The sequence below is a fragment of the Rattus norvegicus genome, chromosome 5, assembly GCF_021556685.1.
Source record: "Rattus norvegicus strain SHRSP/BbbUtx chromosome 5, alternate assembly SHRSP_T2T, whole genome shotgun sequence".
Taxonomy (NCBI): domain Eukaryota; kingdom Metazoa; phylum Chordata; class Mammalia; order Rodentia; family Muridae; genus Rattus; species Rattus norvegicus.
The window spans coordinates 123,876,269-123,989,212 of record NC_141538.1 but is presented as its reverse complement, the minus strand read 5'-3'; the positions used below and the strand labels follow the sequence as shown (position 1 = coordinate 123,989,212).

At 42.5% G+C, this 112,944-nt stretch overlaps 2 protein-coding genes and 1 long non-coding RNA gene across 20 annotated transcripts in view; 2 read left to right on the top strand and 1 right to left on the bottom strand.

Annotated features, from left to right (window-relative positions):
- Positions 1 to 15,726: 15,726 nt before the first annotated feature.
- LOC134486958 (uncharacterized) lies at positions 15,727 to 16,749 on the bottom strand. The gene is made up of 3 exons (XR_015621008.1): positions 16,630 to 16,749; positions 16,302 to 16,361; positions 15,727 to 16,042 (listed from the first exon to the last, which is right to left on the bottom strand). It is a non-coding gene; the product is annotated as an uncharacterized LOC134486958 (long non-coding RNA).
- A 79-nt stretch (positions 16,750 to 16,828) lies between these two features.
- C5h1orf141 (similar to human chromosome 1 open reading frame 141) lies at positions 16,829 to 80,507 on the top strand. Of its 17 annotated transcripts, none has more exon segments than NM_001431220.1 (9): positions 16,832 to 16,852; positions 24,553 to 24,644; positions 32,393 to 32,544; positions 37,436 to 37,545; positions 52,297 to 52,358; positions 59,608 to 59,719; positions 66,779 to 66,848; positions 74,960 to 75,149; positions 79,404 to 80,487. In NM_001431220.1, coding segments are annotated over 8 exon segments (1,326 nt in total). In that variant the 5' UTR covers positions 16,832 to 16,852; positions 24,553 to 24,569; the 3' UTR covers positions 79,959 to 80,487.
- A 19,484-nt stretch (positions 80,508 to 99,991) lies between these two features.
- Slc35d1 (solute carrier family 35 member D1) overlaps positions 99,992 to 112,944 on the top strand; it is a 58,034-nt gene continuing 45,081 nt past the window's right edge. The window contains exons 1-8 of one of the 2 annotated variants that reach the window (XM_087548128.1): positions 99,992 to 100,676; positions 101,243 to 101,276; positions 101,377 to 101,463; positions 102,126 to 102,193; positions 103,953 to 104,024; positions 104,787 to 104,855; positions 107,084 to 107,186; positions 110,063 to 110,155. In XM_087548128.1, coding sequence (XP_087404254.1) covers positions 100,474 to 100,676; positions 101,243 to 101,276; positions 101,377 to 101,463; positions 102,126 to 102,193; positions 103,953 to 104,024; positions 104,787 to 104,855; positions 107,084 to 107,186; positions 110,063 to 110,155 — 729 coding nt within the window. In that variant the 5' untranslated portion in view covers positions 99,992 to 100,473. 2 annotated transcript variants of the gene reach the window in all.

Genomic DNA, 112,944 nt, shown 5'->3' with positions numbered 1-112,944 from the left:
CCCTGACATTGGTCAGTTTCATATGCTTATCTTTCTTAAAGAACTTCAGCTCTATTCATTTGTTGCTGGTTTTCTTTTTTATAATGTAAGATTTTTGGTATTTGAGAATTCCTTACATGCCTATAATGTGTTTTTATTATATTCACCTCTGCTTCCCCCAACACATCCTAGATCCCCCCCCCATATTTCCTTCATAATTTCATGTCCTCTTTTCCTTTTTCAATAACCCACTGAGTTTAATTAATGTGGCCCATATACACATGGGGGGGGCGGGGTAACCCAATGAGTGATTGACCTACCACAGAACACCCTCCAGCCCCCTGCAAAAAAGAACTGTCTCTCCCTCTCTAGCAGCCATCAGTAGCTCCCATTGAGTTAGTGGTCCTCATCTGAGCCCCTCCCACTCCATGGGGAACCATTGACTGGCTTGATCTTCTGCAATTCTTATACACAAGCTCCCACAGCTACCATGAATGTCCGGGGCCACCGGCCTGCTTATGCCTATCTTTGCCTGAACTAGATGTTTTCCACTTCATGGGCCCTTGTTTCCAAGTAGCATACATGGGGTTACCACCAGTCAAGAATACTGGAGACTTCCCGGTAGCTTGCTTCTGCAAAAGACTAAGTTTCACTCTACTGTTAGTTAGAAACTTCAGGAAATTGAAACTTATGCCATTAGTTTCTGATGTGACATATGTTTATCGTTACCCTGACTACCAGCTTGTGTTGTGTGATTTTTCTGCTTATAAGCAAGTGCTTTTTGCTTGATTAAACAAGACTTGATCAGAATACTGTCTTATCTCCATTTCTCAAGCCTCTTGTTCCATCCATTCCACTCCCCTCTCCAGGGTCTCCGTTGATGTCCCTGCGGGCTGGGGCACATGAATACAATGGTCCTGTTTTATTTAGATGATACTGTTTCTCCCCAGTCTTCCCTGGCCTCTGACTTGTACAATCTCCCCACCTCCTCTTTGGTGACAGTCTCTGAACCTTGGGAGGAAAGGGTATGGTGTAGAAGTCCCCATTCATGTCTGAGCAAATCATAGCCACTTGCTCTCTGCACTCTGAACAGAACACAGGTGATATGGAGGGGCAAATAGACATGGGGAAAGAGGTGGGAAGAGGAGACTGCGGAAGATGTGGAGAAATGGATAATTAACGTTGGGATGTGTGATGGTTTGCATATGCTTGGCCCAAGGAATGGCAGTATTAGAAGGTGTGACCTTGTTGCAGGAAGTGTGTCACTGTGGGGGTGGGCTTGGGGATCTCCTCCTAGCTGTCTGGGGAAGTTCAGTCTGTTCCTGGCTTCCTTCAGGTGAAGATGTAAGACTCAGATCCTCCTGCACCATGCCTGACTGGATGCCATGATGTTGCCACGCTCCTGCCCTGATGATAATGGACTGAACCTCTGAGCCTGTAAGCCAGCCCCAATTAAATGTTGTCCTTTATAAAACTCATGTTGGTCATGGTGTCTGTTCACAGCAATAAGACCCTAAATAAGACAGGATGCTAAAAAAAAATATGGAAACCTGGATAAACTTCTTAAATATGTACTTAAAGGGAGTTGTTCAATACCATGGAAAATGTTCTTTCCAGAAGTCACACGTTTCCAAATAAACCACCCAGTGCCATGCATGAGATATTCCCCTTGAGTGGTTGGACTTGGGATCCCAGAGATCCCTCAAACACAGACTATTGACATTTCTCTTGGTTTCTCACCCGAACTTGATGATAAGGCATATTTTAATCACAAATCTTGGAGAAATGACACTGTGCTGATCTAGAAATCCTTCCCTGTTGGCTAGTTTTCACAGTTCTGGACTGCTTGGGGTGGGGGAGCCATCAACAATCTTGTGGGACAAGTGGGCCATGCCACCAGACAGAAGAACTGGTAAGGTTGAAAGAGCTTCAAAAACCCCTGGAAATCTCAAAATTGAGAAAGGCAGGCATAGAACCAGCTCCCAGCCACACTGTACTTTTCCTGGAACACATGACCATGATGCCCCACTGAGAAGACCATGACAAACGGTCATGTAACATAAAAACTCGGAGCTCTCCATGCTAGTGAGGTATCTAGATACATTCCGAGGTGTGAGTCTGTAAGGCAAAGTAATGACCAGCCATGGGTACAGTGGCATGAATGTCATGGGGGCAGCCAATTGCTTTCTGATTGAATTGAAGGCCTATTGTAAAGATCTTGTCTCATACAATAAAGTCTAGGTAAAAAACTGGCTGAAGAGCTCATAGGCCCTAAGGGCAAAGCTACTCCATTGCTAAATTGGCATGTTATCAAACTGCCTTCCAAACACATTTCTCTAAACCTATAAATTAGGGCATCTGCCACTTCTCGTCTGAGAAGTGCCTGTGAAGTGAGTGGTGGTTAAGACAGACTCAGTCTTGTTGCCTTTCTCTTCATCCTACTCTCCCTCCTGGATTCCCCACTGAGAGCTTCTGCTGAAGCTGAAGGACGGTGAGTAGTCGTCTATAACTCCTTCCGTCCTGGTAAGAGGACCACAGAGCATCTTATTCTATTCCCCAGGGGAAGACGAGGCTTTAGATGACACATCACTGGGAGACCTGCATCATAGGAGTTTGGCTTGAAACGTTCACATATTAAAAGACACACATATCACAGAAATTTTAAAGGGTCTAAGAAGCAGTCGCATCATTATAAAATGGCTCCGGGTGAGGCAAGAGCCAAGAAAGCAACGATTACAATTGCCCCAGAAGCCATCCTTGTCCAGCTTGCTCTTGAGATGAAATTCTTTGGATTCCTGGTGGGAAGAGGCACACTAATGATTATGTAATTAAGAATATGAAAAATGCGGAATAAAATAAGGAAAGTAGTAATCATGAAATACCAAAAGTGCTCAAAAAGGAATAAGAAAACCAAAACGAAAGGTGAACAATGCTGATCAATTTACAAAACAGGGGTGATCTTTGTATTTAAGAAGTTAAGACATCCTCTTGTTTCCTCAGAGTTTTTTTAAGGGTTTTTAAAGCTTTTCTTCAGATCTCTCATTTGTCAGGTTTTTAAAAATCTCTTACTTTTTATGTGTATGAGCTTTTTACCTGCACGTGTGTATGTGTGCCGTGTATATGCCTGGTTCCTGTAGACAGTATTAGATCCCTGGAACTAGGTATGCAAACAGTTGTAAGTTACCATGTGGGCATTAGGAATTGAACCAGGGTCCTCTGGAAGAGCAGCCAGCGCTCTTAACCTCTGAGCCATCTCTCCAGCCCCTCATTTGTCAATGTTAAATTCGACCATTATCTGATTGCTTTCTCAATAGCGTTACACAATCCTTAATCCAATATCTGGACTTCGAAAGTCAGGACCCTTCACATAAATGAAGAGTGAGACACTGCGCCTAACCTGATTATTTCTAGGGCTTCACGTGGTAGAAAGGCAACAGTTGGTTTTAAAATGACTATCTTTTTTTTTCTTTAGTCTTAAATCAGACAAGAGAAGATCCTTGAAAACCTTGGGCCTTTGTTAAAAGAGGAGAGCTCAGGCAGATTGGAAATAAACTCTATGCCTTAAGATCACAATTGTAAGTTAACAATTAGACTTGAAGACTTTAGCGCGCGCTCTCTCTCTCTCTCGCTCTCTCTCTCTCTCTCTCTGTCTCTCTCTCTCTCTGTGTCTCTCTCTCTCTCTCCTCACTAACACTGCCCTTGCTCTTCACATACACAAAAGCTTATCTAGCTTCTACCTTGCCCTTATTACCGGTATGCTATTGCCTGTAACTTTCGTTACACAAAGAAAAATTACATAAAGTTATTTGACAAGAATATATCCATCATTTCACATATACTACAGCATCAGTAAAAAAAATCTCACAATTATCATTTATGAATTAGGAATATTGTAGGACAAATCCATCACTCTTAATCTAATAAAAGTATTTTAATGTGCATTTCTTAGAGGTATTTTGATTAGCATAAAGTAGTTTTAGGTATTCTTGTTTTTCTGTCACCTTTGACTATTAAAGGAAAAAATGAAATAAAAACCTAGTTTCTTTCTAGAACCTATTTTTGGAGAAAATTTGTATCAAAATTATGCTGCCAATGCTAATTGTTATTGCTTAGCAAAACCTCCATATTATGGAGCTAGAGGGATGGCTCGGTGTTTACTGGCACAAACTGCTTTTACATAGGACCCAAGTTCAATTCCCAATATTCATGTCAGGCACCACACAACTGTTGTCCCCATGGTGGTCTGTCTGATGCCTCTGGTCTTTATGGGCATTCATGTGTACACACATAATTGACCACAAATTTTAATGATTGTTTTTCTTTTCTCTCTCTCTCTCTCTCTCTCTCTCTCTCTCTCTCTCTCTCTCTCTCTCTTTTTTTTTTTGGAGCTGGGGACCGAACCCAGGGCCTTGTGCTTGCTAGGCAAGTGCTCTACCACTGAGCTAAATCCCCAACTTTAATAATGTTTTTAAATGCTTATATTATACAGCAATAGATATTATTATAAATAAACAAGTAGCATTTAAGGATATTAAGACTTTAGGACGCTTATTTAATAGACCCCATTTTGATAGGTCTTAGAAAGTTAAGAGTACCTAAGTGTGTAAAACAGTTTCAGGCCTTTTACTCTATCCCCCAAGCACTTGCATTGCATTCACACACACACACACACACACACACACACACACACACACACACACACACAAATCCAGCATGACAAAAATATTAATTTTATTACACAATTTAAAACTGAAGTGGCCATAGGCTTTGCTAATCAATTATTTTGAAAAAAAAAAAAGAAACATTAGAAACAGATAAAGACTTATCCATGTTGTCTTAGGTACAGAATGACGCACAATTACTTAAGGACAGTACCATGAGTAGACAGGACACAATTTCATTAAATCAGAGTATATTTTGAAAAAAGAAGAAATATTTTATCTCTGCAGTCTGTGGGGAACAAGGTTAAATCTTGGGAGATCTGTAAGGCTGCCTTTCTGTCTTCCTGTCACCCTATTTCTTCGCATGCCCTCAGTTGGTCATTGGCCCCTTCCTGCTTTGGGAATAGGACAAGGAGCTCTCTAGTGCAAGGGCTCTACAATATCACTTATAGGACATAAACCGGAGGCTCTTAGTTCAGGGCACCTGTGCAGGGCCCTGGCCTTTGCATATCAGCAGGTCTGGCCTCTGTCCTTCTACCGCTCAGGTTTATCAGAGATGAATCTGACCCAGGAACAAGTACAATGATTTGGAACCCTCTCTGTGCTCCTTTTTGTCCTTCTTCAGATGTCAGTTGTTGAACACAGTCTGTGGCTTCTGAGGTCCCATGTGTAGTAGCTACTGAAGTCTTCTATGGATGTCAGGCAGGGGCTGACTAATGGATGAAATGTTAGCTCAGAAGAGCCTGATCCTTAGATGGGCTTCAGGCTGATGAAGTTTCTGAAAATTTGAGAAATAAGGCAGGATTTTCTGCCCTCGCTTTTGTAACTTCCTGGCCTTATCATTGTTAGCATGTTTCTCAGTATAACTTTTCACCCCTGTGATGAGACTCCCCTTCATCATCCCACATCTGTGCATCCCGCTGGGATGTGAGAATCCCACTCAGGGAGTTTCTGGCCTGGGAGAGCCTGTAGTGCAAACAGATGGTCATAGGGACTTGAACCAAATAGTTCATCCACATGCCTTCAGCTTCCTCGTAGATCTTCTGCTTTTCCCCGAGCTCACACAAAAGAGGGGTGAGGAGTGCAGAGCAAAGTTAATCAGAATGGTGAGAGGGGTGAGAATTCATTGCCCTCCTAACCTGTGCCCCTCACTCCCCAGAGCTGGACAACCCAAGGCATCCAGACCCTGAACAGTGGTAGGCCTAGCCTACCAGGCAATGCTGCTATTTCACCTTTTACTTTTGTCTCTGATGCCATTAGGGCTAGCCTTCGAACCCTCAAGGGATAGCCCTGAAGGACAGATCAAGACTCATGAACCTTGGTGGAAGCAACAGATGAAAACACCAGGTGTCCAGGTCAAGACGCTGCAGGCAATGGAGTCAGTCAGCCTTCGCAACACACTGCATCCTCCACACTCAGGGATGGCTTTCTGTAGGATCATCTGGATGTCAAGAGGCTATAGGCATGTGGTGGTTATTCTTGGTTATCAGCTTGACTATATCTGGAATCAACTAAAGCCCAATGGTCTGGGTGTATCTGTTAGGATTTTATTTCTTTAATTAAATCCTTTGAAGTGGGAAGTCCCACTTCTAATCTGGATCTTTGAGGTGGTAAGATCCACCTTGAGTCTGGGCCACACTTTCTGCTGAAAACCCATATAAAGAACATGGAAGGAGCAGCTTTGCTCTCTGCTTGCTTGCTCTTGATCTCACGGGCAAGTTCATTGCTTCACTGTCAGTAGAGCCCATGCCTCCAGGATTCTGGTGTATACTGAAGACCAGCTGAGACATCCAGCCTTAGGGACTGAATACCTACTATCTCATTGGATCTTCCATTGGTAGATAAACGTTATTGGACTAGCTGGACCACAGCCCGTAAGTCACACTAATACATACCTTTTCTGTAGAGAGAGATTCAGTCAGTCCTCTAAAGAACCTTCATGATACAGGCATAGCTACCATAGCTATCACATACTCGAGCTGGGTCATCAAGGCTGTCCTGGAAGAAAGTGAGAAGAGGGAGTAGAGATGGGTAAGCACTAGCAGTGTGAGAGTGTTTCGTGGAGCGGTAGTGTTCGGGAACCCAGGAGCCAGGCATGCTGTGGATGTGGGCATTTCTGGAGACTCCTCTTCTTTCCTGACTTGTGGCATCATAAACTGTGAAGAAAGCTGGATTCAGTGTCCCCAGCTGTTGTCAAGCCTCCTTTCACACCTGTTCTGTCACCAGGCCCACAATCTCCCCAGCTGGGTCCCTGGTATCCCTGTGCTTTGAGGGGAAAAAGAACGATGAAGATGAAGGAGGGAGGGAGGGAGGGAGGGAGGGAGGGAGGGAGGGAGGGAAGGATGGAAGGATGCAGAGAGGGAGGGAGGCAGGCAAACACAAGCATCCTAGCCTCCTTTGAGGACATTAAGAGATTACAGACATAAATGTTATCTGTCTGGTGACTTACCAACTTCTATAGGCTGATACTGGGGTCTCGAGGGCACTGCTGAGACTTCCAGGAACACAGGAATGTGGTAGAAACAGATGATGTATTAAGAAAAAGTACTTCTGAGCAACAAAGCAGGCCAGAGAGCTGGAAAAGTCAGGAGCTCAATGGCACTGGTCCCCCTCAACCCCTTATGTGTACACCTTGGTGTGGGTAAGAAAGGGGCAGGGTTCCCACCTTTTTCTCTGTCATCTGTTTCTTTCACAAGCTAATCTTGATGCCTCTTTCTCCACCCTACCTTCCTGCTACACCCCTTCAGTGAGGTCCCCTGTACCTGACCCCTACATACTCCAGCACCTCCGAGGCCATGTGTTCCCGGGATATGATTACATGCCCTGGGATGAGGAGTGTGCAGGCAGAAGGCAGTGACTTTGATCTCAGGAAAGTGTCTGATGGCCTCCCCCACACTCCTCTACCATCAAATGTTAATAGTGCCAACCTCATTGAGGGTCTGCTGGGGATATCACCACTGCTCTGATTTCAAGAAGCTAGGGACCATGCCATGCCTGAAATATGGCAATCCACAGAAGGATATGTAAATAAATTATGTTAGTAATATAGGAATGACTGCGACGGTAACACATATTTGTTGTAGCCATTCAAAGAAGAAGTACGTTTGTGGACATGTTCATATGGGTACACTTTCGCACACATGTATATGAGTTCATGTGGAGTCCAGAGAACAGCCTTGGGTGTTGGTACCTGGGCATGCCCACTTAGTTCCTGTTTTATTGTGTTGTGTTGTGTTTGTGTTTGTTTGTTTTGTTCTGTTGTGCTGTGCTGTGCTATGTTTCATTTCATTTGAAATAGCATCTCTGATTAGCCTAGACTTAGGCTAAGTAAGCTAGACTGAATGGTGTGCATGCACCACGGACTTCCCCAGTGCTGTGACTACAAGTGGACACCCCTGCTCTTGGCCTTTTCCACATAGGCTTGGGGAAGGTACAGTGCAGGTCCTTGGTTTTGCAAAGTAAGCACGTTACTGGCTATCTCCCTATCCCCAATTGAGAAAAGCTCTCTCTGAGGGAATGGCCAACCAATAACCAGCCCAACTTGAAGTCCAACCATGGACAAGCACCAATCCCTGACACTATTAGTGATGCTCTGTGATGCTTGCAGACAGGAGCAAGCTGTCCTCTGAGAGGCTCCACCCAGCAGCTGACTCAGACAGATACAGACACCCACAGCCAAACAGTGGATGGAGCATGGGGACTCATAAAAGAATAGGGGGAATGATTGGGAACCCAAAGTGGATAGGAACTCCACAGGAAAACCAACACAGTCAATTAACCTGGCCCCTTGGGGCTCTCAGAGACTGAACCATCAACCAGAGCATACGTGGGCTGGACCTAGGTCTCCCAGAACTTATGTAGCAGATGTGCAGCTTGACCTTCATGTGGGTCCTGAACAACTGGAACAGAGGCTACCTCAAAAGTCGTGGCCTGTGTGTGGGATGTGTTCTTCTAGCTGGGCTCCTTTGTCTGGTCTCAGTGGGAGAAGAAGCACCTAGCCTTGTCCCCTCCCCCACCTGTTCAGAGGAGAGGGGGAGGAGGGGATGGGTGAAGGATTGTGGAACGGAGTGACCAGGAGAAGGCAGTGAGCAGGATATAAAATTAATAAGAAAAAAAGTTAAAATTAAAAAAAGGGAAAGATCTTGCTAAGCTTGGAGCATGCTTATAATTCCAGCACCTGGCAGTCTGTGGCAAGAAGATTGAAAATGTGAGACTTGACGAGGGCTAGAGTCCTGCTAAGAGACTGAGGGAGAGAAGGAGACATTCCGATTTCTATAGGGAGCAGCAACGTAAGAGGTATAAATCAGGTCTCAGCAGCAACAAAAAGACAGGTATTTGAGGTAAGAAAATAGCTTAAGCATTGATTTAGTCATTCCCACTGCTGTGTAGGGCAGGGCAGTGGCCTGTACCACCAGACAGAAGAACTGGTAAGGTAGTAGCAAAATGCAGAACCCCAATAAAAGTCATAATTGAGAATGGCAGAAGTTTGGACTAGCTCCCAACCAGATTCCTGTCCTGACCATGACACCCCACCAAGAGGATGGTGACAACCGGTCACATAGCACAGAGCCTAGAGTTCTCCATGCTAATGAGATATCTAGGGGTCCCAAGTATTTAGCCAATGAGCATCCCTTCCTAGGCATTCCTTCCTGCAAAAGGTGTTTAATCTCTGGTTCACCCTGAGTAAGTCATCCACCACGAATACAGCAGTTTGGACAAGCAAGGACTGACTGACTCCTGCATCAAGGACCTGAGGGGTGGGAGAAGGCCCTTTGTACAGAGCCGTGCCTTTGTCTCCTATAGAGGGCCCCTTCACACTCCTAGCACTCACCCCACACACCCCAACCCCTCAACCCCTACCCCCATCCCCCACCCCTCCAACCCCCAAACTCCCACCTCCCAACCGCATTGCCCCACCCCACCCCACCCCACCCCCGGGATCATCATAGGCCCAGAGTCCTGTTCCTAACTCTTTGATGATCCCAGAGGCTTCTGGGTGCCCAGGAATTTGTTTGAGAACCACAGCTTCTGTCCCAGCTCCAGCCATTTCTCACAGATTGAGACTGTATCTTAGACTGCGTTTTTGCCTCCCCTGAGCAGTGTTTTGGTGTCCCACAAGCCAACAAAACTCAGCACAGCGCCTCTGCAAGTCACTTCCCCAAGTAGCCTCTCTGACACACCAGGGGCACAGAAAAAATGCAGGACTACAGTGTATAAGTAATTCCACAGATCTATAACGGAAGTAAAGATAGGTGAGAATTAAAGGTAAAACAAAATGTTTGTACTGCAAGATGCCTTTCCTTGTTGCTCAGGAAGTTCTTACGCTTGCTAGACGAGCACTGCACAGAGCCAGGCTCCCTGGCCCACGGAAGGGTCCTTCTGATGCTGCAGCTTACCTCGCTTCCAGCCGGAAAGGCAGCAGGTTGGGGGTGACTTTGCATCCGTGTTCAGAAGTTCGGTGCTGTTTCAAGTTCTATTGCTTTTTAATTTTCAGCCATGTAAACTTGAGAATGCTGCCACCAAGTTGGGGGGGGTCGTCTCTAAGAGAACGTATCCCTCTGATTTTATACTTTCAAAAACTTTATTTGCTTGTACTCTAGACACCCAAAGAAGGAAAGAGGGACATGAGGGGGTAGAACAAAGAGACAGAGAAGAAAGAGGCAAAGAGAAATACATCTGTTTATTTGGGGACCCTGTTGCCAAATCTGCCAAAATACCCCCTCAATCTACTCCTGAGGACACCTTCAGCTTTGCCGAAAATTCCTTTACATGCAACAGCATCTTGCAAATCATTGCTACGGACTTACACGCTGGTTAATGATACCAATCAAGCCATAGCTCTTCAGCGTACATCGTTTAACAAATGGTAGAGTCAACCCAACCTGTATGTTTTATTATTGTGTTTCTCATATGATAATCATGTAGAATAAATTGAGTCTGTGGTGTTCTTTCATTGGCTATGAGTAACTAGCAATCTCTAGCCATTTTCCCTTTTTTTTTCCCCCTTCATTTTTAGGACAGTTTTAAAAAGTTAATATCTGGCCAAAGGGTGATCGAACCCAGGGATTCACCACCGGGAAGCAGAGGGGCCTCTGGCATTGGACAGGAGGACAACTTGATAACTATTGTACAATACTAAAGAAATGATTTGTTTCAGAGTTCTTGCCCTTGACATGGTTTTGTTATCTGCCCCTACTAGTTTAAGAGACTAGTTTAATAGGTCTCCTATTTTGAGACATCAATATAAGGTGCATTCTCAAAATGTTTACCTAGAGAACTCTTGACTGAAAATTCAACCCATTTTTATGTAAGAAGAGCATCCTTCTTGATCAAATACAATCTGTTTGCAAGGTAGTTATCTTTAGACTATAATTATGTGGTACCCGTGAATGATTGTGTGTGTGTGTCTGTCTGTCTGTCTATCTGTCTGTCTGCGTGAGCATGTTTTTTCATGTGTCCTAGGCAGCTACTCAGCTTAAATAATGCTGATCTTACAATATGCATCTGATGCTTCTTGGCCTTGTAGATAACAATGGACTTTTTAAAACTACATGAGTAATGAATAAAACTTTCCATTAAATAATCAAATATAGGCTGCCAATTTCCATTCAGACATGCAAGCTGCATATGAATGGTAAGCGTCTTATTAAAACTTTTCTCCATTTCTATAAAAAAAACACAAAAGAAAGAAGAAATTGCAATAGCAGGCACAAAATAACTGCCCTTAGTTCTTTACTCTAGGTCACCATCCCTCCTTAGGCTCCCTCCCTGTACTCCTTCAGCAGGAGTTGTATGAGTATTTGGTAAGTTGCTTTGGCTTTGGGTGGCAAGAGCATGTGGGTTAAATACCTTGGAAAGTAAGAACACTGGTCTCAAGATGGAGGAGCTCTGGAAACGGTTTCTATGGCTACAAAGTACATTGTTATCTTAGCGAGGTGGGGAAAAGAAAGCAGGCAAGCTGAAAGACAAGGGCACACAGACCCAGGTGATCTGAGGAGGAACCAGTATTAGAGCCCAGAGTTGTAACTCGCCCTGCTCTTCTGTGCCCCTACAGGTGGATCGGCGTGAAGACCACGTTTACATGTGAAATAATGGAAAAACATGTTTCTGGGTGAACGAGGACTGAAGCGCAGGTACAGCCAACAGGCTTGTCCAGGTTCTTTGAAAACCCGTTCGCTCTTTCTGTACTAAAGTTTAGCAAGCTCTCTCAACTTTATTTCTGTTTTTTTTTTTTCCTTCTCATTAACACACTGCTTGGGGTAAGTCCCCTGCTTGCCTTTCCAGGGAACGTGCCTTGGTGTAGTACAATAGTTAGGAGACATGATGAAGGCAACATTAATAGTTGGATTTCCAACTTGCTGAGGCAGAAGCAACCTGGAATGGCTAGAAGGAATTCTATCGACTCTTGTGGAGATTATAGTACAATTTCAGGTTGGCCCATTAATTCTTTGAACCATTATTTTATTAGCTGTGTAAAGATATTACTTTCCTGTGTTACTCAGTAGTCAGAGGATGTCTCTGGGTCTTATCCTTTTACTCAGAGAATTCAAATAAAAGTTCACACAGACTTGTGAAAAGGCCTTTATTTAAAGGGACCTTTATTCAAAGCAAACCGATAGAACAGATCAGATCAGAGCCACTGTCAAGTGTGGCAGCAGGACACACGAGTGCAGGTGTTTGGGGGCCCCAAGTTTTTACTGTTTGAGGCTTCCTATAATGGGGTCCAAGAGAAGGCCTTTGTTGTTTAGGGGCATAGAGAAGGCAGTTCTCTATTTTGATCAACACATTAAGTTATATACCATTTCTCTGCTGACCACATCTTACTTCTCACAATGCGTCTTGTTTTGATCGTGTGTGTGCCCAACTGTACACAGACATAAAATGGCAAATAAGTGCTTTTCCCTAAAACTCACTTTGAACACACTGTTTGCCTTATTGTACATGTAACCCAAACCGGTTCAGGCCAGATTGGCCTTATACCTGAGCATAAGTAGAGCATGAGAGAATAGAGCTAAGTTTGATGGTGGTGAAAGAGAAATGTATCCCACTGTTCAGAGCTGGGTAGGCATGCAGCTTTCTTCAGGTGCAGAGCCTGCCTTACTAGGTGGCTAGATGCACTGTCCAGTTAGGGGTGTGCACATGCAGTATGTGCATGCAAGGGTCCTAGGCTTCTACGGGCATTTTTAGAAGAGGTATGTTTGCACAACACATGAAGGTAAAGGTCCTAGGCTGTCAAGCAACATTGTGATGTGTGTATAACTCACACCAAGTGGAGTCCCAGGTTGCTAAATTATTCCCTATGCTAGCATGCCCACCTAGGCATAGTGATCATATTTTTAAAATCTTTCGATTATTTTCTTTTGAAACATGACATCTAATCTCAAATTGGTGACAGGCAAATTTTGGTAAAGATTAAAATAAAGAGCGGGCCAGAACTGTGAAGTCAAAAGACAGCACAGCCACTGGCTTGCTGCATTCCTCACAGCTCAGCTAATAGCCAACCCAAGAAAAATATGGAGCCATGTGATTCTAGAGAAGTGTAGAAGGGTCACCAATGAAACTCTCTGAGAAGCTACAGGAAGCTAGAGCTGCCATGTAGAGGGAGAGACAACTGGTAGGTCGGCCACACTCTGGTAAATAACCCATCGCTTCAAAAGGTGGAAAGAGGAAAGGGATCAGCAAAACGCGGAGTAGGGCAAGAAAGGGTAAGGAAGATGGGTGAATGTCATCAAAATACAATATGTGCATTTCAGAAAATGGCCACAGTAGAATCTATTGGGATGTTTAACAAATATATACTAATCTCTTTTCAACAAAGACTATATTTTCTCTCATAAAATAAAAAAAAGGATAAAGTGTGAATGGAAGCACTTGGACCAAGTTTATATTTAGATCTCTCTGAGATGCTGGGCCCAGTGCAGACTTTGCCCATGCTAGGCATCCTCTCTACCAGGGAGCTGCATCCCAGGCCCCCTTTATCATTATTCTGAGGCAAGATGTGGTAATTAGAATAAACATTTCCTGCCATAGGTCCACAGGGAGTTGCACTATTAGGAGTTATGGCCTTGTTGGAGTAGATGTGGTGTTATTGGAAAAAGTGTATCACTAGGGTTGAGCTTTGTGGTCTCAGAAGCTCAAGCAGAGGCCTGGTGTCTCACTGTCTTTTCCTGCTGCCTACAGATGCCAATGTACAAGTCCTAGCTCCTTCTCCAGCACCATGTCTGTCTGTATGCTGCCATGCTTCCTGCCATGAGGATAATGAGCTAAGCTTTTGAACTGTAAGCCAGCCCCAATTAAATGTTTTCCTTTATAAGAATTGCCATTGCCGGGGCTGGGGATTTAGCTCAGTAGTAGAGCGCTTGCCTAGCAAGCTCAAGGCCCTGGGTTTGGTCCCCAGCTCCGGAAAAAAAAAAGAAAGAAAAAAAAAAAGAATTGCCATTGCCATGGAGTCTCTTCACAGCAAATAAAACCCTAAGACACAGATCTCATCCGGTTTCCTGGGCAGTCCTTAAAAGTTCCTACTTCATACTCTGGGATACCTGGGATTAAAGCCTGATCCACTAGGTCCTGCTCGAGGATGAGTTTAAAAGCTACTTCTTTTGTAGGCTGTCATAATAAAGCACAAGAGAGTAAAAATAGATAAATAAAGTCAGGAGGGTAAACAGCAGATGCTCGTGTGTTTTCATGGTTTCCAATGCTAAGGCTTGGAGGGAGGAAGGGATGGGTGGGTTGGCTTCTTAGGCACCTTCATTTTTACTTGACCTCTTGAGCGGGGAGGCTGCATATATCCAGTTACAATCACATCCTAAGAGACAAGAGGTTAGCACTTCAGCCTGTGAGTCTGTTGTGTGGGATGGGGCATCCACTCTACACCATGGACATTTTATCATCTCTGATTTAAAAGGGAAAAAGATTGTTTATCTGCAGCCTCACTGGAAATGTAGACTGAGGAGGCCAGTCAGTCAGTATCTCGTTAGCAAGTGGAGTTTGTCAAAAGAAGGGGCAGATTACTGTAATCTAGGCTCAGTGCTGAGTAGAACGAGAGAGAGAGAGAGAGAGAGAGAGAGAGAGAGAGAGAGAGAGAGAGAGAGAGAGAAGCTAGCACTGCCTCACCGGTCTTCTCTTCAAAGGATAAATAGTTGAGCCGATAAAGGCACATATTGGGAGTCTCTCTTGATTTAAGCCTTTGTTTCCTAGGTAACTGTTCAGTTCTGCTGTTTAAGAGTTGAGAGACTTCTGGTTTTCCTGAGCCACTTCAACAGACATTAGAACTTCCAGAAGAAGCCTTTTCAGGGACCCTATCATGGTGATAACACTGGGTTTAACATTCAATCCCGGGGTCAAAAGCACACTGTTAAAAATGAAAGTGTGTCCTTAAAAATAGTGAGCTTTTTGGTCTGTTTTGTTGTTTTCAAAATGGCTTCTCTGTGTAGCCCTGGCTGTCCTAGAACTGGTTCTGTAAATCAAGCTGGCTCCGAATTCATAGTCACAGAGATGTGCCTGCCTCTGCCTTCCAAGTGATGTGATTTAAGGCATTCGCTGCCACCTCCCAGGGGTTTTTGTTGGTTGGTTTGTTTTTATAATTACTCTGTCTGCAGTGAGCTGATGAGGTCACTGCTCAGTCTTTCTCTGTGAGAGCCTTGGAAGTGAGGGCTATGGGTTGAAGAGGAAACAGTGATCAGAAATTTCTTCTGCTCTAACTTAATTTTTCTATTTTGTTTGTTTACCCATACACACCAAAAATTGTCATTACACAGCTAGCAATTAAGACCATGTGATGGCTTAAGTCCAAGCACATGGGAGGCTGAGGCAAAAGGGTTGCCATGAGTTCAAATCCAGCCTGGGCTAGAAAATTCCAGACTAGCCTAGGCTATAATGTGAGACCTTAGCTTCTCTCTCTCTCTCTCTGTCTCTCTCTCTCTCTCTCTCTCTCTCTCTCTCTCTCTGTCTCTCTCTCTCTCTGTCTCTCTCTCTGTCTCTCTCTCTGTCTCTCTCTCTCTGTCTCTCTCTCTCTCTCTCTCACACACACACACACACACACACACACACACACACACCAAACAAAGGCAAAAAAACCCCCAACAAATTTAAAACCATAAATCCAAGTTTTCTTTAATTACTATTTTACTGAGTTTGATTTGGCAAAAGCTACATTTTACAACAGTTCACCCTGGAATATCACTTGATATTTCATGCTCCAGAAAGAGACAAAATAACATCATGAACATTATCATGAAATAACACTGGTCATGGAAGATGCATTCGGATGTCGCCCACGAGACAGTGCACTTGGAGACGTCTCCAGATTCAAGTGCACTGTTCAGGTTGCTCTTGAATGTAAAATGCCGAAGCTGAGATTTGGAGGAGAGCAGCTCAAGTCTTCCTACAAACGAGCTGCAGCACTGAGGAAGAGATGAGTCAGAGCACAGATCTCTTTGGCAGGAGTTAGTATGAAGCACACAAAAGAAAGAGACAGTGAGGCGGCCAAGGGAAGGTTCATAAATAAGGGAGGCTTTGCCCTGGGGACAGGCAGGCTCCTGACTGGAGACACTTGAAAAGAGAGCATTCAGACCAGAGGGAACAGCTAAGCAAAGGTCGTGGCCAGGAATGGATGGGACATGTTTGACAGAAGATGAGGGGGCATTGTGTCACAATACCAACCTTCTCTTAGTGTTTGTTCTTAGCGAGCAACTCCAAGTCTTCTGTACAATGGCTTTTCCACTAAGTGGAGAGGAATAAATTAGAAAGGTAGATGGAGCCAGATCTTGCATTGCCTTTTCTTGGGTGTCGTCTGAAAACCTGGGGGCCCATTCTGCAGATAAGGTGGAGCAAGCCATGGTTTGTGGGTTGAGTTGAACCTGACCATTGTTCTATAAGCAAGGCTGCTCAGATGGCTTTCTGAGTGATCAAGTCCAAAGGATGAGGACCACAGTTAGAGGTAGGCAAATTGGAGGGTTAGGAATGTGGCCTGAGGAGGGAAAGCAGAGACCTGAAGGGCTGGAACACAATGGAGTCTAAGAAAAGGTGAAAGGGGAGTTTCCCTTGTGTCAAAGCCCAGCCCCAGGCAGGGGGACAGCTCTGAGATGCGTTCTACTCCCAAGGGTCTGGAAGGTTGGCTTTGTGACACGTAAGGATCCTACATTCCAATAGCCACCACCCCCAAAATGTAAGAGCAAGAAGGAACTTTGGACAGACCTCTGCAGATTTCAGAAGTGAGTACATCTTTCCCTCTCCCAGTTGAAGGGAACATAGTAAAAACTCCTGACCACAATACTACCATTGGCTGCTGAAACTCCAGTACGGAGACAGGAGGATGCTGAACATGGTGTTCTCCCTCAGCACTGACAGGGTACCCGAGGCCTTCCTGTGGGCCTTATAATCCAGCGCTTTCCTTTCAGTTCCCAAAACTAAAATGATAAACAAGAATTTGATCTAAAAGTCAGCATAAGTCAGTGAAGAAAGTGGGGATGGAAAAGAAGCATGACCATGAGGAGCCACCGTGCATTAGACTCAGAGTTGCTCGGTAAGGGTAAATACTAAGTGGCTGTGAAATCTGATCCATTCCTAACGAAAGAGAAAGTTAGTGTAAGTAGAGCTGAGGGCGACAGACAGACCGACAGACAAATGCAGGCTTTTGATCGCATCTTGGCAAGAACAGCAGAAGATGAAATGGTCTGTGGCCGGAGAAGACACTTTGTGCTGCAATTATAAAAAAATAAAAATAAGGGAGATACACACACCTGGCCTCTAACTGGTAAGTCTGTCCTTACTGAATTTTATTTATCAACTATCTGCACAGTTAAACTTTAGAGCAACCCCATGAATTCCATATTTTTTCCAGCTTTTAAAAAGGGCCACCCAGAAAGAGTAAGCTACAAGCCCACCGTCGCACAGCTGTCATGTGATGGAGCTAAGAGATTAAGCAAAGTCAGTTTGTCCCCGGAGTTCATGTTACTAAACAGGACATTGATGTCATTTTATGTTTGAAGACGGGGAGGGAAAAGGGCTTGTTTGGTTGTTGGGTTGGTTTGTTAGTTGGGTTTTGTTTCCATTTCTTTTTTCTTTTTGAGAAATTGAATGCATGAGTATTGCATTTCTATAATTTCTACCACCTCTTCATTACAATTCCTCCCATGCCCCTTAACTCCCCCTCAAATTCCCAACTTCTTACTGCTGTTAAGTGTGTGCATGTACACATGGTGTGTGTGTGTGTGTGTGTGTGTGTGTGTGTGTGTGTGTGTGTGTGTGTGTGTGTATGAACTACAACCTGTTGAATCCGTTTAACACTGCTGTTATACGCGTTCAGCATTTGCCAAAGGACGCTGAATCTCAGCTCTGGTCCTCTCACTGTCCCTTCAGTTTTCCTTGTCATTGTCTTTTTCAGTCGTTCTCTATCTGTGGGTCGTGACTCCCTTAGGGGGTCTCATCAGATATCCTGCATATCAGATACTTACATTACAATCATAACAGTAGCAAAACTACAGTTTTGAGGTAGCAATAAAATAATTTTATGGTTGTGGGGAAGGGGTCACCACAACAACGAGGAACTTTTTTAAAGGGCTGCAACATTAGGAAGCAGAAGCACCCTTGATTCTCAAGAACCTCATGAGGGCACTGTCAAAGTCAATGGCTTTGCTGGAGGCCAAAGGTAGTCATAGCATCCACAGCTATCCATTTCCTCTCTAGAGTTAACCACTAGCCAAGTCATGAGGCTATTAGAAACTCAGAGATGAAGCGGCTGTGGCTCTTGCCTTCAAGGTACACATAATGCAGATGGGGAAGCCACCAGGCTTTCTTCTGCATACAGACATTTGCTGTCCAATAATGGTGTACAGAGACCTCTGGTAGAAGTGATGCTTGAATCTGGAGCACATGGGCACTGGAAAAAATTTCCTGAACAAAACACCAATGGCTTATGCTCTAAGATCAAGAATCGACAAATGGGATCTCATAAAACTGCAAAGCTTCTGTAAGGCAAAGGACACTGTGGTTAGGACAAAACGGCAACCAACAGAGTGGGAAAAGATCTTTACCAATCCTACAACAGATAGAGGCCTTATATCCAAAATATACAAAGAACTCAAGAAGTTAGACCGCAGGGAAACAAATAACCCTATTAAAAATGGGGTTCAGAGCTAAACAAAGAATTCACAACTGAGGAATGCCGAATGGCTGAGAAACACCTAAAGAAATGTTCAACATCTTTAGTCATAAGGGAAATGCAAATCAAAACAACCCTGAGATTTCACCTCACACCAGTGAGAATGGCTAAGATCAAAAACTCAGGTGACAGCAGATGCTGGCGAGGATGTGGAGAAAGAGGAACACTCCTCCATTGTTGGTGGGATTGCAGACTGGTACAACCATTCTGGAAATCAGTCTGGAGGTTCCTCAGAAAATTGGACATTGAACTGCCTGAGGATCCAGCTATACCTCTCTTGGGCATATACCCAAAAGATGCCTCAACATATAAAAGAGACACGTGCTCCACTATGTTCATCGCAGCCTTATTTATAATAGCCAGAAACTGGAAAGAACCCAGATGCCCTTCAACAGAGGAATGGATACAGAAAATGTGGTACATCTACACAATGGAATATTACTCAGCTATCAAAAACAACGACTTTATGAAATTCGTAGGCAAATGGTTGGAACTGGAAAATATCATCCTGAGTGAGCTAACCCAATCACAGAAAGACATACATGGTATGCACTCATTGATAAGTGGCTATTAGCCCAAATGCTTGAATTACCCTAGATCCCTAGAACAAACGAAACTCAAGACGGATGATCAAAATGTGAATGCTTCACTCCTTCTTTAAATGAGGAAAAAGAATACCCTTGGCAGGGAAGAGAGAGGCAAAGATTAAAACAGAGACTGAAGGAACACCCATTCAGAGCCTGCCCCACATGTGGCCCATACATATACAGCCACCCAATTAGACAAGATGGATGAAGCAAAGAAGTGCAGACCGACAGGAGCCGGATGTAGATCTCTCCTGAGAGACACAGCCAGAATACAGCAAATACAGAGGCGAATGCCAGCAGCAAACCACTGAACTGAGAACGGGACCCCCGTTGAAGGAATCAGAGAAATAACTTGAAGAGCTTGAAGGAGCTCGAGACCCCTTATGAACAACAATGCCAAGCAACCAGAGCTTCCAGGGACTAAGCCACTACCTAAAGACTATACATGGACTGACCCTGGACTCTGACCCCATAGGTAGCAATGAATATCCTAGTAAGAGCACCAGTGGAAGGGGAAGCCCTGGGTCCTGCTAAGACTGAACCCCCAGTGAACTAGTCTATGGGGGGAGGGCGGCAATGGGGGGAGGGTTGGGAGGGGAACACCCATAAGGAAGGGGATGGGGGAGGGGGATGTTTGCCCGGAAACCGGGAAAGGGAATAACACTCGAAATGTAAATAAGAAATACTCAAGTTAATAAAAATAAAAAAAAAAAAGAAGTGATGCTTGATGAAGAAAGCTCGGGAATACAGGGAGTGGAAGACTGGTGTATCAACAGTGAATATTAAGACCTAACAAGTAAAGGAACATGACCACACTCGAGAAGCCACAGTTGTCCCTCCTGGCTCGGGAGTCGAGTGCGTGTGATCACATGTGCTGAATTCACAGACCACACTATTGCATAATGTACCAAGGAGTTTGCTGTTTAATGTCTTTGAAGGAACTGAAGCTTGAAGCAGGAAGACAAATCATATTTTTCTTGAAAAAAAATTCAAGTCTATGAAGAGTAGATTGAATTCATGAAATATATAGAGGAAATTTTAAACTATTGCAGTAATCCAAGCAGTAAGTTATAGACTCCTAAATCGAGGCTACATGGATAACAGGGAGAGCTAAGAAGATACTTAGGATAAAGACTATGCCTGACAACGAGGCTGTGCATATTTACTTGTGAGGTGAAGGGCTTCTCCAGTGAAGTGGAACCAAATCCAGGTTTGGGAAGGACCTGCCTTTGAAGAACATTTAAAAAGAGATAACCAGAGTCCACGAGTCAATTATCTACACAGATGAATCTATGTGATGAGAATGCTTGACGCCAGCACATCCCCCACACCCCAATGGATGGACTGGAAACTCGGCAGCCAACACCTTACCTGGCATATTTCAGTTCATGAGGAGAGTGAGAACACCCTGAGTTTTGACTTCGGAGGTCAGACAGGATCCAAGTTTTTGACTCATTCTGTAGCATGGCTGAGAAGGAGAACCACTGTGATACCCCAGTGTGTGAGGCTGAGAGATGCTAATCTGATTGCATGGGTTACAAGACAGCCTTGCTTGTAGGACAAGAATAACGAAAAAGTTAAAAGTTTCCTCTTAACTCACACTTGCGCTACTGGGGGAGAGGGGGAGATAGTGAACTGAGCTGTAGACATAGGTGCGGAACGCAGAAGGGAGAAGTTGTTTGGAAATAGATGACAGTAGACGAAGCTGTTGATTCAGGGGCTGTCTTGGGAGAACGTGCAGCAACAAGAAACATGGCACTAGTGTGAAGAGAAGCCTGAAGATATTGGCAAGGAATCTTCCAGGGAGGTAGGAAGATTGATGCTATGGAAACTGAGAGGGACAAGAAAAGACATAATCAATATTCATAAATTTATAAAAATTCAAATAATGTAAGAGGAAAAAAAAGGAATTCACTAGTTCATAAAACAGTGACCCTAATGACCTGATTTAAATACGGCTGATTTAAATAGAAGCCAGATGATGGTAGATTGGGAACAAAGGGGATGTAGTAAACTAGAGCGCTGAATTACAGATTGTAGTTTAAAGAAACTCTGCAATTAAGAAAAGATGAGACAGAAAATAATAGGCGTGGTCATCATGAGCGTCTTCCCCTTCTACAGCAGCACTTTAATAAAATGAGGTGACATTTTGTACCCTACCATGTTGATTGGGACGCTGAAGATGGGAGGATGCTAAAGGTTGGCAACATGGGACACCTCACTCTAAATCAGTGGCCCTCAACCGTCCCAATGCTGCTGCCCTTTAACACAGTTCCTCGTGTTGTGCTGACCCCCCCCACAAGAAATTCTGTCGCTACTTCATAACTGTAGTTTTTTCCTGTTGTGAATTGTAATGTGAATATCTGATGTGCCAGATATCTGGTTTGTGACCCCCAAAGGGGTTGCAACCCACTTTTCTAGAGCAACCCGCTTTTCTCCTTAGCATAAGTAAGCAGCAGGTCTCGATGTTCTTGCCCCATTTGAACCTTTCCCCAGCTGAGGAACCTATTCTCTTCAATGTGCTAATCATATTTCTCACTGGGAGTAGTCTGTCTCCACTAGAAGGCATTTTCTCATCTCCACTTCTATGATGGAAACAGAAAATGAAGTCCCCTCTGTGTTTTTCAGACACAAAATGTTCCTGGCTCCAAGAGGAAATTCTTGTCCAGATAAACTGTCTCCTCCAAAATCTTTCCCTATCTTCCTGCAGGAGACCCTCAAAGCCTGCAGCACCCGCAACACCATGACACCTGGATCCAGACCTCCCTCTCACCAAAGCACCCAAAGCTTTTAGGGATTGGTTCATGGTCCGTGAAAGACCTCCCTATCCCACTGTCAGCTATGAGCTTAGATGGCTGTCTGTGTCCTCATGGTCCAGAATTTTCTCAACTTAAGTTCTTCGTCACATTGGTACTTTGGTTGGGACATAGTCTCCTCTCTAAGAGCATCCTCCTTAAAGGTTCATGTACCTAGAATTTGGTTCCTAGTGTGACGCTATGAGAGGAACTGAAGTAATTGAGGAGTGTGTGGCGGGAGTGGGGGTGGGGGGGAGTGCTGCCTCAGAGGGAGGTTTGGTTTTGTTCTCTTTTAAGATGTATTTATTATGTATACAGAGTCCTGCCTGCATGCATGACTGCAGGCCAGAAGAAGTCACCAGATCTCATTACAGATGTTTGTGATCCACCATGTGATTGCTGGAAATTGAACTCAGGACCTCTGGAAGATCAACCAGTGCTCATAATCTCTGAGGCAATCTCTCTCTCCAGCCTGGGGAGTTTTTCTAGTTCTCTTGGAAGTAGTCAGATCTCACAATGGGGTGGATCTAAAAGAACAAAATGATACCTATAGATCCAGACCTCTGCCTCTCACCTATAGCACCAAGCTTTTATGGAATTGGCTCATGGTCCACAGGACCTCCCTATCCCACCGTCAGCTATGAGCTTAGATGAGGAAGGCCTGCAGTCTGCCTGTGCCCTCATAATCCAGAATGTGTCCTCTGGATCCCGCCGCCCTCTGGCTTTTGATCTGACATCACGGTTCTTATACCTACTGTCGCCATTCGAATATCATTGGCCACGAGGTCTTACCTGGAGATGAACAAATGGAACATTCAAATCTTAGACTTCAGCTCCAAAACTATGACCTAAATAGGTAACTGTCTCTTCTTCATAAAGTATTCAGTCTGGAATAGTTTGTTACCGCAACAGAAAGGCATCTAAGATCCATTGGGTGGCACAGATCCAGTGTGGAAGCATCAATAATTCATATATGGAAAGTATCTTAAGTATCAATTTCCACACACTGAGAGGATGTGAAGAGAAGTGATGGGGTGTGTGAATGTAGGACAGGATGTGGAGAAGATTTAACTGCCTACTTAAAACACCCACTCTTGGCTAAAACAGATCCACATGAGGCCCAGATGCTCAACATTTAAAAATCAACATTGGAAAGATGCCTCAAGTCAATGACAAGCACACTTGCGTTCTTGCATAAGAACCCGAGTTCAAATCTCCACGCATTAAAAAGTCAGGCATGGCTGTTCTCACGCTGTAACACCAGCACTGGGGCATGGGGAGAGACAGGGGCATAACTGGGGCTTATTCCCCAGTTTTGCTGCAGTGAGAGCCTCTGCCTCAAGGGAATAGTGCGAGGCACGGCAGAGCAGGACACTTAACATTCTCCTTTGGTATTCATGCACGTATCATGCGTACATCACACATATATAATACACACACACACACACACACACACACACACACACACACACACACCACTGTGTGTAAACCCTTAGGCCACCAGTCACATGTTCAACATTTTTAGATCTTATCCCAACACGATGAAAAACGTTCTTTCCAGCCTCCTGGCTGCACTCAAAAAGCCTCAGCTCTAGTGTTCACTACGTAACCTGGTAATTCTGAGTCCACCCACATGGCTACTCTCACTGGCCACCTTGCTCTGAGTATTACCTATTTTTCCCCTTCCTGGTTTAGAATTTCAGATGGTTAGCCATAGCCATCCAGCATTCACCTGGGATCTTGGGGTCTGAACTCAGGTCTTCACACTTGCATGACCACATGCTTTAACTACTGAGCCATCTCTCCAGCCTCCAGTACTCTTGCGTTCTTTCCTCTGTCCTGCTGGTGAGCATTTGCACCGAACTGATAAAGTCCTGTATGATCTTCAGTTTACTCATCTGAAAATGGAGATAAATTAGACCAGATCTTGATGTTCATCTGGTTCACATGCATCGTTTGAACTCCAATGAGGACTTTCAGATTAACTGTTTCTAGGTACCTGTGGAGTGATGGACAATGAACCGGTTTAAATTCAGTTGACTGTATGAAGGTGAGGTCTTTGAATTAAAATTATACCATGACAGGAGAGAACAAGTGTTCATTCACATGGCCTTACTTCCAGCAGGAGCCACATCTGGTTCTCGTGTAACAAGCTTGAAGTTCTGGGTTTTGTTTTGTTTTCGTTTTTGTTTTCCTATTAAAACCCAATTGAGTACATTTATAACACTCTGACTGATTTTATGGCCAGCACAGCTCTGAAATGAACCTGGAGCAGTAATAGAAAGGGACTCTCCCCTTCTGCCTAAATAGCCATCCTGTGTTTTGATCTGAATTGAATTGGACATTTCTTCTCCCTCCCTTTCAAACAGGAATTTACTGACAAAGGATGACAGAAAAAATTCTGGAAAAGTTCGATGCCCTGGAGGAGAAAGCAAGGATACTTGCAGCCATCAGGGAAAAGGTGTGTGAGGGAGAAGCTAAAAATAAAGTACTCACAAAAACTTAGCACTTCAGATAAGATTTTTACTTTGTAACTAATGGTACATTGACATTGAAAATATAAATGGACTTGTAAGAAGCAAATACTTTAATCAATTGAGTGTCACATATCCAGGTAGATAACAAAATGATTCATTAATCAGTGGCAGAGAGTTGGCCTCATAGACTGAAGGCCACAGTACCACAAAACAAACAACAGAAAGAAAACAGCAACAATAAGAATTAACAGTACAGGGCTGGAGAGATAGCATAGCGGTTAAGAGCACTGACTGCTCTTCCAGGGGTCCTGAGTTCAAATCCCAGCAACCACATGGTGGCTCACAACCATCTGTAATGAGATCTGATGCCCTCTTCTGATGTGTCTGAAGACAGCTACAGTGTACCTATATATAATAAATAAATTAAAAAAAAAAGAATTAACAGTACAAGATCACTTCTAGGTAGCTGCCATATTCTAGTAGAGTGACACTGAGTACAACAGTCATACTCCAAGGCAGGCCACGTGCTCAGGAGTAAGTTGCTCAACACAAATTGAATTCAGTGGGGGTTTTCTTGTGCTTTTTGTTTGTTTTGTCCTTTTGTTTGTTTATTTTGGGTTTGGTTCTTTAAGGAGAGAAAGGACATGAAGTTGGTGGGCAGATCTAGGAGGAGTTGGAGAAGGGGAAAGAATATAATCAAAATATAATGTATAAGATTCTCAAAAAAAATAAGCCTTAAAAAGGAAAAGTGACATTTGGTATTGTTGCTAAATTACAAATATTACAAATAATATACAGAAACAAAGTAAACTAAATATATAAAAACAAGTATATAGAAACAAAGTAAACTAAAATAGGCAAGATTCAGAGTTCAAGAGGAAAAAATAACAAAGATAATAGTTCCCAAACACAAGAATTTTAGCACATTTGAGCAAGTTAATTTTTGTTCCCTGGAAATTCTTTTCGAAGTATATACTACAGGCTCACAACCACCTGTGGTTCCAACAGCCATCCAGCAGGAAGGACATCTCCAGCTTAGTCTCATTGTGGTTTCTCCATGTTCTGCAACCCAAGTATGTATCTCCAAGAGCAAGGTCTTTCCTTAATTCAACTCAGACAGTCAGCAGTACTGGCAACATAGTTTTACAGTGTTAGGGTTTTCAGAGATCCCCATGGGCAAAACTCACAAGGAGGTAGCCCACCACTTACACAGGGGTCATCCCCTAACAGCCTTATTGTTCCTGAAAGTGCCTTTGCAAGTCACAACATCTTTTTTTAAATCTTTTAATTGATGTATCTACTGTTCTTCTACAATGTTTTTACAAGCCTGTAAAATGCTTGATAATTAGCATTATGTAATTTTAGAAAGCATTTTAACATTCATCCAAGCAAGTGCTAACTAGTCTTGAGATTTAAAAAACTAAGGGGATTTTTTTTTTAAGTTAGCAAACCTAATATGGTAAGAAAATATTCTATCACTTGAAGCAATTATTTTATCAAAAAGACAATGTTGAATACATCGGTGTGGTAGAAATGCTACCTTGCCTGTCTTTTCCTAACCCGCTATCATCTTCCATAAGGAATCTGGCCTCTTCATTCTGGGGTGCTGCACCACTCTAGGTCCACTTTAGTTCTCCACCCACACAGTGATGCCAGATCACACTGATTTCCAGGGCAGAGGCTAAAGGCACGAATGCATTGACCTGGGATTCTCATCACTTGAGCTGGCTCCCTGGATGAGGATAACAAGCTCCAAGTAGGAACTGAGGCCTCACCTCTCCATCAGTGATACCTAACTGGTTAAAGAGCTCCAGCCTGGTGTACTTTCTTGCAGTGAAGAAATACAAACATTATACTCTCGATGGAAAATAACTGCCCGCCCCCAGGAAAGCTTAATCATTTATATACATACTGTTCGATCCCCATATTTATCCACTGCTGGCCATTGCCCTGGTACTTTGAGAATCTCATAAATTAAAGTACACTCAAATCCAGTATCCACTGAAACACAAGTGTTTTGCATAGTGATCAGGAACTAACAAATCTACAGTTCAATGTGGAGTCTGCAATCACTATTTGCCAGTAACATTGAGTACCCTACCAAAGGATATTTCCTTCCTCCACATTAAGGAGTTGAAGGGCAAATACCAGATCTCTCCCTGTATTTTACTCCTTTTACACTGGTGAACTGCCATCCAACCTTTAAACCTTCCAAAGACGCATATTTGGATTTCTGGCAATCACCCCATCTCCCACCAGGAACTCTAGTTTGACAGGAATCTTAACCACCTTTGCTTTCAAGTAACGTGGACGGTTACAACTGCCCTTTTCATCTCTCGGATGTTGTAGAACCTTCTGATTCAAACTCATCTGCCAGTGTAAGGCCTTCATATCTGCCAAACCTCTTCTTCCTCATAAAAATTGCACCACTCCATAGCATTCAGCAAGGCCATTGAAGACCCATTTCAATATTTCAATCCTATCCAGCTTTGTGGATTCAAACACTGGCTCTCAGATCCACATTTCCCTCAATTGCCTATCTGTCCTGTATTGTCTTCCTGTCCCTAATATTACCTGGTATTACCCATGCTGGTAATAACTGGCTTATAGGTGGCAGTCTATCAGGAACCTGTATCCCTCTGATTTCCCCAGATTTTTCGACCTTTGTCTGAAGGATGATTGAGTAGTTCTATTACTCAGTTTCTGTTTCTACTATACTCGGTTATTGCCTGACTATCTCTGACCCACCAGCTCCTGAATGACAAAGAGACATATTATTATTTATTAAAGCTGCTGGGGGCAAGTCCCAGTCGTACTTTTTCTTCTTGGTTATCTCTTGAGGTAGTTAAGGGGAAAGACCATCAGCTGAGGCAAGACTTGGTCTTGCAAGATATTTAGGGTTTGCTGTTTAGTAATAAAATGTTTACCTCTGTTAAGTCCAAGTCGCTTTGCGGTTGTAGCTGACCTACCTGAGTTCCTCTAAGGCCAAGAAACTGAAGTCTCTGGCTCTTAGCACCTCAGCAGGGGCTTAAATAAAGTAGCCTTGAGCACTTTAGCAGGGGATCAAGTAAAGTAGGAACTGCCTGGCTCTAATTTCCAACCTGCTAGTTAAAGTTACATGAAGAAAAAAGGAACTTTGAAAAGTGATTTTAATCTTTATTTCTAAGTTCTCTCTAAAAAGTTTTGTATGAAAGTTCTCTAAGAAAGTTCTAAAAAGTTCTTCAGGTCTGTTTTAAAAAGTTCTCTCTGCTCTCTTCTCTTTTTTTTTTTTTTTTTTTTTTTTTTTCCTTTTTTTTTCTTTTTTTTTTTTTTTTATTAACTTGAGTATTTCTTATATACATTTCGAGTGTTATTCCCTTTCCCGGTTTCCGGGCAAACATCCCCCTCCCCCCTCCCCTTCCTTATGGGTGTTCCCCTCCCAACCCTCCCCCCATTGCCGCCCTCCCCCCAACAGTCTAGTTCACTGGGGGTTCAGTCTTAGCAGGACCCAGGGCTTCCCCTTCCACTGGTGCTCTTACTAGGATATTCATTGCTACCTATGAGGTCAGAGTCCAGGGTCAGTCCATGTATAGTCTTTAGGTAGTGGCTTAGTCCCTGGAAGCTCTGGTTGCTTGGCATTGTTGTACATATGGGGTCTCGAGCCCCTTCAAGCTCTTCCAGTTCTTTCTCTGATTCCTTCAACAGGGGACCTATTCTCAGTTCAGTGGTTTGCTGCTGGCATTCGCCTCTGTATTTGCTGTATTCTGGCTGTGTCTCTCAGGAGCGATCTACATCCGGCTCCTGTCGGTCTGTACTTCTTTGCTTCATCCATCTTGTCTAACTGGGTGGCTGTATATGTATGGGCCACATGTGGGGCAGGCTCTGAATGGGTGTTCCTTCAGTCTCTGTTTTAATCTTTGCCTCTCCCTTCCCTGCCAAGGGTATTCTTTTTCCTCATTTAAAGAAGGAGTGAAGCATTCACATTTTGATCATCCGTCTTGAGTTTTGTTTGTTCTAGGGATCTAGGGTAATTCAAGCATTTGGGCTAATAGCCACTTATCAATGAGTGCATACCATGTATGTCTTTCTGTGATTGGGTTAGCTCACTCAGGATGATATTTTCCAGTTCCAACCATTTCTGCTCTCTTCTCTTAATCTTGCTCTTTACTCCATCTCTGATGTAACAATGCCCTCGTTTTGAATTCCTTACTCCCAATGCTTTTACTTCCAATTGCTATATATGTCAATGTAATCTTTCTTAGTCTTTTGTATCTTTTCTGGGAGAATAGATCACATGGTTTAGCCAAGCATCCTTTTATTTCTATTTTACAAAAGTTCACTAGAAGTTCAAACATAAGTTCAAATCATGAACAGAATAAGAAGTTTACAACAGAGAATGTGACTTCCACATCCATTAAGAGTAATTATCTAGCTAAACATTCAGTATTTGTCACTAGCTCAACAGGTTCATTGAAAGTTAAAAACCATAATTTTTGTATCTAAGGTATTAGTGAAGTTTTGTATAGATAAACCCAGTCAGTATTTTATCTTCTGTCCTTGAACCTTTAGTAAATCCTTAGTTCCCTTTTTATGACCTTTGGTTAATTGTTTTACAACCTCTTAGAATGCGCTCTAAGTTGTAGATGCATGCTTGCTATCTCAGAAGCAGTTGATTCATGACACTTGAAGACTGGCAGATTTCTCATTGCAGTTTTGATTATCAGAGAGAACTTAATAGTAGTCCTATTATAAAAGAGTTTAATAATTACTAATATAATTTTAGGAATTCTTATAGTATCATCATCAAGAATTAAAATAATCATCTATTTGTCTATACAGCATCATTACAAAACACTACATCACTGTTCTGCAGACATCTGCTCAAAAGAGTGAGCTAATACCTAGTGAGAGATATATATATCTTGGCCTTGCCTAGAGAAGCAAATTTGTCAACAACTTTAACAGTCCATAGCAGAGCCATCTCAGGAAGATCACCTACTAGGTCTGTTTGTTTGTTTGTTTACTTGCTTGCTTGCTTCTCCTTGATGGTTTCTGGCATAAACCTTACCCAATTAGCTTATATTACTTAACTAACCCATTTATACTAATCCACCTTTGTCACATGGTCCATCATCTCTCTCACAGATGCAATCAGTCCCGGCACATGATCCTTCCAACATGTCTCCAGCTGGTGAATGCTACTTCTTATTCTTTCCCAGAGTCCCTATCTCTGCATGAATATCTTGCCTTCCCTTTCCTGTTCTGCAATAGGCCATCAGCTCTTTATTAAACCAATTAGAAGTCGAAGGAGAAAAATGTTTACAAGACACTGAGACTGGTGATGCTGTACCAAAATAGCAATACCAAAACCCTGACAATACTCAGCTCTCTGCTGTTACTGAGACCAACATTTAAATGATACAAAGACAACCTCTACACGGTGCACAAGAATATTATTCCAAAACTCAGTCTCATCAGTGAGAGGCTCTTCTCCATACCTAAATATCTCTCCCAGTTGATGCTGTTCAGATATTGAGTATCTCCTGCTTGTGGCATCTCCAACACTGTGCCTATTAGGGTCATATCTGCATGCTGAACTGTGGACTTTCCTTCATCTGTGTTAACACTCAGACCTGAGGGCTTCTCTTCTGCCACTTTTACATCACTTTCTTCTCATTCTCTAAACTTTCCTCCTAAGTTCTAAATGTTTGGTTCCCAAGAAGGGCTTTTTAATAGATCCAGTTCTTACAGTGCTCCCGCAGAATCCTCCCCACTGTGAGAAATACCATGTCAGCATCTATGTCTCATGATTTTGCTTCACTCTTTCTTACAAATTAGAGGCTAGTAGTGTTGAGGGTTGTATCTGCGTGTCTTTTTTCTCATGAGAATTTCTTCCCTATATGGGTAAGTTCTTTCTGGGCGGACAGATGAACCTCAGTTACATGTCTTATCACCTATAGTAGAGACCATGCAATTGATGCCATAGCCTGCTTACCATCATATTCATGCCATTTCCAGGGAATGTGATAGATTATCTGGTCCATTAGTCAGTTGGAAAGCATCTCCTTTCTCAAGTCATAAACTTCAGCCATCCAGGAGGAATGCCACCACATTCCACACAGAGGAAGGTGATCACTCTAGGATATCTTACAAGGATGCTTAACTCTCAGGAAGCTCAGTCTTGGTTGCCTCACCCATAGCAGGAGAGAAAGGAAGCACAATATTTCATACATAATGAGGAAGGAAAGCCATGTCAGGATTGTATGCAAGGTATGCTGCACCCTCAGACGGATAAATCATAGTTGCCTTTCTTGTTACCCATCACAAAGGAGCACGTAGCTGCATCTCCCAGTCGGGTCTGTGTACTGGAGGCTATCAGAGGAGATCTCTGGCCTGGTCTGGTGAGAGTGTTCAAGCGAAGTGGAAAAGGCACAGGCAGGGAGGGGGAAGTGCCTCCACTGTCTCTGTTGTTGCCTCTGCTGCTGCTGCTGCTGCTGCTGCAGCTGCCCGGGCAGTTGCTGTTGCTCTGAGACACTGCACTGGCTGTGCTGTGCTGTGCTGAGCATGAGCTGAGATGAGTTAGTGGAGGGCTAACTAGGCAGCGAGCAGAGTGCAGGGGTTTCTGGTGATGAAAGCTTTGGGAAAGTGTTATAGCTCTTGTGACAGATGCTCTCAGATGACAGAGTAATTCCTACACATCTTTATTCCTTTTGGATAGGATCTTGTATACAGTTTGGGGGTGAGTTGGGTCTGACAGCAAGTACTTCTTATTTACCTGAGATGCCTCATCTACATGAGGAAGGACTTGTGGGCACTGCCCCTACATGACTGATGGCCACAACTCTTTCTATGGGAGGCTGAGGCTACATGACAGGGTCCTGGAGTCTGTATCCTACCATCCCTTCTGGGTCTCCAGGGCTTCAAGCCCTAACTCAACCTTACCAGGCTTCCTCTCACTGTCCACTGCTCTACACTTCCCCAGATCATATTTAATTCTGTTGGACTCTGTACAGATGCAAATTATATGACTCTTTCCAAAGAGACGCAAGCAAACATCTGCTCATTTCTGGTGAACCAATGAGTTTATTGAGGTTAGTTATTAGAGCACGCACAACTCAGAGACAGCTACATCACCAAACCATCTACCCCAACACAGGTGACAATTCATAAAAGCTGCATCCCTGGCATCTCTTTCCCAACTGGCATGTGACTCCATGACAGTATCTCTTCTTCCCCATCAGTTGGTTAGGTTACAACTTCTATAACTTGAGAAGTGACCTTGAAAATCTTTAATTCTCTCAACTTTGTAAGTCTTATAAGTTTCATGAACTTCCTGTCTTATGATCTTCCCCCCTCCCCACATATAGGAAGGTTGCAATCCAGAGGAAATGACTCTCCAGCAACTATATAGGTCTGTCCTTAAATTCAAAAATCTAGTTAGAAGGGCTCCTGAATGTTTATCAGCATGTTGTCTTTATTTAATAGATGGGGAAAGTTCACACAGCCATAGGACAAGATGCTTTTCAAATTTTAGTTCATAATGTTTTGGGTCTTTAATTTTAAATCCAAACTACTTTTCATTATTGTCTTAAATACAAATTCTCTCTCTCTCTCTCTCTCTCTCTCTCTCTCTCTCTCTCTCTCTCTCTGTGTGTGTGTGTGTGTGTGTGTGTGTGTGTGTGTGTGGTGGTGGTGTGTGACAGAATTTACCTGTAGAAAGAACACTTACCTTTTCATTTTGACTTCATTGCAGAATAGCAACTGGCGTCTTAAAAAAAAGCCTTTGATTACACCCATGCTGTTTGACCATCATGTGAAGTTTGGAGACACAATTACCCCAGCTGCATTTAAGACAGTAGCAAATATCACAGAAGATGAATCAAATGATCTTAAGAAGTCAAAAAAGTAACTATTATAATTTACCTCAAAATTGTAAAGCACTGTATTTACTTTAAGTTATTTGATAATATAAGAAATTAAAACTAGCCTAGCATAGTGGTACATGCCTTTAATCCTAGTACTCAGAAGGCGGAGGCAGGAGATCTTTCTGAGTTCAAGATCAACTTGGTCCACATAGCAAGTCTCAATCCAGCCAGAACTACAAAATGAAAACCTGTCTCAAAAACAAAAAAACAGACAAACAAACAAAAAACACAGAAAAAGGAAAGAAGGAAAGGAAGAAAGAAAGAAAGAAAGAAAGAAAGAAAGAAAGAAAGAAAGAAAGAAAGAAAGGTAACATCTTAGGACATATTTGTGGGCTAAAATATACTAGATTAATATTTTGAATATTTCCATTTAGAAATTAGATATGATAATATTTTACAAGTGTGGATGATAATTACAATTTTGAATTTTGTAAGGAAGACTTTTTGAGTTAGGAGGTAGTGGTATACACTTTAATCCCAGCACTGAGGAGGAGGAAGAGAGCAGACCAATCTCTGTGAGTTCAAGACCAGCCTGGTCTACAGAGTGAGTCCTAGAACAGTAAGGGCTACATAGAGAAATCCTGTAAAAAACAGAGAGAGAGAGAGAGAGAGAGAGAGAGAGAGAGAGAGAGAGAGAGAGAGAGGATGAAAAGAGGAAAAGACTTTTCCTAAAGTCATTTCTACTACTCTCATTTAATGTTAAATTTTATATAGAATTTTACTTTTTTAAAAAAAAAATGTCTGCCTAGACTCTTTCTCAGCTAATTTCTTTCTTTTTTTTTTTTTTTTTTTTTTTTTTTTTTTTTTTTTTTTGGAGCTGGGGACCGAACCCAGGGCCTTGCGCTTGCTAGGCAAGCGCTCTACCACTGAGCTAAATCCCCAACCCCTCTCAGCTAATTTCTTAGGAAGAGGTTCTGAACTGGGGGTGTAGCTCAGACACAGTGCCTGCCTATAAGGGAGATGGGGTATCTGATGTGCCATGGACCTTTCACTGGCATGAGAGATGCAGAGGAGAATCCAAATGTGCAGCAGAGTAGCATCAGCATCAGTTAGATGAGGTGTGGAGATTGTAACCTTTCCATTTACTCAGTGAAAAAAAAAAACAAAAAACCAAAAAACAACGTGTGAAGTCATGGAAACACTGCATCCTGAGGATGTTCAGTAATGTGTCCAAGGTCACACAGACAAGAGGCAGAAGGTGGATTAGGTCCAGCAATCTGTTTCAGTGCTTGTATTCTTGAATTTAAAACTTGTCATTATATATCTGTGGAGGGGTTTGTGTCCATGTGAGTACAGATACCCACAGAAGCCAGAAGAAGATGCGAGATTTCCCAGAGCTGGAATTACAAATAGTTGTGAGCCACCTTTAGGGGGGTGTCAGGAACTAAACCAGGGTCCTTTGGGAAAGCACCATATACTCTTAACTACTGACCCATCTCTCAGATCCAGGAGCTTGGGTTCCTCATTGATATCATGTCCAGCAGGATGATTGAACTCTTGAACTTGGTGCCTATATACAGTGTGACTATAGCAATTTATACTTATGTGAGAACAAGGTTAGGGATAATAGGGGTGTGATGACTTGTATATGCTTGGGCCAGGGACTGGCACTATTTGGAGGTATAGTCTTGTTGGAGTAGGTATGTTTCTGGGTATGGGCTTTAAGACCCTCACTCTAGCTGCCTTGAAGTCAGTGTTCTGCTAGTAGCCTTCAGATGAAGATCTAGAACTCTCAGTTCTGTGTGCACCATGCCTTCCTGGATGCTGCCATGCTCCTGCCATGATGATGGACTGAATCTCTGAACCTGTAAGCCAGCCCCATTAAATATTGTCCTAATAAGAGTTGCCTTGGTCATGGTGCCTGTTCACAGCAGTAAAACCCTAAGACGGGTGGTTAAGTGAGAAAAGCTGGGGTGTGTTGGGGTTGTTTTGGAGTTCTGTGAGGTCTTGCAAAGGTAGGTAGAAGTCAGGTCCAAATCTAAAGTTATGCGTTGTTTGTACTGTTGTTCTACTTGTCCACATTCTGATTGCGATACAAGTATCACTCTCTCAGACTTTTGTTACCTGAGATTTAACAAAACAATATCAAAATGTTTTCACTATGGAATTGTAAGTTAAGAAAAGGGAGATGGCTTAGTGGTTAAGAGCACTGACTGCTCTTCCGGAGGTCTTGAGTTCAAATCCCAGCAACCACATGGTGGCTCCCAACCATCTGTAATGAGATCTGATGCCTTCTTCTGATGTGTCTGAAGACAGCTACAGTGTGCTTATATATAACAAATAAATAAATCTTAAAAAAAGAAAGAAAGAAAAGGGAGTTTGTGACCTGGTATAGAGGCAGGTACCTATAATCTGATCATTTGGAAGGCAGAGGCAGGTGCATCAATAGTGTGAGGTAAAACCATTGATTTGGTTTGAGTCTTCAAAATAAGTGCCTTTCAGCCTTTCTGACTTAAATTAAAATTCGCCTCTACTTTATATTTCCAATTCAGCTAGACTGAAAAATTGCAGCCAGAGGCAAAGTTAATCTTGGTTTCCATAGAAGTATTAGAAGGTGGTAGAACTCTTCAAAAGAAGGGCCTTTGGAGAGGGCCTCAGGTCACCGAGAGATCTGCCTGAGAACATATTCCCACCCCTGCCTTTCAGGATGAGTTCTCCCATAGCCCAGGCTGTCTTGGAATTTGATATAGCCCAGGCTGTAATCAAACTCACTGTACCCTCCTGAGTTAACCTCAGGAGTGCTGGGCTATAAGATCATGATGTGAGCAGTTTTTTTATGCCACATAATCCTACCATGATAAACTACTCTGCTATGGGTCCAAAAGTAATTCGGTCAGTAAGTCATGGGCTGAAACTTCCAATGCTATGAGCCAAAGTAAAACTTTTCTTTTTATCTCTTTTTTTTTCCAGCAATAGAAAACTAACACAAAATCAGTACTATATAAATAGATCTTAACTCCACTATGATTAAGTGGGGCACATCTCAGAAATTGTGAGATACTCAATGGGTAAAGGAGAGAGTTAAGAGGGATCTAATTAGGAGAATTGGTCCATGGAATTATTGAGACCGGGGAGCCACAGCTAGGCCCTCTGCAGGCTAGAAACCTTGGGAAACTGCTATGACATCATGGCACCACATAAAAGAATGGAACCCTTGGTGTTATTTACCTATTGAGTCAACAGGGCACAAAAAGACACAAATGTTGTTTTCAACATTTGGAGGAGGTAGAGACATTGCTTCTAATAGTCTGTTGCTTCAATAAATGGTCTTGTGTCCAGTCATCACATCTTACACACATACCTTGTTCTGAGTGAAGACCTTAACTGATGATGAAAGAACAACAGGGTTCATGATGCTCTGGGGGAGTCCAAAGCATACGATCAATCGGTTACAATGCTTTTGGTTTTGCTTTTATGGTTGATCAATTTTGCACAAGTTGAGTATGTAACAGAATGAGTTACATTGTTATAAGTGATCTCAAATCACACATTAACTTGGTTGCAGGTTGGGTGAGAGTGAGTTATAAAGGCAAGCTTCAAATAGCATTTCTCAGAAAAACCATCCCCACAGTAGCACATAAGGGAGGTTAGTGATCCAATTTTCAGTCTTGAGGTTGAAGGCCTGAGAACCTGGGGCAAGGTGGGAGAACTTTTGTCTTGGAGCCCAAAGGTCAAGGAGTCTAGAATCCTGTTATCCAAGAACAGGCAGTGCGAATGTGTACTTCGGGGAAGAGCGGAAGCTAAGTTTCGTTTTATTTAGACTCCCAGAGGGCTGGACAGAACTCACCCATCTGCAGACAGATCCACTTCAATCCAGTAACTCTTGCACCCACCTGGTCTAGAAACACTCACTTACAGACCTACCCAGAAAGGATTATTTGCCAGTTCCTTAGGTAATCCTGAATCCAGTCAAGCTGGCACCTAAATGAACGACCATATTGTTACCAGGGTTGTCAAGGCCAAAACTTGGTCCCAGGAATCCTAACAAGCTAGGCTTAGCCACTCACCCATAATACATCATATAAAGAAATTACAGTAAAATGTGGAGAAAGCAAAGTTATTCACTGTGGCTACACTAAGTGGAAAAACAAATAAATAGATCCAAGGGCAGTTCTTCCCAACACACACACACACACACACACACACACACACACACACACACACACACACTTTCAGCATCCTGACATCAGGTTTAAGTTTAAACAGAAGGCAAGAGGTATACATTGCTAAGCAACCATGGTCAAGGTGTGGTCATGCCCATTCTTACTGCCTCAGCTCCAGAGTGCCCTGAAAGGTGGACTGACACTCTATCCACACTGGGCGAAGTCTCTCAGAAACCAGTTCCTCTTCTGGCTGGTGCTAGGAGTCAAGCCCTCTCCTTTGCTCAGCATGGTACTTTTTGAGAAATTTCTATTTCTTGGAGTCCATCACTTCAAAGAGTCTGATACAAGTTTCCCTCCTTAGACTATCTTTACTCCTGCTGGGATGCTTGTAATACCTAGAATAAAGAGTATAGTGAGATTCTCCATGTACTACATAGATGTTGTCATCCTATCCAATGGATGAATTGTCCCTGAGTCTACATATCACCATTTTCCATTCAAATCTGTCCCAAATATCTCACAGAACCAAGCTCTGATGTATGTTCTGGTCGGTTTATGAATACTGGCATCCCATGTGTACAGGTTACTATTCTGGCAGTACCACCCTGCTGACTATCAACAATACTTCAGGTTCCTTCTCTAGTCAGTCTCAGTCTTCTGCCTTCAATCTGTGAAATGGGCATGTTTTATTTCTCCAAATTTGTATTTGAAATCTGTTTTGTAAATTTTCTGCTTATTTTGATTTAGAATAACTTTCATTTCTTCCAGGTCTGTGTCTTTCAAATATAAGCCTAAACCCAGAAGTGATTTTGAAGAGTCAGATTTAAGACCACCTACTCTTGCAACAGTTATAAACTATGAAGAAAGTAAATTAATGGGTAATATAATTACTCTGTGTAATATAATTACTTTTATTTATTAATGAGTGCTACTAAATAGTGATTTATTAATTAATTACTCCTTCCTTCTTTGGTATCTTTTTTTTTCTTTTTTTTTTTTTTTGGAGCTGGGGACCGAACCCAGGGCCTCGTGCTTGCTAGGCAAGCGCTCTACCACTGAGCTAAATCCCCAACCCCCCTTCTTTGGTATCTTAACAATGTACTTTAACATTTTTATTTTTGTTGAAATAATTTGCATAACAAATAATTTTTTTATAATTCACTATACACACACACACACACACACACACACACACACACACACACACACCCCTTACTGCCCAGACTGAATTTGAACTCCTGGCTTCAAGAGATCCCTCTGGCTCATCTTTTCAGGAAACTTAAGACTCCAAGCATACACCATCACACCTGGTTCACAAATACATTTTTATGAATATATTTTTATGTTGGCATGGTTTTTTCATTTCTTTTTCTGGGGAGACATGAAGGAATAGCAATTCACCCCAGACAGATAGGGCACCAGCAGACAAGAAAAAAAGAAAGTTTCTGTCCAACTCTAGCCTGATGAATCAAAAATTCACTCAGACAATTTTCCACAGATGTACATGGCAGAGGGGTTGCTTGTAGGAGCACAGTAACTATTGCCAGGATACTCCCAGGAAGTCCCTCCCCCCAGCAGCTACACTACCAAAGAGCCCTAACCCTCAGTCAACCTTCCTACCTTCTGTATTTGCTGTTATGCCTTCTTCCCAGACCACCTGCGTCTTGGGACAGGGATGGGGAAAGGGGAGGGGAAGGATGGGGACTGGAATCTCACCAGAGAGCCCAGCGGCCCTGCCCTCCCCTGGGAAGGAATGTTAATAACTTCCTGCCATAGACCCACCTCTTGTACTGCTTTTATTTCCTTATACACAGAGGTCAAGATTTCCCATGTGTCACCACAGCACCTGCTGAGTCATGATAGCCAATGGTTGAGTCACACCTAGAGGAAATACTTCCAACACAGAGTTCGTTTTTTCATCTAGAAGGAAATGCTAGCTTTCCTTTTAACTCAACCCTAAGACTTTCACTGAATTTTTAAAATAAAAGTCAATTGCAAATCATTTCTTTAATTCAACATAGTTAGAGGATTAGAAATCTTAGGACTCCGTGGTTGGAGACCCCATAATTTATAAATGTTCCAAGGAGGTGAGCATTGTCTGTTACTTCTGTTTTTCTGTCATCTTCAGTCAGGTGATCAAGGTGTCATCAGCCTTCTTGACTACACTCAGACCCATGTTGCCTTAAGTCTGTGTTGTGCTCTGTAAGTTTTCTAAAGATGCACATACACACGTGACCTTTGCTCTCTCCATTCCTGCTTAGATACCTGCACACCCAATCAGTATCCTCCCTCACGATTCTTCTTAAAGTCCACTGATCTGGGTTGTCAGAAGCCCGGTGCTGCTGCTAAGTCCAAACAACATTTTTTATTCCATTTTCTTCTGCTTCTCCAGGCTCAGTTCATTGGTCATCCCCTCCTTTTTAAAACTCTCCACTTTAAGCTTTTGGGACTGTTGACACCAAACCTACCTCTCATTCAAAAGAAATTTAAAAATGGTTTACTTTTGACCCAAATATGAGTTGTCGTGGCTTAAGAACATGGATTCAGATCACCCCAAATAACATGCTCCGGTGTTGAAAATGTTGACATTATCATACTTAAGGAACAAAAGCTGTAAGTTAAGGTGTTTTCTGACTGTATTGGTGGGAACCTTAGATGGGCAGGTCACAGACAATGAGAGAGTCTCAGCTAGGGTTTCACAAGTTATCTGGTAACTTCCTTTCCTTTGGGGATGGCTGAATCTTGTGGTTGGCTACTTAACACATTTGAAAATGTTTGGTCAAGCACAGATGTGGGCAGTGCATCTATTGAACGACTATTGAACATCTAACCAGAGTAGCAGAGACAGTGTGTATCTGTCACTATAGAAATCAAAGAGCAAGGACTTTAATCTTGAAAGTTCATTTTATGTAGACAGTCAGTGATATCAGAAGCCACAAGGAATTTGCCTCAAGCCAGCTCCTGCTAGTGTATTGTCTAGGGAATGGGGACAGAGGCTATTAATCATTTCAAAGTTTTGTCTTGAGCTCCAGAAGGTTGAGAAGCCAGCCTGTCCACGAGATTCATGATGTTAGTACTTTTCTTATCGCTCCCCACACCTTTCCCTCATTATCAACTTTGTGTAGTAAGAAGCCTATATGCACCTAAGGCTTCCAAGTCCTGCATTTTTCCTGAGCCACAATCCAGGCTACATCTACATTAAAGGTTAACTCAGAACAAACAAAGCGTTAGCAGTGTGCATGTCTGGGCTGTTTTGATATGCATGATATGAAGTACAAATGCGTTCTCATGCTAGAATATAAATTACCCATATCTTGACTCTTATACTTTCCAATTGTTAATAATAACTCACATTGGCTTCACATGAAATATGGCATCTGCAGCCGAGCATATAGTAGTTAGTTCAGCCTCTGATCAGCAAGGGAAGCTGTGTAAGTCAGAGTACATTTACACCAGCAGACGGATACGCAGAGTGGGAACAATGGGAAAGTAGGAAAGCCACTCTGAGGCCAGGAAGGCTCAGGGGCCAGGAGGCACAAGAGAGCAGGTCAGCATGAAGGTTCCCCTCTATTCTTTATGTCAGAGACAGACAGTCTCATCAACTGCTTTAGCTTTTTGTCCAACTAACTAAGCCTTGCCTGTCAAGTTAAAACAGCATTCTTCTACATTCTTTACGGTCCTATGTCAGTAACAAACGATCTACAGTTGCCCATTTCCTAGGATGGCTTTCCTAACTAGACCTGACTTCTGTCCAATAGCCCCAATGGGCTTTTACCATTGATCAAGTCAGATGTTTAACTTCTGTGTAAGAGTCCTGAGTGGCATAAGGAGCAGTGACAGAGGTAGCCATCAGGGAAGGAAAGATCTATCTATGTTATGCTTTGCACTCAGATGCCAGTGTGTGGGAAACGTCCCTCTTGTTTTTAACCTGGTAAGGTAGTTACTTTCTTCACTGCTATGATAAACTATTCTGACAGAAGCAACTAAGAAAGGAACGCTTTACTTTGGTGCACAGTTCCAGGCGTACAATCCATTGCAGCAGAGAAGCTATGGTGGTGAGAGTGTAAGGCAGTAGTCATGTTGCGTCTGTAGGCAGGAGATGAACACGAGCTTAGGATGCCCCCTTTCCTCCATGCATATGTATAGTTCAGAATCCCAGCCCAGGATTCTGATAGCCGTTCCCACGTTGGGTATTGCCACCTCAATCAACTTCATCTAGACAATTCCACACAAATATACCTGGAAGCCCATATCCATGTGATTCTAGAGCCTGAAAGTTAACAATGATGTCAGCAATCATACCTGTAAGTCAGATTGGCTTTCCGGGACACCTATCCCATGAGTCTTCCCGCCCCTGGGGCTGTTCGTGGGCACAGAAGAGGAAGTCATTTCTATAATAGCAGGAGCCATTCCTCTGGTATCTTGTTGACTTGTGGCATAGGACCTGGTGAAGGTGTCATTACATATCAAGTCTACCCTTCGCCAGACCAATACAGTCTATAAAAGCAACACTCATTTTAACAAGAGAGATATGCTAATCTCAAGGCCAACAGTCCCTCCTTTAGGTCACAATAGGTCCCCATAAGTATCAGAATCTGTTTTAATATTTCTAAGAATAATTTGGAAGGTGTGTGAACACCAACAAAGGATGAAGAAACTTTCCAAAATGTATTTTTGCCAAGTATACTGATAAGCATTTATCTCAGCTGTCTCCTGACTGGGGAGGCGTCGCCATTAGAAAGAAAACAAGCAGAATAGTTATGTTAGATGAGTCCATTTCAGATCTCCTGTTCTTTGGATGTGAGGTTTAGTCTTTGATATCTTCTTCACATGGCATTGTACATCTGAGGCTTAACTCCAGCAAGGTACACTGCTGTCATCGTCACCAGAATCGCCTCCCTTGGGCCAGTCCACATCACAGTCAGTCTTTCAGAGAGCCTGTGTTTTCAGTTTTTAACAGAACCTGGTTACCAGGACACAGTGTCTAGCACATGCGTCTAGCTAGATAAGTTTAAAACCTATCCTGGACAGCATACATGGTTCCGAATTACCCATTTCTGGTCTCGTATCGACTTGCCCAGTTTAAGCCTGGTCTGGAGTGGCTGTGCATAAACAATGCCATGAGGGCTCAAGTGAAGCTCAGGGAAGCTACTTGTACTCTCTCCAAGCAGGAGGTAGAAACCGGTCCCAGTGCAGGCCTGTCGTGCCTCAGTTTCAAGATTGTCCCTTCTGAGGCATGACTCATCCTATCTAATTTATCTAAGGTTTGAGACCACCAGGAAAAAGGTAGTCTCCATTTGATTCATGTTTGTTTGTCCTTTGTGTGTTCTCTAACAAACAATGGTAGGACAGCTTTTATTATGTTCACTATTAAACAGTCCAAACCGAGGGATAATCTCCCTCAGCAGGGCTTTAATAACCTCGGTAGCTTTGTCAGCCTATGTGGGAAAGACTTAAACCAATCTTTAAAAAGTGTCAACACAAATCAACATGTATTTGAATTCTCTTCACTTTGGCTTTGGAGTAAAAGTTGAGTTGCCAATCCTGGCATAGGTCTTGACCTTGATTGTGTAAAATCTATTTTCATTGAGGTCAGTCAGTCTTTGGGTTATTTTGAAGAAAGCTATACATCTGGCAGATGTTCTTTATATGCCTTCAAAGAACCCCAGTTCTGCAATCCACAGTTTATTGTAATTAACCAGAGCATCTTTCCAAAAATAGACTCATGCAATTACTTAACAATTGGTCCCAGCAAGTAGGCCAGAAGGAATAGTTCCTCTCGTTTCTTCCTATTGTCTTATCCATGTTCAGTAATTCTCCAGCATCCTGGTTAGCCTCTATTGTCAACTTGACATGGTCATCTGAGAGAAGCCTCAGTTCAGAAATTACTTAGATCGGGTTGGTTTTGTGTGGCTATGTCTATACTGGCTTGATTGCCCACAGATGCAGAAGGGTCCACCCACTGTAGGCAGAATTATTGGCAGCGCTATTCCTTAAGAAGGTTAGCTGGTCCTAAGATGGATAAGAAAGCATAAGCCTGTGAGCAAGTCAGAGAGCAAGTCAGAGAGCAGCATTCTCCCACACTTCCTGCTTGAGTTCCTGCCCTGACCTTTTCAATGACGGAAGTGTAAGCCAATAAACCAGGAAGTGTAAGTCAAATAAACCCCTTCCTCCTCAAGTAGCATTTGGTCAGCCTTTTATCACAGCAACAAACCAGGACAAACATTAGCCTATTCTATGACAGAAGCAGAGCACCGAGGCTCAAATTCAGACCAGCCAGGGACGGGAATGAGTGTCCTCATGTGATGAGCTTTAGCAATGTCACAATTCGCATTGCCCACCAGTCAGTTTCTTTTAGTGCAGTGCTTCTGGACCCGTGGGTCACCTACCACCCCTTTCACAGGGGTCACCTAAGACTAGCAGAAAACACAGATATTTACACTACAGTTTACAAGAGTAGCAAAATTACAGTTATGACATAGCAACAAAAATAATTTTGTGGTTGCAGGGTCATCATAACATGAAGAAATGTATTAAGGGTCACAGCATTAGGAAGGCTGAGAACCACTGCTCCAGAAGAAGCTATAAGTGGAACTGTTGGCCTTTTAGAAAAGAAAATGTTACCTATGGCTGCAGCTTAGAGATCCCCACCTCAAAGAGGAATTTGTAAGTCACGTCTCCTAAACCAGGCACAATGCTGCATGCCTATAACTCCAGCGAGAGTAGAGGTAGCAGGATTCTGAATTCAAGGCCAGCCTTAGCTGTGAGCAAGTTTGAGGCCAGATTGGACTACCTAAGACCCTGCTTAAGAGAAAATGCACACAAACACACACACCACCACTCACATACAAACACTACACATAAGCACACACACACACACCACAACCACCACCACCACACACATGTACAAGCACACATATACATACATTACATACACAAAAACACACCCCGCCGCCACTACCACCACCACCCACATACAAACACACCAAAACACACACACACACACACACACACACACACACACACACACACACACACTACATACCACACACACACTTGGGTACCTACCAGGAAGTTACAGCCTGTTTTTATGACTTGACTGGAAGCAGGGCGGTGTGCTTTCCACACCTGAACATATTGTTTCTGCAGGTGGAGCTGACTGGTCAGGCTGGGGCTAAGCTATTCTTTACGTCTAGGGGCTACCTGTCTCATACAGCCTGACTCAATTTCTCATGGCCTGAGGCAACAACCCAACATTCTAGATCTACTACTCTGTCCTCATTAATATTACAATTAGGCCCTGCATCTGGAACCATCTCAGGAAAGGTAAGAGTTTCAGCTGGAATGCCCTGATGTGTTTCCCCCACTGCCTCCCTAGTCTTATGCACTATGAGCCCTCTATAAACCAAAAGGATAGTGAGCAGGGCCTATTGAATGCCAACCTAAAGACAAATTCAACCAGTCTGACAAGGTCATGCCAACAGGATTACTCAGTAGAATTCCAATTTATAATGTCTAGTATGAAAAAGGGAGTATGTGGCTAGTAGTTGCCAAGTAGCCCCCCACTATCCCACATGTCAAGGAGGGGGTGGGAGGGATAGTCTTAGTAGGGATGAGTAGCATCTAATGAGAGTACCTTGCAGGGACCAAGAAAAGGATGCTATTCCAGACTCCCCTCATTTTCTTCCCTGTCTTCCTTAGTTTCCCCTAGTTGTGAGAAAGCAGGTTCTGTGGCTAACTTGGCTTGGGCTGAGGGTCTTATCACTGATAGTGTCATATCCCTGACAGCCCACTAGTGTCTGCTATGGCTTCATCCTCCCCCTGACTGTAGCTTTTCCAAAACAGCTTTCACACTTCTATTTGTTTCGCTGATTTCCTTTCGGTCAAAGCCTGATTGTGCTCTGCCACAAAAGCCTGAACATCAGGAATTTCTCTCCACTTTCCTACTTTCCTGCTCCCTTGCAAAACCCATATATATATATATATATATATATATATATATATATATATATATATCCTTCATGCACACTAGAATAAGGCATCAGATCCTATTCCAGATGGCTGTGAGACACCATGTGGTTGCTGGGAATTGAACTCAGGACCTCTTAATCTCTGAGCCATCTCTCCAGCCCCCACAAAACAATTCTAAAATAAGTATAAGATAGTTACATAATTTAGAGATCCATTCAATAAACACATTTCCCTAAAACCAAATGCACAGAGTGACTCAACTTATAATAATTTATAATAACATGCCTCCTTTTCTTTTTTATGTAGTCATAAATAAGCATAGTTGGAGTAATTTGCTAGACAGACCCCAAAAAGCTGGCACCAGAAATGGAGGCTGCCCTGCCCATTCTAATAGTCCAAGTTGGGAATACCCAGACAGAACACAGTAGAAAGAGCTTTAAGTGGAGACACAAGCCATAAGCTGGGAAGAAGTAGAAACACAACAGAAAGCAGAAACAGGAAACAACTTTTTTTTCCTCCATCTTTATTAACTTGGGTATTTCTTATTTACATTTCAATTGTTATTCCCTTTCCCGGTTTCTGGGCCAACATCCCCCTAACCCTTCCCCCTCCCCTTCTATAAGGGTGTTCCCCTCCCCATCCTCCCCCCCATTACCGCCCTACCCCCAACAATCACGTTCACTGGGGGTTCAATCTTGGCAGGACCCAGGGCTTCCCCTTCCACTGGTGCTCTTACTAGGATATTCATTGCTACCTATGATGTTGGAACCCAGGGTCAGTCCATGTATAGTCTTTAGGTAGTGGCTTAGTCCCTGGAAGCTCTGGTTGCTTGGCATTGTTGTTCATATGGGGTCTCAAGCCCCTTCAAGCTCTTCCAGTTCTTTCTCTGATTCCTTCAATGGGGGTCCTGTTCTCAGTTCAGTGGTTTGCTGCTGGCATTCGCCTATGTATTTGCCGTATTCTGACTGTGCTATTACCCTAGATGCACAGAACACATGAAAGTCAAGAAGGATGACCAAAATGTCGATGCTTCACTCCTTCTTTAAAAGGGGAACAAGAATACCCTTGGAGGGAATAGGGAGGCAAAGGTTAGAACAGAGGCAGAAGAAACACCCATTCAGAGCCTGCCCCACATGTGGCCCATACATATACAGCCACCAAACTAGATAAGATGGATGAAGCAAAGAAGTGCAGGGCGACAGGAACCAGATGTAGATCTCTCCTGAGAGGAGACACCTTTTAAGCACAGGCTAGACATGCCTTAAGCTGAAAATCGAAGCAGAGAGTACCACAGTGTGATTTGCTACATGGAGATTACAGAAAGAGCCAGAGCCAGGAAAAGAGAAATCCCCAAACAGAACCGCTTGGTCGATGCTTGAAGTTTTTCCACTGCAGACTGCAGGGCCTTCTAGTCTTAGGCAGGCTGTGGGCTCTCTGTGGCAACTGAATGACTTACCAAGTCCTGAAGCTTTCCTTGCCTCTGTGAGCCAAGCATCACTGGAATACCTGGGGTTAGGGTGTCTGTCAGTACAGATGCCAATGAACAGGGGCAGGAATTTAATTTTTAAAGCGCTCTGCTTAGAGAGCTGTCAGTATGGTAGTGAGTCGGAAAAGCTGCCTTCCCCAGGCCACCTCCTGCTAGCACATTTTACAGAGGCCCAGAGCAAAGGCAACTAATCATTCCTAAGTCTGGGTCTGGGACTGGAGAGCTGGATCCGGGTTAAAGTGCTTGCTGCCCTTGCAGAGAACCCAGGTGTGTCTCGCAGAACCCTTATGGCAGTTCACAACCATCCGTAACTCCAGTTACAGGAGAACCAGTGCCGTCTTCTGGCCTCTGCTGGCACCAGATACACAGATTGTGCACACATGGTAAAAACACTCAATCATAAAATAAAAGTAAATAAATGTTCAAACTTTACGCCTGTCCTTCTGGTGGAGTGGTCAGCCTTGTCTCATGGTATTGATACTTCTCTCCCCATCTCCTCCTGCACCTTCCCCTCATCATTCTCTCTCTCCTCTCCCTCCCTCCCCTCCCTCTCTCTCTCTCTCTCTCTCTCTCTCTCTCTCTCTCTCTCTTTCTCTCTCTCTCCCTCCTCCCCTCTCCCTCTCTCCCTTTCCCCCTCATCCCTCCCCTTCCCTCTCTGTATAATAGGAGATTCACGCACACTCACATGTCTCCCAAGTGTTGCTATCTAGGTAACATTTAGGCTAAAGGATTACCTAGAACAGACCATTAGTGTGCAATGCTGTGCTACTGTGGTAGTCCGGATGGAAACAGCTCCATAGGCTAATATATGTGAATGTTTAGTCCTTGGCTGCTAAAATTATTTGGGAAGGATTAGGACATATAGCCTTGCTAGAGGAGGTGTGTCACTGGGAGTAGACCGTGAGGTTTCAAAAGACCATACATTCCCAGTTAGCAAGCTCTTTCCTCTCCCTCCCTCCTCCCTTCCCCCCCTTCCCCTCCCCTCCTCTCCCCTCCTCTCCTCTCCTCTCTCCCCTCCTGCCGTCCTGTCCCCCTTTCTTCTTTCTTCCTCTTCCTCTTCTTCCTCTTTCTTTTACCTTTCTCTCTCTCTCTCCCTCCCTCTCTCCCCCTTTCTCTCTCTCTCCCCCTTTCTCTCTCTCTCCCTTTCTCTCTCTCTCCCTTTCTCTCTCTCTCCCTTTCTCTCTCTCCCTTTCTCTCTCTCCCTTTCTCTCTCTCCTCCCTTCCTCTCTCTCTCCCTTTCTCTCTCTCTCCCTTTCTCTCTCTCTCCCTTTCTCTCTCTCTCCCTTTCTCTCTCTCTCTCTCTCTCTCTCTCCCTTTCTCTCTCTCTCTCCCTTTCTCTCTCTCTCCCTTTCTCTCTCTCTCTCTCTCTCTCTCTCTCTCTCTCTCTCTCTCTCTCTCTCTCTCTCTCTCTCTGTCTCTCCCCCCCCCTTTGGACAAGAATGTGAGCTTTAAGCTACTACCCCAGTCCATGCCCGCCTACCTGCATGCTATCATGCTCCCTGTCACTATGGTTATGGACTCTAACTCTCTGAAATTATAAGACCAAAATAAATACTTCCTTTTATAAATTGCCTTGGTTAAGCTTATCCCATCTTATGGTTTCAAATTTCATCAAAACAAACAAACCAAAAGCAGGGCAGATAAGAAGGACTTGATGGGTAAGGGCACTTTCCACACAAACTTGGCAACCTGTGAGTTCCATCTCTGAAATCAATATAAAGAGAAAAGAGAAAAACAACTCCATTAATGCTGTCCCCTGACCTCCGTATGCATGTGGTGACACGTGTAGCCACCAACCACTGGACACTTCAGTTGTACCATAGAAATGCTGCTTTACACTTTTTATCCTCATGAACGTCAGACATCTCTCTTGAGCTACATCCTGGTGTCTCAGAGCTCACACAGGCATCTTAAATTCAATGCCTAGAACAAGACTCATGATTCCTTATCTTCACCAGAAGTACTAACCACTCTTTCCCACCCTCCAGCATCCTCAACACAGCACACTGGACTGATAACCCAAATGTGAAGCTTACGAGTCACCTCTGATTTCCTGTTTCCCCCATTCTCAAAGCCCAGCCTGTCAGCAAGTCCTGTCCCTGCTAGTTCATCCTGAGTTCAGTCTTGTTTCTGCTGCCATTCTGACCCAATCATCCTCACCTTTTACTTAAAAGTACTAGCCTGCTTCCTAGCATGACTTCTCCCCATCTTCCCAACTATACCCAACAAAGATGCACATAGCACTAAAAGTTCATAGGAGAGCTACCCTTTCTAGATGTCCTCTTTGCCACGATTAAAAGCAACTTGGGGGAGTGTGGTGGTCTGAATGAGAACGTCCCCAGCAGCTCATGTATTTGACCACTTTGGCGGCTTTGTTTGGGGGAGTTTTAAGAGGTGCAGCCTTGTTGGAGGAAGCGTGTCACTAGAGGTGGGTTTTGAGAGTTTAAACATCTGTGCCATTTCAAGTTGGCTCTCACTACTTCGTGCCTTTGGCTCAAGCTTGGCTTCTAGGTCCCATCACCACACTTGAAGCTTATTGCCTTTGCAATCATAAAGTGTTCATTTATCTTGTCCTTCCAGGTCACAGGCCATCAAGGAAAATCGGGGCAGGACCTCAACAGGAACCTTACAGCAGGGACTAAGGCAAAGGTCACGGTGGAATTCTGCTTACTGGCTTGATCCCTGTGCTCATGAAATTGTCAAGGAACAAAATTTATTCATAAAAGACCTTGCAATTTTTGCCATAAAAATATTTCACCCTAACATTTTAGTTACTTCCCCTAAGTGAGCTATCGCTAACTGCCTGACCTTCCATGATGGCAACAGAGGTTTCATATATATATATATATATATATATATATATATATATATATATATATATATATATGTATATATATATATACATATATATATTACATCTTTTTATTAATTTACTTATTTATTCATTTTACATTGATGCCTAATCGATGCCTCCCCCTCCCAGTCCCCCTCCTCTTTTTTTAAAAAAATTTTTATTAGATATATTTCAAACGTTATTCCCCTTCCCGGTTTCCTGTCCATAAGCCCCATTCCATCCCCTCCCCCTCCCCCATACAGGTATTCCCTATCCATCCCCCTTACTGCCCTCCCCCATATTCCCCTGCACTGGGGGTCCAACCTTGACAAGACCAAGGGCTTCCCCTTCCACTGGTGCCCCAACAAGGCTATTCTCTGCTACATGTGCAGTTGGAGCCCTGGGTCAGTCCATGTATAGTCTTTCGGTGGTGGTTTAGTCCCTGGGAGCTCTGGTTGGTTGGCATTGTTGTTTTTATGGGATTGCAAGCCCCTTCACCTCTTTCAATCCTTCCTCTAATTCCCCCCAAGGGGGTCCTGTTCTCAGTTCAGTGGTTTGCTGCTAGCATTGACCTCTGTATTGGACATGCTCTGGATGTGTCTCTCAGGAGAGATCTATATCCAGTCCCTTTCTGCATGCATTTTTCAGCTTCATCAATCTTATCTAGTTTTGGTGACTGTATACATATGGGCCACATGTGGGGCAGGCTCTGAATGGCCGTTCCTTGAATCACTGCTCTAAACTTTGCTTCCATATCCCCTCCCATGAATATTTTCCCCCTTTTAAGAAGGAGTGGGAGCATCCGCATTTTGGTCATCCTTCTTCTTGAGCTTTCTGTGGTCTATAGATTGCATCTTGAGTAATTTGAGATTTTCGGCTAATATTCACTTATCAATGAGTTCATACCAACTGTGTTTTTCTGTGATCGAGTAATTCAGTCAGGATGATATTTTCTAGTTCATTCCATTTGCCTATGAATTTCATGAAGTCATTGTTTTTGATAGCTGAGTAGTACTCCATTGTGTAGATGTACCACATTTTTTGAATCCATTCCTCTGTTGAAGGGCATCTGGGTTCTTTCCAGCTTCTGGCTATTATAAATAAGGCTGCTATGAACATAGTGGAGCACATGTCTTTGTTATATGTTGGGACATCTTTTGGGTATATGCCCAAGAGAGGTATAGCTGGGTCCTCAGGTAGTGGAATGTCCAATTTTCTGAGAAGCCTCCAGACTGATTTCCAGAGTGGTTGTACCAGTTTGCAATACCACAAACAATGGAAAAGTGTTCCTCTTTCTCCATATCATCGCCAGATTCTGCTGTCACCTGAGTTTTTTATCTTAGCCCTTTTGACTGGTGTGAGGTGGACTCTCATGGTTGTTTTGATTTGCATTTCCCTGATGACTAAGAATGTTGAACACTGGGGGCTGGAGAGATGGCTCAGAGGTTAAGAGCACTGACTGCCCTTCCAAAGGTCCTGAGTTCAATTCCCAGCAACCACATGGTGGTTCACAACCACCTGTAGTAGAATCTGATGCCCTCTTCCGGTGTGTCTGTGGACAGCTACAGTGTACTTATATATAATAAATAAATAAATCTTTAAAAAAAAGAATGTTGAACATTTCTTTAGGTGCTTTTTGACCATTCGACCATATTCCTCAGCTGAGTATGTTTTGTTTAGCACTATACCCTATTTTTAATAGGGTGATTTGGCTCGCTGAAGTCTAACTTCTTGAGTTCTTTGTATATTTTGGATATAAGGCCTCTATCAGATGTAGGATTGGTAAAGATCTTTTCCCAATCTGTTGTTTGCCATTTTGTCCTAATGACAGTGTCTTTTGCTTTACAAAAGCTTTGCAGTTTTATGAGGTCCCATTTGTCGATTCTTGATCTTAGAGCATGAGCCATTGGTGTTTTGTTCAGGAAATTTTCATGTGTTCATGATGCTTCCCTAGTTTTTCTTCTATTAGTTTGAGTGTATCTGGTTTAATGTGGAGGTCCTTGATCCACTTGGACTTAAGCTTTGTACAGGGTGATAAGAATGGATTGATTTGCATTCTTCTACATGCTGACCTCCAGTTGAACCAGCACCATTTGTTGAAAATGCTATCTTTCTTCCATTGGATGGTTTTAGCTCCTTTGTCAAAGATCAAGTGCCCATAGGTGTGTGGGTTCATTTCTGGGTCTTCAGCAGCAGAGGTTTCTAACCCATTTGCTACTGTGCCATCCTAATGTTCTTTGAGAAGGTGGTTAGCATCCTGTCCTGAAGCCTCTTCACTGGCCTCTCACCCCCAGGCCCCTACTATGGAATGTTCTGAACTTTGCCAATAGTTTGAGCATCACTCACTGATTCTTAAGCTACCTCTTCCCCAGCCTCCCTTCAGCACAACTTCTGGATTTCCTCTCTGCCTTGATATGTTCGCATTGCAGTCACTCTTTAGGGCTTTCTGTTGGTTTTCTGTTAACTAAAATCCCAGTTCAGAGCCTAGTGCCAGTGCCTACTATACATTAAATAAATACCAGGTTCCATGTTGTTTGATGTATCTATTGTATTATTCGGTCATCAAAGCACTCATGTTTGATAATTGCTAATATTTGAAACTAATGGATGAAGAAGAAAGGTCAGAGAGGTTAACTTTTCAAGACAACATAACTCACAAAAATGAGGTTAGTTCAAATATGGGGTTGCCTAAATCTAAGGTTGGGTTATCTGTCTCATAAACTATGCTTATATTAAGAAAATCTATAATAATCTAAATGAATAGCACCCACAGTTAGAAAAAGGGAAATGAGGAATGGGGAGAATGCTTCTCTTTCCCAAAGATCATTAAAGATTATTTTTTACAACTTAGAGTATTTTGAAAAGCATGTATGTTTCTATCTTATTTAGAAATTCCTTTCCCAGGAAAATAAAATTGTAAAATAATAAATAAGAAAATTATATTCTGTCCTTTAAGACATCAGTATTAAAGTAAGTAATTTCAGAGCTTGGTTAAGATGGCTTGGTTGATAAAGGTGCTTGCTGCCAAAGCCTGATAACCTGAGTTCAGTCCCTGGGATCCACATGTTGGAAGAAGACAACAGACTCCCACGGGTTGTTCTCTGATGTCTATGCATGGTCTGTTTCATACATGCACCCACACGCATATACAAAAACAAGTATGACAAAAAAATTCAAGGGAGTCATTTTGGAATAGATTCCTCTCTACAAATGTAAAAACATTGCATATGTAAGCAAATGAGATGGTTAAAGTATACAGCTAAAAAATGTACTAGTAGTAGAGAAGCTAAAAAGCAGTTTTTTAAAAAAATCATTTTGTACATGTTTGGATTTCCTTAGAACACAAAGAAGAAAATCTAAAACCAAGTTCTACATCTCTTCGTTTTCTTAAAGATAAAGAGGTAAGTGTAATTTACATACCTGTGACTATTTAACAGTTATTTACGCTGGTTCAGTAACTTCATGTCTCTAGGTCACAACTCAAGTGACATTTAGAATCGAAAAGTATAAGGATGCCAAGCAATTTCATCTGGTAGTTATAAAATCTTATATATGAAGACAACGTTGGCTTATGCACAAGATAAAGCTGTGGACATCTACTTTAAACATTTCTTAAATTTATAATGTAAGCACATGAACCTGTTAGTCTTTTCATGTACACCTCAGAAAAGTTTTCGAAGCTGTGGTTAGATTATACAATTATGGTAAGCACCAAGCATAGGTCAGAATCAACTGGGCTCCCGTGGCATTCTGAAACCTCTCTGTCTCAGACATTGAGCGTGTACCTGGCCACTGTTCAGCAGGTCAGACCTAAAGAGATAAGACAATATGTGAAGGTAAACTACTTTAAAGTCTTTTAAGTGCATATTGATTTGTTATTAATTATTCTGACATGGAGAAAGAAGCAATGATGATCATTAGTAACACCTTTCATCCTTTTGGGAGGCAATACTGGGGATTGAGCCCAGGGTCTCACGTGTTCTAGGCAAGTCTTCAACCACTGAGCTATTCCCCCAAGCCGTATACCTATGTTTTTCATACTCTTAAATTTTAAAATTAAAAAAGCTCCCCAGCTTTTCAAAATACTCTAAGTTGTAAAAATAATCTTTAGTGATCTTTGGGAAAGAGAAGCATTCTCCCCATTCCTCAATTAAAATTAAACACTCCCCAGGTTATAGGTTTATTCTTCTTAGCTGCATGTTTAAATCCTTGCTTAATAAAAATCTCCCGGGTTGGGATTTAACTCAGTGGTAGAGCGCTTGCCTAGCAAATGCAAGGCCCTGGGTTCGGTCCCCAGCTCCGAAAAATAGAAAAAAAAAATCTCCCAAGAAAAGTTTAAATATCACAGTTTACTCATCATAATAATTTACTAGCACATCACTTAAAATAGGCGAAATTTTAATTATTAAAATTAGCCAGGACCCTCTCTTCATCAGCATTGTTCTGCCTTGACCTGAGGATGCACCTTAGGCTTCCGTTTCTTCTCCTATTGCTATCATAAAAACGCCCTGACAAGACCAACTTACGAGAAACGGATTTATTCTGACTCACGGTTCCAGAGTGTCACTGCGGGGGAGACAAGGCAGAGAGGACATGGTGGCGGGACAGGAGGCTGACTGCGCTCAGTGAACCTGCTTTCAAGAAACAGAGCGTGAACACGAAGCCTGCATCTCCTCCAGTGAAGCTCAGACTCCTGAAGGTTCCACAGACATCCCAAACAGCTGCTGGCCTGGCTGAGCCTGAGCCCATGGGAATGTTTCTGATCCAAATCACAGCAACGAGGAATGACAATTTCACTCCAAACTGTTCTATTTCATGCTCAATGGACCATGTCTCAAACTCAGACATGAGTTTGGGTGGGTCCCCACAGAGTCCAGAAGAGGCTGTCAGATCCCCTAGATAACTGTGAATCACCAAATATGGGTGCTGGGAACTGAGGTCTCCTGAAAGGACAGTCTGCACCTTAAAGTACTAACCATCTCACCAGCCCCTTGACGGGCTTTGAAGTGGCTCAATATGGTACATAGAACAATAATTCCCCAGGATTTTTGGTCGATAAGCAATGTTGACGTTGAGTAAAATTATATTAATTTTGATTATTATGTTTTCATTGTCATTCGCTTTGAAGAGAATGTTTTATTTCCCCCTAGGACTTCTTCATTGAGATGTATTGTAGCATTTCCAAATGTTTAAAAACTTTTCTAGATATGTAGCAATGTTTGAGATCTAATTTAATTTTATGTTTAAGCACAGAACAAATTCTGTGGTATTTCAACTCTTCTAAACTTCTATTAAGACTTGTTGAGGTTGCCTATTTAAGAATACTTGTATGTTTATAAAAGACGACCTCATTTAAGAACTAAATATCTGGGGCTTTTCACGTGTACATGATGCTTTCAATGTCAGAGCATATGCTAAGCCCTTCAACAAACTCCTGTTCAATTTGTGTTTCTGCCCTGACTTCCGTAAGTGATGAATAGACAGTGCTGTGAAATTGTAAGCTGAAATAAACCCTTTCTTTCCCACGATGCTTTTGGTGATGGTGTTTCTGTAAGAGAAATTAAAAACTCCAGCTGAGATTGCTTTTTTTAAAAAAAATCTAAGTATTAGGTATTTACCTGAAAGTTACTTTTAATTAGAAGGACTAGTTTATTAAAATTTAATATAATTATTACGATGAGTAATGGTCCAGCCTATTATTTTATTTTTTTCTTACTGATTAGTGACATTTCTTGTTGCTGAAATAAGCAAATTAAGGAAGAAAGGTTTTATGTGGGTTCCTGGTTTGAGGAGATGCAGTTCATCACCATAAGAAGGCGTGACAGAAATCAGAAAGCAGAATAAGGACTGGAAACAGGACCAGCCTAGGGGTCTCACCCAACAGTGACTTAATTCTTTCAGCTAGTCCTCACCTCTTAAAGGTTCCGCAACCTCCCCAAAAGAGCACCACCAGTTAGGAACACATTTTGAAACAAATACGTCTGTAGAGAACACTATAAATCTAAACCTTAATCCAGCCTCAAATATCCCTAGTCTTATCGTTCCAACACAGTCCAAAAGGCGAGTTTCTTCAGAGACGCAAACCAATTCTTTAACTGTGACTTGCTCACAACATACAATGGCATAGGACAAAAATTCCTATCATAAATACAACAGGAAGATAGCAAGAAATTGCTATCCAAGTAAGACTGACACTCAGTAAACACGAAACCTTGTAGCTCCATGTCTGCCATCTGGAGTTCTCCTCGTCTCCAACAAGCTTGGGGTAGCCTCACCTTCAGCTCTACTACCTGTGGCACATATGGCCTCCCTGTGCCCACCCAGTGCCCACAGCTTTCCTCAGTAAACATCTTATGTGTCTGATATCTCGTCTATCCGAAGGATCTGACCAGCTCACTCAGGAGCTCCATGAAGGGATGCCCCATGTAAAGCCAGCTGCAGCCTGCAGTCCAGTTACACCTCACAGAAACACTAACTCCACTCTTCAAATCAGTTAGAGCGAATTCCAGTGGTTTTTCCTTTTCTCTCCTTTCTTTCATTCTTTTGGATGAGAGAGAAGGGGTGGGGGGAGAGAAAGAGAGAGAGAGAGAGAGAGAGAGAGAGAGAGAGACAGAGAGAGAGAGAGAGAGAGAGAGAGAGAGAGAGAGAGAGAGACAGAGAGAGAGAGAGATAGGAGAGAGGAAGGGGAGAAAGGGAAGGGGAGGGGCAGGGGGACAGAGAGAGAGAAAGAGAGGGGGGAGGGAGAGACACAAGGGTGGGGGGAGACACACATGGAGAGAGAGAGAAAAGACATGGGGAGAGAGAGTGTGTGCTGTTTTTATCTGAGGCAGGGCAGTTCTGATAAGAGGCTGCTTACTCAGGGTGAATCAGAATTGCCAAAAGCATTTTCCGTTTGTTGTGTTTGCTTAGTTTCTCTTCTCTTTCACAAGTGCCTGTGTGCTGTCTGTGTGTGCCTGTTTGCATGCACGCACGGGTTCCGTCATTATTTCTAGCCCTAGTTCATTCTCCTGTGCTTCCTAAAAACTCATAAACAATGATAAAAGTCACTTTTTTCCTTTTTCATTTCTTTTTTTTGGTGTGGGATTAGGGATTGTGTGACTAGGCTTGCACATGCTAGGCAGTACTCTACTAGTGGTCTAGCCCCCTCCCCCCACACCCTCTTTTACTAATAAAATAAATAAAATGCTGCCCCAGGGTAGCTTCAAAATTGTGACCCCCCAGCCTCAGTCCTCAGGAGCTGCATTATAGACCTGTGCCGTCACCCCGACTGGGTGTCACTCTTACTAGTTCATAGTGGGTTGATTATCCCAGCTATGATGTTGGTTGTTAGTTTTACAGTCATAAACTTTAAAATTGTGCTAAAGTAGTTATTTTGTATAGATTTACAGTGGGTCTCTTCATAATAGCAGTTTCATCTAAATACAAACCCATGTATAGTACCATTGCTATTAAATATACTATTTATAGTGTGCTCGGCCTGGCATGGTGGCACATGCTTTTCATCCCAGCACTGGAGAGGCAGAAGAAGAGAAATGCACCATCAAGGCCAGCCTGGGCCACATAAGAAGACCCTTTCTCAAATATGCAAGCAAGCAAACACTGAGACAATAACAAACAATTACATTGGTTTCCCTCCATTTTAGCTCATTGGGGAATGATTCATAACAACATTATTTCTTAGAGACCACTTTCAGACAACTTCATGTGAAGTATTAATTTGTGTAGTGTTAATTAGAAACTTATTTAGTATTCTATGTATCTTTAAAAAAAAATCCTGTGGCTGGAGGGATGGCTCAGCAGTTAAGAGCACTGACTGCTCTTCCAGAGGTCCTGAGTTCAAATCACACAACTACATGGTGGCTCACAGCCATCTGTAATGAGATCTGACACCCTCTTCTAAAAGACAGCTACAGTGTACTCATATTAAATAAATAAATAAAACATTTTTAAAAAGAATCTTAACATTGTAACATTGACATTAACATGTAGTTTTTACTTCATCTTTTCCGGCTTTATGTTAAGACTATGCCAGTTCATTTGAACAATGGAAAAGGGTTTTGTTGTTGTTGCTTCCTGCACGACCCAGGCTCTTTTGTGGTTGGTTGGTTTGTTTGTTTGTTTCCTACATGACAGTTTGAAAGAACTCTCCATCAATCTACTTGGGCCTGGTTCTTTGAAATAGTCTTACCTGGTGCATAATAGCTATGTTCAGTTATGCATGTATATTTTGATGCACACATACAGTGTGTAATTATCAAATCAGGGTAATTGGGATATCCATCACCTCAAACATTTACCTCTCTATGTTGAGAAACATTCCAAAGGCTCTCAACTACTTATTTGGAAGTGTGTAACTATAGTCATGTCACTGTGGTGTGGAGCAATAGAGCTTATTCTTCCCTTTTGTGCTGGGCAGGGAACCCAGGCCTGGCTCTTGCTAGGTAAGCCTTCTGTACAGACTTGCACCACAGCTCTATTTTTTTTTTAAAGACAGACTCTCTCTGTGTAGCCCAGCCTACGCTCAAGGTGCTAACACTCAGCAGTCAGTCACCTGCCATGCCACGACTGTGATTGGTTTCGAACTTAGGTATTTTGCTCTTTCCAGCTTTTTCTGTTCCTTGGGATTTCTTTGGCCATTTGGGGACTTTGGTGGTGGCACAAATTCTGGGCTTTTATACACAGACAAGAATGTGGCTGGGAGCTTAATAAGGTAAATCTGTAGATTGCTGTGGACAGTATGGACACGGTTGGTTTAGTATTAGTAATTCTTCCAAATCGTGCACATAGGATGTTTTCTCTTTCGGAATATGTAAAGCAACTCTTTGGCAGGGGGTTTCTAACACTCATTTTGCTCCTAAGTAACTACAGAGCATTTCCATGTGTGCTCTGGCCCTTTTAGCGTCTGAATAAAGACACAGAGCTTTTATTTTAAGCTGCAAGCCTAACCTGGGAGGGTTCTGAGCTACTCTAACCCAACTATGCTGCTAATAGCTTGACAAATTGTCCTTTACCTGCATCTGGTCTTGCCCTGGCTTGCTCTGCTCCATGTCTGTCCTCATAGCTCCTCCCTCATCACAACCTTACAATGAGTCCTCCTGCTCTCTTCACGTGGTTCTCCTCACCTTCCTCTCCTCATGGTCCTTCTTTTCTCCTCTGTCCTTGGACTCCCCAGTCTGGGATCAGAAATCCTCTCCTCTTCTGCGCAGCTAATTGGCTGATCAGCTCTTTTATTAACCAATCAGAGGTGTTAGAAAACAATTTTTACACAACACTGAGACAGGAGATGCTTGACCACACCATTGTTACATGGACGAGTGTATGGTGGGTTTGGTGTTTACCTTTCTACTCTGGGAGCATGCAGAATTCTTCCAGTAACATGAACACTATTCGCAGAGGTGAAGTCTCTGGTTAGGTACCAGCTCAACTTCTCCATGTTCAATGAAATATGTACGTAGGTGTCTTCATCAATAACTGGCCTTACCAGAGAGATGGAATCTTAAAGAAAATTTAATTTTATCTAAGTAATGGCTAAGGATATTGAACACTTTTTCAAATATTTACTGGCTATTTGTATTTCTTCTCTTGAAAATTATTCTGTTGTTCACCTACTTACCATTTGGTTGGTTTATTTTCTTGATGTTTATTACGGTTACTTATGAATTTTAAATATCAGTTTCCTGTCTGATGCTCAGTTTGCAAATATTTCTTCCCATTCTGAAGACTGCCTTACTTCACCCGGACAATATGCTAGGCAGGAACATTTTAATGTTACATGATCTCATGTGTCCATCATTGAAATTACCTTCTCTATACTAGATTCCTTTCCAGAAAATCATTGCCTATGCCTTTGACTTGAAGTGTGTTTTGCTGTTGTTTTATGGTACGTATATGCACACGTGTGCTGTGCATGTGTGTGTGGTATATGCACATGCTTGGAAAGGTTCTAAGCATCCATGTCTAAGTGGGCAGAAGCCAGAGGAGAATGAACAATGCCTTGCTCCCTACTCAGAACTGCTCTACTGTTGTTCTCACTCTATTAAAACACAGCTGGATAATTTCCTTGGTTTGAACTTCAGTTACATTTAGAAAAATATTTTTTTATGAATATGAAGTCCAACTTTTATTGAGAAAGGAAATCTTTTTATTTTTGTTATTAGAATACAAACCTAGGCAAATATTTTGAGATTTATTTCTATATTCTTCAAGTGCTAATGATAACACCAACCTCAGGGGTGGATTATATAAAACGTCATATTTGAAGGTATTTATCCCCAAAGTGTTTTCTCAGTGGTGAAGCACCTGCCTAGTGACCATGAGGCCCTAGGTTCAATTCCCAGCACTGAAAAACAGTATTCTGAGAACCACATAGGTGGCAGTCATCATAATTAGAAACGTGAATAATTATGGCTAGGATATATAGCTGGTGTACACAGTCCTCTAGATTCGATTCTTAGTGTAATATAAACTTGTGGGTGTGGTGGTGCATACCTGTAATCCTAGCACTCGAGAGCTGGAATCAGAAGGATCAAAAGTAGCTAAAGGTCAGCCTGAAATCCATGAGACCCTGTTTTGGTGGACAAGGGCAGGGGTGGGGGAGACTACAGATAGAAACACCTTCTAAGAGGTCTCTGTTCTTTTCCTGCTGTTTAGACAGGAAACACAAAGCCCTTGCCTCTGCCACTGCCTCGGTCTAGACACCCGAGTAAAAAATCAGCAGAGTCTTCAATCCTGTCTCCCACACTCAACAAAGTATCCAATGCTGGTAAGAAGGAAAAGGTCTCTCCCCCATTTACAGGTACTCAGATTGTATGTTTTTGTCGAAAGAGCCGGAAGTTGCAGGGTCTTATCCAGTTATAAACATCAAGAAAACGTATGCCCAAGGGATAGCCTTCTCTGGATGTACAGACATAATGTCGCCGCTTTGTAACACCTCTTACAACTGGAAGAACTACAAAGTCTGTACTCCTTAGTCCTCTCCTTATGTCAATTCCATTTATAAATTACTTTATTAGCTCCAGTCTGGCCCTACCCACCCCCAGCCAGAACAGAACCAGAGACATCTGATTCTGTCCAAGGAGAAGAATTAAAACCGTTTGTTTTCAGGGTCCTTGCTCCCAATAAGCCTAACCCTGTTTCCATTTCTTATCCTCATCACTGCTTAGAATCCAAAGTTTACAAAAGACTGGTCATATGGGAATTTCACTAGGGAGCATAGATAGTAAAAACTTAATTAAACACATTAATTACATTCTTATGTTGTGTGTGTGTATGCATATATACAGGTACATGCATTCTAGAAGTCAGCGGGCAATGAGGGTCTTGAAACTCTCCTCCTATCCGGGTATCAAACTTAGGTCATCAGACTTGGCAGCAAGTGCCTTTACCCCTGGAGCCATCTCACATAACCACACTTAATTGACATTACGAAAACCACCATAGAGACCTCCTCAGGACCCTTGTTTCTTTGTCTTGAACGTCCCAGCAGAAACCTCAGCAGCACAGCACAATGTCAAAAGCCTTTCAAGTTGGCTAAGCCTATCATACAAGGGGCAAGTAGCCAAATAGCCCAACAGAATCAAAACAGTTCAGAAGAACTCAGAAAAACAGAGTCAGTCACCCAAATAGCTCAGTGGAGCCCAGGGGAGCCAGTCTCTCAGAAGAGCCCAGGGGAGCCCCCAAACTAAAGTGAGGGCAACATGAAGGTTACACAGATCAAGGAGAAGCTTCTAAAACATTAAATTTTCAAGTGCAAATCAAAGTCCAATCGTTCGTTTCTCTACTTGGTCAAAGAGAAGTGGAAAACATCTGATTTTGGTTGAAATGGGAATAAATGAAAAAAAAAAAATCCCTGGAAAAAACTGTTCAGGCAGCCACATGGAACTCTGTGGTCTTTCTTCTCCCCTCTGTGGTTAACTTGCCACCCCAAAATGCAGAAAAGGAGTGGCTGTCACCGGAAATGCAGAAAAAGATCTATCCAGTGTGGCCACATTGGAAAGAAGAACAAATAAAGAGGTCTGGTGACCCCTCCCCCTCCTCAAAGTCCATCTTTGGAATCTTGATATGCGGTGTCATTATAAATGAATGTGTTGCCACGATTCACCATACTACACACTTCAGATATAAACAAGTTATTGTATACAAAGCAAAGTTACAAAGACAGCCGTAAGGAAACAGCATCTGCTACACACAGGAGGGCAGCTGCACATAAGAACTCACAGTGGTTATGACAGCACACAAGCCCAAGCCAGATCAACCTCCAGTACGGAGATGATGTGGGGGTGGGGAGGGTTGGACTTGAAATCTCACCTCTAGCCAAGTAACTCTTGGCAACTGAGAGCTTCTAGGAGAAGGAGAACCGGTTTTTTCTTTCTTTTTTTTTCTAAGAGTGTAGGCCTGGCAGGCCAACCACAGTCCAGTGAATACCACATATCCAAGAACAACTGCGAAGCACTACTTGGTCTTAATAGGTTCCCCCAAAAAGGGGTGGGGGGGAGTGGATCTGGGAAGTGCTAGAAGAGCGAGGACTCTCTAAGCATGATCAAAACATCTTGTATGAATCTTTCAAAGATCTAATACAAAAAGGGTGTTTTAAAAAAATCAAAGTTAAGGGACCAGAGAGATGGTACAGCGGAGAAGAGCACTGACTGCTTTTCCAGAGGACCCAGGTTCAATTCCCAGCATCTGCATGGTTAGCTCACCACTGTCTGTCAGTCCCAGGAGATCCTATGCCTTCTTCTGACCTCCATGGGCACCAGGCACAAACATAGTGCACATATATACATGCAGGCAAAATACCCATACACATAAAAATAAATCTTCTTTAAATTAAAAAGAAAGAAAAAAAACCCAACACTTGCAGAAGTCTAAGACAGCAAAAATGTAATTGTCAAAATAACTGAGAAAAGAGTTTGTACTAATATAATAACTAATAATACATTGTAATTTAAAATGTAAATTCGTTTTTGATGTTTGGGGTATGTCTGCATGTGTGTGTGTGTGTGTGTGTGTGTGTGTGTGTGTGTGTGTGTGTGTACAATTGGAAGCTTGAGACTGAAATCAGGAGTGTTAATTGATCACTCTCTATCTTACGCACTGGGATACGGCCTTTAAGTTGAATGCAAAGCTTACCAATATGGCTGGTTTAGGTAGCCACCTTGCTGTGGGGATCTGTCTCCACCTTCCCAGTGATGGAGTTACAGACAGGGTTTCTGAACTGCTGTCTTCAAGGTTGCATGGCTAGTGCTGTACATCCAGTAAACTATCTCTCCAGCACCTCCAGATGCTAGTTTTAAAAGTCAGTAACTGGACATATAACTTCTCAAAGTACTCACCAGTGGCTTCTGAACACAGCCATCTGCATTCACATTTACTTTACTCAGCTGACAACTTTTAGTGATTCTTGAAGTGATGTGTGCTGTAGTGTTAATTCTTTTGACTCTTCATTTTCCAAAATGTAATTGGAATTGTAATTATTTTACTGTTACTCTTGAGTGAATACTCTACCAATACTATTAATTGTGATATTTGCTAGGATATCGAAGAGTCTAAAGCAAGCAACACATTAAAATAAAACTGCTTGAGGATGAGGAAAAGCAGAATGAGTCACTGATATGTGTGCTGGTTTGAATAAGAACGCCACCCCTCGCCCCATGAGCTCATGTATCTGCATCCTTAGTCCAGTTGATGTACTATCTGAAAAGGATTAGGAGGTGTGGCCTTGTTGGAGGAGGAGGTCTGTCACTGGTGGTGGGCTTAGAGGCTTTAAAATCCCACACCAGGAGCACCACCTGCTTCTCTCCTCCACCCCCAACCCCCTTCTCTGCCTGCAAATCAGGATGTAAGGCCTCAGCTGCTGTTCCAGTGCCATGCCTGTATGTTCCCTGCTTTCATTATGAGCAAACCCCCTAGAACTGTCACATACTTTCACTCGTAAGAGTTGCCTCGGTCATGGTGTCTCTTCATTGCAAACAGTAGGACAGAAGTTGACACCAAAGAGTGCCTTATCGCTGTGACAAGCCTGAGCGTGCTGCTGTTTGGAGGGATATGGAAAACTTTAGGATTTTAGAAGCAAGGCTTCCTGGGCCATACTAGTAGGAGCAATTAAAACACCAATGGCTCAGGCTCTAAGATCAAGAATCGACAAATGGGACCTCATAAAACTGCAAAGCTTCTGTAAGGCAAAGGACACTGTGGTAAGGACAAAACGGCAACCAACAGATTGGGAAAGGATCTTTACCAATCCTACATCTGATAGAGGGCTAATAGCCAAAATATACAAAGAACTCAAGAAGTTAGACTCCAGAGAGCCAAATAACCCTATTAAAAATGGGGTACAGAGCTAAACAAAACATACTCAGCTGAGGAATATGGTTGAATGGTCAAAAAGCACCTAAAGAAATGTTCAACATCCTTAGTCATCAAGGAAATGCAAATCAAAACAACCCTGGGATTCCATCAGTCAGAATGCCTAAGAACAAAACACTCAGGTGACAGCAGAATCTGGCGAGGATGTGGAGAAAGAGGAACACTCCTCCATTGTTGGTGGGATTGCAGACTGGTACAACCATTCTGGAAATCAGTCTGGAGGTTCCTCAGAAAATTAGACATTGAACTACCTGAGGACCCAGCTATACCTCTCTTGGGCATGTTCCCAAAAGATGCTCCAACATACAACAAAGACACATGCTCCACTATGTTCATACCAACCTTATTTATAATACCAGAAGCTGGAAAGAACCCAGATGCCCTTCAACAGAGGAATGGATACAGAAAATGTGGTATATTTTCATAATGGAAATACTACTCAGCTATTAAAAACAATGACTTTATGAAATTCATAGGCAAATGGGATGAACTAGAAAATATCATCCTGAGTGAGGTAACCCAATCACAGAAAAACACACATGGTATGCACTCATTGATAAGTGGATATTAGGCTTTTGGGTAATTAGCTCAAATTACTCAAGATGCAATCCACAGACTACAGGAAGCTCAAGAAGGATAATCAAAATGCGGATGCTCCCACTCCTTCTTAAAAGAGGAAAAAAATATTCATGGGGGTGGGATATGGAAGCAAAGTTTAGAGCAGTGACTCAAGGAATGGCCATTCAGAGCCTGCCTCACATGTGGCCCATATATATACAGCCAGCAAAACTAGATAAGATTGATGAAGCTAAAAAGTGCATGCGGAAAGGGACTGGATATAGATCTCTCCTGAGAGACACATTCAGAGCATGTCCAATACAGAGGTCAATCTAGCAGCAAACCACAGAACTGAGAATAGGACCCCCTTAGGGGTATTAGAGGAAGTATTGAAAGAGTTGAAGGGGCTTGCAACCGATAAAAACAGCAATGCCAACCAACCAGAGCTTCCAGGGACTAAACCACTACTCAAAGACTATACATGGACTGACACAGGGCTCCAACTATATATGTAGCAGAGAAAAGCCTTGTTGGGGCACCAGTGGAAGGGGAAGCCCTTGGTCCTGCCAAGGTTGGACCCCCAGTGCAGGGGAATGTGGTAGGCGGGCAATAAGTGGGATGTATAGGGAGAATACCTGCATGGGGGAGGAGGAAGGGATGGAATGGGGCTATGGACAGGAAACTGGGAAGGGGAATAACGTTTGAAATGCAAGTAAAGAAATATATCTAATAAAAATTTTTTAAAAAAGAAAATAGTGCTGAGGAATATATGGACTACAGCAGCCCATCTCAAGAGGTTTCAGAGAGGAATAATAATGGAAAGTTTGAAATTTTGGTCAAGAATGTGGCTACTTTTGTCCTTGTCCAGAAAGTTGGCTGATGGCTACATTAAAGACTTTTGGACTAATGGCACTAATGGCACTTTCAGAGGAGATTTCAATAGTCAGAGTCAATATTGACTGTGTTGTTATTAGAGATCACTCTTATCTAAGGCTACCATGAAAAGGAGCAAGCTGGGCAAAAAGAAATACAAAATGTATAGTTTGAGGGGAAAAAAATCACACCAGGAAATGTAGTGTTGGCATCAAGTCAGGTGCTCCAGGAGACAAAATGTTTTAAGACAAGCCAGATTCAAAAGAGTGGTACCCTCAAAGCAATACACCACCCAGCTAATCCTGCAACTGTGAAAAAAGAGTGAGGGATTTCCTTGGCCTAGAAACCATCAGCAAGTCAAAGCTTATGCAAATGTAAATCCCAGGGCTGGGTGAGGTGTCTCAGCTTTCAGTCCCAGCAAAAGGAAAAAATTAGCAGCCTCAGCCAGTGCTTCTGGTTAAAAGTCAAGGGTACAGGGTTCTTAGTTTGGGTGTCATTGCTGTGAAGAGACACCATGACAACTCTTATAAAGGACAACATTTAATTAGGTTTATAGTTTCAGAGGTTCAGTCTGGTATCATCATGGCAGAAAGCACGGCAGCATCCAGGCGAACTTGTTGCTGGAAGAGCCAAGAGTTCCACATCTTTATCTAAAGGTAGTCAAGACAAGACTCTCCTGCAGTCAACTAGGATCTCTCTCTCACTGGGTGGACCTTGAGCAAAAGACCTCAAAGCCCACCCCCACAGTGACACACTTCCTCCAGCAAGGCCACACACCTGTTCCAACAAGATCACACCTCCTCATAGTGCCACTTTCTGTGGGCCAAGCCAAAACCGTCCAAACCATCATAATCGTTAAGGAATTTTCTTCCACAGTCAAAGAAAGCCACTGAGGCCAGCAGTTTGACAGAACAGTCCTTGCATGGAGGCCTCAAAAGGAAAAGTATTGCATTGGAGACCCTAAAATGTTGCAGATGCCAGAGCCATGGGATACCTGCCAAGAGAGCTGCAGACTGTGTGTGAAACTAGCCCAAGAGAAAGAAGCGTGTTGCAGTCAACAAAGTTTAAAATTGGAGATCTGAAAAGCACTTTGATATCAGATGTGGAGATGTAGAATTCAGAGTTTGCCCTGTTAGTTTGGATCTACTTTGGCCCAGTATTTTCCCCCTCTGCTCCTGTTGCTCTCTTTGGGAATGGTAATATCTGTTCTGTGCCATTGTATGTTAGAAGTTATGTGAGATGCTTTTTTTTTTTTTTTAATTTTACAGTGGATTATATTTAAGAAAATGCCTAAGAGATTTTAAGTAGTCTTGAAACTGAAAGACTATGGGAACTTTTGAACCTTGGATTAAATATATTTTGCATTATGATGTGCCTACAAGCCTATGGGGGGCCAGGGAGTGGAATGTGATAGTTTGAATGAGATTGGCCCCCATAGACTCCTATGTCTGTGTGTGCTAAGTCCCTAGTTGATGAAGTGTTTGGAAAAGAGGAGGCGGTCTTATTGTTAGAGTTGATCACTGGGGTTAGGCTTTGTGGTTTCATAAAACCACGCCATCCCCAGCATCTCTACCTGCCACCTGTGAATTAAGCTACAACTTTCGTCCGTGAAAACTCTTGACTACTTTTATGTTTGCACTGTCTTCGCTGAATACTGGAATCTTGGTCTATCTTTTCTTCTACCTAGTTCACACAGAAGTATGGATGGCAAAAATGGCTTGGTGGTTAAAAGCACTTACTGCTCTTGCAGATGATCTGATTTTGATTCCCAGCACTACCTCAGACAGCTCATAACTACCAGTAACTCCAACTCCATGAGATGTGACATCTCTGCCCTCCATGTGTACCTAAACACACATGACACAGACACACACAAACACACAAGAAAGGGGGGTCAACAAACAACCACAAACTTGGCGCTATGCAGGATGTTTTCTATGTTACTTTAAACTGTAAGATATATCATATGGAACTTTCCTAGGTAGCATAGTACTTATGTATCTTCTATGAAAATCTATAATTGCAGACCAGAATGAAAGCAGAGCTAAGAAGTCCACGCATTCCACAGACCACTCAGCAGATTCTAGTAGAAATGGGTAATTTAAGCTTTTTTTTTTTTTTATTAACTTGAGTATTTCTTACTTACATTTCGATTGTTATTCCCTTTCCCGGTTTCCGGGCAAACTTCCCCCTAATCCCTCCCCCTCCCCTTCTGTATGGGTGTTCCCCTCCCCATCCTCCCCCCATTGCCATTCTCCCCCCAACAATCACGTTCACTGGGGGTTCAGTCTTGGCAGGACCAAGGGCTTCCCCTTCCACTGGTGCTCTTACTAGGATATTCATTGCTACCTATGAGGTCAGAGTCCAGGGTCAGTCCATGTATAGTCTTTAGGTAGTGGCTTAGTCCCTGGAAGCTCTGGTTGCTTGGCATTGTTGTTCATAAGGGGTCTCGAGCTCCTTCAAGCTCTTCAAGTTATTTCTCTGATTCCTTCAACGGGGGTCCCGTTCTCAGTTCAGTGGTTTGCTGCTGGCATTCGCCTCTGTATTTGCTGTATTCTGGCTGTGTCTCTCAGGAGCGATCTACATCCGGCTCCTGTCGGTCTGCACTTCTTTGCTTCATCCATCTTGTCTAATTGGGTGGCTGTATATGTATGGGCCACATGTGGGGCAGGCTCTGAATGGGTGTTCCTTCTGTGTCTGTTTTAATCTTTGCCTCTCTATTCCCTGCCAAGGGTATTCTTGTTCCCCTTTTAAAGAAGGAGTGAAGCATTCACATTTTGATCATCTGTCTTGAGTTTCATGTGTTCTAGGCATCTAGGGTAATTCAAGCATTTGGGCTAATAGCCACTTATCAATGAGTGCATACCATGTGTGCTTTTCTGTGATTGGGTTACCTCACTCAGGATGATATTTTCCAGTTCCAACCATTTGCCTACGAATTTCATAAAGTCATTGTTTTTGATAGCTGAGTAATATTCCATTGTGTAGATGTACCACATTTTCTGTATCCATTCCTCTGTTGAAAGGCATCTGGGTTCTTTCCAGCTTCTGGCTATTATAAATAAGACTGCTATGAACGTAGTGGAGCACGTGTCTTTTTTATATGTTGGGGCATCTTTTGGGTATATGCCCAAGAGAGGTATAGCTGGATCCTCAGGCAGTTCAATGTCCAATTTTCTGAGGAACCTCCAGACTGATTTCCAGAATGGTTGTACCAGTCTGCAATCCCACCAACAATGGAGGAGTGTTCCTCTTTCTCCGCATCGTCGCCAGCATTTGCTGTCACCTGAGTTTTTGAACTTAGCCATTCTCACTGGTGTGAGGTGAAATCTCAGGGTTGTTTTGATTTGCATTTCCCTTATGACTAAAGATGTTGAACATTTCTTTAGGTGTTTCTCAGCCATTCGGCATTCCTCAGCTGTGAATTCTTTGTTTATCTCTGAACCCCATTTTTTAATAGGGTTATTTGTCTCCCTGCGGTCTAACTTCTTGAGTTCTTTGTATATTTTGGATATAAGGCCTCTATCTGTGGTAGGATTGGTAAAGATCTTTTCCCAATCTGTTGGTTGCCGTTTTGTCCTAACCACAGTGTCCTTTGCCTTACAGAAGCTTTGCAGTTTTATGAGATCCCATTTGTTGATTCTTGATCTTAGAGCATAAGCCATTGGTGTTCTGTTCAGGAAATTTTTTCCAGGGCCCATGTGTTCCAGATGCTTCCCTACTTTTTCTTCTATTAGTTTGAGTGTATCTGGTTTGCTGTGGAGGTCCTTTATCCACTTGGACTTAAGCTTTGTGCAGGGTGATAAGCATGGATCGATCTGCATTCTTCTACATGTTGCCCTCCAGTTGAACCAGCACCATTTGCTGAAAATGCTATCTTTTTTCCATTTGATAGTTTTGGCTCCTTTGTCAAAAATCAAGTGCCCATAGGTGTGTGGGTTCATTTCTGGGTCTTCAATTCTGTTCCATTGGTCTATCTGTCTGTCTCTGTACCAATACCATGCAGTTTTTATCACTATTGCTCTGTAATACTGCTTGAGTTCAGGGATAGTGATTCCCCCTGAAGTCCTTTTATTGTTGAGGATAGTTTTAGCTATCCTGGGTTTTTTGTTATTCCAGATGAATTTGCAAATTGTTCTGTCTAACTCTTTGAAGAATTGGATTGGTATTTTGATGGGGATTGCATTGAATCTGTAGATTGCTTTTGGTAGAATGGCCATTTTTACTATATTAATCCTGCCAATCCATGAGCATGGGAGATCTTTCCATCTTCTGAGGTCTTCTTCAATTTCTTTCTTCAGAGTCTTGAAGTTCTTATTGTATAAATCTTTTACTTGCTTGGTTAAAGTCACACCGAGGTACTTTATATTATTTGGGTCTATTATGAAGGGTGTCGTTTCCCTAATTTCTTTCTTGGCTTATTTCTCTTTTGTGTAGAGGAAGGCTACTGATTTATTTGAGTTAATTTTATACCCAGCCTCTTTGCTGAAGTTGTTTATCAGCTTTAGTAGTTCTCTGGTGGAACTTTTGGGATCACTTAAATATACTATCATATCATCTGCAAATAGTGATATTTTGACTTCTTCTTTTCCGATCTGTATCCCCTTGACTTCCTTTTGTTGTCTGATTGCTCTGGCTAGAACTTCAAGAACTATATTGAATAAGTAGGGAGAGAGTGGGCAGCCTTGTCTAGTCCCTGATTTTAGTGGGATTGCTTCAAGTGTCTCTCCATTTAGTTTAATGTTAGCAACTGGTTGGCTGTATATGGCTTTTACTATGTTTAGGTATGGGCCTTGAATTCCTATTCTTTCCAGGACTTTTATCATGAAGGGGTGTTGAGTTTTGTCAAATGCTTTCTCAGCATCTAATGAAATGATCATGTGGTTTTGTTCTTTCAGTTTGTTTATATAATGGATCACATTGATGGTTTTCCGTATATTAAACCATCCCTGCATGCCTGGGATGAAGCCTACTTGATCATGGTGGATGATCGTTTTGATGTGCTCTTGGATTCGGTTTGCCAGAATTTTATTGAGTATTTTTGCGTCGATATTCATAAGGGAAATTGGTCTGAAGTTCTCTTTCTTTGTTGGGTCTTTGTGTAGTTTAGGTGTAAGAGTAATTGTGGCTTCATAGAAGGAATTCGGTAGTGCTCCATCTGTTTCAATTTTGTGGAATAGTTTGGATAGTATTGGTATGAGGTCTTCTATGAAGGTCTGATAGAATTCTGCACTAAACCCGTCTGGACCTGGGCTCTTTTTGGTTGGGAGACCTTTTTTTTTTTTTTTTTTTTGGTTCTTTTTTTCGGAGCTGGGGATTGAACCCAGGGCCTTGCGCTTCCTAGGCAAGCGCTCTACCACTGAGCTAAATCCCCAACCCCCTGGTTGGGAGACCTTTAATGACTGCTTCTATTTCCTTAGGAGTTATGGGGTTGTTTAACTGGTTTATCTGTTCCTGATTTAACTTCGGTATCTGTCTAGGAAATTGTCCATTTCCTGCAGATTTTCAAGTTTTGTTGAATATAGGGTTTTATAGTAAGATCTGATGATTTTTTGAATTTCCTCTGAATCTGTAGTTATGTCTCCCTTTTCACTTCTGATTTTGTTAATTTGGACACACTCTCTGTGTCCTCTCGTTAGTCTGGCTAAGGGTTTATCTATCTTGTTGATTTTCTCAAAGAACCAACTTTTGGTTCTGTTGATTCTTTCTGTGGTCCTTTTTGTTTCTACTTCGTTGATTTCAGCTCTGAGTTTGATTATTTCCTGCCTTCTACTCCTCCTGGGTGTATTTGCTTCTTTTTGTTCTAGAGCTTTTAGGTGTGCTGTCAAGCTGCTGACATATGCTCTTTCCTGTTTCTTTCTGCAGGCACTCAGCGCTATGAGTTTTCCTCTTAGCACAGCTTTCATTGTGTCCCATAAGTTTGGGTATCTTGTACCTTCATTTTCATTAAATTCTAAAAAGTCTTTAATTTCTTTCTTTATTTCTTCCTTGACCAGGTTATCATTGAGTAGAGCATTGTTCAATTTCCACGTATATGTGGGCATTCTTCCCTTATTGTTATTGAAGACCAGGTTTAGGCCATGGTGGTCTGATAGCACGCATGGGATTATTTCTATCTTTCTGTACCTGTTGAGGCCCGTTTTTTGACCAATTATATGGTCAATTTTGGAGAAAGTACCATGAGGAGCTGAGAAGAAGGTATATCCTTTTGCTTTAGGATAGAATGTTCTATAAATAATCTGTTAAGTCCATTTGGCTCATGACTTCTCTTAGTCTGTCTACGTCTCTGTTTAATTTCTGTTTCCATGATCTGTCCATTGATGAGAGTGGGGAGTTGAAATCTCCTACTATTATTGTGTGAGGTGCAATGTGTGTTTTGAGCTTTAGTAAGGTTTCTTTTACGTATGTAGGTGCCCTTGTATTTGGGGCATAGATATTTAGGATTGAGAATTCATCTTGGTGGATTTTTCCTTTGATGAATATGAAGTGTCCTTCCTTATTTTTTTGATGACTTTTAGTTGAAAATTGAGTTTATTTGATATTAGAATGGCTACTCCAGCTTGCTTCTTCCGACCATTTGCTTGGAAATTTGTTTTCCAGCCTTTCACTCTGAGGTAGTGTCTGTCTTTGTCTCTGAGGTGTGTATCCTGTAGGCAGCAGAATGCAGGGTCCTCGTTGCGTATCTAGTTTGTTTTCTTTTTTTTTCTTTCTTTTTTTGTTCTTTTTTTCGGAGCTGGGGACCGAACCCAGGGCCTTTTTTTTTTTTTTTTTTTTTTTTTTTTTTTTGGTTCTTTTTTTCGGAGCTGGGGACCGAACCCAGGGCCTTGCGCTTCCTAGGCAAGCACTCTACCACTGAGCTAAATTTCCAACCCCCTTTTTAAAGATATATGTATTATATATAAGCACACTGTAGTTGTCTTCAGACACCAGAAGAGGGCATCAGATCCCATTACAGATGGCTGTGAGCCACCATGTGGTTGCCGGGAATTGAACTCAGGACCTCTGGAAGAGCAGTCAGTGCTCTTAACCTCTGAGCCATCTCTCCGCGTATCCAGTTTGTTAATCTATGTCTTTTTATTGGGGAGTTGAGGCCAATGTTGAGAGATATTAAGGAATAGTGATTATTGCTTCCTGTTATATTCATATTTGGATATGAGGTTATGTTTGTGTGCTTTTCTTCTCTTTGTTTTGTTGCCAAGACGATTAGTGTCTTGTTTCTTCTAGGGTATAGCTTGCCTCCTTATGTTGGGCTTTACCATTTATTATCCTTTGTAGTGCTGGATTTGTAGAAAGATATTGTGTAAATTTGGTTTTGTCATGGAATATCTTGGTTTCTCCATCTATGTTAATTGAGAGTTTTGCAGGATACAGTAACCTGGGCTGGCATTTGTGTTCTCTTAGGGTCTGTATGACATCTGTCCAGGAGCTTCTGGCTTTCATAGTTTCTGGCGAAAAGTCTGGTGTGATTCTGATAGGTCTGCCTTTATATGTTACTTGACCTTTTTCCCTTACTGCTTTTAATATTCTTTCTTTATTTTGTGTGTTTGGTGTTTTGACTATTATGTGACGGGAGGAGTTTCTTTTCTGGCCCAATCTATTTGGAGTTCTGTAGGCTTCTTTTATGCTTATGGGTATCTCTTTCTTTAGGTTAGGGAAGTTTTCTTCTATGATTTTGTTGAAGATATTTACTGGTCCTTTGAGCTGGGAGTCTTCACTCTCTTCTATACCTATTATCCTTAGGTTTGATCTTCTCATTGAGTCCTGGATTTCCTGTATGTTTTGGACCAGTAGCTTTTTCCGCTTTACATTATCTTTGACAGTTGAGTCGATGATTTCTATGGAATCTTCTGCTCCTGAGATTCTCTCTTCCATCTCTTGTATTCTGTTGGTGAAGCTTGTATCTACAGCTCCTTGTCTCTTCTTTTGGTTTTCTATATCCAGGGTTGTTTCCATGTGTTCTTTCTTGATTGCTTCTATTTCCATTTTTAATTCCTTCAACTGTTTGATTGTGTTTTCCTGGAATTCTTTCAGGGATTTTTGTGACTCCTCTCTATGGGCTTCTACTTGTTTATTTATGTTTTCCTGGAATTCTTTTAGGGATTTTTGTGATTCCTCTCTGTAGGGTTCTACTTGTTCTCTAAGGGAGTTCTTCACGTCTTTCTTGAAGTCCTCCAGCATCATGATCAAATATGATTTTGAAACTAGATTTTGCTTTTCTGGTGTGTTTGGATATTCCGTGTTTGCTTTGGTGGGAGAATTGGGTTCCGATGATGCCATGTAGTCTTGGTTTCTGTTGCTTGGCTTCCTGTGCTTGCCTCTCACCATCAGATTATCTCTATTGTTACTTTGTTCTGCTATTTCTGACAGTGGCTAGACTATCCTATAAACCTGTGTTTCAGGAGTGCTGTAGACCTGTTTTACTGTTTTCTTTTAGCCAGTTATGGGGACAGAGTGTTCTGCTTTCGGGCATGTAGTTTTTCCTATCTACAGGTCTTCAGCTGTTCCTGTGGGCCTGTGTCTTGAGTTCACCAGGCAGGTCGCTTGCAGCAGAAAAGTTGGTCTTACCTGTGGTCCTGAGGCTCAAGTTTGCTCGTGGGGTGTTGCTTATGAGCTCTCTGCGGCCACAGCAACCAGGAAGATCTGTGCCGCCCTTTCCGGGAGATTCCGTGCACCAGGGTTCCAGATGGCCTTTGGTGTTTTCCTCTGGGGTCCAAGATGTGTGTGCAGAGTGCAGTCTCTTCTGGTTTCCCAGGCGTGTCTGCCTCTCTGAAGGTTTAGCTCTCCCTCCCACGGGATTTGGGTGCAGAGAACTGTTTATCCGGTCAGTCCCTTCAGGTTCCTGCGGTGTCTCAGATGCAGGGGACCTGCTGCTCCTGGGCCCTCCTCTACGGGAACCTAGAGGCCGTATACAGTTTCCTCTTGGGCCAGGGATGTGGGCAGGGGTGGGCAGTGTTGGTGGTGTCTTCCGCTCTGCAGTCTCAGGAGTGCCCACCTGACCAGTCGGTGAGGTCTCTCTCCCACAGGGTTTGGGAGCAGAGAGCTGCTGCGGGCCGGGATCCGCTGTTTTGGGACTCCCGCTAAATCGTAATTTATGTTTAAAATGTTAATACTCTATACTGCTCGATGACAACTCTGGTAGAACAGGTTCTGACTCATGTAATAAAGAATGATTAATTTTTTTCTGCTTATTACTAACATGTACTCTCATAATGTCATCAATGGAGGAGCCCCATACTGGTCAGCTAGTGGGCATTCCATCCTGCAGCAGTGGAAGATAGAGAGTGTAACTATGTTTTGTAGTAGGTACAAATTGAGTTATACTTCCAAAGGAAGGTGGAAAAGTCGTTTATTTTTCCTTAACATCTAGATCCTTCTCATCAGCATGTCTGCATAATGGAGCAAAAAGTTGGCAGTGGGATGTTTTGCAACCTTGGAGCAATGATGAATAAGTTCTTTAGGCTTAAGTCACCCTTTTGCTTCTTTCCAAGACAGTATCTGTGGAGTATGCATGAGTAAGGGCCTTGATGAACTTTGGGAAATAGAAATCAAGGTATTGGATAAGGATCAGAACCAGATCCCAGTGCCACTGTCAGGCCTGGTGATCACAGGGTTCCTCCTGAGGTGCCCTGTGGCTCCTGATTGTCTGTGGCTGGAGAGCTTGTGGTCTATTCTCTATGAAGTAGTCAGGATCCACTCTCAGGACCCACTGAGAGGATGGGCTTTCTGAGGCTCTGTCACTTCCATCCTTAGCATCTGTGAGTGAGGCTATCTGTCTTACCTTTGCCCAGTCTGTGCTACAGGTTACCTCAAAAACCTGCAAGGATAAGGCCACTTGCGACTTAAATTGATGGAGACCTGAAATGAAAAGTGTATTCTCTTTGTGCATGTGCACAATGTTTTGTCCTCTTTATTAAATTATTATAAAGCTCCAGGAAAAGTTGTGTCCAACACCTCTCTCCCCATAGGCTTTTACTAAGCCTCTACGTCATGCTCTGTACTCAAAATCGACAGGTACCCAGGTAACTGTCTGGTTTCCACCTCTGCTCCTGCTGCTTCTCCCACAAAGCAGGGAGGAAAGGATAGCCTTATCAGACTGATTGATACCTACTGAATGGATCAGTGGCAATGATGGCAGTAACTTCTAGAAAGAGACGTAGGGAGAGAACTGATTAGCTGAAACCACTTCCTAAACTATGTTACTTTTCAGGAGAAAACACCGTCCAGAGGTGAATAATTTGATTACAAAAGAAAGCGAATTAACCAGAAATGACCAAGCAAGAATGACTCATCCAGTCAAACAGAACATCTTGTTTCCCCTGGACTGTGAGGATCTACTGAAAGATCCAAAAATGAAGACAATTGACCTTGGTCCAACAGAGACAGTGCATACTTCTATGGTAAGATCTACTGCTACTTGGGGAAAATGAATATTACAAGCCCTGGCAAGGCTAAGAAGAGAACATGACTTGAATCTTTCTTGTTAGGAATCATCCAAACATAGTCCTTTCTGCTTTGATGATTCTGTACCCCTATAACAGGTCATAATTGGCAACTTCGAAGGTGGAGAGGAAGGACTCTTTATAAGACCTCTATAACGTCTGCAACCCTAAATAGACTAGTTTTCCCCCCCACACCTTTTCATGGCCACTTCTTTTGACTCTTCCAGGTGATGTAATTGGCCTAATTTCTGGAAGGCTGGCAAAGATAGTTTCTATCTCTACCTAACGACGCACAGACTTAAAGTAGTGGTTCTCAACCTGTGGGTCATGACCCCTTCCCCGAGAGATTGCATATCAGATATCCTGGATGTCAGATAGTTAATGTTCATAAAAGTGATGTCAGTGATGTCAGATAGTTACAGTTCATAAAAGTAACAAAGTGACAGTTATGAAGTAGCGACAAAATAACTTTATGGTTGGGGTTGTCACAAAATGAGGAACTGTATTAAAGGATTACAGCATTTTGAAGATTGAGAACCACTAACTTACAGGGTAGAAATTCTCTACAGTGTTGGATAAACCAAAACTAAGGTGAAGGCCATCATTGTGGCTAAGTTTGTAATATTTTTATCAACAAGGATTGTAGAACTGGTTCCTTGGTCATCTTTTGGGGAGTCCTAGCCATTGGAATACTTTACATGCTAAGAACACTTGTGTACCATTAGTCTAATTTCTGATTTCATCCTAGGGAAGACAACTCCTGGCTTGCTGTCCAGGGCTCATTTAGCCCTTGGTTTCTGTTCTGCTTCTGTCTTATTCTGCCTAGAGACCTCCCAGGTGTCGCTAGCACAAGACACTGACTTGCTCCATGTCTAGGGGACCTCAGGCTGAAGGCTTCATTCAGATGAATAGATCTCTGTGCCCAAGGCAGAGCAAATGTCAGGGTTTAATGTGGAAGAGAAAATCTCTGCCTCAGCTGAGGGTTCTCCCTCTAGTCCATCTCCTAGTCCAGACACCCTATAATGGTACCTAATCAATACGTTGTGCCAGCACCCTCCCACTCTTCTGGCCTCTCCTTGACTTCTAGTCCTAAGTCTTCCTTATCTAAGGACTCAGTCCCTTTCCCCGAGGCCATGTAACAAACAGAATGTCCCATCCCAAGTATGGCTTCTGATGTGGTTTGAATGCCTCTGTTTCCCCAAATCCACAAGCTGGAGCTGGAGATTAAAAGCTAGTGTATTGGTCACATGAGAGACATTTATGAGGTGATTACGCCAACTCTCAGCAATGGGGTCAGTACAAAGGCCTCCAGGGAATTAACTAGTCTGTTTTTTAATTTATACCTTGTGCTGTACGAGAGACACCAAGACAGTGCCAACTATAAAGGACAGACCAGACACCAAGCTCTTTCCATTTTTGAGTTTAGACTTTCCAACTTTCAAAGCTGTAAGGAATAAATTGCTATTATTTATTTTTTAATGAAGCAATTATTGATTTAATATTTGCTAAGCAAATACTGGTAATATGTATATTTTACTAGTTTCCCTGGAATTAACTTTTTAACCTAGAAAAAGAATTAGAGATTGCGAAAATTAATTATGCAAGTGTGGGATGGTAATTTTAAAACTTATAGATTTAGGGTTGGGGATTTAGCTCAGTGGTAGAGCACTTGCCTAGGAAGCACAAGGCCCTGGGTTCGGTCCCCAGCTCCGAAAAAAAAGAAAAAAAAACTTACAGATTTTACTATTACTATAATAAATCATGTTCTATCTTTATATCTGTCTATTAATTTGGCTATTTTATTCAAATATATATTAGGTACCTTTTCCAAGTATTATATCAAGTCCTAAGGTATAATTGCAAACATAATAATGGACATAATTCAAAATTTTTAAATTAGAATAGCTATATGTGATCACTGGGTTTATATTCATTAATGTCTCTTATGACCTTTGACTCAGCCCATTTTGGAGAGTTTGTTGTCAGAAGCTATCTAGGGAAGGCTAAAAACATACAAGTGATGTTTCTGGAGATGGTCCACCATTTCTCATGGCATGGGTGAGCTCTGAGGCAAGGTCCCAAGAGACTTCATCCCAGGATTGCTTCCTGCTGCTGATATACATATTCTAATGATTTTTGGGCATTAGCCCACCCTATTGGGCAGATTTTCTGCAGATTAACATGAAGATATACTCTCATGTAGCAATGCTATAGGATGATGTCATTATGCAGGTGAAGACAGGTACAAGATAGAACAAGGCATTGTACGAGAAGGAAGGAGGGGTGGGAGAAAAGTTTTAGAGAGGAGGAGGAGACTAGAGGAGGAAGGAAAGCAGCCACGAGAATGAGTCGGATGTTAAGATTCCTCTCTGCACATTTACAGGTTGTTATGAATATTCTTAAGAGATGGATGTATACAGGGCTTTGTATGTCTAGGTGGGCAATTATATATTATCAATTGGATCAGAGGTTATTGTGTTGTGTGTTCTTTCATTGGCGATTTAATTGAATTGAAGAGAGTGGGTAGTGGCTGGAGACACTATGCCGCCACAGAATTTGGATGTGTATGTCTGGCATGGTGGCAAACTGCCTTGAGAACTAGACGGTTAGAGAGATTGTTGCCAGGCTCAGAGAGGAGCCATTGGCAGTGTGATATGGGATGGAGCAAAGCAGGTGAGACACTTTGCTGACTGACTGAAATGAAAATATCAGTCAGATGTCATGAGGCACTACAGTTCTGGCACTAGTGCGGGGTAAAATAAAGCATTTTATTTTTAATTTTACAGCAACACAATGCTGTGTAGACAAGTTGATGCTTTCATAATTCCTAATAATAATTTTATAAAATTCCTAAAATTATACAAATAATTCCCAGCCATCTAATAGCTGCAAATAGGGTTCTGTCACGGCTAGTTGCACTAGGATAAGAACGCAGGCTTTGAACAAACTTAAGATCAGGGAAAACATTCCTTCTAGGTTAGCTGTGAGGCCGCTGTCTGGTTACTGAAAGTCATAAGCTGGGAATGGACAACTTTTGTAGGTGCAAGGACAGAAAATAAAATGTCAACTAGTTTATTTATACACAACTTCAAAACTAATGAAACACAAGGCATATGATTTGTCTCTTGACAAAACTGTGCTAACTTCTGATATACAAATTATTGCTTTAAACTTATAATGAACCTATGAAGCTAGTAACAGATATTGAATGTTTAGTCAGCAACTAGTCTTAATGGAAAGAATGTAAACATTCCTACAGTAACTCTTTGTCATTTTATGACATAAACTATTTTATTTTGTATTGAACTTACTATGAACTTTAGAAAAGTATGTGAGCAATTATCCTGAGAGTGTATAAGAGCTAAAAACCAAAAATGAATGAGGGTGTGGCCTTTTTTCAGCTTCATCTAGTATGTATGTACCTCTGTATGAATGCCTTTCTTTCCTTCCTTCTTTCTATTATTATTTTTTCTTTTTCTTTTCTCTCTGACTCAGGAAGAGTTAAGGAACTTCAAACCTCTCATCAGGCCAGGGAGAGGCTGAGTTAAAGAGAAAAAAGAACCAAAATAAAGTCTTTTATCTCCTGCTGCTGCCAGCAGGAGTTTATCACCAGAAACCAGCTAGCATTTAGCTACAGAATAGTTAAGAAGCTGGCTATTATTAGCACAAAATAGTAAGAGAGAATTACAAGGCCAGAGATCATCAGTCTTTGAGCTTTGACCTTTGTCTGTGTCCTGCTTCAGAGCCTGGAGTACCTCCAAGTTTGGGGCTGGACTCCTGCAGTTTGTTCCTTTTCTTTCTAGAGCATGGCCTTCCAAGAAATGCCCATAGTGCTTCTTCTTACCCTCTCTTCTCCCCATTTGCAATGCAACAAACATTTAGATAATGTACTTCTGTATACCTCACATTATTTCAGAAAGAATTTAAGGAAGCCAAGCCTTCAAATTTGGTATCTAATAAAGCTATTGGCTATTGAGAAGGAAGTGTATTATAGAAAAGCACCTGTTTTCTTTAATGTATTTGAATGTTATTTTATTGTTATCACATACCTCTATATAGTCATTTAAAATATTTTAAAGCTTTATTTTCATGTTTAAAGTATATATATATATATTAGATATAGTATAGTATAGATTTATAGATATATATATATAGAGAGAGATATAGTTTTGCCTCAATGTGTTTATGACTCAGTATTTTTTTAATCTACAGGAACAAAACCACGCAAGTCCAATAATTTTCTATGACACTAAATATGTACAAATGCTGTTCCAGACAAAATGGTTTACCCCCTATGCTCTGAATTATACAAAAAAGAATATTGTTTTAGAAAAAAATTGTGAAATAGTCAAAACTTTATTTAATGATGAACCAAGTACTATTTCTAAACCTGAAAGTACTAAGTCTGTAGCCCAGCAGAAACGGTTGCGAGTCCTCTCTGGTGAACTGGCCCAAAAGAGTATAAGCGAGAAACGAAAGAAGAAACATGACAGTCTGGTTTCAAAGAAAATATCTCCGAACCCTCTTTATAATTTATCCCAAACTTTTTCCAGCTTAAGCAAAAGATTTGTTGGTTACTTTGATAAAGATGTTATTCAAGAAAAGAGTGATAAGGCAGATAAATATGAACTGTTTTCCAAAACAAAACCACCACCCACACGCAAATTTACTACCTTACCTATCAAGTATGACTCCAAGCCTCTGAGAAATATACTTGAAATACGTAAACTAAACAACATAACTCCACTGGATAACCTTCTAGGCTGAATACATAAGTAATCATTTGTGCAGCAATTTTTAAAAACAAGAAGTACCAGGTTCCAAAATCATAGAAGAAATTATTATCTGATTACTAATGTTCTGATGGATGAAGTACTCAATCGGAAGTGGCCTGTTCAAGATCAACTAACGATGTTAGCTAACATGGGGATATAGTTAGGAAACTATGAGCAAGAGCGATTCATTCGCGATTTATCTTTTTGGTTGTGGAGCCTACCTTTTCCAGGATGAGCCATCTCTCTAGCCCATTCATGGCTCATCTCAATTATACTTATCAGAAATCCCTGTTGGCTAGAGCACATTCTTATTCAGTACCAACAATGGTATAGATTGATGAGAAAGTTGCTGCCAGAAGCCATAAAACATAAACAACCTTGCCCTATAATTGACTATCAATATAGAATACCATGAATTTACTGAATGTGGAGTTAATGGTAGATTAGAATTTTAGATACTCATGAGAAAATAGTGTCACGTGACAAATGTAATGTGATTAAAAAGGCTTCATAAAACCTGCTACAGCTGTTTGGAACTTTATTATTGTGTTTTCTAAGCATTAGTTAGCTTTCTAAGTTGTGGAATAACTTAATGAGCAAGGTCTGTGAGATAACTGTCATAGGAAACCTTATCAAATGTTGAGAGTTCTCAGATACATTGTTTCAGGTTACTCTAATGTTCCACTGTTACTCCTCTACTCTTTCTTCATTACTCAGTATAAAAAACTGAACTCTTCATGAACTCAGTAAATTATTCTCAAGTTCATTTGGGATGCATAGGTTTAGTATCCCACATATTTTTTCACTTAAAAATAGTCTTTGAAGGCTGGGCCTTCAACCTATAACATTTTTTCTCAAATGCACAAAATCCTAGTTCAATTCTCAGCATGGAGAAAAAAAAGGTAGTGTTAACTGGAATTTGAGGACAAGCAGGTTTGAGTAGAAGCATCTAATTAAAGGAAGTTGGAGGCTAGATGCTCGGCTGCAAACCAGCAGAGCAGGAACTGGGTCTCACCTTTAGTGATGCTACAGCAGCCAAGACATTGGAGTCCCTCCACTCCATGCCCCCAATCTTTTCTCAGTGTCTACATTATGCCCATTTTCTTTGCTTTAATACAGAATTAATTACAGAATATAAAACTGTTTTAATACAGTTTGCTATAATACAGATTATTCTCTCCCAACTCCGGTGCTGGGTCAGAAGAGAAACCATAGAATCATTAGAACAACAAGAAAATCAAGACATAGCCAACAGCCTTCGTAAGATGGCAATGGTGACAGGCGTCCCATACTCAGCATTAGAGCGAGAGAAAAGTGGCCTTTAGAGAAGATTCAGATGAACCTGTGAATGTGCCTGTCTTGGTTTACTGTATTCCCACTCAAGGTGAAGGCAGCAGGGGTTTATAACAAGATTATTTTTCAGATTAAAACAATGCCTAGTATTTTAGCATTGTAGCATTCAATAAAATTCTTTCTCTATCCTATTTCCCCTTAAGCTTGCTCATGATATAACTTTAAAAAAGTCTTTGGAAGTCATTCACTTAATTTTTTCCCAAGTTAAATGCTAAACCTAACTACACTATTAACTACACTATTCAAGCTAAAGAACTGGATGGGGTGAGGATGGGGAGTGAGTAACTGGTTATTTTTGGTTCCGATGAGTGTGAGCTTTATCCTTTAGGAAGACACCAAAAGCTGGCTATGGATCTCAATCCTAGAGCTCTTGCCAGCATGAATGAGGCCTAAGTTTAATGTTGATACTTAAAAAAAATGAAGCTTAATGTAAGTTCAAAATCATATTAGTTTTCTGTTGCTGTGAGAAAATACCATGACCATCAGTGCTGTGATGAACACATGTCCAAAAGCAACTAAGGGAATCAAAGGGTTTCTTTCAGTTTACAGTTGTAATCCACCATGAAGGGAATTCATGGTAGGAACTCAAGACAGGAACCTAAGGCAGGAACCCGGAGACAGGAACTGAAGCAGAGACCATGGAGGAGCACTGCTTACTAGCTTTCTCAACGCTTGTTCAGCTTGCTTTCTTATGCCATCCAGGACCAGCTGCCTAGGGATGGTATCATTCATCATGGGCTGGGCCTTTCCAATCAACCATTAATCAAGAAAATGCCTCACAGACTGCCTATGGGCCAAGCTAAAGGAGACATTTTCTCAATTGAAGTCCCTCTTGCCCAGTGCCCCTGGCTTGTGTATGGCTGACAAACCTATCTAACCAGGACAATGATAAGATCAACTTACAGAAAAGTTCATTTGGACTATGGCTCCAGAGGGACAAGAGTAGTTGAGGCAGGAAGCCATGGCAGCAAGTGGCAGGCTTAGAGACAGAGATGGGAAACGGAGAGCTCAGGTCTTGAGCCACTTGCAGCACTAAACAAGGAGAGCAAACTAGAAGAGGCAAGGCTTTTACTCTCAAAGGCCACCTCCAGGGACATACTTCCTCCCACAAGAGCCACTGACTAGTGACCAAGTATTCAAGTGCCCAAGACTAAAGGTAGTATTTCTCATTTAAACCACTACACACAGTGAGTAAAAGGCTAGTCCAGAACACACCAGAAGATCCTAATAGTTCCACCTCCAAAAGAAAAAGACACCAAACACAAAAATGACATTTTTGCATTTATGTTGATATTCTCCTTTAATCCTAGCCCTTGGTAGGCTAAGGCAGGATGATCATAGGTTCAAGACCAGCCTGGGCTACAGAGTAATACAGAGTAAGATACTAGTTTAAAAACAAATTAAAAACCCAAACATACATTTGCTGGAGGACTCAGTTAAAGTAGCTTCCTAGCTTGGAGAGCTGGGAACTGAGGAGGCAGAACTTCAACTCTGCACTGTTCTCTGCTTCCAACTGAAACCTATCATCCTTTAAACCGACAGCTGCCTGGAACGTCAAGCAACATGCTCAGTCATGCCTGGCTTTTATTCTCATTCTAAGAAGTGCGCATGGCCCTCAAGGCCAGCCTGCATTAAATGGTATGGTACGGTAAGGTAGGGTATGTGTCTTAGTCAGGGTTCTCTAGAGTCACAGAACTTATGGGTAGTCTCTATATAGTAAGAGAATTGGTTGATGACTTACAGTCTGTAGTCCAACTCCCCAACAACGATCAGCAGCAGCTGTGAATGGAGGTCCAAGGATCTAGCAGTGGCTCCATCCCATGAGGGAGGCAGGCAGGCAAAAAGCAGAGACACTTCCTTCTTCCAATGTCCTTACCTAAGCCTCCAGCAGAAGGCGTGTCCCAGGATTAAAGGGATGTACCACCACTTGCTTTGTCCCAGATGACCTTGAAAATTCAGAGATCTCTTTGCCTTAAGCTCCTGGGATTCATAGCCACTTTGCCTCAAGATCTCCATACCAAGATCCAAGTCAGAAACTTGTATCTCCTAGCCTCAAGATCAGGATCAAAAGTGAGCCTTCCAATTCCAGATTATAGTTCAATCCAGATATAGTCAAGTTGACAACCAGGAATAGCTGGTATGGTATGGTATGGTATGGTATGGTATGGTATGGTATGGTACGATATGGTATGCATTGAATGGTAATGCTATGGCCCATAGTGGTGAACAGCTGGCTGCTGTGTTCTGTGAATCAATTCCATGGGAACGTGCATTCATTCCCATAGAAATAATCCTATTCTCATTGTGCCCCAGGAGAACTGGAAGGGACCACTAAGCCTATACACAAATTTTTTTTTATCCTCATCAATGGTCTTGTTGGCTTATTTCTTTTATTTTAAATTTATTGTTATTGTTTTTGTATTGCACACACACACACACACACACACACACACCTATGTGGTGTGTACATCCTGAGGAGCATGTGTAGCAGTCAGAGGATGACTTGGAGATGTCAGTTATCTCTTTCCACTTTTACATGTGTTTGGGCGTTAGACTCAGGTAAGCAGGCTCATGTGACCAGTGCTTTTGTTTGTTCAACCATCTCACCTGTCCCTGCCTATTTCTTTTGATTAAACAAGAGACTGTTAGCTTCAGGCTTCCTACAAATGACAAGTTAGCTCGGTATATAAATAACCCACAGACTGACTGGGAAATATAATGTGGCCAAGTTTACCAAGTCATAAGCATCCATTTTAAGCAACCATAAGTATACAACTCAGGGCAATAAACCCACATTAGACAATGGTCCCTAATACCGTAGCCCCCAAAGTCAGGAGCTTAGCTGTAGCCAATCACGTGAGTCTTCTACTTTCGGCCTTCACTCTGTGGAAATCCAGTGTTCACAGTGCCCCACAAAATTATCTGAGTACTTTCTGGTTTGGGTGCTGCCAAATCCATGAGTTACTGCATGATTAAAATAAAATGTCAAATTTAATTTGTCTCCACATTTTCTAGCATTTCCACAAAACTAGCTTTCAGTAGGCAAGACCTTCACCTTGTCCACCTACAGGCCTGCGGTCACTAAGGACCACAAGGAGACCTAGGATTCCCTAAATCATCTAAGAAAATAACATCCCATCTTGACACCTCATGATCTTGGGTTAGTTATATAACTATGTAAGTAATACATTGATAAGTTATGTTCTGAGTTTTCTGGATGCAAAATGTAGACAGTTGACCAACATAGCTTTAAAAAAAAATGAAAGACACAGAGCTGAAGCCATCTCTTTAAAATGGAAGGGAATTTTCCTGAAGACACTAATCTTTGGGGGTGGGGGACAGTGATAAGGACATCCCTAACTGGCCACATATTAGTTATTTTGGCACAGTTGTGACAAACATATCTGAGCAAACAATTTGAAGAGGGGAAGGTTTACCTCAGCTTGTGGAGGACTCTGCTCCGGGTCCCTTGGCCCATGCTGTTGATTCACAGTAGCAGGAGAGTGCAACAGGGGAACCCAACGTAGGACCTTGGGATAAGATAAAGCACAAGGACCCACCCCTGTGACCTAGTTTCTCCAAGTAGGTTTCATCTCAAAAGATTTCACAACCTCCGTTCCACCAAAGTGCCACCAGTTAGGGACCAAACATGAACCTGTTGGGGACATTTTACATTTAAACTGTAAAAGACCATAAATACAACTGTGCAAAAAACATAATGAAAATTTCCCCATTTCTTATGTTCCTGTGGGGACACACTGTAGCATCTATGGTCTCTTGCCTGACACGGGCCTTTCTACACTGGAGAGTCTAAAAGCTTGGACATTGTAGCAATTACTTCTGTCCATCCCTCCTTCTGACCATCCTCCCTTCCTTCCTTCCTCCCTTCCTTCCTTCCTTCCTTCCTTCCTTCCTTCCTTCCTTCCTTCTGCCATTTCCTTCCTTCCTTCCTCCCTCTCTCCTTCCCTTTTTTCTTTCTTTCTTTCTTCCTTCCTTCCTTATGTCTTCTTTCTGTCTTTCCTTCCTCCTTTCTCTTCCTTCCATTTCTACTTCCTTTACTCCTCCTTCCTTTCTGTCTCCTCAACTCCCACCATCCTCTTTGGCCACAGTCTCATGTAGTTCAAGCCTGAACTTGCTGTGCAGCCGAAGATGACCTTGAACTCTTGGTCTTCTTGCCTCACCTGCTCAAGGGCTAGGATTACAGGCATGTACCACCATGCCTTGCTTTAGCCTACATTTCTTGATTGCATGAAACTAATCTCATAGAAAGCTAAGGGCAGAATCAGTTTGTGGTGGCCCTGTAATCCCAGCACTTAGAGACGGAGGCGGAGGGGATAGGCTACTGAGGCAGCGTAGGCTATAAAACAAGTTCAAATCCAGCTTGGGATATATAAGACCCATCTCAAAAACCAATCAAGCAAATTGAATCAAACAAATACAGAAATTTAGAAGACTATAAGCATTAGAAAGCAGATTTTTTTCTCTCTCTGTCTCAATTCAAAGGATGCAGAAGTCCTTGGTGAGCCTGTGCATTCTTTTGATTCAATTGTTCTGTACAATTGGTATGATTGTATAACATGTACAGCAAACATGGATGCAGAACAAACCCCATTTCCCTCCCAAACCTGCCTATACCATGCTGCCCAAACAGCTCAGACTATTACAATTGTCACCAACTTCCTTTCATATTCTCAAGCCTCCTCAAGCTCCACCTAGTGTTCCTGAGGAACAGAACCAGTAGAGTGTCCATAGTTATAAGAGAGTTTGTTAGTCAATTCATAAGATTAGAGGCTGGAGTCCCACAGTGATCACCCCTACCCTGGAGAGTTAGGGAAATTTGGGCTTTTCATTCCAAGAAACTGGAAGCCAAAGGAAGACCAATGATGCAGTGCCAGCCAGAGGCTGAAGGCCCATTGGGACAATTCTGTGTTAAAAGGCTAAGGAGTCTGGCGTGTGATGTCTATGTATATCAGCAGCAACAGCAAAAAATACTCCTGTTCAAATAGGGTTCCAAATGTGTGCACAAAGGAACTTTCCTCTTCCACTTACTCACTCCAAGCTTCGACAAGTTTGGAGGGTGCTACCCGTGGTCAGGTTTGATGGCGCTACCCACATTCAAGCAGGTTTTCCCACGTAGCCTCCTGATCCACATGCCTACTATCTTTGTCAACAACCTAACAGACACATGGGAAATAAGTTTCACCAACTTTTCAGTCATCACTACATCCAGACAACAACTAATCCAGTCACAAACTGCAACATGTAGCTTCCTATAGTTTCTTCAAAGCCTTCTTGTCAATGGTTCTGATTCTACTACATGACATTTAAGATTTAAATGGTCATTCGGTTTCTAGGGGCTCTGGGTCTAAGTACCTAAGTCAATTGCCCTATGGTAATGGCCTATGGCAGAACACCAAGGTGCCTAGGTACAAGTGCTGAGTGTAAGTTGACTGTAAAGCTGCAGGAAATGCTCATTGTTTGACATGGAAGCCCCATGAGAACAGCTGCAGGTCATTTTTTCCCCACCTTTTGAGCCCCACTCCCCTGGAACTCAGATCCCCTTATTCCACACCGGTCTTACCCACTTCTACATCTGCCCCAGCTCCTAAATACCTGAGCTGACTCTGGGTCCTCCTTGCTCCAGCATGGGTACTGGAAATTTAGCATGGGCATCTAGACATGAAGAATGCCTTTCTTGAGAATAGTCACATAGTTACATTTAAGATGACATTTCGCCATCTTTATTATAGTGCAAACAATAGACCTGGGAGTATTTCTTCTGCTTGCATAGAGCTGTAGGCCTAGATTTTTCAGAACCTACTTTAATAAGGGTTCTTTAATGCTTCAACTTCCCTTCTAGCCCACTACCCACCAGAGGTAGGGAAAAGAAAGGTTAATAGGAAAGGGGATTTGTGGACCTGTTTAGAAATAGTTATTTGGCCAAAAGCATAAGCCATGCTTTCGGCCTTGATTGTAACCAAAAGTCAACCCATCACAATTTAAAAAAACATTAAGTCTCTCTCTCTCTCTCTCTCTCTCTCTCTCTCTCTCTCCGTCTCCTGGCTTGACACGATAAAAAAAAAATTTATGGTCTTTTGTGGAATTTGAACTAAATCCATGAGACTTATTCAATATCTATAATTCTATGAATTTTTTTAAATTATGGGAAATCAATGGAAGATGTTTATATGAGTAATGTTTGCCCTTACTGTGTTATGAATTTTTTTTTTGTAGTGTGTCTGGGTGCATGTGCAAGAAAGTAGGAAAAAATGTTTCTGAAACAAAACGACAAATATTTGTAATGAAAAGTAAACTTAAAGTTTGCTATAATTGTGCTATAGAAACAATGCAAATATTTAACAAAATATACAAAAAAAAAAAGAAATGATTCTTTGGGAAGATTCCAATATTCATTGTCAGCAGTCTAGTCCTCTAGCAAAACACCAACACAGATCAGCAGTGGCAGTCCAGGCTACTCCGGCAATCACCACTCACGAATCAGCAATGGCAGTTCGATCCAGAAGAAACCATAAGGCTCTGCCCATCAGCCAAGTCTGCAGAAGCAGCAAGGAGCAATGGCAGTTCAGCCAAGTCTACAGAAGCAGAATATCACAAGAAGTTCTGTGGAGACTCACTCTCTATGAAGTTATGATAAGCACAGATCAGCAATGTGACTTAAGACAAACCAATACAAGAGCATCAGGGAAGACTAGTGAGGCAGTGCAATGCCAGAACTCCCCCCACTGTCTGTAGGATCATATTTATATTCTTTCTAAATATCATATGCTCACGTGTCTGCCCCAGCAAAACATCATTTGACATATAAATGAGATTTAAAGAAATTAAAAAATTTCTACTTCATAGAACCTCTTAACATGTGCAAGTTCAAGTCTCCACTCAGGCTTAATTTGTTCTTTTGCTTGGAGCCCATAGTCATGCAGGCATATTAATTTTTTTAATTGTTATTTTATGTGCATGAGTGTTTTGCATGCATACATGTATGCATGTACATCACATACAGAGTTGGCAAGAGAGCATTGGGTCATCTAGAACTAGAGTTAGGGATAGTTGTGGGCCACCATAGGGTTGCTGTGAACTGGGTCCTCTGAAAGAGTAACAGTGCCCTTCAACACTGAACCATCTCGCCAGACCAAGCAGGCACATTTTTAAGGAGCAGCTTTGTTGATTTTGATGTATCATCCAAGCACTCTGTCTTTTTTTTTTTTTTTTTTTTTTTGGTTCTTTTTTTCGGAGCTGGGGACCAAACCCAGGGCCTTGCGCTTCCTAGGCAAGCGCTCTACCACTGAGCTAAGTCCCCAACCCCCCAAGCACTCTGTCTTAACACAGGAATTCTTTCCAGTTAGCATCAACAACCTCTCTTCACTGCAAATATGGTAACAAAGCAAGTGCTTGTCACCCGACTTTCTCTTTTTTTCTTACCTCTGTCACTCCTACATAAATGTGTTCACACACACTTGGGGACAGTATAGCTTTTTGTGGAACTATGTAGCTTCTGTATGTAGAAACAATGGTCAGTCTGGCCTTTTCATGGAGTGGACAGCTGCACAGCACGATTCATCCAGAAGAGACATGAACACATCTGGAATAGTGCAGCCACTGTGCCGGAAGCAGTCCATCTCACTTCCAGCCTTGCTTGTGTATCAGCTAGACACTTGACAGGAAATGGAACATACAGTCAAAGTGTCATTTGCAGCTACTGTACAGAGAAACTACATGGGATACTATGACTTAGAGCTAGCAGCCAGCCCACTGCAACAGACATACAGGGCTGGAAAATGGGGGGATGTGAAAACAAACACAGATGAGCTTGTAGTGCTAGCCCACGGAAACACATCCTGGAGGAAACTAGGCTAGCAAGTACCCGAGTCTCACTTTCCTCTTGCCAATTTGATCCTATAGTGTTCTCTTCTTGGCTAATGCCAACCAACTATCAAACGTCAAGGGTTGAGGCAATGAGGGGGCTGCATTTCCGGTGTAGCACCTCTGCGCATGCACTTTAAAGAGGGAGTTAGGTCTGAGCATCTTGTGGGATCCACCCTGAGAGAGGGAACCCCAAGAGAGGGAGAGAAAACAAAAGACAGAAAATACTCCTTTTCAAAATATTTACTTTCATTTGTGTATGCATAAAGGCCACATGTGAATGAGCGTTGCTCACAAATGCCAAGAAGGCATCAGGTCTCTGTGGAGCTGGACTTTCATGTAGTAGTGAACTGACAGATGTGGGTGCTGGGAGCTGGACTTGGGTCTTCAGCACAAGAAGTGTCCTAAGGCTCTGGGCTATGTCCCCAGGAAAGGGGTTGGAGAGAGGGGGAACAAGAGAGGGAGGGAAGGGAGGAAAACAGAGATCTTGAATTTGTTTTGTGTGTGTCTGGGTTAATCCCAATTCTGTGTTAAGAGAGCTCATTTGTGTGACACAAGTATATTAAGCTCCCGGGGCACAGAACAGGCTGCTGGGTCAAGTCTAGGATGGATAAGATGGGCTGCATAAACTTGGGAAGTTCTTCATTATCACGCAGTAAAAAGATGTGTCTTCCACTAATCCCTCTGTTCCTCTGCAGTTGCTCCAAAAGCAAAACTTGACCAAATCAAGGTCCTTCTAAGTATGATGTTCAATGTGTTAAAACAAACAAAACGACAACAAAACCCCCACGATTCTCAACAGAAGCAGGTAGATGGTCTTCTTCCTCAACCCCAAGTCTAATCCCCAATCTCATCCCCGATCCTGTAGCAGAACACTTGCTGCAGAATCCCCACTCTCTCAGGTGCATCTCCAGTCAAACGGATCAGCAAAGAATGAGACCCACAAGCGCTGCACAGCTAGGTATACCAGCAAGCCAAGCTCTGTCACCGTCACCCCATGGAATCCTATTCATACCCTCCAAACATCACGTGGCCTCCACGTGCCTTGCCTCAGCACTTGCATCCAATCAGCCCAAGTCTGAGGAAGCAGCAACAAACTGCAGGGCACCACCAGATGATTTTTGTTGCATTTCTCTTTATGGCATCCTAACAAATGCAATTCAACTATTCAGTGTAAGGTGGACCAATACATACATGTATTAACAAAGACGCCTTCATTACGTGTCCTTTCATCTGCTTGCTTTAGCAGAACATCCTCTCTTCTGCGTCTGCTTCAGCTAAACATTCCTTCATGAGTCTGTCTTAGCCTTTCACACCTGTGTCTACTTTAACAAATCCTTCCTTCATGTGTTTGCCCCAGTAAAACACCATCCAACTGACTTTCCAAAGACCCTTTAAGTTTCCACTTCAACCAAGGGGGTGGGGGGATGGGAGGGAGGAGGAGAAAGAAGATGGAGAGAGCAGGAGGTCTCCATTAGACAAAATAGATCATAAGGACATGGCTGAAGACATGCATCCTGAGGAACCCAGGTGAGACTCAAACGGCAAGTAACTTGATGGCAGCCTACAGAACGGGAAAGAATTTTTTAAACCAGGTACACGCCTGATAAAGGACTAATATTGAAAATATATAAAAAACTAAAAAAAAAAAAAAAACCAACCAACCAAACAAACAAACAAAAAAACCCAAAAATCCAACAACAACAACAAAAAACAAAAACCCCAAACTGGACTTTAAGAAAACAGATAACCAAGTCAAAAGTTCCTTAGTCATTAGGGAAATGCAAATCAAAACTACTTTGAGATTTCATTTTACACCTGCCTGAACTGTCAAGATCAATAAAACAAATGACAGCTTGTGCTGGTGAGGATATGGAGTAAGAGGAACACCAGCCATTGCTGGAGGAGGACAAACTTGTACAGTCACTGTGGAAAATCAGTATGGAAGCTCCTCAGGAAGATGGAAATTGATCTACCTCAAGATGTGGCTGTACCACTGTTTAGCACATACACAAAGCCCTCATCCACCAACAGAGACATCTTTACTGCTGCTCTATTTATAGTAGCCAAAACGTGGAAATAACCTAAATGTCTGTCGATGGATGAATGAAAAAAATGTAGTTCATTTACACAATGCGGTATTACTCAAACACTAAAAAAATGAAATCATGAAATTTACAGGTAAATGAATGGAACTAGAAAAAAATTTTCCTGGGCAAAGTAACCCAGACCCAGAAAGACGGTATTTCTATGTGGATGTTAGATGTTGAGTCGGTGATAACCAAGTTACAATCTCTGTGATCATATCTGTGATAACCACAGAGGTTAGGTATAGAGTAAGGGACTGGAGGCAAGGGATGGAACTCCCTAAGAAGCAGAAATAGAATAGTTACTGGTGGGTGGAGGCACAGAGCTACAAGGAGAGGATCAAATGGGGAAGGAAGGGGAGTTGAAGGAGGGGATATGGAGACAGACGGCTAAAACTAAGGGCTGTTTGAGGAAGTATATGGAAACCTAATACATTAGAAGCTTCCAAAGTCTGTCTGTCTGTATGTCTGTCTGTCTCTGTCTCTGTCTCTGTCTCTCTCTCCTCTCCTCTCCTCTCTTCTACACACACACACACACACACACACACACACACACACACACACACGTATGGAATCCAGATGAAATAGTCAAATAATGGAAATAATGGAAGAGACTGAACCCCAACTGGTATATCTCGTGTCTTTTTTTCTAATTTGCTTTACATCCCCTATTACAGCCCTCCCCTCCTCTCCTCCACCTACTGCCTGCTTCCCTTCTTCTCAGAGAAGGGGAACCCCCTTGGGTACCACTCTAGTACATCTAGTCCCAGCAGGACTAGGCACATCTTCCACTGAGGCCCAACCAGGCAGTCCAGGTAGGAGAAGGGCATCCAATGGCAGGGAACAGAGACCGAGACGGCCCCTACTCTATGTTAGGAGTCCCACATGAAGATCAAGCTGCAAATTTGCTACAATGTGTAGGGGTACCCTCCCTGGCTGGTGGCCCAGTCTCTGTGAGACTCTGTGAGATCAGGTTAGTTGACTCTGTAAGTATACAGAATTTTCAACAGAGGAATCTTGAATGGCCAAGAAGCACTTAAAGTGTATCTTTCATGCCTAAATGAAGTTTCCAGTATCAGGAATGGGTTACATCTGATCGAGTCCTTGGCCGAAAAGGGCCCATGGGAAAGCCCAAAATATCCAGGCTAATGGGTTATTGGGTGTTCTGCACAAACAGAGTAAAGCCATACTGCTGAAGACAACCCCTACACAACTCATTGAGCATGGATAGTCAGTCTATCTAGAGCCTTCAACCCTACTGACTGTACTGGAAGGTTGTCTGCTGGCTACCGAAGGAGAAGAGTAACCCAGCCAGTAACCCTTTGACATACAATGGTCCTGCCTCCAAGATAAGCTTGTAGGGGAGTAGCCAACCAATATCTGGTTTGACTTAAGGCCATTCCATGGGAAGGAAACCCACACCCAGTGCTGCTTGGGTGGCCAAGAACCTGAGACTAGCTAGCCTAGGGACCTAGGAGCAAACCAAATACTATGTCCTGCTAAAGGAATGCAGTAACAAAATGACTCCCTAGGACATTCTGCTGTACTACTAGATCAGTGCCTTGCTCATCCGTCATCAGTGACGCTTCCTCCTGCAGTAGATGGGAACAGATACAGAGACCCACAGTGAGAAAATAAGGAGTTAGCGAGAGGCCTTGGAGTACTCAGACCTAAATGGGATGACTCCTTCAAATCTATCTCCTCGGGGTAATGCTGGACTTTCTTGCACTGCCAGTTCCTGAAGACACAGAGACTTATTATTCACAGAAGCTCAGGTGATATAGCCGAGCAGACTCTCAGCTCACAGAAACCAACCTGGCTATCCCTGGCTTATGTCCTGCCAGGTGACCCTTACCTCTCATTTACTCAGCATGGCACTTGTTTCTTCTAACCTTCTAACCTTGTCCTGCTGGTGAATCTTTCCACCTTCCAGAGCCCTCTCTCAGCTCAGAAGTTTTGCCTTCCCTCTCCTGCCTAGGTATAAGCTGTCAGCTCTTTATTGAAGCTAAACAGAGAATTCCTTAGGTATGTGAGGAATGACAGAGACACACCTTCATACAGTGTACCCTCCCCCCCTCCCCCCACCCCCACCCCCACCCCCCATCCAGGGCTCAGGGAATTCTGCAGGAGAGGAAGCCGAAAGAGTATAAGAGCCAGAAAAGACGGAGAACCGACAGAGCCCTCTAGGAAAGGTTATGGCAAGCAAGTGAGTTTCCTGGAGATGGCCCACCGCTATGATGGGTGCACTCTGAAGAAGCACTGCTCTAGGGACTTCATCCCAGGATTGCTCCTCGTTGCTGTTATTATTATTTTATTATTATTATTCCATAGCCTAAATGGTTCTTGGGCATCAGCCAACCTTATTGAGCAAATTTCCTGCAGATCAACATGAAGATGAACTCTCATGGATTAAGGTTGTTTAGATGAACTAATTACTTTCTAGCATTTCTGATTTGATTCAAATAATTTTAAGAAGAAAGTTTAAGGAGATGGTTTTAGTTGTTTTGCCAGGAAGATGTAATAAAGTTAGAGTCAAGAATAGAATGTGCCCCCTCCTCATAGAATAGACAAGGTTCCATAGTGAATCCAAGGAGCATTCACAAATTACACTAAGGAGAGACTGGGGCAAATCTGTTATCAAGAAAAAAACATTCATCTTAGGTCAGGTCCAAGGGTGAGGCCACTGATGTGCACTATGGGAAAGCAAGGAATGTGAAACTGTTGCTTTGAGCTTATAATGAGCTTATAGAATAAAACACTGCTTTGAACTTACAACCAACATCCTTCTGTAATGCCTTTTTTGTGTAACAATTCACCTATGAGTTAATTTTATATAGAACTTTTGTGTAAGAAAGAATAAGAGACTGAGAAGAGGAATAAAGTGTGGTTTTAGGGGGCTCAGCCCTATCCACCAAAAGTATATGTCTGTCTGTCTATATGTATGCACATACATATGTCTGTAGGTATGTATAGGTGTATGTATGTAAGTATGCATGAAAGTGGAATTGATGAGACAGGTGGTCAGGCCAGGCAGGCCGTCCATCCGTGTGTGTGTGTGTGTGTGTGTGTGTGTGTGTGTGTGTGTGTGTGTATGTGTGTGTGTGAGAGAGAGAGAGAGAGAGAGAGAGAGAGAGAGAGAGAGAGAGAGAGAATTTGACTCTCTCTTCCTTTCTTCCTTTTCTTTTGTCTCTGGCTCAGGAAGTTAACCAGCTCTGAGCCTCTCACCTGGCCACCAGGGGCCCTTGAGCCAGAGAGGAAAGAGCTCAGATAACTAAATCTCTTAATCCCCAGCTGCTGTAGGCAGGAGTTAACTGCCAGAAGCCAAGTGGCCTTGGGCTACAGAATAGCAGAGTTAAAGACAGAAGGTAAAGCCAGAAGCTGCCAAAGGTAAAGCAGTGATCTCTGCCAACTCCATGAACCCGGTGCTGGGATAAGCCCTCTCCCTCTCCCACCCCAGCAGAGAACACTAAGGAAACATAGTCTTCTAAATCTCACAGAGACTAAGCCAGCATGACAAGCCCACAAGGGTCTGCCTTAGAGGGGGTATAAGAGCTGGAAGAAGTGGATACACACACTCATCCCTAACCCATCAGCTATTTCCAATTGATAACCATTTACAAATGAAAAATTAAGTTTTCTCCAATGGAGTCACACTAAAAAAACAAACCACTCTTAAGGGTAGGCTATGTGCCCAGCAGTAGATGTAAATAGAAAAAGAAAAAGAAAAAGAAAAAAAAACTGAATCAGGGCTTCAAAAATACTTATTATTACCTTATAGGTTCTTTGTGTATATATTATGGCTTCTGGTTTTGGGTTTTAATGAGGTTCCTTTGTGAGTGAGTGTGTCTTTGCATTTGTTTCTTGTTCTTTTTCTTTGGCTCTTTTCTACTGTTTGTCATATTCTGATTTGTTTAGTTTTGTTTTATCTTATGTTTTTAAACTAAGATTTACTTATTTTATATGAGTACACTGTAGCTGTCTTCAGACACACCGGAAGAGGGCATCCGATCTCATTACAGATGTTTGTGAGCCACCATGTGGTTGTTGGGATTTGAACTCAGGACCTCTGGAAGAGCAGTCAGTGCTCCTAACCGCTGAGCCATCTCTCCAGCCTTATTTTTATCTTATTATTCTTATTCTTTAGATGCCATTTCGCTTTCTAAGGAGACAGAAAGGGTGTGGATTGGGATGGGAGGTGCTGTGGGGAGGAACTGGGAGGAGTAGGGGAAGGGAAAACCACAATCAGAATCTATTGCATAAAAAAAGTCTATTTTCAAGAAAAGAAACAACAAAATGATTCCGATATATGACAAAACTTCAGTTTTACTTAACCCACCATTGAATAAACAAAGAGTAAGGTGCTGGAATTCATATGAAGGAAAATATGAAGACCCACTTATACTATATAGATATTTAGAAGAATGTTGAACTGAATATGCTAATAAGGGTAAAGCTGGAGAACACTGTGTAAGGCCAAAAGGGAAGGCTTGGAAGTTGTGTTTTCTACATTGGACAACCAGTGTCTCCATGATTGAATTTCATTCTTACTAACACTGGCTTTCTACAACCTAAACTCTTCTAAATACCCCAAGGTGCACATCCCTGCTGGCTTAGTGTGTCAAGTCTTCATTTGATAAATCAGTTTACTTCACAGAAAGGGCATGCGGTAATCACCCCTCTTGTTTCTAAGCCTTGGGAACGTCTTGTTTTGCTTTGTTCTGTTTTTAACAGCTTGCTTCTGCCTGGAGGCCTTTCAGATATTTAAAGACCAGAGACAGCTCATTTTTCTCTTGGAGTTAGGTGCCCAGATTGGATGCAGGTGTGGTAGGAACAAAAGGGTATTTTATTTCAGTAACAAAGGGGGGAATTAAACTTGGGTATCCTTAAAGCCTGGGGGACAATATTTACTGTAAATCCTATTTACTGCCTATGTTACTCTGAAGAAAACCTTTATTTTGGATTTTCTCTGCTCAGAAAAGAAGGTAAGGCTATATACATACACAGCTATAGCAATGAGCAAAAATAAAAACTGGGGAGGGGGACTCTCAGACAAGCATCGTGCAAGGGCAAGCTCTGACACTGCACTGTGCTAGCATTAGAGACGAGTTCATTTGGTCCAAATACTACACTTTTACATGAACAGTAAGTCTAGAATCAGAATGCAAATAGATTTCAGACAGGAGCTCTATGTGTTTCTTGGCGACTTTAAAGCCTGCTCTGCATACGAGCTCAAGATATGTGCTGGACAGACCTGGGCCAAGCATCTACAAAGACACATCAGGTTAGGGAAACTGTCAGGGTCTTACTGACAGTCCCTTCCAGCCTATGCTTTCCTGGTGCTGTGTTGTTTACCATGTCTATTTCCTGGAGCTGCTAGTGGGAGATCAGAGTGTGAATTTCAGTAGCATTCCCAGGTCCCCCAGCAGGAATCACTCAGCTCACTCCTTCCAGCCCCCACTGGACAAGTGTAAAGCATGGCAAAGAAGTGACACACTCTTCCCGTGCTCTTTGGCGCTCTGAATTTCAAACACAACGTTCAGATAGCAAACCTCTATGAAGTGTGTTTCCTGACTAAGGTAGGCTGTTGTCAGCGGGTCACCAATGTAGGCTCACAGCAAAACAAGAAACTGGTAAGCAGAACTGAGCATGGATAGAGGCCTACAAAGGGAGGCTCAGGCTTAGGAGCCTTGCTGCTCTTTCAGAAGGCCTGAGTTTGATTTCCAGAGCCCACATGATGGCTTGCAACCATTTGTACCAGTTCCAGGAAATCCAGTGCCCTTCTTTGGACTCCCAAGGGCCAGGTATACACACGGTACACAGACATACATGCAGTCAATCACAATCACACACACATACACACACACACACACACACACACACACACACACACACAGAGATTTTTTTTTTTTTTTTAACAAAAGAGGCCTGGGGGTTGGGGATTTAGCTCAGTGGTAGAGCGCTTGCCTAGCAAGCGCAAAGCCCTGGGTTTAGTCCCCAACTCCGAAAAAAAAGAAAAGAAAAAAAAAAACCAAAACAAACAAACAAACAAAAAACAAAAAACAAAAGAGGCCTGAAGATGGGAAGAGCCAAGGAAGAAGAGTAAGGAAAACAAATGAGTTACACTTTTTTTTTTGTTTTGTTTTTTCGGAGCTGGGGACCGAACCCAGGGCCTTGCGCTTCCTAGGCAAGCGCTCTACCACTGAGCTAAATCCCCAACCCTGAGTTACACTTTTAAAATATGGACTCTGTTTCCTTTGATGGAAAAACAGTATGACTGACAGCAATGTTTTCGTTTTGAAAATGTGACTTAACTACAGAGATCCTGGGCTGGGGGAGAGCCCGTCTGTGAAGAACACTTGTTGCTTTTGCAGAGGACTGGACTGGACTTTGGTGTCCAGGACTCATATGAGGAGCCTCAAACTACTGAACTTCAGCTCTGTGGGTGACCCCATTCAAACTGCCCACATACACAAGCACCCATGAATAACAATAAATCTTAAATAACAATAACTACAAAGATCTTCCTGGTAGTGATTCTACCCAGAAAGGTGTAAAATTTAGCAACCCACAAATTGAACTTTCAAAATACAGCAGATTTGTATCTCAGTGAAAGTCTTCAATGTAGCCTTTACAATCCTGTAACTTCTTCCCAAATTTCATCATTGAGATTATTGTATCAAACGATGTACAAATTTCCCATACATAGTTCTGTAATTAATGTTACAGAGGTCAAGAAATAGGTCCGAGTACTTAAAATACTGAAAATTACCCTAATTCTAATTACACTCGCTTTAGGAGAGACAGCACACATGAGTATGCCCACATTGTACCTCTGTAGGCACCAAGTGAGACTCTGACTCACTGGACTCTGTGACCTTTTTTTTTAACATTAGACCCATTGTAGCTCAGTCATTATCAGGAGTGAGAGAACCTACGTTAGACCTTGGTCTGTGATGGGCCTTATGAAATATGTTAATTTTTGTAAATATGATTAGGCAGAGAAAAAGTTTCCTAGCTCCATAATTTTACAATTATTTCCATTTGGGGGCAAACCTGACTGAATCAGGAAGTTAGGCCTTTAGCACGGAGATCATGCTGGGGACAACAGCCTTCAGTCAGCACTTGCTCAGCTTTGTCATTCTGTCTTCTGTTGTCACTGGACTGTGGTTTTCACCTCCCATGACCAGTGATCAAGGCGCCATCTTAGAATCCAAGAGCTTAGCCCTTAACAGATACACCCCATGTGGCAATGTTTTTTGATATTGCACTTCTTATTCTCCAAAACCGTCCACAATGTTTGTCTTCTACAAATGGCCCAGTCACGGGCAATATGTTATGGTAGCATAGACAGAGTAAGACATTCTCTAAAAGCAGTGTATGGGATGGCTAGGGCACAGAGAGGGAGAGAGGGAGAGAGGGAGAGAGGGAGGGGGAGAGAGGGGGAGGGGGAGAGGAAGAGGGAGAGGTGTCACTTTTTGTAAGGCATGATGAAGGGGACCTTTGGAGACAGGCTAACCAGAAAACAGGCAACGTTTTGCCCAATATAGACAGAAAAGAAAATACTTCAAGAGACAAGGGAAGGGCATTAAAAAGTGGAAGCGAAGAAAGAGAGCCGTGAACCTTGTTGTTGATTTAGCTACAACCCAGGAAAGGGGAGAGGCGGGGCATCTGGAGGTGCGGGGAGAAGAGGTTGCCAACAGTTAAGAACACCGTGCTGGCTGCCAGACATTCCAGTTCTGATACGGTGTGAATGCACCTTGAACACATTACGTAACTGGCATAAGCCGGTCACGAATGGGTGACTGCTCAACTATATGATACGTAGAACAGTCAAGTTCACAGAGATTGAGAGCAGAACGCAGGTTACTTGGTTTTGAGGAGAGTAGAGAATAGGAAATGATTGCTTAGTTCCCAGAAGAGTGTCCATCTGACATGGTTCTGGGGGAAGGTGCCTGACAGTAGTTGCACATCCAAGGATTAAAACAATAAATTATTATTTTTTTACCACAGTTTAAAAAGTAATAATAAAAAAGAAACTTAAGAAGATGGTAAATTAGGGGAAATAATTCAAAACTTTCTTTCGAAAAGTAGGAATGTAACGTCCGTGCTTAGACGGGTATTCTTTGCTTGTGTGACAGCACTGTATGAAGAAAACAGAACTGGTTTTACACAACAGAGGTGGTGAGATGAAGGTGCAGAGACCATAGAATCTGCCTAAGAGCACAGGGAATCTTTTGGAGTCCTAGAACTGGAACAAATCATCTAGGCTCCGAACACCTTGAACTTTTTACTAGTCCATGGTTTATTGCAACGCTTCACTTTCCACCCACCCACTCTTGCCTTTTCGGGGATGTATCAGCTAAAACAAACAGGCAAATAACAACAAAAAGAATTTCAGAGGTCTGAGAAGTCTCACTTTGCCGAATGAATGAAATCTTTGTTTACCGTTGAATCACATTTGATAGTTGGTGTGAATTTTGACCCCCCTTGCAAGGGAGGTCAAAAAGAGCATTCAGAATAACTGAGGATGCAACAGGGCATCAATTCTCTGCCAGCTACACGTTAGAGTAGGGAGGGACCACTAGGCCTGCAGCAGGGCTCCTGCATAACCCCCATGCTCCCCGCAGGGGGACCCAGGGCGCATTCGTGCGCAGGCGCAACACTGTGCGTGCCAGGCCGGTTCAGTGGTCCCCCCCCCCCCCCCCCCCCCGGCTACTCCCGAAGCCCATGCCGGGTCCCCAACTCCTCTCCAGTCCCAGTCCCGCCGAACCAGCCCTGGCTCTTCGCTGACCCCGCGAGGAACTATGCTAGGGCAAAGTCCCCGAGGGTGTGAACCCCAGTGTCCCAACCCCTGGGCGGGGACGGGCGGCGGCAGTGCGGGGAGCTGTGGCCAGCACAACCCGCGAAGCCCTGCCGCAAGCCGCCGGGTCCCTTCCGAGCCTCCGCCGCTACGCTAGGCCGCACCGCGGAGCCCCGGCGCTCAGGGCCGGCATCCCGCACCGCCAGGCTCACTCCCGGGGCCCGGGCACCGCCACGCCCGCGTCCCGCATCGCCAGGCCCGCGCTTCTCCGCGCCCCGCACCGCCGGGCCCGCGTTCCACCGCACTCCGCACCGCCAGGCCCAGACCCCCGGCTCCCCGCTCGCTCGCAGGCCCGCGCCGCAGCCACCGCCGCCGCCGCCGCCGCCATGGCGGAAGTCCACAGACGTCAGCATGCTCCGGTTAAAGGAGAAGCCCCCGCGAAATCCTCCACACACAGAGATGAGGAGGAGCTGGGGATGGCGCCGGCCGAAACGCTAACGGTGTTCCTGAAGCTACTGGCTGCCGGTTTCTACGGCGTGAGCTCCTTTCTCATCGTGGTGGTCAACAAGAGCGTGCTCACCAACTACAGGTGGTCCGGCTGGCGGGTGACTGCTGAGACGCGGCGGGCGGGGACAGGGGTTCGAGCCCACCAAGGGATGCCTTCGGCCACGCTCTCCGCCGCGCCGGCTAGGACTGGGGGTCAGGGGGGACACAACGAGGCCGGTGCCCAGGGACTAGTGACCCGGCGGCTGACAGCCCCGGGACCGGTGCGGCTGCACGCCCACGCGCCGTCGCCGCTGTCACTGGGACTCCGGGGCAGAAGTTTGTGTGTGTTTGTGTGTGTGTCCCCAAGATTCATTTAAAAGATTTAAAACCGTGGACGAGATCACCGCGGCTTAACTTTCTGGAAAAAATCCGTTGCAGGAAGCGGAGGGGAATTGTAAAAACAGAACAAGACCAGACAAGTGGTCGCCCTAGGCTACAGAAATCTTTTTTTTTTTTTTAATTTTTAAAAAAAATTTTAATTGGAGGGGCAGGCATTGGTATGGATTGAATCAGAATGCATTTTAAGGCTGACAGTGTGGAAGTTGTATTCACTGTGCTCTGAAGACTTTCTGGCCGTTTTTAACCCCCTTTCTTTACCCCTTTTTGTAGATTTCCATCCTCGCTATGTGTTGGACTTGGCCAGGTTAGTTGGAATCTTGGGTATCCCGTGGTCTGTGTGTCAGAAGTTCTGTGTGTGTCTTTCTATGCAGAACAGTGCATCAGTGTGTGTTCTCTGTTTGCAGATGGTGGCCACGGTAGCAGTTCTCTGGGTGGGAAAGGCACTCAGAGTAGTCAAGTTTCCTGACTTTGACAGAAATGTACCTCGAAAGGTAAAAGTGAGAAAGAAGGGACACTTTATTTTATAAAAAGGAGTCATTCTGTGGCTTAAGGGTGGGGGAAAAAAATCAGCGTCTTGAATATTTAAAAATGAAGTCTAGCTCCAACCCTAGTCTATAAGTATCTATAGCAGAGCTAGAGAACACAGGCCACAGGTCTTGAAAGTGAGGATACAAAATCCTTCTGTTTTGATTAAGGAGTTTCTGGGAACAGATCTATCCACTTTAGCCATGACCTTCTGGTTTCATTATTCCCTTTTTATTTTTTTGGAGGTGTGTGTGGGGGTGATGGGGTGTTTTCATATTCTTCTCTATGCTTCCGTGAAACTCCACGTGAGGCAGGAATGCTTTCTCTTGTTCTGTGGACATCAGAGTCTCAGACTTAGATAGTACCATATTTCCAGGCAAGTGATGTTTCAGCCTCACATGGTTGATCATGTTCATATTTCTGTCTCCTTTCTTCCTGCCGTCCCCTTTTCTTCCAAGGATAGTTGATGTTGTTTGGGTGTTTCATGGGGGTCAGTACTGTTTATGGGAACTACTCTTATGTTTCAAGTGGAAAGAATTTGACTGTATAAACAGGGCTGTTGCTGTTTGGAAGGACTTTGCTGTCAATGTCTTTATTATTGAGATCGTTACCCTTTTCACTTTTCCAGACGTTTCCACTACCTCTGCTCTATTTCGGGAACCAAATCACGGGACTGTTCAGCACAAAGAAACTGAAGTATGGATAACTATTTTCCTAACGGGGTTAAAATAATGTAGCTTTAGAGTAAAGTACAAATGACCGTCATATTAATGCATTGCTATGGAGTATGGCAGGGGTGTATGGGGGAGGGGGTGTGGGGGGTGAAGGACACGAAAACACCAGGAAGTTTCTGCTGTCAAATAATGAAGATTGAACCCAAAGTTTTGGTTACAAGCTGTCTATTTGAAGTTAAGGAAGGAATTTTGTTTCCTGTCTCACTTCATGTTAGAAGCGATCAAATATTATCAGTGGTGCAGTAGATTTTCATTAGTTTTGCAGACCCGCCATGGAGAAAGATATTTTTTCCTGCCTCAGATAGGATCTTACTTTGTAGTCATGGATGACCTGGGACACACCATGCAACCCAGACTGGCCTTGAATTTGTGGCACTCACTCCACTTGCCTGTGTCTCCAGAATGCTGCCCTTGTGTCTGGTTTGGGATTTTACTTCTATAATATAATTCATAAACACTATATATTTTAAGTGTACTCCAAACAGCGAATCAGATAGTGGACATTAGAATTTCCTCAGGTTCCCTTTGGACATGGAGAGGTTAAAGTCAGATGGAATCTTGACATGAACATGACTGATCATCAACTGGAAGGCCGTTCACTTTAGAAAGAAGTAGTAGCTCTACTCTGGCAATACCGCACATCCTCTCATCTCCTGGTTCTTGGCTTCTGGCTTTGTGCCAGTGTATGTGTGGTAAATCACAGGGGAAGATAGCTGACATGTTATACAATTGTAAACGACGAGGAGGGGTGTGAAGAGACGTCTGAAGAGCACTGGCTGCCCTTCCAGAGGACCCAGGTTCAGTCCCCACATTCAAACCAGGCAGATCACTGGAGACCCAACACTCTCTTCTGGCCTCTTCGGACACCTTCACTGGCATGCACATACCCACACAGATGTATGTAAAATTAGAAATAAAATCTTAAAAACAGAACCAGAGTGGAGATGTATGAGGACCACAGGCAAAGAAAATTTTGTTTCTCCTTTTTAAAAATTTTTTTAACCAAGAACACCGATAGAATGATCAGAATATCTGCAGGGGGTGGGGGGGAATTCCTAGGAAGTCAGATTCATCATAGGGAGGGACTCCTTTTCCATCTCATTGTGTACTAGGAAGGAAATGCAGGCCTACTGCAGAGTGCTGCTTATACAAAATTCACTTTAAAAAATCCATTGTCATCCATGTTTGCATTCGCACTCTGTCTTTGATTGCCAGACAAGTTGAAAGCGTTCTAGAGCGAAGTATATTCAGAAATTCTTAAATTATAAGAGGCTGGATGTTTGATTAGTGCAAGCAGACTGCTCTAAGATTTAGAGGAACATCCTTAAAACTGTTTCATGGATAGGATTTCCATTGACATTTTCTTAATGGTGTAGAGGTTAAGAAGGAAAGTCATTTCAGTGAAGAGGAATGAAGCCTTCCATATTAGAGAATCATGTGGCTGTGGTCATGGTATTTGCATAATTATCAGAGTGAAACTTAAAAGCGTATGCTATTAGTCTGTGATAATAGATGCATGGTTTTACCATTTTGTAGTTAATGTTTTAAAGGCTTTTAAATTAAAAAAAAAAACTGTCCCCAGGGTAATAAGGTTAATCAGTACAGAACTTGCACGCAGTCAGAAAGAGATGAGCATCTTTGGAAACTACCAATCCGCAGAATCTTGATTTGTAGTTGCACATTTTCAAGCTTCAGTTTGCCTCCTTGTTTCTCTTTTGCAGCCTGCCCATGTTTACAGTCCTGAGAAGGTTCTCCATTCTGTTTACAATGTTTGCTGAAGGCGCTCTACTTAAGTGAGTTCTACTTGTAATGTACGGCCCCTGTTTGTTAGATTGATAGCATTAGTTATGCGCATGTGTTTATGTGGGTGGGCGTATGCCCCATGTATGGTTGTCTGAGGCCAGAAGAAGGTGCTGAATTTCCCATAGCTGAAGTTTTCTAGGCAGTGGTGAGAAGCGTCAGATGGGTGCTAGGAATCTCACTCATGAGCCATCTCTCTAGCCCCATGAATTTATTCTTTATATATTTTTAAACACCTTGAAAAGATATCCAGCATATATGAGATATTAAATTATCTGCCTTGCTTGTATTTTAAGTTTTGGAAAGCGTAAATAGGCTGATTGCCTTGCTGATAGAATAATGTAGGAAGGTTACAGACCGTAGTTGGAAATTTGCTGAACATGGGATGTGCTATCTAGAGCTATTGCTGCTATTGGGCAGAGCCAGCTCAGAATCCTAGGTGCAAGTTTTAAATAGTGTTTGTGTCTTGGCTGGTTTTACTGCAAACATGTGGGACGTTTTTATACTTAACGCTGACATAGAAATCCCAACTCAGTGACAAAAAACAAATGGTAAGAATAAGAGAGAAATGGATATAGTTCATTCTATAACAAAAGGAGTTTTTACTTCATCTTTTAAATATCCTCCTTGGAAATATTTGAAATGTGATTGTATTTATCTTTTTTAAAGAAAGCATTTCTCATTTTTTGTCACTGATGTAAAATAAATCTCCATGGATAAAGTCACATGTATGTATGTTTACAATTGTTTTGTAGGAAGACTTTCTCTTGGGGTATTAAGATGACTGTATTCGCCATGATCATTGGGGCCTTCATAGCCGCCAGGTAAGACGTGGCCATTTAGAGCTTGTGTTTTAATAATCAATAGTTATTAATAATACGTCTGGAGCATCTTTGAAAACTACTCAAAAGATTCAAGCATTAAATCTTTTAGGCTGTATTAGATCAAAGCTAGTGAAATGTAGATTAGGGGATTCCTAAAATCAACGTGTAAAATTTAGGATCTGATATTGTCTTCTGATTGCCGACCACATACCAGATGCCTCACAGTATATTCAGCGATGACACATTTATGTATTCTTTTCAGTTCCGAGAGCTATAATTTTTCTGTTTTATAATCAAAGAACTTCAATCTTCTATAACTCTTAAAGGTTCCAACTAGTAAGCAGCAAGGCTAGAAGTTGAGTCTGTCTGAAACCAGGTCTGTGATTTTATAACATCTGAATTCCTTCACTTTGTATGTCACCGTTACAGACAGTGACACCTGCCCTTTCGTGAGATGAGCGAGAACAATGAATCTTTCTCCTTTATGGAAAAAGGAGGAGAAGCATCGCTTCATTTGACCTTTCTTAGGGCACATCACAAACGTCATGGCATGGTTACTCTATTAGACTGTTGAAGCTTTTCCCATTTGGAGGAAGACACAAAGCCATGATACACTTTTAAGATTACCCCAATACAAATTACCCCAATTTGATTACTGAATATTGTATATAATTGTAGACAGGAAGAAGGAAAGGCAGACAGGCATGGGGAAAATATATACCTAAAGGATGAAAGTTGAAGGTATGTCTAGAAGTCTTCTAGACATGGCACCCAGCTTGGGTGTGCAGATACATTTACTAATGCTACACATTTATTTTCCTTTGGAAGTCCACTGTACTTCTTTGGCTCATTAATGATTTATAGTTTTCGTCATCTGCCTGTGGTATGAGTGTATGTAATGGGGGTATAGAACTCAAACTCTATTTTACATTAAATCTCCAAGTGAAATTCCATTCTCTTTTTAAAAACTTTTTTTTCTATTTAGTTATTTTGTGTGTGTGCATGTGTGCCACAACACATGTGTATGGAGATCAGAGGACAACTAGTGGTAGTCTGTTCTCTTTCCCTGTGTGGGTCCTGGGAACAGGAAGATCATCAGGCTTAGTGGCGAGTGCCTGTATAGGATGGGCCATCTTGTTGACACTGAAATTTCATTCTTAGGAAAAAAAAGACGGCAACAACATTGGTTCCTGGAAGTCAGCTGCGTAGCTGACTGCCTTTCCCTCCAGGTTGCCCCGTTCCTTTGAGAAGAATTCATTATTAGCCACCTACCTTTCTTCTTAGAGGTGACATACTAAACCCAGTGTATTTTACAGTAGTTCCTCCATGCCAGTGAGAACAAAAATTGTACTATATCAGGGCCTCCCACGTCTGCCTTTGGCTGAAGTTGCAGTGGCCTAAAGGGCTTCCTTTACTACTCCATCCGTGAATATGTAGTGTCTTTCCAGGGCCAGAGAGAGCGAGGGTGTGAGAGTGCACTGCAGGCCTGCTCTGTTAGATTTTCATTTGGGTTCTAGTTACTGAGTTCTTGTGATAGTCAGGCTGGTAAACTGTAGGGACCTTGTTGTTTTGATCTCACCAGTTACACCTCGTCACCCCATTGAGCAGCCATTCAGCCACTTCTTAGTATTTGCCTATGCACCCTTGTGGCTTGATATCAGAACTGTCACCATGCTTCGGAAATCCCACCAAGTGACAAGTTACTCCAGTATTTTATGTGAATCTTTGAAAACAATGACTTGTTCACAGCTCTGTCTTTGGCCTCCTTATGTCGGAGACCAACGCCTTCTGCTATGGTAGTGGCAAATTTGGTCGCTTATTATTTGATTTTGACTTTAAAGCAGTATACAACAAACCGAAACAATAATTATATTGTGTGTGTGAGGTTTGTTTGAGGTAGGGTCTCAGCTATGTAGCCCAGGTTGTCCTGGATCTCTGTCTATAGCCCCCATTGACCTTAACCCACTATCCTTCTGCCTTAGATGTTGCCATGATGTCTGGCTGCATGATTGACTCTTTGTGGTGACACATACAAGCATGGATATTTCTCATAAAGTTGACAAATGTGGCCAGGTCTTAGGAAATGCTGCTAGCTGCTAAAATGCATGCATGAGGTCTACCTAGATGAGACCTAGATGAGAACATGTTCTTGCAAGTACTTTGGCCTGTGTTTGAAATTAACTGCATATTTTTTAAGGTGATCTTAAAGTGTTGCTTATGTTCGGCAGCTCTGACTTGGCCTTTGATCTGGAAGGATATGTTTTTATTTTGATCAATGATGTCCTGACAGCAGCAAATGGTGCATATGTGAAACAGAAGTTAGATTCGAAAGTAAGTAGCACTCTACAGCTTTGTCATTGGATGCTCTCGGATGGTGGGGAAATGTGGAATAAAGAAACATACTTAGGGGAGTTGAAAGAACATAGGAGCTCTCTGAAGGTGGTCTGTATATGTGTTCATACTAATACAATACATTTATGATTGTAAGGCACTGTGGCTAATGCCTGGAGTCTCGGCACTCAGGTAATTGAGGCAGGAGGATATCACCATGTTCAAAACCTGCCCAGGCTGCATAATGAGGCCAGCCTGGGCTACAGAGTAAAATACTATCTCAGACAAACAAACAAACAAAGAAACAAGAAAACAAAACAAGGTTGTAATGCTGGCTTTTCTAGAAGGAAGTGTGTGAATGTTGACTTAGAATGAGGTAGAAGAAGAAAGAAATATTCACAGAGAAAAATGTCTTCATGATTACGGTTATATTCTAGAAGACTTGGGGAGGGGTCTGGGATGAGAAGAAAGTACAGGGAAATGTGGGCCGTTGGCAAGTGAGTGCTGGCCAAGTCTGTGGAACAAAGATGACTTTGAGTGCTAGGGCGTGCTGGGCCTGCCCTCAGAGAGCACGGCATTCCTGGGCCCAGACTGCCTTCCATAGGCGGTGTGTACACAAGTGCTTTCCACAATGCTCTTTGCTTGCTCACAGTCTACTTTACACATAGACACACTCAGTTGTGACTTGCATCAGTCCAGACCCTTAGAAACCAGGTGTTTGAGACCTGCGTTGTTGGCTGCATTGATGGTTAAGTTACCGAAAGAAAACAGCTCTCTGGATTTCTGCTTTCTTTGTCATAGAGCTCTTAGAGAAGGAGTTGTCCTTGATTTCCTAATGGGCCTTGTGAGGACTCACATTGATATTCATCTCAGATGTCACCATCGTTTGTCCTGAACAGCTGATACGTGTTTATCTCGTAACTGAATCTTGTGACCAACACGTGTTCCTGCTCATTTTTATCTTAGTAAGATGGCCTCACCCATTCGGTTCCTTGTCTGCTCTATTTTGTGTAGAGTATTCCTGAAATTACTTCAGGTATATTTTGGAGCTCAGATGACAGGTAAAAACCAATACTCTGTTCCAGAGTGGTGGCCGTCCTTGTAGATTCGGCTGGTTTTGAGGTAGTTTCCTGTTGGCCAGGATTTCACCTCTCCCCCAGAAAAGAAGACTGCAGGCTGTGTGGCTGTGTGGCTGTGTGGCAGGTTTCCTTATTCTTAGCGGGTTTTTGTCTTTTTGTTTTTCCTCCATTAAAGACACTACAAATATGTAGCTAACACTTTCTTTAAAGTGCCCGCTAGACTCCTCCACTTACCCAGTTGGTGTCTACATGATAATGTCATTTTAACTGAAGTTACTAGAAACAATTTCTTATGCTTTTCAAAAAGAGGAAAGATAGCAGTTTGGCTTTACACTGATGTTACCTTCGGCTCATTTGCTGTTTCACAGAGTGGATACCAAGGCCTGCTCCATACTGAACCAGCAGCCTCAGGTCTCTGGAGCTTGACTACCCAACAGAGGCTTCTGTGATGCTGGGCATTGTTTCCGCTCTCATTACAGACAGGACTGCTGGGAACGGGAAAAGTGATTGCTACATCTCAGAACTACATTAGTGGTTCTGTGTAATTATAATTGATTCAGCTAGGCTAATGACTACTGTTTTGGACATCATTGTTTAGAATATATCCCAAAACCTACAAGAAAATAAAGGTTTCTAGTATTTTAGTCTTTGAAGAGAGCTCTTCACTTCCACACTTGGAAATGGCTTATGGCTTACTTGTATTAAAATTCTAAGCTTATTCATGGGCTTGGGGTACAGATAAGTTTTTCTTTTGAGATAGGTTTTAAAATTAATTAATTTTGAGATATGCTTTCAACTGTGCAGCCCTGGATGCTCTGGAACTGACTGTATAGAGCAATCTAAACTTGAACTCATGAGTGCTGGAATTAAAGGCATGTGCTATGGTGCCCAATGGAGCTTAGTCGATGTAGTGCATGCCTAACATGCATGAAACCCGAGGTTCAGTCCCTAGTACCACATGAGCCAGATGCGTCCCAGAACTCTAGATTTGTAGGCAAAGGGGTCAGAAATTCAGCTTCATCTTTAGCTATATAGCGAGTTTGAAACCAGCCTGAGATATATGAGAGTTTGTGTAAATAAATAAATGATTAAAGATAAATAAGTGAACAAATGAATGGGTGAATAAGTGAATCTGCATGCAGTAGCAGCACTGTAATCAATCCAGCATTCAGAGGCTGAGCCGAGATGATTGTGAGTTCAAGCTCAGCCTGTGCTGTATAGTGAGATCTGCTATTAGAACAGCTTGCAGCATCATAAAAGAGAATGACACTGAAAGTCATTAGAATGGGGAGAGTGAGACCAAGAGTGTGGACATTTGTGGCTTTGTCACTTGTCAGTTACATGGATGGTGTCTGTATCTGTGTGTCCTGCATCCCTCTGCTCCAGCCCAGTTTCCGTTCTGAGTCATGGACACCTGCTGTCAAGGGTCATGTAGTCTCACTGTTGGTCTTTTCCTGGTACTGCACAAAGAGGCGCGCTTTCCCATTGGTGCTTACAGTTATAGCTTACCTTTTATTTGGTTTATCCTAGGGCCAGTATGGCCACACTGAGATGGTTTGAGTAAATCAGAGCTGTAACTTCAAGGCTGCTTCTAATCATGAGCCGGTCGGCTTGCGTTCTGTGACATAAAGACCTGGGGCTGCATTTCAGACTCAACTGCATTTATTTGAATTAACGCTTTTTAATTTTAAAAGTCACCAACATTATCTGCACATGTAATTGGAATAGTACTCTCTTTATGTTTAAATATACCTATCTTCTAGAACCAACTGAAATACTTAATTGTTTACTACCTAGGAGCTGGGAAAATATGGTCTGCTCTATTACAATGCACTGTTCATGATTCTGCCCACCCTGGCCATTGCGTATTTCACAGGAGATGCACAAAAGGTAGGCCTTTGTAATTACGGGTTATTTACTTACTGTTTATGATCAAAAGATAGACTTTTGGGTTGTTAGAAAGAAGCATGCTTATTAAGTGACCACAAACTAAGAATTTACTTTTCGATCTTTAGCCTGCTGATGTCATGCTAGCTTGCCTTCTTGGCATAGCATTTTAAAATGGCTCAGAATAGCTCTCTGTGTCAGTACAGAGAAAGAATTGTTTACACTTAAAATATTGTTGATTGATTCTTTTGTATGTGTATAATGTGTTTTGACAATATTCACCCTCTGTAATCCCTCTTTCACTCCTGTCTAACCACTTCTTTCAACAAAATCCCCTGTTACTTTCATGTCTTTCTGTCTGTGTTTGTCTGTCTCTCTGTCTGTGTCTGTGTCTCTGTGCCTCTGTCTGTCTGTCTGCCTGTCTCTCTCTGTGTCTGTCTCTGTCTCTGTCTCTCTCTCTGTGTGTCTGTATGTCTGTGTGTCTGTGTGTCTGTGTGTGTGTCTGTTCATGTTCCATTGAGATCTGTTAGGTGTACTTGCAGGAGTATGGGATATGGGTTATTTAATGGGCCATGGGTTATCACCCTATACTACATTTCTAACGGAAATGGCTCCCTTCCTGTAGCTGTTAGCTGCTTGTGGTTGTAGGGAGAGGCCGGACTCCTTTCTCATCCATGATAGAATGTTGAAGGGTCTGATTTTGTACATGTTTGTGTAGGTAACCCTGCCTGATGTGTGTTCATTATCACATGGCTTCCCAGTATTCCTCCTTACCCTTTGGTGCTTAGATTTTATCCACCCCTCTTCCATGATATTCCCCAAGGCTCGGAAGGAAGAATTTTTACATTTTTATTAATCTGTAAAGTGGGAATGGAAGCAAGCTATCCCTGAAAAATAGAAGATTCTGAAGTAGTAAAACTCTTGAGACTTCAGAGTTCTGTTTCTTTGACAGCTCCATCCTTGCTTAAATCCCACCTTAGGAGGCACTTAGGACCAGATGAGTAGCAACTCATAATAGTTAACCAGCTTTATGCAAAAAATTAACTAAACAAATACAGAGCAGAATAGCAAAATTAGTCCAGAGAATTTTTCTGAAGAGTAAGCCCACAGTTTTAGAAAAACTGGTACAATTTTATTTTACAAACTTAATGGAAATGCAAAATTTTGCCAATGACATGTCCCAAGATTCTGCTGCGTGAACCCAGGCTTCAGAGTAAATATGTTGATTATGCTTCCTTAGGGCAGCAGACCGTGAATCAATGGGCGCTTGAACAGAAGGTTTTGAAATTAGACTACTGATAAATTCTTGAAGCTGAGACAGAGTTTGGCAACTTATGAAGCTTTTTGTTTTGCTTTATTTTTCAAAACCATTCTTCAAAGAGCTATTTCAGATCATTCTGAATATGAATAGAGGTTCTAAGGAACTGGCTACCAGCAAGCCTAAACACGGCCCAAAGTAGAAGCTGCTATTGCTTTGACTAACGGTATTAAGTGACTGTTCTCTGGTTTTAAAGAAAGTGTGATGGGAAACTAACATTTCTTGAATCCTTACTATGTACTACTCACTTACACAAAATATAATACAGCTTTCTTAAAAGCTGTAGGAAGCTTGAACTATCACTATTTTGTCAATGCGGAAGGAGATTCAGAGACAGTTAAAAGCTTGCCTAAGGTCACACTGTTGGGAGATAAGACTCCTTCCGAAAGCCATGGTCTATAGTGGTCTGCTTCCTACTAGCAGACTGGCTGAAGCAGCCTTCACTCTTGAGAGTTAACAAAGTTGTGAAAGAAGAAAACCTGCCCCTCAGGACAGAACAGATGGCTCCAAATCTCAAGGCCGATATGTACTTGAGACAGCTGTAAGAGTTAACATGCCTATGCACTCTGAGGACTTAGCAGCGATGGAGTGTCCATCAGGTGTTGACTAGTATCTTGTAGCTACTTGGAACTATTAGCCCAAGGAGGTGTGTCTTCACTCCAAACGATGACAGTTTGTATAGACCTTATAGCAGAACTTGTACATATTTCAAAGTTCAGTAGTAGTTTAATCCTAATACACAGAAGTCAGAGTCAGGCAAATCTCTGAGTTCAAGGCCAGCCTGGTCTATAGTGCCAGTTCCAGGACAGCCAGGCCTAAACAGAGAAACCCTGACTCAAAGAAAGAATGAGAGAAACAGGGGGGAGGAAAGAAAGAGAGAAAGAGAAAGAGAAAGAGAGAAGAAAAGAAAAAGAAAAGAGGGGTGGGAGGAGAAGGGACAGGAGGGGAGGGAAGGAGAGGAGAAAAAAGACCCAAACAAATACATGTAGTAGTATACATGTAATTTGAATGTTCCAATATGGCTAAACCTTCATGGCATGAAAAGTTCCTTTATCATCTAAAATGGGATTAGATTTGCCTTCTTCTTACTCCTCTGTCTTCTGTACTTCTGGAGAGTACATTTGTATTCTTTTATTGTTTTACTTTTTTAATGACACTGTTGGATATGGGTCAAGAACATATATTCTAGGACACTGATTTTGACTATTTTTAAATTGGGATAATACAGTTGAGTATGGAAACTGAGCTCACCGTTTTGTAGTCTCACCCCTCCTGTGTTCTGCATTGATGTGTTTGTTCAGTTTTACTATTAGTTGCAGCTCTTATGAAACATTTATTAGTACAAATGGACACTGGCCACGTTGTTTCCTGTAACACTCTGCTTCCCAGCTAGTCTTGCTCTAGTCACTGTCACATAGTTAAGTGTTATGTGTCTCACTGTGTTGGGCTCAGGCAACAAGACAAAAGAGGAAGA

Coding starts and splice junctions, on each gene's coding strand:
- C5h1orf141 (XM_087550528.1), top strand. CDS start 32,435: ATGCTGTTTGACCATCATGTGAAGTTTGGAGACACAATTACCCCAGCT. Junction 37,546..52,296: donor TGAAGAAAGTAAATTAATGG/GTAATATAATTA, acceptor GGATTTCCTTAG/AACACAAAGAAGAAAATCTA. Junction 52,359..59,607: donor GTTTTCTTAAAGATAAAGAG/GTAAGTGTAATT, acceptor CCTGCTGTTTAG/ACAGGAAACACAAAGCCCTT.